At 52.9% G+C, this 137793-nt stretch overlaps 6 protein-coding genes across 12 annotated transcripts; 5 read left to right on the forward strand and 1 right to left on the reverse strand.

The window, feature by feature from the left end:
- Nucleotides 1-6378: 6378 nt before the first annotated feature.
- Nucleotides 6379-27921, forward strand: TPM4 (tropomyosin 4). 2 transcript variants are annotated; one of them, XM_045853273.1, is made up of 9 exons: nt 6379-6572; nt 11555-11680; nt 16047-16180; nt 18607-18724; nt 19282-19352; nt 20277-20352; nt 22406-22468; nt 22551-22620; nt 26631-27921. In XM_045853273.1, the coding sequence occupies exons 1-9, from the start codon at nt 6459-6461 to the stop codon at nt 26711-26713; spliced, it is 855 nt and encodes a 284-aa protein (XP_045709229.1). In that variant the 5' UTR covers nt 6379-6458; the 3' UTR covers nt 26714-27921. The 2 variants fall into 2 exon arrangements, with proteins under 2 accessions (XP_045709229.1, XP_045709230.1); XM_045853274.1 differs by lacking the exons at nt 6379-6572; nt 11555-11680 and adding an exon at nt 11942-12194.
- Nucleotides 27922-31034: 3113 nt separating this feature from the next.
- Nucleotides 31035-50070, forward strand: RAB8A (RAB8A, member RAS oncogene family). The gene is made up of 8 exons (XM_045853380.1): nt 31035-31194; nt 35765-35825; nt 37619-37679; nt 41283-41360; nt 42840-42929; nt 43523-43588; nt 45084-45134; nt 48777-50070. Exons 1-8 carry the CDS (start codon nt 31071-31073, stop codon nt 48867-48869), a joined length of 624 nt encoding a protein of 207 aa, XP_045709336.1. The 5' UTR covers nt 31035-31070; the 3' UTR covers nt 48870-50070.
- A 3216-nt stretch (nt 50071-53286) lies between these two features.
- HSH2D (hematopoietic SH2 domain containing) lies at nt 53287-63462 on the forward strand. 3 transcript variants are annotated; one of them, XM_045853309.1, is made up of 6 exons: nt 53288-53583; nt 54529-54878; nt 59473-59562; nt 60773-60938; nt 61447-61581; nt 62763-63462. In XM_045853309.1, the coding sequence occupies exons 2-6, from the start codon at nt 54703-54705 to the stop codon at nt 63327-63329; spliced, it is 1134 nt and encodes a 377-aa protein (XP_045709265.1). In that variant the 5' UTR covers nt 53288-53583; nt 54529-54702; the 3' UTR covers nt 63330-63462. The 3 variants fall into 3 exon arrangements, with proteins under 3 accessions (XP_045709267.1, XP_045709265.1, XP_045709266.1); XM_045853310.1 differs by lacking the exon at nt 53288-53583 and adding an exon at nt 57244-57393 and having other exon boundaries at nt 54743-54878; XM_045853311.1 differs by lacking the exon at nt 59473-59562 and having other exon boundaries at nt 53287-53583.
- Nucleotides 63463-64987: 1525 nt separating this feature from the next.
- CIB3 (calcium and integrin binding family member 3) lies at nt 64988-70704 on the reverse strand. Of its 2 annotated transcripts, XM_045853478.1 has the most exons (6): nt 70654-70704; nt 70414-70448; nt 68654-68765; nt 67554-67701; nt 66486-66681; nt 64988-65009 (listed from the first exon to the last, which is right to left on the reverse strand). In XM_045853478.1, the coding sequence occupies exons 1-6, from the start codon at nt 70702-70704 to the stop codon at nt 64988-64990; spliced, it is 564 nt and encodes a 187-aa protein (XP_045709434.1). The 2 variants fall into 2 exon arrangements, with proteins under 2 accessions (XP_045709434.1, XP_045709435.1); XM_045853479.1 differs by lacking the exons at nt 68654-68765; nt 70414-70448.
- A 1989-nt stretch (nt 70705-72693) lies between these two features.
- On the forward strand, nt 72694-78228 carry FAM32A (family with sequence similarity 32 member A). Of its 3 annotated transcripts, none has more exons than XM_045853624.1 (5): nt 72694-72853; nt 72981-73122; nt 76724-76777; nt 77081-77163; nt 77348-78228. In XM_045853624.1, the coding sequence occupies exons 1-4, from the start codon at nt 72780-72782 to the stop codon at nt 77147-77149; spliced, it is 339 nt and encodes a 112-aa protein (XP_045709580.1). In that variant the 5' UTR covers nt 72694-72779; the 3' UTR covers nt 77150-77163; nt 77348-78228. The 3 variants fall into 3 exon arrangements, with proteins under 3 accessions (XP_045709580.1, XP_045709581.1, XP_045709579.1); XM_045853625.1 differs by having other exon boundaries at nt 77489-78228; XM_045853623.1 differs by having other exon boundaries at nt 77081-78228.
- Nucleotides 78229-79851: 1623 nt separating this feature from the next.
- On the forward strand, nt 79852-101428 carry AP1M1 (adaptor related protein complex 1 subunit mu 1). The gene is made up of 12 exons (XM_045853413.1): nt 79852-80012; nt 85293-85449; nt 86067-86134; nt 87860-87990; nt 88675-88822; nt 94122-94248; nt 95116-95258; nt 95764-95835; nt 96481-96639; nt 99786-99911; nt 100450-100525; nt 100649-101428. The coding sequence occupies exons 1-12, from the start codon at nt 79971-79973 to the stop codon at nt 100669-100671; spliced, it is 1272 nt and encodes a 423-aa protein (XP_045709369.1). The 5' UTR covers nt 79852-79970; the 3' UTR covers nt 100672-101428.
- The last annotated feature ends 36365 nt before the right edge of the window (nt 101429-137793 follow it).

A 137793-nucleotide genomic window follows, 5' to 3' on the forward strand; every position in this document is an offset into this window, starting at 1 on the left:
TTTTAAGCCACCCCATTTGTGGTAGTTTGTCACAGAAGGACTAGGAAGCTAATACAGCAAGCAAGCTGTTTATCCTACTACAGAAACTGGAACCAGAAGTGGGTGCTGCCATCACAAAAATGAAAAGTCAGTTGCATCAGCTGAGTGTTCTGGTGGTAGGACACATACATTTCAGGTTGGAAAGCTGGTGACCCCTGTTATGCCAAAGAACAACATTTGGTGATGTTGTTCTTCGCAGGTACCATCACCTGCGATAGCCTGAGAGGCAGATCATGTGTCTACGGAGCCTGTGTTTCTGGAGGTGATTGAAAAGAGCTAGAATGTCACTGTGAGTAGGCTGCTCCTTGCTGCTTGTTGGAAGCAATTGTGAGAATGAAGTGATTTAGGCAAGAATTGGCCATTTTTCGGAGTCAGACACATCACAAGACAGGAAGACCCAACAGCTTCCTGTTTCCTAAAAGAGTATAAATAGAAATCTTGCTTCTCACTGAAGGCTATTGTTTCAAATGTCCATTAACTAGGAGTGGCAATGATGGAAGTACATTGAAGAAGCAAATGCAGCAAATTAAATAAACACAAGAACTCTGGCTAGAAAAGAACATTAGCCCTGGCTGGTGTGGCTCAGTGGATTGAATGTCAACCTGCAAACTGAAATGTTGCCGGTTCGATTCCCAGTCAGGGCACATGCCTGGGTTGCAGGCCAGGTCCCCGGTTGGAGGTGCACAAGAGGCAACTGATCGATGTATCTCTCACACATCAATATTTCTCTCCCTCTTTCTCCCTCCCTTCCCCTCTCTCTAAAAATAAATTAGTTAAATTTTAAAAAATGGATGTGATTCCTAGCAATGAAACTAGAAGCACCTAGATGAGCTGCTTACTAAGCTTTTCAAAGGAACTATATTGCTAAAGAAACAATGAGTTCACTTTGCAAAATTGTATGACTTTTGAGCCTTTGCATTTTGGGTCTTTTGTTACAGGGAGCTTCACCTGACCCTTACACCAAAGTGGGGCTTGAATCTTGGTGTCTCTGGGTTCCAGAGCAATTCCTTCTAACCAGGATGGGTTCTTCAGGCAGTGTCACCTCCACCACCCCAATCAGCACCAGGTCGGGAAGGCAGCAGCCAAGGTGGGACCTAAACAGGCCAAGTCCAGAATCTCAAGAGACATGCCTTGGTAACAGGTGGCATCACAGAGAGAGCAAATGGATATCAAGAACTATAAAGGGCCCGGGAGTTTCCCTGCTTTCAAGCGGATACATTAACCTGCCATGGCTTCACTGATGCTGGCAGAAAATACAAGACTCCAGGGTCAAAGACAAATGATTTAATTACAATGTGGCAGGCAGCGTGAACTTCGGGTCTGCCTGTTCCTTCCAAGTCTCACAGGGACGCTACAGGCCAACCCAGACTGGCACTGGATGGACACTGGATTTGCACCACAGCTGAGAAACTCCGAGGTTAGAAACCCCAGTCTTTTCAAGTAGACTGCAAACAAGCCCACTCTCCCTCTATCTCAGAGGAGGCGTTGATCTCTGTTATATGGACAGCAAACAAATTGCCCTCTGCTCCACAGAAAGAAACTCACTCTACCTTTCATAGCTGTTTGCTATTCAAACATCCTTGAAAATATAGCCAGCACTAAAAGCTTTCCACACCTCTGCTTGTGAGTTAAATGACAATACCAGAAGCTCAGGGAGAATCATCTCCCAATAGTGGCATCCAATGGGCAGTGGCTATCATCCATGAGGGTAAACTGGGCCGGAAGTCAAGCATACGAGCCTGTTCAGGGTATAGTGTAGTGGTTTATCATGTCGATTGTAGAGTCAGACAAGCTGGGTGCAAGTCCTGGTTCTGCCCCTTTATAACTGTGTGACCTTCAGCAAGTACTTGACCTCTCTGCTCCAGCTTCTCCTGTAAAATGAGAATAATAAAAGCCCCTATCTCATATGGTTATTGTGAAAATTAATATGTGAGCTTATATATGCAAGGCACTTAGAAGAGCGCAGGCAGATTGAGGGCTGGGTCAGTGTTAACTGTAATTATTATTAATTATCATGACGATGCTGCCAAGCTTGTGGTCATGCCTGTTTTACCACATTTGCGGGCAAGCTGTGTAACCCACACAGTTCCCTCGGAATCTGTCTCAGAGAACTTGGGGAGGGCACCAGGGTTCTTTGCTCCTCCTCCCCGCACTGACTTAATAAACGGGGCTGCAGGGCTGCGGGGCTGCAGTTGTGGCTTCAGAGTCCAGGGAATCTGAAACAGACTCAGGTTCAAATTCTGCCTTTGCCACGTGCCAGCTGTGTGACCTTGGGGAGCAACTTCCCAGTTGGGGACCTCCAAGTACTTACTGCACAAGGGTCTGGACAAAGGGAGACTGAACCCTCCCATCCCCCCACCCCCACTCGCCCCATGTGACCTGCTCAGCACACACTCTGGGTCATTTTGATTATCATGTCATTATTCAGTGAGTGAGACTCCATAAGGTACAAGCTGAGAACATCTTTGTTCTTTCCCCCCAGTACTTAGTAAATTCATTCTGGCCCCGCCAGCTCTCTGCATGCCCCAAACTCCAGGAGAGACGGGGCATGCGGGCAGAAGGGCACCTGCATACTCTCCTCTGCCGTCTGATCCTTGCAGCCTCACCCAGGGTACACTCAGCCCCTCCCACCCACGGTCTTCAAATAGGTAACACCCATCTCCACCCCCCCACAAACACCTTTCAGTCCTCCTTCAGATCTCCCTTCAATTGCTACCTCCTCAGGGAAGCCTTCCCTGACTTCCACCCAAGGCTCATCAGGTCTCCGTGTTAGATACCCCACTACATTTTTATTCCATAGTGCTCCCCACCCCACCCCCCTCTTACCCAGGGTTCCTTCTTCCAGCAAGTGCATGTTTGGGGGTGGCGGTCCTTCTCCAGCTGCTAAAGCTAGTGTGGCCGGTGCAAAGATAGGCCAGAAGTGCTGGCGAATCAGCAACTGCTCCTTCCCCTGCCGCCCAACCAGGGAGCAGCCTTCAAGGAAGGAGGATGGGGATTGGTGAATAAATTGGAACGAGGATGGGGAACCCTAGCTCCCATACCCGTCAGCTCCGACGACTCTGAAGATGGTGCTCTCTGCTGCCTCCCAGAGGTCCCATCAGGAATGCGCCCAACTTGTCAGGAGTGATAACAACTGGCTTCATTACTGCAGTTTCAGGAGGCTTCCTTGCTGTCTCACCTCCCAGATCCTACCCAGGTCTCCATGGGCTACCTCCCAAATAAATTACTTGCCCCAGAATTCTTGTCTCAGAGTCTGCTTCTCTGGGAGCCCAACCTCAGACAGGAGTTTGCCCTACCTATCCTAATGAAGTTTGCAATTGTTCACAGGTATTGGGCATCTCTCCACACAGCCTGAGTCATGTCTACCCCTGTGTCTTCAAAGCCTGCCCAAGTGCCTGGCATGTAGTAGATGCTCAGTAAGTAGCCTCGAGTCTCCTAGCTGTGGGGTGGCCAGGATGGAAATGAGGAGTTCTGCTCCCCTGCTCTGGTCCTCAGAAGCCCTCAGTTGGAAAGTTATGGCTCAGGAGGGGAGCTTACTCCCTCCAAGCTATAAAGAGCAGCCTCCACCTGCCTGGTGCCCCAGGCCACACAGCCTGGACAGCTGTGCCAGGGCCCCCAGGGGCCAGGAACCCTGGATGACCCTGTAGGCCTGGCCAGGCCTCCTGGAGTGTCCGTGAGGCAAGTACACGGAGAAGACATACTCCAGTCCCAAGACTCAGGGCGGGAGTGGGACGGTACAGCTGGGCTCTAAGGCCATTCCTCGCTCCCCTCTCCCCTCCCAGGCATCAGATTCCACCTCCGGGAGCTCCCTGAGCTACAGGCCAGTCCAAGGACAAGGGTCTGCCCTACAAGGCCACGGAGCGAGCAGACATGTCCTCAGGGAGGGTTCCCTTTTCGAGCTGTTGTGTCAGACCTGGAATTAGCCACCCCACCTGCGCTGAGGCCAGTCTCAGGGTCTCCCAGGCGCAGCAGGGGTGGAGGGAGCTGACCTCTGGTGACTCAGCTTGAGCCGGTCAGGGAATGGGGAGTGGGGGTTAGGACAGCTCTCCAGCTCTGTTCTAGAATCAGCTGGGTCAGGTTCCAGCTCTGCCTCTCCCAAGCTGGGTGACCCTAGGGGGGTCACTCTGGACCTCAGCTTCCTCCTCTGTAAAATGAGAATAAAAACAGCCCCCTGCCTCAGGGTTCAGGGAGACTGGGGAGAGACGCTGCGAGTTGAGTGCTGAGAACCACGCTCCGCCCGTGGTGGGCACTCGGTGAACAGTAGTCCCCGACCTGCCTCTGGACTCCGCACAGCCAGGACGTGGGCAGAGGGATGGAGAAGAGATGGGGAAGGGTCAAAGCCGCGTCTCCTTGGCTCCCCAACATGGGGAGAAATCAATGTCCTCAGAGCATGAAAGATGCTCCAGAATGTTCTGTTTGCTCCCATTTTGGCCCCAGTACCTTTGGGTGGAGGAGTTCTAACCATGACGAAGAGAAGGGAGCTAACCTAATAGGTAGTGTAGGAATCAGGGTGCGGCCGAGAGGAGCTGAGAACTCTGGATCTTAGCCTGACCCCCGAGCGCCCCAGTGGTGCTGGCTGCTGCCCAGTCTCTCTTTATCCCACTCCCTCTGCAACTCTGGGCAGGAAACATGGGAGCCTCCATCCCACGTAGAAGTCTTGATGCTAGAGTAGGAGTTCAGGACTCTCTGTTCACGAAGGCTTCCTGGAAGAGGAGCCATCCAATCTGTGTTCTGAAGGATGATTAGAAGTTTCCTAGTTCAAGAAGTGTGTGTGTGAGAGAGAGTGTGAGTGTATAGAGGGGATTATTTGTTTTCATTAACAAGGATTTTCTAATCTTCTGGGTGCCAGATGCTCAGGGGCCCACAGGCAAGACAAAGGCACAGGCCTGCTCCAAAACAGCTCAGCCCAAAAATGATGATCAAATAATAACAATAAGCCCTGGCTGGTGTAGCTCAGTGGATTGAGTGCGGGCTGCGAACCAAAGCATTGCAGGTTCAATTCCCAGTCAGGGCACATGCCTGGGTTGCAGGCCACAGCCCCCAGCAACCGTACATTGATGTTTCTCTCTCTCTCTTTCTCCCTCTCTCCCTTCCCGCTCTAAAAAATAAATAAAATAAAAATCTTTAATAATAATAATAATAACAATAAGAGTAATAGCTCCCATATTCTGAGTATGTGCTACTGGGGCTCAACCTGTGAGCGGCTCTCTGTGTTTGTCAAGTGAATGAATGAGCAAATACATCTTTCTAAAGGCAGCGAATCCTGCCCCAGTTGCTGGAGGACAGAAGGATGGCACAATGCCCAGAGGGGGCCACAGGTGCCAAGGCCTGGGAGTAGGGGATGGCAGCCCTGCCTGAGAGCTCCAATCTCAGAGCTGGGGAGAGCTGGGGGTAGGCAGTGGTGGGGTGGGGGTTGGGCAGGAGTCCTGAGTGAGGGGCTAGGGGGCCAAGGCCTCCTGTTCCTGAGGGTGCTGCAGAGCCACCACGGATTCTGAGCTGGGGAGGGAGGGCATCAGGGTCTGGTCTGGGCTTGCCTTGACCTCTGAGAGCTTCTGAGAGCAAGACAGCTGGGGTCCATTCCACTCGGGTGAGCCAGATCCATGGGCGGCAAGGGAGATAATAGAGAGGGAGGGAGACACGGAGGAGATAGAGAGAGGGAGAGAGAGAAGAACCTGAAGAGATGCTGGGAGAGAGACATAGAGATACAGAGAGAATGGGAGAGACAAAGAGATAGGGAGATAGAGGGAAGGACATGGAGACAGACACAGTGACAAAGAGAGAGAGAGAGAGAGAGAGAGAGAGAGAGAGAAATAGAGAAAAACAGAGGTGGAGGGAGAAGATGAGGAGACAAAGGCCCTCCAGAAAGAGGTGGGAGTGACCCAGGGAGGACCCTTGGGGCAGCAGCATGAGATGGGATGGGTGCCTGACCCTGATTCTTGGAGACAGTCCCCAGAGGGAGGAGAAGGGAGGGCAGGAGCCTTCCCAGTCCACTCCGCACCCACCCCCAAGCCCCCTTCAGCCCTCCCAACCACAGGTGGGGAAATTGAGGCCGAGCAGCAGGCCACCAGGAATCCTCCTGGGCCAGCACTGTGCCCCCATGTGCACAAGGGACCTGTGTCACCAGGTTAAAAATGGAAACAGGTTGGGCCTTTTTTTTTTCCTTTGAGAAAATCCTAGGCCCAAATAAGGTATGGGCTGCAGGCGGCTGGTACGCTGGCCAAGTGTTCCTGAGAGAGCAAGTGGTGGCTGGCCCGGCCAGCCTGGCCTTGGGCCTCCTCCAAGACGCGCCCAAGCAGGGCGGCACGCCCTGGGGAGGCTATAAGGGCCTCCACTCCACCCTGCTGTTCACTCCGTCCCAGCCACAGACCCCGACACAGACCCCGCCACAGACCCTGCCACCGCGCCCCTCCCACCCAGCCATGGAGGCCATCAAGAAGAAGATGCAAATGCTGAAACTGGACAAGGAGAACGCCATCGACCGAGCCGAGCAGGCCGAGTCAGATAAGAAAGCTGCTGAGGAGAAGTGCAAGCAGGTGAGGGGCCGGCCACAGGGCCGTACCAGGCTGCCCAGCGCCCTCTCTGAGCTGGCGAAACTCGGGGCTGAGGGTGGGGTTCTCAGAAACCTTGGTACCTGGAGGTTAGTAAGGGGGAGGGGGTGATGCTCCAGCAGGAAAGAGTAAGGCAGTCACGGTCTTCCTGGAGCGGACCCTGGGCAAGTGAGGAGGAACGATAGGACACATCCAACAGGGCCAGTGGGGGCCAAGTGAGTAAGAAGGGACGTTTGTGTGTGCTGGATGTGTGTGTGCAAACGTTAAGGGTGTGTGTAGGTGTGTTGGGGTGGCTCTGTCAGTGCGGGTGTATGTGTACCAGATGGGGTGGTTGCGAGACACTGTGTGTATAAGTGCGTTTGTGTATGTTTGAACATTTCTGTGTGTGCACAGGTTGTGTGTGTGTTCTGCCTGGAGTGTGGAGAGATGTGATTGCTGTGAAAATGAGAGCATGCAAAGAGAAGTATGAGCATGTAGCAGTTGGAAAGCAAGTGTGAAAGAGTGTGGATGTGTTTGTGAGTCTGAGTGTGAATGGTGGTATCCGTGTGGAGTTGCATGTGTGGGGGAGAGGCTGGCTCTGTGTGTGTTTGTACAAAAGTTGGCATGACTAATGGAATGTGCGAGTGTCAGGGTGAGTGTGTGTGTCCTGGTGACTGTATTGAGGTTAGCCTGTGTGTGCTTGGTGGGGGTTACTCTTTCTGTTGGTGCATATGTATGCCTGTTGAGATGAGGGTGGCAGTGCAAGGCTTGTGTATGCATGGGGGTGGGTGACCCTGTGCCTGTGTGACTGTGAGCCTGTGGGTCCACACTGGTGACTGCCCTGGAAGGATGGCCGGGAGTGGGTGTGAGGTGGGGCTGGCTGTGACTGGCCACAGGGGCAGCTGGGTGAGGCAAAGAATGTCTTCCAATGGCCATGCATAGAACTCAGGTCCCCAGACGTCCATTTCCCCATATGTGGTTGGGAAGGTCTGGAGACTGGGGTGAGGGGAGATTTGAGAATCTCATTGAGGCTCTGCTTGTCTGAGGTGCCCCGCTGTTCCTGCTGGGAACTTGGCAGGGCAAGGCAGGGCTGTCTGTGGCAGGCAGAGGCCCTGGACCCAGAGCTTTGGGGATGAGAGTCCCAGGAAGCTCTGGCAATATGGGTGCATCAGGTAGCTATTGGAGGGGCAATGGCAGAGGCCTGGGCTGGGTGGCCCCAAGGCCATGGCTTGGGGCCGAGCTGAAGTCAGTCAATCACAGGAGTCTAGGTGGACAGAGCAGCCATAGGAAGAACGAAGGGGGTTATGCCCCTTCCATAGTGCCCTGCCTCCAACAGGGCTCATCTTCGTCCAGGAGTCAATCATCAAGCTCTCAGGAGTGGCAAGGTCTCAAATAAGCCCCAGGAGCTGCCCAGGATGGTGACACCAAGTGCCCAGCCCTGCCCAACCCAGGTGCCAGGCCAGCCTGGCAAGTGAAAACCAGGCTGAGCTCAGACTGGCCCTGTTTGCAGCTTTGGTCACTGAGCACCCTGGAGCAAATGTCTTTACCTCTCTCTGTGCCTTTGTGGCCTCATATGTGAAATGGGGAAGAGACAGTGCTACCTCTCTTGCGGTGACTATGTAGGTAGATCCCTTGTCATGGCACCTGGCACAAAGTAAATGTTCGATAAATGCAGGGTTGTTTCCTGCCCCTCCCTACTTCCCCTTTAAGCTCCTCCCTCCCCCTCCATCCTGGGGCTGTGATACATCTACACTGGTCTGCTCCAACTCAGCCCTCCCTGTCACAAATGTCCCTCCTCCCTCCCTGTGCCCCTCCCTAACAAACAGAGACGCCCATCCTGTGCTGGCCCTGAGCTGCCTGCTTCCATTCATCATTCAGCCTCATGGTTAGGGGCTTAGCAGATAAAAGCAACTTTATGGCTCTAATTTTCACTAAGGTGTGAGTGACTGATAAAGTATACTCTACCAAGGCAGACTCAAGTTCAAAAGGAAAGGCTCCTCAAAGCCTCCAGAAAGCTTGTGGCCAAGGAGGCAAGGACAGGTTCTCTAGCCTCAAGCTGGATTTTCATTCTGTTTGTTTTCTCTCTCTCTCTCTCTCTCCCCCTTCCCCTTGAGGCCTCCCACTGGGGTAGACTTGTGCACAAATCCAGGCTGGATTATCTAGCTTTGTGACCCAGGGCACGTTGCTGCGTCCCTCTGAGAACTCCATGTTCTGATCTGAAAAATGCGGGCAAATGATGCTTCCAATGGCTGGGCACAAAACCCGAGGTCCCAGAGGTCCAAAGCAAAAGCCAGAGCCCCACAGAGCCAACAGCCAGTCCTACCTTGGAACAGAGGCAGGAGGTGATGAGAGACTCAACTTACCCAAAGTGCCTTATACTTCAGAGGAGGCCAGAGAGTGTGGGTCTCAGGACCAGCCTAGCCTTTAGGGACCCTGAGGCAAAGTCCCCATTCCAGGCCCCCCTAACTCCCCACCCCCAGCCCTATCTTTTGAAAGTGGGAACGGGACCAAGAGGCCTAGCCCACCTGCTTCCTGCCTGCTCCTCTCCCAGGGCAGTGACATCCGCCACAACTAGCCTTTGACCCCACATCCTGAATCAGCCCTGCCTGAAGCCCTCATTCATGGGGACTAAGGTGTGTCGTCCATGACCCTCCCAGCTGTTTTACAGCCAGGTAAACAGAGGCCCAGAGAAGTAAGTGACTTGTCCAAGACCTCCCAGAGGTGAGGCGAGGCTCTGCCCTCCCAGCGAGTTACTACACACCAGCACACGTTTTGTGTGTGGATTCCAGAGGGAAAGGAACTGACTAGTGTCAGTCTTATTTGTTTTTTATACCAACTCCAACGACAGAAAGGTTTGGGGTTGTGTCATTGATTCATTCTGAGAACTTCCTCCAGGATTCCGTGTTCAGTGCCCAGCTCCCTGCTGGGTGGTGGCGAAGCCCAGAGGGACCTTAGCCCCAAGCTGGGGGAGATGGAGCCAGACATAGAGGGATGCTCCCTGCCCCCAGGGTAGGGCTAGGCCATAGAGGGACAGGGACTGGAGGGTCTGAGGGAGTGGCAAGGGCTCTGCCCAGAATAGCAGGACAAACCACCCAGAGAAGGGGGCTTTGGCACTGGGTGTGCTGAGCAGCGGGCACAGTACAGCCTAGTAGTCAAGCAAACCAGCTTGGAGTCAGTCTGACAAGGGTTCAAATCCCCTATCTGTATGACCTTGAGCAAGCTCCTTCCTCATTTGGGGTCTCCGTTTACCCTTCTATAATACGAGCCTTCAGTAACAGGCCTGGCACATTCTTAATGCTTCATAGCCCCCTGCGCACTTATGCCAGTGCCCACCCACTGTCCAAACTTCCCCAGGGGAAGTCGTCAAAACCCCAGTCATCTTTGTAGCTGTCTGGGACACTCGGATACCACCATGTCAAGGCTTCCAACTTGCAGAAGAGGAAACTGAGGTTAGAAAAGGGGACAGGGGTCACAGAACTGAGGCTTGGAGTCAGGCTTCTGGGCTCCTTGCCTAGAGGTGGAGGTCAGTCCCACAGGCTGATTTAGGTCCGAGCTGCTGCCACCCTCTCCATCCTCTGATCCTCTAACCCCCTCCCCATTCCCCAGCTCAGCCTCAGGCACTCAGAGGCCCAGGGATGGAAGGCTAGGTGGTCTCGTCTTGGGACAGGGACCCTTTTAAGAATTTGCACACACACACATTCCCACACTTTGCACACCTTAAGAATGAACATGTAAATCAGATCAGATTCTCAGCTTGATCTAAAAGCTGCAGGCACAGCAGTTTTTATAACAGACTGTGTTCGGGAAAGAAGAGAAGGAAGTCAGAGGGATGCAGGAAAGCAGGCCTGACATGAGGACCTGTTTAGAAGTGGGTTCAATTCCTGTACTGTGTGGCCTGGGGAAAGTTAGTTTGCTGCTTTGGGCTTCCTGCTGTGAAGAGGCCACTGGAGGAGGAGGAAGGGGGGTGGATCGGCCAGGGTGGCCCCCTGGGAGCATCCACAGGATCAGGAGTCAAATTACCAAAGGCTTAAGTCAAATCAAAGCGTGAGCTAGACTAACCACCCAGCCCAGAGGTGGGGGGGGGGGGGCACCTGGGGCCGGTAGAGAAGGTTTCCAGAGCTGGCCATTTACTGGTGTGCTTGGGGCAATAGAGATGGAGAGGTGGGCTGGTGTGCTGGGGGTAGAGATGGAGAGGTGGGCTGTGTGGTTTCTACCCCATAGACCTGAGCTCCTCAAATGGGGGCATAGGGAGGGGGCCAAGACTCTCAGGAGAAACAAGGGTGACTCAAAATTTGGGAAATGCAGGGGACATTTTTAAAATGAACACACTCCAGATGCCCAAGAATTGAAGATTTAACTTGTGCTTCAGAAGAAAGTGGCCTTTGAAGGGTAGCTCTCTTTTAGTCAAGCCCCCAAAGTCCAGGAGTGGTGGGGCATCTGAGCCCTTCAACCTTTTCAGGGTGTTTTTGTGAGGCAATGTGAGAACCACTCTTTGGGGTAATGGAGAGCCATGACAGGTTCTAGGCAGGGGGAAGACAAACATACACTTAGAAAGGTTCCCTGGCTGGGGGGTGGGGTGGGGTGTGCAGAACTAGAGGGGGATCAGCTGGAGACAGGGATGGTTCAGGCCTCAAGCATGAGATTCCCCCTTTCAGTTTAACCCACATCACAGGGAGGCTGCACCCCTGAAACTGGGATGCAAACTGAGTGTGTGAATCTGGGCGACGAGACGGTTTCTCCAAAGCTGTACTGGAGTCCCCAAGAGTATTGGGGGACCCTCAAAAAGATAAGCACATCTGGTCCCGGGACAAGATGTGAAAACCATATTCACACATAGCATTCATTGAGTGGTGCATAGTATTGTTATCCCCTGTTTTACAGATGAGGAAACACACCCAGAGAGACAGAGGACTCTTGTGAATGGGGGGGGGGGAAGCCCCTGCCACGGGACGTGGCCCCCAGACTGACGTTCCCCCCTCTGTCCCCAGCTGGAGGAGGAGCTGACGCATCTACAGAAGAAACTGAAAGGGACGGAGGACGAACTGGACAAGTACTCAGAGAACCTGAAGGACGCACAAGAGAAGCTGGAGCTGACGGAGAAGAAGGCCTCGGACGTACGTGCGCAGGAATGCGGCCGCCCGAGGCAGGGCCGGGCAGGAGCCTAGGGCAGGGAGGGAGGAAGAGGAGGAGGAGGAAGAGGAGGCGGTGCCTCCCTGTGCTTTCTCCAAATAAGTCCCGAAAAGGGGCACTTTCCAGCAGCTGCGGCCAGCGGTGCCGACGTCAGGCCCTCCCCCAGCGGTGCTGACGTCGGCGGCCGGGCCCGGTGACCTCATCGCCCCGACGGCGGCCGGGCCAAGGGCGGGGAGGGGCAGGGGCGGGGGCGGGCACCCGCGAAAGCAAAGGCTCGGGGGCTGGGGCGCGGCTGCAGCAGCTTTCGCCGAAGCCGAGTCCAGCCAAGCCAAGCGCCCGCTGCGTGCGCCCCCGCGCCTCCGCGCCATGGCCGGCCTCAACTCCCTGGAGGCGGTGAAACGCAAGATCCAGGCGCTGCAGCAGCAGGCGGACGAGGCGGAGGACCGCGCGCAGGGCCTGCAGCGGGAACTGGACGGCGAGCGCGAGCGGCGCGAGAAAGTGAGAGCCGCTCCCGGCCCCGCTCCTGGGCCCCGCTCCGGCCCGCGCGCCCCCGGCACGGCGTGCTCCCCGGCCCCGCTCTCCCCAGCTCGCCCCGCGCACCCTCCTTTCTTCCCTTCTCCCAGCGCCTCACGCTTCCCGCGCTCCGGCCCGCCGGCTCACCTCCACAGCGCTTGTCCGCCTTCCCCCGCCCCCTGATTTGCCCGCTTTCGCGCCCTCGAGCCCTGCCGCTCGGGATCGCAGACCCGCCAACGCCCCCACCGTCCACCCACGCTCGGGGATGGCTGCCCTTTCCTCCGCCGCCGCCCTCCTCCTTCCCCGGCCTGGGATTGAGGAAGGAGCGCCGATGTGGGGTCGGGAGGGGCCGGCCGAGCGGGAAATGGGGGGATGGGGCCTGGTGCTCCTGCGATCCCGGAGTAGGGTGGAGGCACCTTGCAGCCCTCCGACTCCGGCTGGCCCCGGGGGTCGGGAGGGTGGGGTACCCACGGCTGCACCTAAGAGCGGGAAGTGAGAGTGGAAACGAGCTTCCATTGTCTGAGGTTGGACTGGGGTGGGGGAGGTTGCGTAGCACTTTCTCGCCTCTTCAGAGGCTTCCTGGCTCCGGCTGAACTTTCCCAGCTGTTCCCAGGGGCGCGGCAGCGACGTGTCTGCTCCCGGCAAGGGGCGGAAGTTCAGCCCCGAGCCGTCGGCCTCTCGTTGCCCAGCTGGTCCCTGCGGGAACCAGGGCCTCCGGAGGAACCCCGCCTTTTCCAGAAGATCTTGTAATGTTAGCACGGAGCCCTAGACCCGCGCGATCCATCTGTGTACCTCTGCTGCTTGTCACAGGGCCTGAGGCAGATAATGGGGCTGAATGGAGAGAGGGCCTTGCCACCCTCTCCATCCCCTGACTGTCCCTCGGGATGGGACAGATAGTGGCAACCCCTGGGGATGGGGAGAGCTCTGGATTCTACTTCCATCTCCTACCACTGGGTACTTAGCCCCTAGGAGAGAGTCTCCTCATCTGTAAAGTAGGAGTGATAATAATAGCGACTCCCTAGGACAGTTAGGAACCTCGCAGGAGTAAAACCTCTCTGCCTGCATTTGGCACATAGTAGGTGCTCGATTCCTGGTCACCCGCCATCCCTCTGCCCTCAAAAGAGCTCACAGTCTAATGGGGATGAGGGGGAAGGACACACAAGGCTGATTTGCATTTTAGGGGTGTTCCTTCTGTTCTGGGATCTGGGATCGTGGCAGGGAGGAGGCCATCCAGCGGAGCTTCAAAATGGAGGTTTATAGAATAGGTTCAAAATCAACTCTTATAGAATAAATTAGAATTTTTTGGGACAGGACACCCGGTGGTGGAAAGACTCAAAGGCAAAAAAGTTGAGGGAAAGGGTGGAAGCTGAGGGACCCTGAAAGCTGGAATGCTGGGGCTCAGGGCAGAGACCCTAGAGGCAAAGGTGGAACTGCCTGTGGGTGTTGAGCCCCAGACTGCTTCAGTTTGGCCTGAGTGGCAGCCTTTAGTGCTGGAAGCCTCCAACAGTAGCCGGTTTGGCCTCTTTCACACACGGAACCGCCGTAATCCTCCCTCTGATCTCATCCCAAGTCATCTCACTGGAGGACAATTACTTCTGCTTAAAAATGGCCCTCAGCCACAAGCCAAAGCAGGAGTGGGACAGTTCATTTGGGAAGAAAGATTTTATGGAAAGTTGTAGATATCTTAAAAAATTTGCTTTTCAAAGCCTGCTTCTCTTGGTCAGGAGGGGAAAAGCCTGAAGAAGGTTCGTGGGCAAAGGAATGGGGCCCAGTTGGGGCGGGGGCCGGAGCCCTTTCTCAGTCGCCTGTAGATAAAGCCAAGAGCCAGCGTGTGGCAGACTTCTGGGGCTGCCTCCAACAGCTGGTTTCATTTAGATTTTTGTGTGATTAACCGACATCTTCCTGTTCCTTGGCCACATGTATCTAGCAAGCCTCTTTTACCTTATAAGGGAAATCCTTTGTAGAGTGTAGAAGCTTTGATTGCAGGAAGGGGTGGAGCCCCAGATGACTAGCAGTGACTAACAGTTTTTCAAAAATACATACATATATATGTATGGATATATATATATATATATATATATATATATATATATATCCATTCAAATAGATGAATGCATCTCACAACTCTTGCAATTCCAGATAGTTGAAAAGGTGCCCAAAGTGTGGTTTTCAGGATTTAGAATCCTTGGCATAAGGAGCTGCTCAGTCGTTTTTTCAAAGACAACTCTTAAATCAAGCACCTCTGTATGATCTTAAAAATCAATTCCTCAACTGCTCATGGGTATAGGATTTCTCACTGGAGTGACAAAAATGTTCTGGAGTTACATAGTGGTGTTGGTTGTACAATTTTGTGAATGTACTTAAAAAGCATTGGGAGGAGGTAATTCAATTCCTGCCCCAGCTGCTGAAGGAGTTGAGATTCATGTAATTTAGAAAGAATGAAAGGCACTCATTAGGAGGAGTGGGTGACATTTCTTGACAGAGTTCTTCAGTGGTTTTTAATGGAGTCTCCAAACTGGTGTTTCAGAGGAGGCTGCCATCAGAAACAACGGCGGGAGCTTCCCCTGCCTCTGCTGCTAGAACTCTGGAGCTGAGAGAAGTTGCCTCATCCTCTGTTTTGCAGCAACCCTGGCCTCATTGTATCACTCCAGATGTTTGCTGTTTAAAGGAGCAAGGGAGAGAGTGGTTTCCCACTAATTTTTGCAGTCTACCTCAATCCAGAGACTTATTTTTCTTGATGCTATGATGCCACTGCGGCTTTACCTGGGCCTTCACATCTCCCCTTGGTTGAGCCCTGTTTGCATCCACTCTCAATATCCCTTCCTGAGTGTGGCTGGCCTCAGAGCCCCCACAGGACTTTGAGGTTCAGGGTGCACACTGAGCAAAGGACGAGCCCTGGACTGGTGCACAAGAGGCCATTCGTTACCGATTCCGTGACATTGAACAGAACTACTTCACCTAGCTGGGCCTCTGTTTTCCCCTCTGTAAAATGGGTGGATCACATGAGGATTAAATGAGGTGAAATTCTGCCTGCTGGAACTGTCCACTCACCAGGTACCCGGTGCACCACCTCGCCCTGCGGTGACAGTCCTCACAGCAGTGTGGAGGAACAAGGCAGGGAGGAATAGGATAGGAAGGCTCAGAGCCATGAAGCAACCAGCCTAATGCCATGTGATACAAGTTGGCAAAGCAAGCCAACATTTTCTGATCCTGGAGTTCTTTCAGGCGCACCCCTGCCACGTTTCCTTGGGGAAACTCCTGGAAAAGCGAGCAGCACTGTTCAGGCGTCTTCTCCATGCCAAGATTTCTTTCCTCTCCTGTATTTTGTCCCATCATTTCTTGGCCAGGCTTAACTTAAGGGTGGTGTTCCATCTGGGCTGTCTTCCCCCGAGTGGACGGCCAGGATTTAACTGAGGGCTCCATATTCTTGCATTATCTTGCCATTGAGGTGACTAGGAACAGACCTGATTGTAGGACAGGGTGAGCCGGGTCCCCGGTGACCTCGTATTCTAGGAATCCCACGCACACAGAGGCCAGCACTGTCCTCTCCCAGTGCACGGGACACTTGTTCCTCTTCTGTGTTGACTTGACCACCCATCCTGCACTGGGACAACCACCTTCCTTGCTGAGTGGCGGGTGTTCCCCGATGTTTTCAGGAAAGATCATACAGAAAATTCACATTCTCCAGAAAAGAGTGTGGATTCCTCACTGCCTGGATTCCTGGGTGGGCTCTGGTGTCGGCGGGTGGCATTAGCTAAGGGGAGGGCACTGTGTGAGTGGGGGCTTCCACTGCTGGCCTGTTACCTCCTGACCCGGCCGCACCTCTGACCTCCCCAGGCTGAAGGGGATGTGGCAGCTCTCAATCGACGCATCCAGCTCGTTGAGGAGGAGTTGGACAGGGCTCAGGAACGACTGGCCACAGCCCTGCAGAAGCTAGAGGAAGCAGAAAAGGCTGCCGATGAGAGTGAGAGGTAAGACTGTGAACCCAGTGGTGCTGGTGATGGCTTCTGGGACATGGAGATCCATGTGGATGGCTGGCCTCACAGAACTGGGGTGTGAGTGCGTGCAATCACAGGATATGAACGTGCGCAGATATGTACAGTGCGTGACAGCGCCTTGAGAGCCGTCACACTGTATATAGAGGTGTTTGTTGTTGGGGTGGTGACGGAGAAAGACTCCTTCCAGCAGAGAAAGGGCGAAAACAAGTAGAGCAGATACAACTGCAGGTATGTCTGTAATAGTGGTCAGTTTGCAGAGGCTGAAGTATACTGTGCATCTCATTCATGTTTTCAAGACATCAGTTGCCAGGGTGATGTGAGAAGGAGGCAAGTAAAAACTTGGAACAGGCCATGCACACATGGTGTGGACAGTGCAGTTGGGCAGGCTTTGGGCTACTGGACGGCTACAGCAGCACGTCAGGGACATGCACGAACTTGCAACTGACGGTGCTCCTCACCCTTGTTGGCATGAGCCCTGCATTTGTGTTTCCTGGGTGCTCCATCTTCTGGAGTGCAACAGTTTTCTGGCACGATTCTTGCAGATCGTGTGATTCACAGAAGCAGCCACCTTTGTGTGCTGTAAATGGGTTCCTTGGGTGGTGACCGTGTGGCCCAGGCCAGTGGTTGTTGTCTAACACACGGTTCCACCAGAATTCTCACTTAACCTATCCACCGTGGTTTTCCAGGATGAACTCCAAAGGAGTCATTCCTGCTTGTGCAGTGGTGACCAAAACCAGAGATTAAAAACCAACCGGGGAGGATGGGGGTTGGAGTGGGTGGGGGACCGACTAGGATCTGGGAGACGCACTCTGGGAGCTGCCCAAGCAGGAAGTTTCTTCCCATGCAGTAGAACAGCCTGTGCTGAGGGTTCAGATCCCAGGGCAGACTCTGCTTCAGCCACTTAGAGGGAGGGGGGCCATGGGAGGTGTGAGGGTTCCATCACAAGGGCTTGTGGTGGGTGGGGCCTGGATTAGCTGCTGTCCGTGTGCACTGTCAGATCAGCCTGGCTGGATGTCTGGATTTCAAGACATCCTCAGGGCAAACCCTACAAGCCTGGAATTGCCCCTCATTTGTATCACGTCACCAGAAGCCTTTGGTGACACTAATGTTAGAGACTGATATTTTTGGTAAAAGGAATTCTGTACTCAGGAGCTGGGGGTCTAGGCTCAGGTCCTGCTGCCACTTGCTGTTTGGCCCAGGGCAGATTGCTTCATCTCTCCAGGACTGCAGTGGGGTTTTTCAGGCTCGCTCACCTGCTGATCTTGAGGCCTTGTACGGGTGTGCAGGGTGTTGCAACAGCTGGGAATGGCAGTGACAGCCCAAGTGGAGGTATTTATTAGACAACAGAAGTATGTGCTCCTCAGCTGTGGATGGGCACTATGCACGTCAATTATGCCTCTCGTGCACCCCCCACTGGGGACCTGGCCCACAACTGAGGCATGTGCCCTGACTGGGAATCGAGCCAGCGACCCTTTGGTTCACAGGCCCACACTCAATCCACTGAGCCACACCAGTCAGGGCTGGAAGTGCTGAACTTACCTGGATCAGTCCAAGCAGCATGAGCCAGAGGGAGCTCATTTCGTGGTCAGCCAATTGAGTCATGGGAGACTTCCGGCTCTCCCCAGGAGGGACCCACTATCCTCATCCCTCACCTTGTTGGTATCCGGCTCCTACCTGAACTTTCCACTGCAATCCATTCATCATTCTGATTTCTACTCCTGTTTTTAAAAACTTCCAGTGGTTTCCTGTCCACTTAGCTTAAAACCCTTAGCATGTCATTCAAGTGCCCAGCCTACAGTCTGGCCACCCTGACCTGCCAAGTTGTGTTATTTCTCTGGGGCTTTCTCGTACCGTGCCCTCACTGAAGAATACCTTTCCCCTCCTCATTCACGTGCGGACTCTCTTCTGGAAAGGCCTCTGTGACACACACACACGCACACCACCTCTCCCACCGCTGCAGGATTCATTTTTCCTGTGGCCAGGCAGGTGCACACCTCTGATCACATTGTAGTAACAGTTGGAGTACGCCGTCACTAGGGAGAGGCGATTTAGGATGGGAGCACAGACTCTGAGCCAGGCCACCAGGTCTAAGTCTCCGCTCTGCACTTACTAGTTATATAACCTTGAGCAAGTCACTGAGCCTCTCTGTGCCTTGGTTTCTTCCTCTGTGAGTGGGAACAATGTGCCTGCTACTTGGTGGGGTGGTTTTATGTTTAAGGCACTCAGAACAGCGCCCGGCATTCAGTAAAGGTAAAAAGTGCACGTGAGCAGCTCCACGGTTTCCTCTTTGGAGTCCAGTTCTTGGCAGATGTCTGAGGAGCGCTTAGACGAGCAGGTGCGTGGAGGCGTGTGATGGACAGTACTGTGTGTGGCGGTAATGACCAGGTTGCTCCTTGCAGAGGAATGAAGGTGATAGAAAACCGGGCCATGAAAGACGAGGAGAAGATGGAGATCCAGGAGCTGCAGCTCAAGGAGGCCAAGCACATTGCAGAGGAGGCTGACCGCAAATATGAGGAGGTAAGTGGGGCTGGCAGATGGCGGCGGCAGCAGGAAGTGGGGAGGAAATGGATGTGTGATAGGGAGACCCTGGGACCGCCCAAAGGAAGCTCTCGGGTAGGTCAGCTGTCCATCTGTATCCACATCTGTTTTTCCAGAGACACACTTGGCTGGGAATTGTGTCTTCCGCAATGCCAAAAGGTCCTGGGGAATTCTGTGATGCTTGTCTGACTTGGTGGGGAAATCAACTGAGCAGATCACTGTTTGTCCTGCAGCTGGGTATTTGAGCAGTTTGGCTAAAATTGGGAATCGTGGTCCCCAGCTGTGGGTTTTCAGACAATGGAAGCTCAGTGCCCCTTCTGCTTGGCTCCATGGTCTTAGCTCTTCCTTCCCTTCCCATCTGCCTCTCTCCTGGGACCCAAGGGAGACCGTGTTGATGGCCTCCAGGACTGAGTTGAAGAGGCAGCAGAGAGCCCCATGCTGGCAGATAGTCTGGGCATGGCCTCACAGTGTGCACTGGAAGTGCACTGGGTGTGGCTGTTGGGGTCAGTCTGCAACCATCCTTTCTGTTTCTGTAGGTAGCTCGGAAGTTGGTCATACTGGAGGGCGAGCTGGAGAGGGCAGAGGAGCGTGCTGAGGTGTCAGAATTGTGAGTGGTGGGGCAGGGCTGAGTAGGGGGGAGGGGCAACTCAACTTTTGGGTCGGAGCCAGAGGGAGTTGGCCAACACCAACCGGAGTCTCCACTCAAGCAGATGGGCATCTGGGACTCATTGCTCAGTCCCTCCTCTTGCCTCTGTGGCTGACAGAGAGGTGGCAAACGTGTGTCCTTGCTGCCCACGTCCTGACTCCTCCCACAAAGGTACTGGGAAACAGGAGTGAGACAGCTGGTAGCAGAGAAGCCCAGAAGCCTCATTCTCCCAGAGAGAGTGTCTCACTGGGCAGTGCTTTCTTGATAGAAAGCTGACCGACAGGGCAGCCCCCAGCCCGCCTCCGTGTTTAAATGCTTTGCTCCTGAAGTCATTATTTGGCCATGACACATTCTGGGGCGGGCAGGGTGGGGGGTGTGAGAAGCTTGATCAGAATCCTGAAAGCTCCAAAAACCCCAAAAATCCTCTCCCCTGGGCCTTCCAGCTCCACAGAGCATCCCACAGCGCTGAGACGGGTCTGGTTTCACGAACCCATTCTGGGCTTGCTTCCTGGAGTGTTCGGTGTAAACTCCCATGACTATCCAGTTGCTGTCCCCCAGCCTCCTGCTCTCCATCTCGTCCTTACACCTTCTGGACACAGCCTCATCAGTCACAGATTCCACAGCCCCTGTCACCTCAGCCTTGGCGGGAGCCCAGGAGCGCTGCACAAACCTTCCCCGTGCTCCTCAGTCTGCCTGCCACACCTTTGCCGGGCACGATAGGGTTTTGATAAGTATGCAGTGCTCCAGCTCAGGAAAAGCCATTAACCTTTCCCCCGCATTCCTCGTGGAGGTTCTGGGCATGTGTGGATTCCTCTTCAGGAAAACTGCTTTTCAGGGAATTGCCCGCCATAAAGGACAACACAAACACGCTTTATCTTTGTGTAGAAAATGTGGTGACCTGGAGGAAGAACTCAAGAATGTCACGAACAACCTGAAGTCGCTGGAGGCTGCCTCTGAAAAGGTTGGTGGTGGGTTGGCTTTAGTTGGAGGGTGATTGGCTGGGCTTGTTCTTTTCTTCCCCAAGGTACCCAGGAGCATGCCAGGCTCTCAGGGATCCGACCTGTGTTCACTAGCAGCAGCTGCGAGCCCAGCGGCTGGGTTCTCCCCACAGAAAGAGGTGCCTGGTGACTGCGTTTCCCTCTTCTGTGGGGCCCGGCACCATCTCTTGTCTCCGCTTCTTAGGAGGTAGAGATGGGGTGTGAGATTGATACCTGGTCAGCCTCCTCTGGGGAGATCTGAGCATAATCCTGTAAACACAGAGCCCCTGCCCTACTTGAATCCATCGGTTCTGCCAGAAATACCTTCTTTAAGACTGAACAGCAGATAGCAGAGGCGGAATTGGGCTTTTTAGGTTGAAACAGTATCCAGAGGGGTCACTGCAGGATAGAATCACACGAGGAGCAACATGCAGTCTTCTCGGCTCACGCGCTGAGCTCCCGTCCTCATCTCTCCCGAATCCTCCCTCCTCCCGCTGCCTTCAGTGAGGCTGATCCTCCGTTTCCCAAACATTCCGTGTTCTCCCGTCACCTCCAGGTCTTTAAACCTGTTGTCCATTCCACCAGAGGTGCCTTTCCTTTTCTTTTTGCTTGATAACCTCCTGTTCATCCTTTAGGCCTCTGCTTAAATGGCACTTCTCCTGAGAAGCCTGCCCTGACTGCTTATCTAGGTTAGGTGTTTCTTGGCTTCGTGGCCCTCCCTACTTCTTTCCCTATCATAATGGTCGATCTCATTTATCATGATTACTCAATTAATTGCATGCCTTCCTTACTAGATTGTAAACTTTAAGGACAGGGTCCATATCTGACTTCTTTAGAGCTGTATCATTAGTCCTAGCTTGTGCTTGGCACATATTCGATACCAGGATATTTGCTGAATAAATACAGTCCAGGTGTGCAGGCCAAGAGCTGCCCGAGGCCACGGGGGCAGATGCTCCAGTGCCCATGTGGCCTCCGCTTCTGTGAGGGCTCCAAGTCAAGTTAAGTGAGGAGACTGACAAGATAACAAGGTGTTTTGGGACCTCAACAGGGGGACCTTGAAAGGTTGGGAAAGTTGTCACAAAGTGTCTACAGCTTTTTTAAAGTCTGTAGACAGGAAGTGAAGGACAAATACTGGATGATCTCACTTATAAGTGGAACCTAGTCAGCAAAACAAACAAGCAAAATAGAATTAGCGACATGGAAATAAAGAACAGCCTGGCGGTGATCAGAGGTGGGGAGGGGGAGAGAGATAACGGGAGAGAAGGGGAAGGGTCAAGTCAAGGAACATGTATAAAAGGACCCGTGGACAAGGGCAATGGTGGGGGACTGAATGTGGGAGATGGGGGTGGGCAGGGCAGGGGAGAGCGATGGGGGAAGAATGGGGACAACTAATTGAACAACAATAAAAAAAATTTTTTTTAAAGGGCTGTAGAATATGGTGATGACCAGGAGCTCAAATTCCAGAGTCAAGTTCCAGCCATGGCTTGGTCACTTGTGACCCTAGACAAATTGCCTGTTTACTCATCTGTAAAATGGGATTGAGGATATCTAGCAACATAGCAAGCAATTGATAAATATTAGCTAATATTAATCTAAGTCAAGTCATGAAAGACACATGATTTCTAACAGGTGATAATGAGAGGAACATTCCATCCTTGGGGACCCTGTCGTAGACAAGAGCGGGGAGACTAGAGAGAACGCAAAATCTGTTAAGGAAGAAGGAGGCGGCACCTTGGGGAGATTGGTGGGAAATGAGGCTGGAAATGCAGCCGTGAAGGGCCTTGGACAGCAGGCATTTCCATTCAATTACTGGCTCCAACTTCATCACATTCCATCTCAAGTTATCAGCTCAGTATCGTCCGGGCGTGGTCTCCCACAGGGTCTCTGAGTTTTGCACACAGTTCTGCCTGGAAAGGTGCCTGCTTCCACTCTGCTGCTTAGGCGTGTTCAAGCACACACTTGACGCCACGGAGGAACCGGCATTCTTTATGCCTTTTTTCTCTCCTTTTAAAAGCAGTGTTTTGGTTTCTCCCACAGTATTCTGAAAAGGAGGATAAATATGAAGAAGAAATTAAACTTCTGTCTGACAAACTGAAAGAGGTGAGTGATCACACCCAGCTGGCCACGTCTCTCCTGGGGCTGGTGGTGAGGCAGTTGCGGTGACTCTGGTCTTTTTCTTTAGGCTGAGACCCGTGCTGAGTTTGCAGAGAGAACAGTTGCCAAACTGGAAAAGACCATTGATGACCTGGAAGGTATGAAATTACTATCTGATTATGTGTGCTCTGCCTTCTTCTACCTGAGACACCCACAGAGAGTTGGGGAAGTCTGTGCAGGAGCCGAGCCGGGCTGTGTTCAGGTTAGGGAGCAAAGTGAAGAGTGATGTCACTTCTGGAAGTCCGGAGCACTAGAATCAACGGTGCAAATAAATTCAGACGTGGGTTGCCATTTTTGAGAAATAAAATACCCCTGGTTAATTAGCTCCACATGTGAGTACAAAGACCCAAATATGGCTAATTTTTTTTTAAAAAAGAAGAAATCCTTAGAATTTTCTTCCATTTCCTAATTTCTGAGAGGTGCCTTGCATTTTTTAGATGCCTTGCATTTTTACAAACGCTCTCTCCCAGAGAGCTCGGAGCTTGTCACTGTGTGAGAAAACGGAAATACAGAGAATTTTATTTATTCTCTGAAGTCTTTATTTAGAGACTAAATAAAGATTCCAGTCTGCAAGCCTGGTGCCCACAGATCCCAGAACTTCTTGTGGAGTTCCAACTTTTAAAAAAAGTTCTGTGTCCTTCATGAGATAATTTGGGACTTCCAGATCTTGGGGTTCAGACAATCTCCCAAGCTGCCTCCTTCGCCCAGAAAGGGTGCAAAACTTGTCCCACGTACCATGTGTCCCGAGTTCAGTTTGGCAAGTGAGGTTTCCATACCCAGGGAATGCTCCCCTTCCAAGGTGTGAACCGGGTGACATCACTGAAAGTCAGGGACAACCTGGGGCAGGAGACTGGTGAGGAGAAGCTCTGCGTTTCTGGCCACCACTCTTTCAAAGGTGCATTCTGACTCGTTCCCTGCAGAATCTCAAACTACTTAGAAATCCCTCTGTCGATCTTTTTTCTTATTTGTTTTCCATATGCCACAACTTCCTCCTAGTTCATGCTTTGTTTTCTCACTTTTTTTTTCCTTTCTCTCATTGCTCGCCTGTGGCACACCATTCCAACCCTCGCGCTCTGTCCCCTGTACCTCTTCTTCCGAACTCTCTCCCCGGGGACGTCCACCTCCTAGACGAGCTGTACGCTCAGAAGCTCAAGTACAAAGCTATCAGCGAGGAGCTGGACCATGCTCTCAACGACATGACCTCTCTCTGAGAGGCAGCAGGGGCCGCCCTCTGTCCTAGCAATACTGACGTCTGCCTTCTCACTGTGGTGCCTGCACTCCTATGGGCTTCTACAAGCTCCCCATCTCCTCCTGGTTTGATCCTTCAGGGTGCCTTCTGCTGTGTCTGTGACTGTGTGCCCATAATAAAGACAGGCGACCCTCATCTGCATGCCCTCCTATTTTCATTTCCGCTTGCCGCTTTTGAGCCGTAGTAGCCATGACGTTCCTAACTGTGGCTGTAACGGAAAGTGGGTGGTCCAAGTGAAGAGCTCATTTCAGAAAGAAAATTGTGCCCACGTGATTCTCTGCCGATGACGTGAAAACAAAAGCCAGTTTGGCACGAGCTCGCAGACTCAGGGTTAGCTAACTGTACCTGCATGCCGGTAGCTGTTTTTCCTTAAACAGAAATTGTTTGGAGTAGAGATTCATCCACCCTCTAAGCAGCTTCACAGAATCAGCAGAACTTGCAGAAACCAGCAGGCTTGTGTCTAAAAAGAGGCTGCCTTTCAATGGGGTTGGCTCTACGGATTCAAACAGCGGCAACGGCATCTTGGTCTCTTTATTCCTGTCTGCGTTTGTTTCTGCCATATTCTGAGAGTGGTGCCTGGGGTTCCCTCCGTGTTCATTGTTCACAAGCCATCTCTCCAGCTCCCGGTTCTGGGAGGAAGTTCCCCATGAGGTTCTCCTCTATACCTTGCCCTTAGAAAACTACCCTACAAGGAATTAAAGAGCATCCCGTTAGTGGGGAGAGGGAGTAGAAGCTGCTGGAGTGACAAAGAAAGGAAGGATCCTTATCTCAGCTCCAGACAAAGTTGCCTGAGATGCTAACATCTGCCTCCCCTCGCACCTGAGTTACTAGAACCAGGAACCTTGTTTTGGTTGAGGAAGAACTCATAACATTAGCCTGTGGGTATTAAAAGGCCATGTTTATAGTGACCGAAAGCTCATACATTCTTCTAAGAGAGTCCAAATTTCAAAGTCTATTCAGTCCTTCCCTGCCCTCCACCACCAGTACCTCAGACTGCCCCAGTAACTCTGACATGTTGATATCCGGCTACGTCTTCCAAACTGCCCCTTGAACCTGAAAACATCATGAAAGTCTCCAACTAGCATCAGTTTTGGGTCCCTATAGCTTGTTATTCCTCGTCCTATTTGATTCAGATGGGCCCCTCTGTCTCTATTTGTCTTTATAGTCACGGATCCAAAATACTTCTCCCATAAGCAACCCATACCCTTCCATCCTCAGCGTCTCCCTGTTTCTAATGGCCATTCACCGGGAACTCCTGCATAAACCATTGCCACACACACACACCCCATGTGGGGGTGGGTGTATTCTGCTTGCTCTCTCTGTGTATTCGTTCCTGGGATTTTCCAGCCATTTGTAGCCTCTACCCTTTGAAATGGCTGTAGCCCTGCCTCTCCGGTCATTCTGTCTTACTGAGCACCTCAGCGGAGCCTCACGGACAGGGATTGGGGCTGTGGAGATCAGCTACTACCTGTTGACAGCCTGTGGGCCTTTCAAGGTTCTCAAGGGCAATTACAGTAACACTTTCAAGGAAGGTTATTTTATCTCAAGCCTAATAACAAAGTAGATGCCAGGAATCCAGTGGCAAAGTGAAGTGAGGTCAGGGTTTGTAGTTGGGGTACCTGGGTTTAGATTCTAGCTCTACCACATTAGCTGTGTGGCCTTGAACAACCTACTTTGCTTTTCTGTCAAATAAAGGTGGTATCTTAGTTAGAAATGGTTTCACACAGTAGTGGGCATTCAATCACCACATGTCCTTTCAGACTGGATAGGCCTGGCTCACTGCTCTCTCTCTGGGGGAATCCTTCCCGATCAGAGTGGCGTGGTTTTTAAATGTCTCGTCGAATGGAAGTTCCATAGTCGTATTTGAAAGGCTGCTGTCTTGTGCACTGTTTTTCCTTTCTGAAAATTTCCACGCTGATCCTATCACATGTTGTGGGCATTTTGCTTCCCTTCAGTATTTTAATGAGTCTTGGCCTAGTCCCTTATCAGCCATCACTCACGGCAAACCAGTTCTCCCTTGTGTTCCGTCACACACAGTTCTGAATGGCATCTTACTTTTTTAAAAAAATGTGTTTCATCAGCTCAATCACTTAATAACACACCTGCAGTCTGGCTCCAATTTTAGGCACATTGCATTTGCCTGGTTTGACTGCATCACTGTGGACACATAGATACAATAATACAATTATGCTTGGAAGTTCCACAGCCATTCCCAGAAGCTCCAAAGGAAAGATGGGTTACAGGGCTGTATTTTCCTCCCAAAAGCTCAAGGACTAATGAACTGGCCTTTAGGGGGGAAGAAATGTATTGAGTCACCCATATCTAGGACTAAAATCTTATGTTTGTGTAATACTTCCTAAGTTCTGAAGCATTTCTCATTTCTCATAGTAACTCACAGTGGTATTGCTATCCCCATTTAACAGATGGGGAGACTGAGATCTAGAAAGGTTAAATGGTATAGCCGGGGCTTAATCTAGGTGTTCTGACTATAGGGTTGCCAGATACAGCAGATTAAAATACAGGATGCGCAGTAAATTTGAATTTCAGATGGGCAATGAATAATTTTTTGGCATAAGTATATCTCATGCAGCATTTGGGATATATGAATACTAAAAAACTGTTTATCTGAAATTCAGATCTAACTGAACACCCTATATTTTAATCTGGCAATCTGATCTGACTCCTAGTTTGGTTCTTGAGCTCTATTATTCCATGGTGTCCTATTATAATTATAATGCAAAGTCCTTTCTCTGCTATGATTTCTGCTCTGACAGTATGGATTTTAAGAAACCATTTTCCCCCCACCTTTAACATAGATGCTTATTAATTTATTTTTCTCCCGCTCTTAATCCTCACCAGAAAAACTTGCCCAGGCCAAAGAAGAGAACGTGGGCTTGCATCAGACACTGGATCAGACACTAAACGAACTTAACTGTATATAACCAAATACAGAAGAGTCTTGCTCCAACAGAAGCTCTAGACCTCCGTGTCTTTCTCTTGTAAGAAGTTTCTTTTGTTACCGCATCTGCGCAAATTATGAATATCTGACCAAATATTTTGTATCAGAGAAGCTTTGAGCACCATTAATCTAATTCCTCCCCCCTTTTCCCCAAATGGCACCAGATTTTTCAGCTCTATTTTTATTCTTACATTGCATTTTGATTCTAAGCTAGGCAGGGTGTTTCTTATTGAGCATTAGTCTTTTCAGACCGAAGGCATTTGGTTCCTGGAAGATTAGGCAAACCCACGCTTTAAAAGCACAGACTCTAACATCTAGTCACTGGTCAGTGTGAAAGGTTGAAGAGCAGAACTTCTGGGCCACCGTCACACACACTGCAGGAGGCCAGGGACCAGCACACCAAAGCGGGTGGAGATTTTCCATCCAGAGCAGAGAAAAGGGGGTTAGGCTATTGTGGGAAGCCATACCCATAGATAGATTAATCTAAGCATTCCCTTTTCCGCACTCTACCATGCAGAACAAACATCCCCTGAGCAGTCAGTGTGGGAATGCTTGAGACATAGCCACCATGTTTACTCCGATATGAGGCCATCCACTCAGCAGGAATGAGTATGGTAGAATCCAGTCCTGCTCAGGAAGCCATATCAAAAAGATTGCTAGCCATCAACAAACAGCAAGAGCATTTTCCCATTAAATGTTAAGCAGAAGGGGCCTCTGTGGCAGTGGAGATAAAGTAACTGGCCTAACTTCATCTCTTAATTTAGGGAATGGTAAATTGAAGATTTACTTATCTAGGACTTTAATGCCTTTGTCAGGACCAAGTTAATAAAAGACCAGGAAACTCCTGATTCAACTGGATATGGAGTATTTTATAGACAAGGCTGCACATTTGGCTTTGTTGTACTTTTGTTTTTTCAGTTAACATCTCAGCTGAAACATTCCTTATTCCCCAGCAGTGTGGGGGGAAACTCAAGTTTACAGTTCTGACTAGAAATCACCCTGCTTCTGGCTTACCCGGCTCCTCTGCCCCTCACTCCTATTTATTGCGCATCACACTACCCAGGAGATACACTAGCAAATTGTGCAATGGAATAAAACCCACACTTTCCATTTAGATTCTTGCAACTGTATCATATGTAATAGTATCACTTTTTCTACATTTTGGTCAAATAAATTTTTACATAAACTACAGTTTGTGTGAATTTTAGAATGTGTGGGGACATATAAGGCATTTTGGTTTAATGAATGGGATGGCAAGATAATCGTGCCATGAACTCAGCAAATTTTATTTACTGGCTTTACACCACGATTTCATGATATAAGGATTATAATCTCTTTATTACAGTGAGAACACTTTGGCTCAGTAACTCAAATGCTCCTGTCCTTTGTGATCCTCAGTCCTGGGCCAGGCTGTGAAGAGTGAGTAGGATTTTCACAGCTGGGCTAAGAACAGGAAAGAGGGTCCCTGTTGTTCGAGTTAGGAAAGCACAGGCCTGCCTGGGAAAGGTCTGTGTGTTGCACATACAAAGGAGAGAAATGGGAAAGCTGGTAGATAGGCTGGATCCACCTTGCTGAGAGCCTGGACTTGATTTGGTCAGGAGTGGAGAGCCACTAACTTTAGGAAAATCCACTTGGCATTCATTTCCAGGAAGGACTGAAAAGGCGATAGACTAGAGGCAGGAAGATGAGTTAGAAATGTTTCTATTGTAGTACCTGCCATGGAGTAAGAAGGAAGAAGTGATCTGAAGGATGTAATCTTAAGACTTAGCTAACTGGATAGCAGGAAACTTAAAGTGTCAAAGATGACTGCAGTTTAACTACCTGAATTGCTTTGGTATTTGCCTCAAAATCTGATCTTGAAGGGGGCAAGGGAATCAAAAAGAAGTGAAAGCCTTTAAAACAGCAGTGTCAGATTCATTTTCACCGGGGACCACATCAGCCTTGAGGTCGCCTTCAAAGGGCTAAATGTAATTTCAACTCCTTAACAGTTAAGGAGTAGTTACATTTATACAGCCCTAAAATTATTTCGGCCCTTTGAAGGCAACCACAAAGCTAATGTGGCCCCCAGTGAAAAGGAGTTTGACACCCCTGCTTCAAAACATGGATGCAGTATGCGAACACTTTTGTTATCAAGTACAACTGAAAACGTTTCCTGCCGTTCAACATCTAGCTGACACTGAGCTTGTTTCAATGGTAGATGAGAATGTCGCTAAAATATAACCCCCTCCTCTAAATGCGCTACCACTACTAGACAAGTTACTCCTCCCTTGCCCCACTGCCTTGGGCTGTAGTCTAATCAGGGTATTGTTTTGGTCGTCCTTGTGCCTGGGCGTCAGTGTGTATAAACTGGCCTGTCTCAGTTCTTGAGGAGTTCCCAGTCCCATGAAGTGTGGGTGGAACACAGGGGGCGGTTAGGATCGGGTTGTGAGGAGGATCTTGTCCACCAACCATGGGTGGATATTGGGTGAGTTTTAGAATGAGCATACTGCAGGGCAGAATCGGGATTAGAATATGATTGGGGAGGCCCATGGGAGATGTGAGGTACTGAGGGGCAATGGGAACAGGAGAGCAAGATTCAGGAGCAGCTTAGAACCTCTGAGAGCCAGGATGTGTGGGATGAAACGAAAGTCTCAAAGACAACTTGGGTTTCGGCAAGAAAGTAATTCAGGACAAGCTAGTGTGAATGAGGTCAGTTGTGGACATGCTGAATCGGAAGGACTGACCAGTCCAGTGGCAGATGCTGAAAAAGCAGTTGGACACGGAGAGATGGCTGGGCTATGGAGTCTCTAAGTGAGAATCACCAGTGTGGAGAGATACTAGAAGCCACAGGGGGAGTGAGTGGGGTCACCCAGAAACTGCAAACAGGAAGAACTGTGAGGCACACAAACATCTAGGGAACAAGCAGAAACTCCCCTAAAGACTGCAAGGGAGTTCGAGAAGCAGCACCCAGAGAAAGGGAGGCGTAGGCGGCAGGTGAAGAAACGGATATAAAATGGGGAAAATGGCAAGAAAAATTGCTGGAGTGGGTGGTCAAAAGCATCAAATACCATGGGGGAGGGGGGCGCTGAAGCCTACAAAGTGGTCTATGGCTTTGGTTGTAGCTTTTCCAAGACAAGATCAACAGAATGAGCTGAAGTGCAAGGGAGGAGAGCCTGAGGCCATCTCTTGAAAGGTCCTGCTTGGCTTTCTGATGCCCAGAGTGACACGAGGCACTGAGGCCACGCAAGAAATTTGGACCATCTCTGAGAAGCAGGAAACCCTAGTGATCAAGAAGCTTCTTGGCCTCAAGCTGATGGATCTGAATTCAAAACTCAGCTTGCCCACTTTGGGGCCTGAGAGAGTCACTTAGTCTGGCCTCGGTTTTCTCACCATAAAATGTCATTAAACAGTAATTTTTACCTCAGTGGGTTAGGATGGGGATTAAACATTTTGGTGTTTTGTTTTTTACTGTTTCCACCACTGGCAGGTATAGAACCAACGTTCCTAAATACTACCTGGAAGTCTCAGTATCCTAACCCACTGGGCTGGTGCTGAGCCCCAGAAGGCTGACTAGGTTGGGGCGAAGCTCCAAGGTAAAAACGAGGCAGAGTACCCTGGACAACCTCTAATTAGGTCCGAGGGAGGTCTGGAATTGTCCCCGCTCGCTCAGGCGGCAAAGGCTTGGGTTCTTTAAAGAGGTCCTGTGGCTATCGCCGAGATCCCAGAGCATGTATCGGGGTGGCCTCCCTACTCTCCTGTTCGGATCCTCCTGGCCCGACGCTCAGGCTTCCAAACCCCAGCACTCGAGCCACGGAGCCTTCCCGCGCTCTTCTAGGCGCCTACAGAGCCTGCGCAGGCTGCGAAGGCGGGAGCCAGAGACCCCACGATCCTACGCCCTCTGCTGGCGTCTAACGGTTTGCCGTCGCGCGTGCGCAAGATTGCCCAGCCCTGGACCTGCGGGGGCGTGGAGCGGTTGGCGACGCTCCCAGCGTTCCCCCTCCCCACTGGGAGCGAGGCGGGGACTCCCTAGAGTCCCGGGAAGACAGCGGGGACACGGAGTGCCACGCCCCTTGCCCTGGTCTTCATTTGAAGCCCCTCGACTCTTCACCTCTGGCCAATCGCAGCCCGCTCTGTCCTGAGCGTCGGCCAATGAGCGGCGCTCTTGGGTCGCTTCCGGCTACGCGCCCCGCTCGCCCCATCCCCACGACTCCCCGAGACGGGCGGGGCACGGGGGCGGGCGTCAGTCGCGGTGACGCGCGGCAGGCTGAGAGCCAATAGGAAGAGGACTGGGCGTTGATGGACGGGGCCAGCGGCCAGTGGCGAGGCACTGGCCGCACTTCCCGTCGGGGAGAGAGTGTAATATGGCGAAGACCTACGATTACCTGTTCAAGCTGCTGCTGATCGGGGACTCGGGGGTGGGGAAGACCTGTGTCCTGTTCCGCTTCTCCGAGGACGCCTTCAACTCCACTTTCATCTCCACCATAGGTAGCGGGGCCGGGGAGCGGTCGGGGGCGCCGGAGGCCCGGCCTGGGCGCGCCCTTGAGAGGCTGGAGTTGAGGGAGCGCCGGGCCGGACGGACCCAGGAATCTAAGAGGGTCCAGGCGTTCGAAGTGGGGGAAGAGCAGCGATCTCCGCCGCCTTTCGGGGCTTCCTGGGCCGGGGTGGGGGGCAACCAAGTGCCCATTTTGCAGGTGAGAAGACTGAGGCTCCAACTCTCAGCCCGCTCTTCAAGGAATATATGTTCTGGGTTGGGATCTTGGTGCCCCTCATCTCGTTCGGTCCTCACAGCAGTTCTTGACGTTGTTCTTTAGGGTCCGTGTCTTGCAGGAGTGAAACTGAGGCATGGGGAGTTAGCTGTGGAAAAGGGCCAGTGACATCTGACCTTATTAAGAATTTGCTGTGTGCCAGGTGCTATATAGATTCATTATCACACTCTCCAGTCCTATGTGTTAGGTCTGTTATGACCCCATCTCGCAGATGAGGAATTTGAGGCTCAGGGAGGGTTGGAACCTGTGCAAGGTCATAGTCTGCAGGTGGCAGAGATGGGATTTAAATCCATGTGTGTCTGAACACAAAACTGGCACAGCTGATCCACCTTGGAGCCAGGACTCTAACCCAGCTTTCTTTTGCTCTTTCCTCTGGAATACACAGGAGTTAAGCCCCTTCTCCCCCATGAGTGAATTTCTTCTAGGAGGAGTGGTGAGAGGGAGTCCAGAACCTTTCCCTGCCCAGCCTTCTATCCCACTTGGTCACAGTAGTGGCAAGTGACAGCTGCCTTCCCTGGGACCTGTCATCTCCGGGGAGATGCTTGATAAAAGCTTCAGTGAGAAACCAAAATCAGCTGCTGCCACAGACAGCTCTGACTTCCCTATCACTAAGCCCAAGACCAGTTGTCACTTTGCAGAACATCGTTTTCTGCAAGGGCAGCTCACCTTGTGGTTGAACAAGAATTGGCTTGTTGCTTTTCAGTTCCGACAGTCACAAAAGTGGAGCTCACTTCTCCCCATGCCACAGAGACAGCTGTTGCCCACACAAAAAGTTTTGACCTGGGTGTAACACCAGTCTCCGCAACCTTGCTGTGCAGTGGGGAAGTGGAAGAACAGTTGCCAAGCTCAGGAATTGTTTCTGGATGGAGAAAACCTAGGGAACAAGCTCTGCCTTAGGCCTGTGTAACTTGAACCCAATCAAGTTATCACCTGAACCCCACAATGAACTGTTCATTGCTCTCCTTCAGGAGCTGCACTTTGCAAAATAATTAGGTGCCAGGTGCAAAGTAGAGGATATCTTCATGCCTGATTTCCAGCTGTTGTTCACTCTTGAACAATCCACCTTTCTGAGCCTGTTTCTTCCGTTTAGAAGGCTCTCCGCCTTGTTTAGTGTCCTGGGTGGTTGAAGATCAAAACTATTCAATGAGTAGGAGGGTGTCTCCACTGCCCTGGGTGGTCAAGGGGAAGCAGAATGGTTCCTGTAGTGAAAGTGCTCCTCCCCAGGGCATAGGTGTTTCTGATTCCTTCCCTCCCCAACTCCAAGGTCAAACTTTGGGATAACCCTTGTGCCCCTACCAATCAGGAAGTGATGTTAACACCTGGCAGGCAGTGCGTCACTCTCAACTCTGATCTCAGTTTCCCAGTATCAGAAACTTCCTGTTCAGCACAAGCACTAGTAAGATCAATTCAGAGATGGGTTTTTTTGTTTGATTTCTGATTCTTGACCACAAAATCCAGGCTGGCAGTTCAGGGCTCTGAGGGGCTGGCTTCCACTTGTGGAAGAGACCATGACTTGGACAAGGTTACCTGGGAAGGTAAAGGTGGCACCTGAACCCAGGATCTCTATCTCCCTTCCACTCTGTTTTTTTCTTCCTGCTAGTCTGTGTCATCTAGGAATGTTTAATTTACTCTGACCTTGAAGTTACAGCCTCATAATTCTTAGGCCTTGTAAAGTTTATACTACGTAATTAAATTTGGTGTGTTAATAAAACTCAGGAGGAGAATAGGGCAGAGTGATGTGGGTCTCTGCCAATTGAGTGATACTTTTTTATTTTTTTATTTTTTTAAAGATGCTCATTTATTTTTAGACAGAGGGGAAGGGGGAGAGAAACATCAATGTGTGATTGCCTCTTGCACACCCCCAACTGGAGACCTGGACTATAACCCAGGCATGTGCCCTGACTGGGAATTAAACAGGTGACCCTTTGGTTCACAGGCTGGCACTCAATCCACTGAGCCACTCCAGCCAGGGCTAAATGGTGCTTCTTGATTCCATAGGTCCTGGTGTATCTGTGATGGGAAAGGGGGTATTTTAGGAAGGGGTGTTACTGGGCCATTTGATCTTGAAATGCAACTTAATGCATAAAGGGATTCTCCATTGGCACTGAGTATACCTCTGGGTGTTCTTTATAGATCAGGGATTAAGTGGCTGTTCATTTTTAGCCCAGATTACATTTTGCCAAACCCTGTTCTTATAGCTCCATCGATTGTGGTGTGTGAACTTGGCCTTGTGGCTACTGGAATTGGTTCTCCCCATCCTGGCTCAGCTCCCACCCCGGACCCCCTCAAGACCCTGTTCATTCATTTCTTCATGGAAATGGATGGCATAGGGGAAGGTGCTGTGTAAACCATGCAGCACCATGTAGATTCCATTACTCTTAATTCTTTCATTCAGCCATCTTTCCCTGATGCCTGCTGCATGCCAGGTGTCCACCTCGGTATGGAGGCAGGAGAGTGACTCGGATGAATCTGCGGGAAGCAGAACTGTCAGAAGGCCTGTAGTTAAGTTGTGTGTACAGGACTGCACTTCTAGGAAGTACATATTCAGCCTCTGCCACGCTGTCACTGGACACGTGGCCATAAAACTTTTGAGTCCCTCCCTTCCTGGAGCTTATGGTCTAGTGGGCACAATTTGAGTACAAGCTTATATTCTTTTCCCCAGAACAGATCCTGAGGTGGGCAGGGATGGAATTAGCATCACCATAGTGGCTTCCGAGGGTTCAAGTCAGTCAGGCCTGAGCCTCAAGGCTTCGCAGGCAGAGATTTAGAACAAATTCCCAGAGGCATCGGCTGGGTTTGACCATTTCCCTTCACACAGGCCATTTGATAAAGGCAGGTTTTGCTCCTGATGTTCATGGAACAAATAAGCAAATATACAGTGTCAGGGATAAGTGAGTAAAGAAGAAAAGCAGGTAGTAGAGAGAGAATGAGGGTGGTCAGGAAGGCTCCCCAGAGAAGGTGACTCGAACAAGGATCTGAGTGAAGGGGGGTGGGTAGCCAGGTGAGCATGGAAGGAATGACCATTCCAAGGGAGGGGAGAGTAAGCTTAAAAGCCTGAGGCCAGTGTATGCTTGGGATGGTTAGGAAACAGCTACATGGGTGGTGTAGCCAAGATGTGGCTGGAGAGGAGGACATGAGCTGTGGGTGCTGAGAGGGGACCAGGTTAGACAGGCAACTGTTTCACTTTTTCTGGTGCCGAGGGCATGGTGGGAAGTGCTGGGAAGGTGTTTTGGTGTTGTATAATGGTTTTATTGAGATACAATTCACAAACCATACAGCTCACCCATTTAAAGTGTATAATTTGGTGGCTTTTACTCGTTTCGCAGAGTTGTGCAACCATCACCACATTGACTCTAGGACAATTCATTATGCCAAAAAGAAACTCCAAACCCCTTAGTCATACCACCACCCTACCCTCCAACTCATGGGGCCCTATCTCCTCATTTCCCTCACAGCCCTGGCACCTGCTAATCTTTCTGTGTGTCAGTCTTTTGTTCCTTTTTGTGGCCAAGTAATATTCCACCGGGTGGATGGACCACATTTCATTTATCCACTTACCTATTGGCAAACCCACTGGAAGATTTGGAGCAGAGGTTAGCTTTGTGATGTGGTTGAGTTTGTGTTTTCAGAAGCCGGGGAAGGGACTGAGGGAGCAGTGGAAGGAGCCTGGAGAGCAGCCGAGGAGGCTGAGAGGTTGCCCTGGTCATGGGGGAAGGGATGGGTGGTACAGAGGAGGGCAGGGTCAGGAAAGCTTCTTGGGAGGTGATCTTAAATGGCTCTCAAAGGAGAAAAAAGTTTGCCAGGCTGATAGGTGGGCAGGGTGAGGACCACCGCAGATCAGGAACAGTATGTACAAAAGCTCGAGGCACCTGTATCAGCAGCATCTTGGGGCCCATTGCCCTGAGTGCTTGGAGGGCCCCAGGTGGGGGGTTGGGAAGCGTGAGTATCTGGCCTACAAAGGCTTTGCAGGGCCCACTCCTTGAGGCTACCTGTTGGGGAAGGGAAGAAAGCAAGGCTTTGGCATCTGAGCTACCTAGCTTTGCCCACCAGCCCTGCCAGCTGCTGGATTCACTCTGGGAAACTCCTGTCCACCCTCTGAACCTCAGCTGCCCCTTCCCTAAGAGGAGAAAGTTCTCCAGGTGCCTCCTGATTTGTTGAGAGGAGTTCATGGTCCTACATGCCCAGCGCTAGCTGTGCGGCTGTTCCCTGACAGGTTGGCAGCACCCACCTCAAATGCAACCTGGGAAATGGGCTGACAGTGATGTGCCTCTTTTCCTTTTTTCTTTCAGGAATTGACTTTAAAATTAGGACTATAGAGCTCGATGGCAAGAGAATTAAACTACAAATATGGTAAGAGTCATTGCCTTTACCTGGAAAGCACTACAAGTGAAGCCCCTGGTATCCCCTCCCACTCCTGTGAGCACAGCCTCATCTCTCTGTGCCCAGCCTAGACACTGCCTTCAGAAGCCTCACGAACTGTGCTCTGCGGGCTGCTAGGGCCCAGCGTCTGTGTCAGCACCTTCTGGGGACGTAGCTACAAGGCCCATTATCTCAGTGTTTCAGTGTGGGCACAGCCTGGGTCTGGGTTTTGGAGTGGACTGCTCCTGTTGAGCTTGGAGAGAGCCCCCTGTGCCCAGTGGTGCTGGGGGCTGCCAGGAGGGCAAGATGCCCCGACTAGCATTTCCTTCTGAGCCCATCGGCTCACTGAGGAAGGCCTGTGCCACTTCCTCTTTTCTCTCCAGGCCTCACTTCCTAACATGCAGATCTGAAACCCCAGAACCAAAAATAAGCTGAGGCTTGGCCCAATGGTGAAACTTGTTTCCATTCCACTCACCTGGACCTGACTTCTTTGCTGCATAAAATTAGAGAAGTGTGAGCCCCTGGCACTGATGCTGATCTGCAGCCCATACTCTGGGAGCTAGGGCTGACCTCAGGTGGAGGGAACCCTTGCGGCCACATCACTTGCAGGGAAGCATGAGCCCTGAGCAAAATGAAGTCATTTTTTTATAGGATGGTAGTGCCTGTGGGTGGGTGGAAGGGAGTGTCATGAGATGGACTGTAAAGCCACTCCCTTCCGGCTGCAGCTTGATCCCCCTCATCCTCAAACCTGAGGGCATGAGGATCACCCCAGCTTGTTCCACAGACCCCCTGGACTTCAGTGGTGGTCACCTCTGAATCTGGATGAAACCTAATGTGAGGGTTGGGTTTCCATGCCTGGCAGCTCTAGCCGCCTTGTCAGTTACAAACCATGCAAGTTTCCTCTGCTTAGAACTTGTGCTCCCCAGCAGCCTTGGGGCCCAAGTGACATGGTACCAGCAAGCAGAGTTTTGCTCTCCTTTCCTCCTGTCGTCTTGCTTCTGTTCTTAGCAATCTTGGTGAGGCTAGTGACTTTCTTAAAACTTCTAGACGAGGCCATGGTTGAAAACAAAATGATCAACCACAAATGTCACCTGCTGTTGGCGTCAGAAAGTCAGCTTAGTCCCACAGGAGGCTGAATCTAGGCCTGAAGAGCCCTCCCGGGGTGGTGGGTGCAGAGTCACAGGAGCATCCTTGGGCCCAGAGACAAAAGATTGTCCTGGCTCTGCCACCAATCTGTTAAATCAGCCTTTAAGCCAAGCAATGAATACCCTCCCTGCCAGGAGCTGAGCTGGGCACAGGCTCGTCTTACCCAGGTATCTCCTTCACATTGATGAGAAAAGACTTTCTCCGTGGCCTCCACTGAGGTGGTGTGGAAGCGCTTCCTGTGTCCTCACTGAGGTCACCCAGCTCAGCCCACCAATGAAGGCTGGGTTTCCATGCCACGTGATTAGCCCCTCTCCGAATTGTGGTCCCAGATTTTCACAAATAATAACATCCAGCCATGGCTCTTCTAGGGTGAATCCCTAGGAAACAGAGGTGCAGGAGAGGTGGCTCTGCTGTCTCCCCACTCCCACCCTCACCCCACCCTCCTGGGAGACATCAGCAGGTTCTTAACCCGTCTAAGTCACAGTTTCCCTCTGGGAGAACAGGGAGTGCTGCCCACAGCAGGACCGTGAATCAGTTGACCCAGGAGAAAGCCAAGCGTCCATCCGTGGGCAGCACATTAGGTAAATGCCCTTCATTCCCACTGTGACAACATCACTGATACGCCTTCTTCTCTTTAGGGACACAGCTGGCCAGGAACGGTTTCGGACGATCACAACGGCCTACTACAGGGGCGCAATGGTATGGGTTGGTGTTTATTGCTTTTAAGTCAAAGTGAAAGTCATTGCTTAGATACCAAAACCTGGCCATTTCTGAGGAGCCCCATGCTTTGCTCCTCAGTGGTCCTTGGTCCCGGGTTAGTTTTAGGAAGCGGCTGTGTGCCCCTCCCCCATATGCATAAATCCCCTTTTTGCTTCAGAGACAATGCAGGGTATAAGGAAATCTAATGCTTTGGGAACGAAGGAAAACGCAGGAGGCCGGTTTTCCCAGGTGAGGTCAGCGAAATCAGAGATGGCAAGCCCCAACATTTAGGAGTGTTCACTTGGCCCATGTCAGTCTATGGAATTCGCTACTGGAAACTTGAAGATGGTCCAAAAGCTGACTTGCTCTGGGCCGTGGGCCGTTACATTCATTGCCTGGGCCCAGTGTGGGGTGATGTGATCGGAAGACTGGTTCATCATCCCTCAAATATGTTTACTGAGTGCTTTCTCCAGGCCAGGCTTGAACTGGATGGATAGGGGGACCTGGAATGGGCCAGGGTCCTACCACGAGGGCTCTGAGCAGGTCATGGATTCGTGAGGCATGTACAGAGCAGAGCACTTGGGCCAGGGGGAACAGACATAGATCCCCGGGACCTGCCTCAGCAACCTGAGGGTCATCCTCTGAGCTCTGTCTCCTTACTTGCAAAGTGAAATGAGAACAGGACTATGACCCAGGCAGCTGGGAAGACAGATGGCCATCTCCCCATTGCCGTGCCCTTTCCACGGTACACCCTGTCATTTAACTGCAGAGACTCTGGTGTCCTCCATTGGGCCATAAGCTCCATGAGGGCAGGGCCAGGTCTCCGTCACTGCCAGATGCCCTGTGCCTGGGACTGTGCTGAGTAGGTGGTGGGGGCCCAGGAAATGCTGCGGACTGCAGGAATGAATGGAGGCATTAAGTATTTAGAGTGTCCCACACAGCATCTGAAACAATAGAAACTCAAGCACAAGGATTGCAACCTTAGCTCTCCTCATTAAAATTAATTTTCTAATTTTCCCCTCACCTTGCTGTGCTCTGGTGAGGCGGGGACCTCAGGGCACCAGGGTCCTGGGAGAGCTTCTGCTGTATGGCCTCAGGTAGGCTCTGTCCTTCTCTAGGCTGAAAGAACGCCCCTCTCGCCCCCTTCACAAAGCCCTGTCCTGTGCCTGGCAGTGGGCTAAGATCTCAGCCGTAATTCCCTGACTTCTTTGAGTGTGGGTGCCATGGCTGTTACACAGGTGGGGAAGCTGAGGCTTGGTGCCATTGCATGTCCAGCTTGAGTTATGCAGAGAGCACGTGGCTGGGCCAGTCCTAGCAGGCTCTCTCCCGCGCCCACATCTTTAGCCCACCCCTTACCAAGTTGGACTGGGCCATCTGTAAGAAGACTGGTCCTAAGACACTGTAACTTGTGACTCTCCTAGACCTGTACTAACCCATACAGAAGCCACTAGCCACGTGTGACTGTTTGAATTCAAGTCCGTTAAAATAGGAGATCCAGCTCCACAGTCTCACCGGCCATACTGCAGGTGCCCCAGCGCTGTGTATGGCCAGCAGTGATCTCATGGGACAGTGCAGAGAACAATTGCCACCATTGCTGCCCCATCTTGCTCTGTGTCTGTGTGATGCTAGACCATGAGGTCTCAAAAATGGGAGCATTGGCTGTCTGGTGTCCCATTTTGAGCTTACGAGCAGCTATGGGGAGCTCTGACCAGACAGGGGCCAAGAAAATGGTCACTGGGTGCCCCAAGGGGAGTTTCAGGGGGGACCTGGAATAGGATGACACCATGTTTTCCAGGTACTTCTCCTGTTTTCTGATAGAGAGCTCTATCCACTGCCCTCTTCACCCCCCGCCCCCTGACCTATAGGTAAAAATCCAGGACCTTGGGATCTCAGTACATGGTGCCAACTTAGTGGTGGCAGTGAGGCCTCTCAGCTGTCACAGTGGCCACTCCCCGGGTGAAAGGGTGAAAAGGCCTCACAACCCTGTGGCATTCTTGCCCCTGATGGCCAGAGTGAAGCTGCTGAGCGGAGACCCCTACTATGCTCAACTCACAGAGTCTGTCCCCATGTCTTCTGCTCATGCTGGCCTTGGCTGAGGCGAGGCAGACATCAAGTCCACTGAAGCCTCCTCTGAGGCCTCCCGGCAGTGGTCTCCATTCAGTTCCCCAGGAGACCCTGAATGAGGGCCCTGGATGGTGTTTTTGAGGGGCGGTGGCTGGATGTGAGGCCATTGTGCATATCCCTGAAGTCACAGTGGGGATTTGGAGTTGCTGTGGCTTTCTTGCCCTGTCTCTGTGGTATTACCACACACCCTCACCCCCGAGGTTCTCCGCCCAGTGCACACAGCTCGTGTTCTTATGCTGCAAATTCAGGCAGCCTAAGAGACAGCATCTTGGCCACACCAGGGGTTGTGGATGCAGAACTAGGCCCTGGAAGTGGGTAGTGTGAGAGAGTGGGGCAAGCCGACCTGGGCAGGATTGCTGAAGCCGTGTGGCTCAGAGGCTGGGTGCAGACATGGCACCACAGGCTGGTTTGCCATGGGCACCCTCAGGATGTCCAGGGCCACATGAGGACCAACCAGAGGTGGCCCTGAGCATTGCTTGGTCCTGAGGAGGACCTAGAGAGGTTCCTCACAGGAGCTAGGGTCATCAGCTGCCTCAGGGTTGGCCCCACCTGGGCTTGAATCTTGAAGGTCATTTCTCTCTGTACCTTAGTTTCCCCCCTAACAAATGGGGCCATTTGCCCCTCCCAGTGATGGTGAGATCAGGGGATCAGGTGCAGGCAGGGTCACTCTGTGGCTCTTTGGGGACCCATGGCCTGTACTCAGGCCCCACACACTAGTTATGGAACCACCAGGCCTCAGTGCTGCCGGCTCTGCACTTGCAGCCCCCACTCTGGTGGGGTTGCTGGAAGGCACGAGGTGGTCAGGATCAGGCCACCCAGGGGTCAGACCCCAGTTGTGCCCTTTACTCTTGTGGGACTAGAGACAAGGATCTAGCCCTGTCACCCCACAGCCTCGGGTTCCCCATCTGCAGAGTGGGGATGTTGGGACCACCTGATCCAGGCCTGTGAGGCTTCAGGGGGACCTCTCTGCAGTGTCCTGGCCTGTGGGAGGTACCAGATGCAAGGCAGTTTGGGGGGCACCCAGGGAAGGCTGCATTGCCTGAACCCGGAGGGTGAACTGGGCTAGGGCAGGGGGAAGAGTGAGGGTATGGAGGAAGACAAGCACAGCGGAGAGCTGGCATGCGGGAGCAGGCCCAGCGTGCCCGGGCCATGGAACACTGTATAGGATGGGGAGCTGTGAGATACCTTACCCTGCCTACAGTGAGAAGTCAGCAAGGTTGTTTGTGAGCATAGGATTGGTGGGGTCTGGTCTGTGGGGTGAAGGGTCACCTTGGTAGCTGAGGGGTCAGGACTAGAGCCTGGGAGACCAGGGATAGGCTGGTTCTGAAGCCAAGCTGAGGAAGAGAGGAGGGAGTTGTGGGGAAGGGTGTCATGTCAAGGTCCCTGCTATGTCAAGGTCCCTGCTGCGCCCCCTATGCGGGGTATCCCCTCAGAGAACTTGCAGCTTGTCCAGAGCATACCATTGTCTCCCCCGCTCAGGGCATCATGCTGGTCTATGACATCACCAACGAGAAGTCCTTTGACAACATCCGGAACTGGATTCGGAACATTGAGGAGGTAAGGCTTGAATGCCCATTCACAAATGGAAACTTCCCACTGGCCCTCTCCTTGATTCTCTCACCCTGGAGCCCCCTGGTTTACAAATGGGGTTATTGAGGCACAGAGACACCCACAAGGAACTTGTCTAGAGCAGGAACTAGAGTCCAGGCAGTTGGCCCTAGAGTCCACGCTGGCCTAGGCCTGGTCACAGTGTCTTGAGAGCCCATCTCCCCATCTGGGCTGTTTGGTGTGGTGGTGTCTTCATGGTAAGAGGAGTGCCATACCTGAGCTCTTAGTCACTGTGAGCATTTGGTGCTTTCTGGAAAAGGAAGGTTCTAGAATTGGTGTTCCCTTATCTTTGGAGGGTGTGGTGAGAAGCTGTATCAGGTGTACTTTGAGCCACAGTAGGGTGGGCGTGTGAGCTGGTGTGAGCTGCCAATGCTCGGGCCCGCAGCACTTGAACCACAGCTGGCTCAAAAGGAGACCTTGAACCATGACGGGAGGGGAAGGGCCAGCCCCAGCTCTGTCTCCCAAAGCCAGTGTTGTCCCTTTCCTGCTCCCCATAGAGTTTATCTCTAAAGCCTTGAACAAAGGTGCTGGCAGATTTTGATGACTCACCAGGTGGGGCGTGGGCCTGAAATATGGCCAGAGGACTTTCCCCTCCAGGATAGCCACAGCAGGTCACAGTGACAGTGACGGTAACTGTTAGCCCTGCAGTGACAAGGAGTTGCACTGGGCCTCCTCCCCATCAATTCGCATTTGCCATCAGTGGCTGTGCCTGGCTGAGAAGGAAGAGCTGCCCACGCTCATGGTGGTCTCTGTGGAAGCTCCCGCCAGCGAGAGGGCCTTCTAGTTGACAGGACATTAGGCAGGGAGCCGGGTTGGGCATTTGAGTGAGATCAGGTCTGAGCTGCAGCAAGAATAGGGTCCTCTCCGGTGCCTCAAGCCTTCGGGAAGCCAGGGCCACTGGGCTGAAGAGGGGATGGAAAATTGGACAGATGTGCCGTTTTCAGCTGTGAGGTCAGAGTTAAGGGATTGCCAAGTGATGGCAAAGCACCCAGGGCTGTGCCACCCCAGGCGTGGCCCAGTTCCAGAGCCCAGAGAGGGTGAGCTGGAGTGAGGCAGAAGCTCCCAGAACAGCAGCTAGGGCTCACAGCAGAGGAGCCTGGAAGGAAGAGGGAGGTGAGCGGTGGGACCTCCTGTAGACCCCATCAGGAGCCCAGGGACAGACATGGGAGCCTGGCTGATGGAGCCCATGAAGAAGCCACCCTCAGCGGCCATGGTCAGAGAAGCAGCCAGAACCCCATGCTTGGCCCTGGCATTGGCTGGGTGGGTGACATGGGACAGGCCAGTCAGCCTGAGTTTCAGCTTGTCATCTGCACAAGAGTGTACCTCGAAGTCCTGACCCCACCACTCTGTTTCGGGGGTCAGGCCACAGGTAGGTCTGTGAGCCAGTCTAAGGGCACCTCTCACGTCCTCTGCCTGTCTCTCCCCCAGCATGCCTCTGCAGATGTTGAAAAGATGATACTTGGGAACAAGTGCGACGTGAACGAGAAGAGACAAGTGTCCAAGGAACGGGGAGAGAAGGTGGGTGTGGTGGCTGGCTTGGGCCTTGCACTGTCAGGCACCTCAGGCAGGCGGACCTTGGGATTTGGGGGTTCCCTGCATGGATGCCAGCCCTTCCTTGCCGCACAAGGCTCCCCAGTTGCTTTCTAAACTCCTCAGAATATTCATAAGCATAAGGTGGCCTACCATCTTCACTTGTCCAAGATTGGGAGTGGGGTCCAGGTCACAGGACTTTGCCAGGCAAAAGGGTCGCCCCAGTGGGGCCCGTGCCATGGGAAGAGAGTGTAGAGAGCACACGCCCAGCTAGGCCTAAGGCTAAGACTGGGAGCGGTGAGGGCTTCTAGGCTGTGCTATGCCTGTTCCTGCATGGTGTCTCACAGGGACCCATTGAGGCCACGGGAAGCAGAGGATGGAGCCATGGTTGGAGCCAGGCCTCCTCTGCTGTCCTGCCAGGGATAGTCACCACCTGCTGTCCATTCCAGGGAGCAAACTGATAGCCCCCAGCCCATCCCTATTGCTGTTTCCCCCTTAGGGTACTTCCTGGGGGTAGGGGGCACCTAGTGGCTGACGTGAGTGTGTGTATGTGTGCGTATATGTGTCTCCCTCCCTCACAGCTGGCCCTGGACTATGGCATCAAGTTCATGGAGACCAGTGCGAAGGCCAACATCAATGTGGAGAACGTGAGTCCCAGGCCCACAGCACCAGCCCCTTGAGGCTGAGGGTCAGGCTACAACCTCCAGGGAGTCTGGCTATGGACTGTGGGCTGCCGTGTTGGCCATCTGTCCAAGAGGCACTTCCTGGACAGGGCCATATGCTAGGCCCCTTGATGTGCCCAGCCAACCCTGGACTGCTGTTCCTTCCCCCACTGCCCATGTGTTCTGATGTCAGCAGGTGCAGGCCGCAACTGGGCACCTGGGACATTATCTCACTGGCTCTTGGGAGCCCTGGGAAGCAGACAGGGCTTTGCAAATGGTGAAACTGAGGCTCAGAGAGTCCCAGCTGGCTGGTACCCAGGCCCAATTTCGCCTAGATGCTCTGGGCTATGCCACCCACACAGACAGGTCCCGGACACAAGCCCAGACAAAGTATAGAGTCCTGGCCAAACCTTGGCCCAGGCCATCCTCTCCTCTCTACAGACAACACCAGCCTTGCAGCTGACCTGCCTTCCCCTTCGTCCCGCCACCTTGGTGATCTTTTTAAAATGGATTATGTATATCACTCCCAACCTCAGCCTCCCACACCCGGCCTAGAAGGCCCTCCCTAGCAGCCCCCAGCCGTGTGTGCAGCCCACAGATCAGGCCTTGCCCACTGCTCCATCTCAATCCCAGGCCAACTCCCAGCCTTCACTTATGGTCCCTTACCTCGCACCCCCTTTTCCATCAGGGCCTGGCCCAAGTGACCCTTCCCCAAGGAAGCCTCCACCTTCCTCAGACCCTTAGGCCCACCGCTTTGGATCCCCAGCACCCCTAATCCTGCCTTCCACGACAGAACTTCCATGTCACAGGTGTTTGCTGAGGCTCCGCCCTTCCCACCAAAGCAGGAGCCCCTCGAGTGCAGGTGCTGAGGCCAAGTCTCTTCTGTCTGAGGTCCGGGGGATAGAGTGTGGCTTATGAGTATTCATCGACAGAACAGGTGAGGGAGGGGAGAAGGGGTTAGGAGGCTGCAACAGAGGCAGCAGCCAGGGGTCAGGCCAGCTTGAGCCTTCGCCATCCCTGGAAGACAACTCTTTCGCCCCAGCCCAGCCCTTCCAGGCCTTTGTCAGGCGAGGACCCAAAATGAAGCTTGCTGGCCAAAGAGCTGTTTGACTTTCTCCCTGCTTTGCCCCTGACCATCAGAACAGGGGCAAAGCAAACAGGCAGGGCACGGGAGTGAAGGACAGGTTCTCCTGCAGGATCCTCCCAGATTGACCAGTTAACCTCTGGATGCCTTGGGTCCAGTCACTCGGTCCCTCCGAGCCTCAGTTTCCTCCCTGACCTATCAGGGGCGATCCACCTCCCAGGGTTGTTGGCTCAGGAGAGGTGGTAGTCTTGGCAGGTGGGAGTAGGAGATGGGGCTGGACAGGTGCAACAGCCGCCCCACTGTCCCACCATACCCATTCCGCGGTGGTGCCCTGGAACCAGCAAGCTCCCATCTGCTTCCTGCTGATGGGGCTTTAACAACATGCTTACTCCACAGGCATTCTTCACTCTCGCCAGAGACATCAAAGCAAAAATGGACAAAAAATTGGTGAGTTTGTGTCCTTTTGATCCCCGAATGGTTCCCTATTGGAGCCTGCGTCAGTGGTGTGACTCAGCCCCGGGCAGCTCCAGTGTTTGAGGGCCCGGCCGGGCCCAGTAGGGTGTGGCTGGGAAGGGGGCAGAGGCAGCAGGTGTGGCTGGGGCCCTGGCTCCCAGACGTTCCCATGCACTGTGTTCTTCCTCTGGAGCCCAGAGCTGCTCAGCTCCAAGCTTTGTGCAAGCAGACAAGGCCCTTCCTGCCAGGTGCACTGGCTAGCAGGGGACATGTGGCCTTTTTTGTCCTGCATCTGTCCTGATGAGTCTGGTAGATTGATAGCCTTTATCCCCCTGCCAGCCCCAGATTTTTCAGCTTGTGACAGTCTACAACTTTTAGGGGGTCCCAGGGCTGTGAGACCTCTAGAAGGTCCTGTCTGGATGCTTCCCATCCACCCTTCCATTTATTTCTGGCTTTTTTGCTCGCCCCACGGGCATTTCCTAGTCCTTAACAGCCGGCATAATCAGTGCTGGTGTGGTCACTGCGGGTGTGTTTGGCGCCTCAGTGCTGCCGTGAGTGTTGTGTGGGAGCCTCATCCCAGTGGCTGCTCTTTCCTCGCCAAGTGCTGCTGCTCCACAGTGCCCTCCTTGTGGCTGGTTCAGGTCTCGTCACGTAAGAGTGCACGTACTCGTACAACACGAAATGCCATTCAAGTAGGTGCCAACCAATTTAAAACGGATGTACTTTCATAACTCTCAGATACCAGGAGTTGAATCTTAAGTCACAAGGTGGATTAAATAGCAGCTTTTTGGCCAAAATGGAAAACAGCCTGAGTAAAACAATATGCTTTTCTTACAGAGATTTTCCTCACAACTGTGATTTTCTTTTCCCTTGAGTACAGTGGTACCATTCTGCTTCTGAACGATCCTTCTGACTTACTTCTGCCCATCGATGGTGGGACTCAGTGTCACAGTGGCACTGCCCAGGCCCCTGGCGCTGGCCTGTTGATCGCCTCCAGAGTGTGCCACGGCCTACTAGGGCACGTGGTCCCTGCGACTTCTCTGAATGGATTGCAAATCACCGACAGTTAAATTTCTGTCGATTTCCTGCCACCTTTGTGTTTATATTTAGCATTGCAGCCCCATACTATTTTATATCTCTCTTATCCCTAACATACAACATTGTGTAAGTGTGAGGTGTACGATGTTAGCTTGATACTTTAACATATTGCAATATTATTATCCTGGTAGTGTTAGCTTACATCTCTAACCACATCACATAATTATTATTTCTTTCTTCTGTTGAGAACAATTAAGGTCTAGTTTCTTAGCAACTCTGAAGTTTAAAATACAGTACTGTTGACTCTAATTACAGTGCTGTTCATTAGATTCCCCAGGACTTGTTTATCTACCAGTTACAAGTTCATGTTTATCTTTTTCATTGCGGATACAGCCAGCTCTACCCACCCACATCTTCCTCTTGAAAGTGTCAGAGAAAGCTGGGCTCTGCCCGTGCCCACCCCGCCCCCAGACCCCTGGCATTCTGCCCCCCTGCCTCACTGCACTGAGGGCAGACTCGGAACGCCGCGCCAGGCCGGGCCTCGTGCTCTGGCTGCTGCCACTCACTTCACCTTGTCACCCTCCCGTTTCCCGGGTGCCCCCTGTGTGCCAGCCATGCTGGCCTTTTCTTGTTCCTTTTTTTTTTTAAGATGGGGTATCAGCTTTATTTTTTTTAAGGTTTTATTTATTTATTTTGGGGGGTAGGGCAGAAAGAGAAGGAGAGAAATGTCAGTGTGTGGTTGCCTCTTGCATGTCCCCTATTGGGAACCTGGCCCACAACCCAAGCATATGCCCTGATTGGGGAATTGAACCGGCAACCCTTTGGTTCACAGCCCATGCTCAATCCACTGAGCTACACCACCCAGGGCCCCTTTCTTGTTCTTGGAGCACCCCATGTTTATTTGGGCTTCTCCCCCCCCCCACCTGGGGTACACTCCCATTATTAGTTTCCTAGGGCTGCCGTAACAAATTCCCTTAACAGACTTCTTGGCTCATCCCACACACGTTCCTTACCTGCATGTCCTAGAGGCCAGGTGTCTGCAGTGGGTCTCGGTGGACTCAGATCAGAATGTCAGCAGGGCTGAATGCATCTCTGGGGGTTCCAGGAGAGAAGCCATTTCCTTGCCTGGCAGCTTCTAGAGGGCACTGCATCCCCAGCCCTAGAACCACCTCCTCCATCCTCAAAGCCAGCCACCCAGCATCTCTCTGGCCCTGCTTTCATCATCACCTCTCTTTCTTGGACCACAGCTGAGGTTCCTCTGCATTTGAGGATTCACGGAATTAGAGAGGCTCACTTGGATGGTCCAGCTTGCTCTCCCCATGTCACCTTAGTTGCATCTGCAAAGTCTCTCTTGTCATGTCAGGTACCATACTCACAGGTTCCAGGGATTAGGGTGCAGACATCTTTGGGGGCCGTTACTTTGCTGAACTGTCCCAGGTGTCACTTCCTCACCGTGTGAGATCTCTGCTATCTTCAACAGGTCTCTGCGCACCCCCACCCCTTGCCCTGCCATTCTCATTCCTCACCATAGTGGGAAATCACTTTCTTGTTTTCCTGCATAATTTCCATCTCCCCCATACAGTGTGAGCTTCCCAAGGCAGGGGGCTCGTTTGCCACTGTAAGCCCAGTGCCCACAAGAGTGTCTGACACAGCATAGGCGTTCAAGAGTTACTATTAGTAAACTCAGGTTTTGCCTAAGAGTTGAAAGATGACAAAGAATTAGTCAAAGAAAGGGGTTGGGGGGCTGAACCTTTCCAAACAGAGTGACATGGTGAAAATAGGATTTCCATTCCCAGAGTTGGCAGGGACCAGATCCCAGAGGCCTAGAATGCAGGGTGACAGATTTGGGGCAGTCTCTCTGATAACAGGGGCACTGGTGTGTTTTCAGCAAGGCCTGAGTGGACAGAGTTAGGATTTCTGGTTTATATCACCTGCAGCAGAGTGGAAGGTAGACCGGGGGAGAAGTGGTAAGCCAGAGCCTTAGCATAGAGACATGGAGACCATCTAGGTGGGAGTGGTATTGAGACCTTGAATTCAGTGCCTCCACACCCCCAAATTCCAAGGGACAGAGTCTGCTGCCCCTTGGCTGCCTCACTGGTGGGGGTAGAAGGCGAGAATGGTGGGTGAATGGAGAGAAGGACATAAAGGAAAGAGTGAGATGGGTGAATAGATGGGAAGGCATTGGGGAGGGTGGGTGGACAAGTGATTGGTAGATGGATGGGTTGGAAGGGTTGGTGTAGTAGAAAAAAGTATACCCAGGTTTGTGAAAGATGAATTGTCATTTGGGAGCAACAGTTGGGTAGATGGAGGGCAGGAAGTGGTGGTCGGATGGGTAGGTGGGTGGAAGGGAATGGACAAGTGTGCAGTTGATAGGAAGCAAATGGATGGATAGCAGGAAGGGAATGGATGGGTGGTTTTTTGGAGGGGAAGGAGGAATCAAGATGGATAGATGGGTGGTTGGAGGGGGGATGGATTCATTGATGGTTGGGTGGATGGATGATGAGTGGGAGGGGACGGGTGGACTTGCAGGTGGTTGGTTGTTACGAGGCATAGTGCTGACGCTGAGCCATAATCTCATAAAACCTCTTGTGACTTCAGGAAGGCAACAGCCCCCAGGGGAACAACCAGGGAGTCAAAATCACACCAGACCAGCAGAAGAAGACCAGCTTTTTCCGATGTGTTCTTCTGTGAGGAACGCCGCCTTACTCTGAGCCTTGCTCGGCCGAGCTGACTGTGCCTGCCCTGAGTGAGCCCTCATCAGCTGGGCCCCCCCCCCCCCACGCCCCTGTTGCGGCCACTGGGCCCAGGGCCACCAGAACACAATTGAGAAATTGTTTATTTTAGTAACTGTCCGATCTTTTTCAACTTTGGAGATGGAGTAAGTTAAGAATTTGCTATTTTTCCTGCAACGTCTGCCAAACTGGCCCACACATTGTATACCTGGAGAGAAAGCTGGAGACAACATGACCGTCAGCGATGACCAGCGTGGTGGGTGTCCGTCTCTGGGCCGTGACATAACTAAAATCCCACTGCAGAGCCTGTCCACATCTCCCACCACAGAAGCGAGGTCCCCAAAGGCCAATGATGGTCCCAGGAGTGCTTCAGTGTGGCGGCCCGCACGAGGCCCGGGAGCACCCACCAGCACGTCTGACGCCCACTGTCGCCTTTTCTCTGTCGTGGACAAGTGACAAACACTGTTATGTTTCCCTTTTCTCCCTCCCTCTTTTTGACTCTCAAACCAAAGGGAAGCACAAATTAAGGAAATTCTGTGTAAAGCATTCAGAAGGAAGGAGGCATGGAGGGGCCTTCCCTGTGCGCTGCAGCCTTCTCTGGCTGTGGTCCCACCAGGCCTCGGGCGCGGTTGGCAGGCCTCTCAGCAGTCCCCATCTGATCACCGAGGGGACACCGTGCATCCCACGGGTGACCCTGAAAACACAACCACATACCATCTACCCACAGTCGGGGGCTCGCCTGGCAGCCACCAGCAGCCCCCACTTCTCTTCATCCTCCCTCAGTCTCCAAATCAGATGTTCTTTCTAGCTGAGATTTTTATTTTTCCAGATCTGTAGTGCCATGAAGTGATTCTGTCTTTGGTTTCCAGCAGCAGACCCAGGCGACCAGGGACACGTGTGCACCTGTGGCTGGACGTGGCTCAGAGCATGCAGCGTCCCTGGCCACAGAACTGTCTGGGCTGGTTTTCAACTGCTGTCACTGGTTCTGTTTTGACAGCTCTGCCTTCCCGTAGAGAGTACACAATTGAGACCAGGTCTGAGGGGTGTCACTAGGGAGCCTTTATATTTCTTTTTTTTATCCCCCATCTCAAGCTGCTGTCCACCTAAGCCGTTGGCATCATAATTTCTTTTTTGAATTAAAAACCAATGTACCAGCCATAGTCTGCTGTTCCCTGGAATCTCTTAACGTTCTCTGTTTACACCAATAAACGCACTTAAGGATAACAGTTAATTAAAGCTCATTTTAAAGGTCACAGGTTTTTATATCCACAGTTAACCTGCAGGTAGACAGACTGTCCAGGCGTGGGGTAGCGAGTTCGCAGAGTGCCCGTTACTTAAAACAGGCCAGGCCAGCCGGGGCCTCGGGTCTGGACAGGATCAAAGTAGAGGTGGTGAGTACCCCAGACTCTGAGGAGATGACACTACAGGAGACTGGCTTGGAAAATTTAGTTACCTAGCCCTGCCTCCACCCCACAGGAAAAGGGGACCCTGCTCTCAGCACCATTTGGGCGTACTACGTCCCATGCTGGACCTGCTCAGTCAGGATTCGGCCCCACGATGCCACCAAATTCTCATCTTGGTCTCTGTTGGACTCCATTTACCATGTTACATGCTCAGCTCTGAGACCCCTTTCTCACCTCTTGGGAGCACTGCCCTCCCCCATCCCTGAGGTCTTGTGACCTGTGGCTTCTGGCACATGGCTGGGCCGTCTTCCTGCCTCTTCCCTAGACTGGCCCGTGGGTTCCTTCCACTGTTGGGGTCCCCAAGACCACCCCCAGGTCAGTGGTTCACTGGGCCCCAGCACATAGCTGATGTACTACAGCCAAAGGACACAAAGGGAAACGGGCTCAGGAAGAGGGCGTGGAGCCGTGTCCAGAGGAGACCAGGTGCCGACCTCCAGGGGTCCTCTGTGTGAGGGGTCACATTTGATTCCTCCGTCACCAAGCTGTGACAAGTTACGTGAAGTGTTCGCCCAGGGCACGCAAGGTTTTTGTGGGGGTTTTTAATTGATTTTAGAGATGAAGGAAGAGAAAGAAAGGAACATTGATTAGTTATTCCACTTATTTATGTATTCATTGGTTGATTCTTGTATGTGCCCTGACCAGGGATCAACCCACAACCTTGGCGTATATCGGGACGGCACTCTAACCAACGGAGTTACCTGGCCAGGGCCCAGCACCCAGAGTTTTATCTGGGCTGGTTACATAGGCACCTCTGCCTGGTGTGTACCACAGTTTTAGCAGCTTGGGAAGAAAGCAGGTGTTCAGCCAAACCACATCATTTGTACAACACAAACTTAGGCGTAGCGATGAGCCACTCCTCACATAGGGGAGGTTCTACTTCAGCTAGGGAACTTGACCAGCCAAGTTCCTGAATGCCAGCCAACGGCCAGCCTGGCCAGCAGGTCTTCAGACCTGCTGGTGACTTCTACACCCCAGATCCAGCCCAAACCCCGGTCTAAGCTCCATACTCCCATGTTTACCTGCCTGCTGTCTATTCCAATTCTGATGTCCAATCACCATAAACATTACACAACCAAGAAAGATGTGCCCTGTATCAGTGGTCCCAGTGAACCACTGACCTGGGGGTGATCTTGGGGACCCCAACAGTAGCCAAGAAACATGCCCTGTAACCTCCCCCCATACCCCCATTGGAGCCAGTACCCACTGTACCTCTGTCCCAGCCTTCCCCCTTTGTCCTTTAGTCTGTTGTTGAAATATTCTCAAGAAATAGAAATCAGCCCTGGCTGGTTAGCTCAGTTGGTTAGAGCATCATCCTGATACACCAAGGTTGTGGGTTTGATCCCCACCCAGGGAACATACAAGAATCAACCAATGAATGTATAAATGATGGAACAAGGAATCAACGTTTCTCTGTCTCTGAAATTAATTAAAAAAAAAATAAATCAAATGGTGTCACCCCCCAACTCACCTTCCACCATGGGCCACGAGCTCCTGCATGCTATGGCCCTGCCCCCCTCTTCCCTTTTCTCTGCCACCCTCCCCTGGCTCACCTCACCCCAGCCCCTGCACTGCTTTCCTCTCCTGCTATACCCCAAGCTCACTGTGGCCCCTGATGACGGCCACTGGCCTGCAGTCTCTGCGGCATTGTGCATGAGATACAAGACAAATTCACACAGACCACAGAGTCCTGGTGGAGGAAAACGGTCGGCACAGCCACTCTCTCAAGGGGAGAGTGCCCCAACCCTTGACTTGACAAGCTTATATTGCTTTTCTGGGCACATTACATTGAGGACGGTCCTCATTTACTATGCACAGGTTAGCTTTAGGTGGTTACCTTTTACTGAAAACAAAGGAGGACGTTACTGATTATATCAAAAAAGAAGGATATTGGCAAATGTAAAGGGAAAGTGGTTGAACTGGTTACACTCATCCTTGGAAGGCTTAGCACAGACTTTAGGAAGCGACTTTAAAGATATGCAGTAAACGTTTGCTGCCTCAATTTAGGGTGAGGGAGTTTTAGCAAAAAGCAAGTCTCAAAGCGGCCTAGGTACAATGCAGTCCTGATTCCCCATGGGAGAACCTACCCGTGGGTGTGGGTCCTGTGTACCAGACCTCACTTTCCACTGGCCTTTCCGAGTGGGAGCTGGGCCCACACCACACAGAACAGTCTCCTATAGGCCCCAGTGCCTTTGTATGTGCTGTACCCTTGGTCCAGCGGTCCCCAAAAATCTGTACAGCTTACTCGTCCATCAGGTCATGACCAACCAGGACAGCCTCCGCAGAGAGGCCTTTCATTCCCCTCTCTCCTCCCACCTCATCATCGTAGCATCTGTGGGACTCACTTCTCCTGACCACTTCTTGTCTCCTGCTCAGCGTGGAAGTTCCCCAGGCCTGACTTCCCCAACCTGATATCCAAGGTGAAACAGCATTGTGATCTCTGACCCAGAGGGCCACCCATCCCACACGGAGCCATGGAAATCCCAACCACCACCCAAGGCTCCAATGTCGGAGGGGGAGGGGTTTTGGAGCCCAGCCCCACCCAATTTCCCTGCTAGTCCTCTTCTGGAAGTTCCTTTGGGGGCCACCTCTCCATTCACAGGTTCCATCCAGGACTGTGGTCACTGAGGGGTAGGGGTAGGGAGTGATTCTGTTGTGACATGCTCAGGGGAGGCCGTTAGTTTGTGGGAGACCACATCCGCCAAGCAGATCTGGGCAGTCAGGGTGGGGGCCTCTGTGGTGGGGCCTCAGGGCACCGGGCCAGAGGGGAACTGATAGGCCCCATGTTCCTGGAGACTGAACTCCATGCAAATGATACCCCAAAGGCCAGGCTTTCTAACTGACGAGGGTTGGTTGGGCGCTCTGCTCTCCTCCGCAATGGCGCTGCTCCTCATCATGGAGGCAAGGAGCAGGCTCACTGGGTTACAGAGGGCATAGAGGATCAGAGAGGCCAAGTGAGCTGCGCAACATAGCCCAGCCTAGGAGGTCTGAAGCTCGAGCCAGCATCTCCCCCAGACAGACACGAAGGCATCAGATTCAGTCACAGTGAGGAGTCCTGATGTCGTTACTCTTAACCGAGCCCCTGCTACTTGCCTGAAGTTTGTCTTGCTGATTATCATCATGTGACTAAGGAGGGCTGTTATCATGTGACTTACACATGAGGAAACTGAGACCCAGAGAGGTTGGGCAACTCACCCAAGACCACAACAGTGGGTGAGTGAGAAAGGGGTTCCTTGTGTTTCTTGCTTGGGGCTGTTGACTTGCAAACTGAGGGCAACTCCCTGCCCCCATAGGGCAGGAAGTGGTGGGGGCACCCAGCTTGAGCCTGCAATCAGGCTACCTAAACCAGCTGGGCCAGGGCGATAGGCCCGCAGGGAGGCTGCCCCCACCCCCTGCAGCTCAGCCACGAGGATCTGTGCCATTGAAAGAGGAGGAGGAAGTGGTTTTGCCTGTGCGCTCTGAGGAGGAGTGTGGGTAGCCAGCACACATCTGGGTTGGCTGATTTGTTGGGCACAGGTTCCCATACTCAGAGCTCACGACATGTGTAGAGGCCCCGATAATGGTTAGGGTTTTTTTAATCAGAAAAAAATAGTATAATAATAATGAATGTATAATAATGAGGCTGATGCCATCATAAAATATAATTTTAAATGTTTTTTAACAGAACTCTTTTTTTTGAGATTTTATTTATTTATTTTCAGACAGAAGGGAACAGAGGGAGAAAAACATCAACATGTGGCTGCCTCCTGTAGCTCCCCACACCAGGGAACCTGACCTGCAACCTAGGCATGTGCCTGGCTGGGAATCAAACCAGCAACCCTCTGCTTTGCAGTCCAGTGCTCAATCCACTGAGCCACACCAGCCAGGACTAGCAGGACTCTTAATGTGACCCTGTATGCCCAGTGAGGCTCAGCCTGCCCAGGCTCCATCCTGCCTTGGGCCCTAGGTCTCTGTGGCTCCCTCTACCAAAGGCATCTTTCACTCTTTCTTCAATTCCCCAGCAGATGGAGCTGACTCCCACCTGGCCCCAGGTGCCATTTTTTCCAGACCAGTTAGGCCCCCTCTGGGGGTTCTTGCAACTTCAGTCCCTGTTTTCTGACCTGCTATTTGCTCTGAAACAACATTAATAATTTCTTATGCTTTTTCATTGCTCACTAGATTGCAGCTACAGGGAGGATGGGGCTTGGGCCTCTCTTGGGGCCTTCTCTCTGTCCCCTGAGGATCTAGCTCACAACCAGTGCTCAATAAAGGCTCGTCCAGGTCTGGGTGGGGCAAGGCCACCCGTCCTTCATTTGCAGCCCAGCGGCTTTGTTGGAGCACAAACGAAGGGCCATGGGGGTTGTCCTGGTCCCGCCCAGGGGCTCACCTGCCGGAGGAAACAGGAACCACCAGGGCGTGGCCCCGCCCGGCCCTGCTGACGTGTGGGCCCTGAACCGAAACCCAGTCTCCTGCAAGCACGGCACAGGCACACCCAGAGCGAGGGCGACAGCCACCCAGGGGTCTCCCAGGTATGTTCCCTGGGTGGGACTCCTTAGTCAACTGTACACCCACCACTCTTTTGTCCTGTGCTGGGTGAGGCTGGGGCCTTTGAGAGCCTCTAGAAGAAAGAGCACTGGGCTGGACCAGAGGGAGGGATGGGGCTGGTGGGGCGGGACCAGAGATGAATGAGGAATTTTCTGAGATGACCATTGGAAAATGGTGCTGGAGTTGGGGAATGGGCATTTCTGGCAAAGAACTGTCTGGGCAAGCAGGTGAAGGGGAAAGAGACCTTGATCAATTTGGGGTAAAGCAAGGATGCTATTAAGGCTGGAACAGGGGATTAGGAGGTGGGAGGGCCCCCAACGCCAGAGTCAGGAACTTGAAACTTAGCGTGTCTTCATCCATCACTAAACTACTCATCAGCACATACCCTGTACCCTCCTCTGTGCCCACCCAGCTCCAGGTGATGCTGGAGACCCAGAAAAATCCAAAAGAATCCATCTCTAGCCTAGCCCTGAGCCCAGACCCTGGCAGGCCCTAACATTGGGGAGACAGCAGACACAGACACTCCAGCCCCATGAGGCAAGTCTAGGCCAGAGGCAAGATCCGTGGGGACGGTAGGGGTTCTCACACTGCCTCAGTGGGAGAAGGCAGCCTGGCTCTTCAGCCGTGTGGTTGGCAACCCTGACCGGAGACTGCCACCCTCTAAACGGATGCCTCAGCAATCAAAGCTAAAGTCAGACGTTCGAGTTACAGAAAAGAAAAACCCACACACGGTCAGGGCTTATGCTACTCCAGGTAAATATCATCATCATCTCCCCAAATTGTAGTTGAAAATACAGGCACTGAGAGGTTAAGCTGATTTGCCCAAGCTCACACAGCATCTAAGTAGGTTTGAATTCAGGCTCTGTTTGCAGGCTCTGTTCCCAGGCTCTGAACAGCTTTGTAACTCTGCCTTATTAAACATTTCTTTCTTTTTTGACATGCTTATTGGTTTTAGAGAAGGGGAAGAGAGGGAGAGAGGGGGGAGAGAAACTTTGATCGATTTCCTCTGGCACGTGCCCCTTCCTAGGATTGAACATGCAACTTGGGTGTGTGCCCTGACAGGGACTCGAACCTGTGACCTTTCGGTTTACAGGATGACGCTCCAACCAACTAAGCCACACCAGCCAGGGCTAAACATTTCTTAATGTATTTAATTTCACTTGCCCAGAATTCCTTTGGGCCGCTCCCTGGAGGGGTGTTCTCACCACCTGCCTCCTAGTAGGAGAAAGTCAACATTGACTGGGTTGTTCAGTGGGACTCCTGTCTGTGGAGACAGCCTGGTAACAGTGACCTTCTGCCAGATGGAAGGGTTAGCCCCGGCCAGTGTGAGAGGTGGGACAAGTTTGGGGACAGAATTAGGGTGAGTTGGAGAGGTCATCCCAGCATGGCACAGAACTTTTGCTGGCTTTACACTGACTTCATAACTGTTTTTCAAATTGGTGCTGGTTTTTCCCTCTGTTTCCCAGCTCTCTGTCATTGGCTCACAAAGTCCAGTGATACCTGAGCTTAAAATTGTTGATAATGAATGTGAATTAACTATGCACCTGTCACATCATAAGTGTGCTATCCAATGTGCTGGTGACATTGGTGGCAGAAGTAACTGTTCAGCCCAAATCTCTGTGGTGTTTAATAAACATGGCCACCCTTTATGGTGCCCACTGAGTGTTCACTATTTCATTCATCCGCTTATCCTTTTGCCACCACCACATCCCTCCACGGACGTGGGTAGCTACTTAATATTTGAATAAATTCAGTTCTTAAACTTAAATACATATATCTATAAAGGGAACTTTCCCACACTCGCAGTAATGAAATAATAAGAATAAAAGGAAAACAAAATATGAGGATTTTTGCTTTTCCTTTTATCCTATTTTTTAAATTTTTATATATTTATTTTTAGAGAGGGGAGGAGGAAGGGAGAAAGAGATGGAGAGAAACATCAATGTGAGAGAGAAACATTGGTCAGCTGACTCTAGCACGCGCCCTGACCAGAAACCACACCCACAACCCAGGCATCTGCTCTGGCCCGGAACTGAACCCGTGACCTTTCACTTTGCAGAATGATGCCCAACCAACTGAGTCACACTAGTTGGGGCTTTCATTTTATTATTATTACTCCCTTTTTCTTTTATTCTTATTGTCCTTGGAAGATTTTTAGGAGGAGTCAATAAGTGAATGTACATAAAGTGCTGGCACATAGTAGGTGCTCAGGAAACACAAGCCAGTTTCAGCCCTGTTGCTCTGTCCAGCCTAGAGGATTTCCCCAAAGAGAAGGCACCATAGCTGCAAGAATAGGATAAAGATGGGAGGTGGGCCAGGCATGATTCTCCCCCTCCTTCCTGTCCCCAGGTGAAACCTTCCCTCTGAGGAAGCCATGACAGAGACCAGAAAGCTGCCACCGCCGCTGCCTCCGCGAATGGACTGGTTCGTGCACACACAGGTGGGCCAGCTGGCCCGAGAAGGAGTCCCTTCGTGGTTCCATGGTGCCATCTCCAGACAGTGAGGACACACCCACACCTTCCACCCTGCCTTTCACCCTCTTTCTTTGTCTGCCCCTGCCTCGGGCAGTTTTCCACTGTGGAACCCTGGGCTTAGCTCACCCAACTGAGTTAAGAGGATGAAAAGAGCTTTGGAGCTTTGGGCTTGAATCTTGTCTCCTCTGTGGACTTGTTGTGTGCCCTTGGGCAAGTTATTTTCCCTCTCTGGACCTTGGCTTTCTCTATACAAGTGGCCACCAGGCCAGAACTGCCAGGGACCTGGCAAAGCCCCCTCCCCCACCGTCCTCCCACCCCTGCCAGGCCAGTCATCACCAACCAATGATGGCAGGATGCAGCCTCAGAATCCTTCTTAACACAGTGCCCCGAACAGCCACTCTCAATCCATCAGGTATATAGCTAATATGCCCTTTCTATACCAGACTGTGCTCTAAGATGAACATATCTACTTAGTCACCCCAGGATGTGGCTCTAAATGAATGGAGAAAAGAACCTTTATTGCCACCCTTCACATTCAGGAAATTGAGGAGACATTGCAAAAGCCACAGAGAGGCAGAATTAGGTATGGTTTCTGAGTTCTGAGGTGTGCCAATAAAATATGATATGAGCCATACATTGCAATTTTAAATTTTTTACTAGCTATATTAAAAGAAGCAAAAAGAAACAAGTAGGATTAATTTTAATCACATTTTTTATTTTCCCTGGCTGGTGTGGTTCAGTTGGTTGAGCATTGTCCCATAACTAAAAGATTGCAGTATTTAACCCAGTACATCTATGATACTACCATTTCAACAAGTAATTAGTACAAAAAAATCATTCATGAGACAGTATATATATTCCTCTATTTGTACTATCTTTATTTTTTATTATTTTAAAAAATTTTTATAATAAAAATTTTCAATTACAGTTGACGTGCCATATCATGTTAGTTTCAGATGTATAACATTGTGGTTAGACGTTTATATAACTGACAAAGTGATTGCCCCAGTAGATCTACTAGTCCATCTGACACCACACGCAGCTATTATGCATCTGTTGACTATACTTCCTGTGCTGTGTACTGAGTCTTTAGAATATGGTGTGTACCATATGCTAAAAGTACATCTTGATTCAGACCAGCCACATTGGAAATGCTCAGTCGCCACATGTGGTCAGTGGCCTGTGCACTGAACAACACGCATCCAGAGGCTCCCCATAGAAGGTCACCTTACTCTCTGTGAACCCCAGAAAATAGTATAATAATGATAGCGAATGATAGTGATATAGTTGACCCTTCAATAATGTGGACTTCAGGAGTGCTGACTCTAAATCCTTATATAACCTGACTGCTCACAAATGTGGTTACAGTCATTCCTCAGTATCCATGGGGTTGCCTCCAGGACCCCCATGGATACCAGAATCTGCTCAGGTCCCCTCTATAAAATGGTGTAGGTCCATGCATAGAGTTGGCCCTCCACACCCCCAGATTCCCAGCCTCAGATGAGAAACACTACACGGAGGGCCAGTTTGTGCATTTATTGAAAATATCCACTTGGACTTGGCAGTTCAGCCCATGTTGTTCAAGGGTCAGCTGTACTAGTAGTGAACATTTGGAAAGCATGTACCAGGTGGAAGTTCTCACGTTGCACACATTCCGTCTGTCCTCACATTGGCCTGGGAGTGGGGTTTTCTACTCCTTCGGGAAGCAGAGGTCAGAAAGGGACTGACCCTCACCAAGAGGCACACAGTGAATGAACAGCAGAGTTGGGGTTTGGCCTCAAAGGCATCTGGGGACAGCTCCTGCCTTGTTACCTGTCATTCCTGGATCCACCCAAAGGTGCCTTCCCGGAGGAATTCCAGACACTGGGAAGGCAGGCGGGGGCTGTGGGAGATGATGGGTCTGGCCTGGGGTCAAGGTCATCAGAGGCCTTCTGGCACCTCTGGGGAAATATTCTGTCCATGAATATTCCAAGTTCTGAAACAACCACGGAGAAAACATGTTTTAAGTTGTTTGTCTAGTCCTGGGATGACTGGTACACCCAGGGTCTGGGCATACACGGGTGGCTGGGCCTCACCTGTTGCCCTCCTGTGTGTGCCCTTCCAGGGATGCAGAGAGCTTGCTGGAATCACAGCCGCTGGGATCCTTCCTCATCAGGGTCAGTCACAGTCACGTGGGCTACACGCTCTCCTACAAGTAAGGCTGGGGCTAGGGGACAGGGCAGGGGGAGAAGGGTTCCAGGCTTTCTTGAAGGGGTGAGGGGTGCTTTATACTGCAAGTCTCAGCAACTGATACAAAGTTCTGGACAGAGCTAGCTGAAAAGTGAGCAGCTGCAGGTCTGGCTGTAACCAGCAGGCTTAGGTCGGGTGGTAACTAAGACTGTGTGTCTGAGAACAGGAGCTGCTGGGGCCTGAGAGTGGCTACTGCCCTTTCCATAACAGCCCATCTCCCTTCCACCACCTAACGGGCAACTCTCTGACTCCACTCAGGAGGATGTGTTGAGAGCCCAGGGCAGTCCAGCTACCTGAGGCCTCAAAGCCTAATCTGGCATCCCAATTAGCAGATTCGGCGGTACATAATATTTTTCAAAAGGATTTCGGGCCAAAGGAATGCAAGAAAATCCAATGGCTCCATCACAGAATTACCTACAGTGGGAAAACTTGGGACTGAGTTGCACAGTCCAAGGCTCAGTTCTGCTACTTACATGCTGTATGACCTTGGACATGTTACTCAACCTTTCTGTACCTCCCTCAAAATCTTCATCTCTAACACAGAAATGCTAAAATTACTCGTCTTGATGTGAGGATTAAAACACATAGTAAGCACTGCCCTGGCCAGTGTGGCTCATTTGGTTGGAAGTTTGATTCCCAGTCAAGGCATATACCTAAGTTGTGGGTTCAATTCCTGGTCCAGGCAAGTACAGAAATCAAGAAGCAACCAATCAATGTTTCTCTCTCTCCCTTCCTCTCTGGCTTCCTCTTTTTGTAAAAGCAATGAAAAAATATTCTCTGGTGAGGATTTAAAAAATCTATATATAGTAAGCACATAGTAAGCCATTAATAAACACACTCATTCATTAAGGGAGCAGTATGCCAGGCAACCACAGCCTCAGGCTGAAGCCTGACTCAGTTTTCATTACTGTTGCTATTGGTCACTTACCCCTAGCCAGGCACGGAGCTAAGCTTTTTCTGCAGCAGCTTGTTTCACTTCCCTAGCTCCATGTTATAGATGGGGAAACTGAGGCACAGCATTGCTAGTCACCTACCAAGTGTCACAAGGCTAATAAGAGAAGCTTGCATAGGGTCTCGGCAGTCAGACGGCACCCACAGTGCTGTCGGTTCAAGGACGGGGCAGGGGGATGGGGTGAGGGGAGTGGGATGTCTCATCCCTGGCAGTGTCTCCGCAGAGCCGAAAACTGCTACCGCCACTTTATGGTGAAGCTCTTGGACAGCGGGAGCTTTGTAATCCCTGGGGAGGACAGCACCCATGCCTCGCTGGACGCCCTGATCACCTTTCACCAACAGCAGCCAATGCGGCCACATGGCGAGTTGCTGAAGCAGCCCTGTGGGCAGGTGAGGGCTGGGACCCAGTTGGGCCATAGCTGTTCCTCCCAGGAGCCAAGCCCCCCAGACTTGTTTTGCTCCCACCAGTCCCCTTCAGTCTCATGATTCTCTCCTTTCATGGTCCCAGTCCCTCCACAGTTCCAACTCCTCCTGGTCCTAGTTGCCCCCAGGATGATTTTTTACAAGGGTTCACTAAAAGGGTTTTTACAAAGGTATAACCTTAGGATCTATAGGAATAGCTTATTTCCTGATAAGCCTCAGTCAGCAGGGCCTAAGCCCTCAGAAGCTGCTGTGGGAGGGGCCGGAATCCTTATAAGGGTCTATGGGTGTGGCCTAGGCCTACGTAAATTGCTGTGGGCGGGGCCTAGGCCCTCAAGCTGCTGTGAAAGGGGCATGCTTTACTACAAGGGTTGTGAGTACAGCAGCTCCTGAGCCACAACTACGAGGGTCCAGGGACTTCAGCCCCATCCTGGTGATCCTCCTTGGGGCTGAGCTGCAGGTCCCCTCTGTCCCACAGAAGGATCCAGCAAACGTGGATTACGAGGATCTCTTCCTTTACTACAATGCTTTGGCTGAGGAAGCTGCCAGCCCCACCCCTGGTCCCAGTGAACATCAGAATCCTTCCTCCCATCCAGTGGCTGCACCCAAGGAGGTATGTGACAGAAAGCTGGTGCCTCCAACCTGGGGGAGGGTCCAGAGCAGAGGTGGCCAACAGCTGCTAGAGGAGACTTTCTAGAATGTAGATTAGATCCTGCAGCTCCACGTTTAAAACCTTCCAGTGATTTCCCACCAAGATTAAAATCTTGACTATGATCTCAGTTCCTCCTTCTGCCCTTCACCTGCCCAGCTTCAGCACCGCTGCCATCCCACACCACCTAACTTCAGGCCCTTTGCACATGCTGTGCTACAAGCTCCGCCCCCAAGCTCCCCATGCCTGGCTTCTTCTCTCAGTCCTTCTTCAGGGGTCTCCCTCCCATCTCCAGACCTAAAGTACTCCCCTAAGCACCTTCTCCATCACATCATCCTATTTATTCGCAACAGGGCACTCCTCAAAATTTGAAAAGTCTTGTTTATTTATGGTTTTCATGTTTCCTGTCTGCTGCGCCCTTCAGTTATCACCTCTTAGGGTGAGGGAGCTCGGGTATTTACCTCCAAATTCCATCAATCATTGATCAAGCACCATTCCTGGGAGATTTTGATTCTCTGGCACTTCCAGTGTGCCTTGTGGACACAGTGGGCACAGTGGACCAGAGAAGTCCCCGAGGCAGAGCTCCCAGTGCCAGCATTTGGGAATGGAGCTGGGGACAAAGAGGATATGGGTGGGCCATTGATAGCATCTGCCACATTTGCCACACACTTGGCCTGAACAGTGAAAGGTCAGGGGTCAGTAAACCACGGCCTGAGGGCCACATCTTGTCCATTGCCCGTATCTGTATGGCCTGTGAGCTAAGCATGGCATTCACGTTTTTGAATAGTTGAGAAAAACACTATTTCATGGCTCGCGAAAATCAGATGAGACTCGGATTTCCACATCCATAAAGTTGGAATGGAACTGGGCCCACACACTCAACGACCGCAGAACTGAGTAAGGAGACAGACTGTGCAGCCCGAAAAGCAAGTTCTCCCTGGTCCTTTACAGAAATGGTTCCTGGGGAAGCTAGGGCAGCTGTCTACTGAAGAGGGAAGGATGGGGCACGAGGGTAGGTTTGGAGGTTCATACGGGGCAATTTGTCAGCCCCAGGGCATCTGGATGGAACCCAGATCCTAAGTCTGAGGTGGATTCAGAGTGCTGGTGGGTGTGTTGGCACGAGTCTCACTGGCTCTTGGTTTTAGGTCTCTGCAAAGCCGTCCCTGCTCCATCAGCGAAAGGAAAGGAAGCCATCCGCAGAGGTGAACAAAGTACCCACGGAGGGAGCTGCTTCCTCCTGCCCCCCAAAAGCCCCCCTGGAGGAGGCCTGTCAGAAACTCTGGAGGAACCTCAAGGCACTACCCCAGACGGGTAAGAAGGTCCAGCAGCAGCTGAAATCCCACCTGGCAGCTGTGAGCTTGTCGCCGCTCCAGGACCCCAAGCAATCGGAGGTGACTCACAGCTCAGGGGACCGGGCAGATGTTGGGATCTGGGACAGTCGCATCTACACAGACCCCTTGGCGGCCACATCACTTGAAAGCCCCTCACAGTCCCAGGCTCCAAGAGACAGAGATGAGTCCTCCAGGAGGGCCTCAAGGTCAACCAGCTGGAGTAACGTGACCTCGAGAACCAGGGGTTGGCACCAACCAATAGTAAGGGCCCTGTCCTCACAATTGTCTAAATCGGAGCTGAGGGACTTGGCTGAGCCCCAGGAGGACTGTCTCCCCGAGGAGTACCGCCCACCACCACCCTTTGCCCCTGGGTACTGCTAGAGAAGAGGTTTGCCCTGGCTCTGGGACCATTGCTGCCGAGGGCTGCTCACACCTGGACTCCTTGCTTTCTGCACACCAGCCCTCTGGACCTGAGAAATGTAATAAAGACATTGCTTAGGTCTGGTCCTGCAAATGCCAATGAGGTGACCTGGTTATTGCTGTAATAATAACAATCAGTTATAGTGAGGGTCTGGAGCATTCTACTGTGTGCCAGCCCCATGCCAGATCCTCAGCGTTCACTATTTCTTTTACACCACTGAGCAGGCCCATCAGGTAGGCATCTTCTGCACTTTTTCAAGAAGAGTGAGGTTCAGAGATGGGGGAGGCATGGCCAAAGTCACCAGGCTACTGAACATCAGTGCCAGGATCGGAAGTCACACAGTTTGGAGTCCTTTCCCTACTTTCCCCTCACCTGGACTCATCTCTGAATTCTGGCCACGCCTTTGTCCCGGGTTCTAATACAAATGAAGGAGATAAGACTTGTGGTGGGCTTGGTGCTCAGGAGCACTCCAGACACCAATGTCAGCTTCAGGAGAAGCAAGTGTGTCCTTTGCTTTAAAAAGGGAGGGGCAGCCCCCAGCTGTGGTTGGGGTGGGCTTTGGGGTGGGGGTTAGCAAGGCTGTGTGACTTTGGCGAGTCACTAGACCTCCCCGAGCCTGTTTCCTCACGTGGAAAATGGGGAGAAAGTAGCCCCTCCCATTCAGGATGAAGCAGTAGGATGTGCATAAATCTTGTGGCTTAGGTGCACAGTAGGTACTTTTTTTTGGTGGAGGTGTAGTGTGGGAGTGGGCTCTCTAGAAATGCCTTGTACTGGGGGTGTCTGAGAAGGCCCTTGGGGCTGCTTTCGGTTGCCCCCTTCGAAATGATTGCTCTTTGGACTGACTGGGGCCGTAGATGGGCCCCAGGGTGACCATGGGTGGAGTGGGTGTGGGGTTCCCAAATCCACATAGTGTAGGGGTCTGGGGTCTGGAGTGAGCTGGGCCCAGGCTCAAGGCCGCCTCTGCAGATGACTTGAGGTGTGGCCTTGGGCCGGTCCCTCTATTCCCTCTGGATGAAGTGTGACTGGTCCTGGGCCAGCACTGCGGGGGCATCACAGGCATGCAGTGGGACAGCAGAGGGGCAGATGCTTCACAAACTGTCAAGTGCCGCGCCCAGCTCAGTAAGCAACGTTCCTGCCATCCCCTCAGAGGCTTCCCCTGGCAGCTCGAATAAATAAGCAAGCCTTAAACCTTCCATCCCTTTGAGGAATTCAGGAGTCGAGGAAAAAGGGGACTCAAGCAGCTGGGATAGGGTTTGGCCTTGGGGGGCCCTGGAGTGGGGCAGTACAGGCCTCCTCTGCACACTGGTCTCTGCTCACCAACACCCACAGCGAGGCACCCCCAGCCCTTGCAGTGCAGCAAGATCTAGCAGTCAGGCTCTGCCTTGTACGGTCAGGGAGAAGGTAGCCTGGAGAGGGCGTGGCCATGCCCAGGGGCACACTGGGAGAGCACAGACGAGATCCAGGTCTCCTTCCTCCCATCCACCAGACTGAAGGCAGAAATGTCTCATCCCAGCAGGTTCGACTCAGTGACATGTGTTTATTCCCAGAGTCCAGAGTCTACAGTGGGGTGAGGGGTCACCCTTCCCTCCTCTGGCCCTGCTCCTCCTGCGTGGCGTCCTCAGATGCGGATGTGGAAGGTGCTGTGTGCAGAGAGGAAACGAGTCAGTGTCACCAGGCGGGAGGGGGGCGGCCCTCCGGCACCTTCCTCCCTGACCCTCCTGCCAGGAGTCCCCTAGCAGGCCAGGCATCACAGGGAAAGATGGAGCCTACTCAGGAAGCCCCAGGCTGTAGCCCTCAGGACCCCGCCCCCCAGCCGGGGCTGGGAAGACATCTCTGAATCAGTTTACATCTCGACTTGCTGTAGGGCTCTCAGTGAGAGGTGGCTGCCTCTCTGGGCCACTCTGGGCCTCTGTGTACTCCCCTGTGAAATGGGGATGACAGCTGTCCCTCCTTCACAGGGGCTGTACTGAGGTCTGGAAGCAGGACACACCAAAGGTGCACCACCATCCCACTACCATTATGCATGTCTCCATCTGCCAGGAGACCAGGCCTGCCGATCCAGGGCAGGGAAAGGGGAGGCCTGTGCGGGGAGGGACACCACTAGTAGTAACCAAGGCACAGTTACTGAGCACCTACTGTGGGCCAGGTGTGGCTCTAAATTCACTCCATGTACTAACTCAGGGGCCAAACAATTTTCCTGGAAAGCACCAAATAGTTGATATTTCCAAATTTGCACAGTGACTAACTCTGCCTTGTAGCTCGAAGGCAGCCATCAGCCATATGTGCACAAAAGGGCGAGGCTGTGTGCCAGCAAAACCCCGGGTGGGCCCAGAAATTTCCGTTTCATATCACTTTCATGTGCCCTGGAGTATCACTACTCTTTGAGTATTTTTCTAACCATTTAAAAATGCAATTTTTTTGCTTTTGCAACATTGCTTTTTTATCAGTCCATTTCTTTAGAAAGGTTTTTAAAAAGATTTTATCTATTTTTAGAGAGAGGTGAAGGGAAGGATAGAGAGAGGGAAAGAAACACTGAAGTGCAAGAGAGACATCAATGGCAACTGATTGGGCCTCTCAAATGCCCCAACCAGAGACCTGGGCCACAATGCAGGCATGTGCCCTGACTGGGAATTGAACCAGTAACTTTTCAGTTTACAAGCTGGCACTCAATCCACTGAGCCACACCAGCCAGGGCTAAACACACCATTTAAAAAACTATTCTTAGCTCCCTAGAGGTACAAAAACAGGTGGCAGGCCACTGCCTGTACTAACTCATGTAACCTTTGCCCTCCACCCTGCAGTGGGGGCTCTGATTCTGCCCAGGGCTGCCTAGTACAGCTGTTCACTGCAAAGTGTTCAGGCAAGTGAGGGCCAAAGTCCATCCACGATCCACTCACCCAAAGTGCTGTGACCACCCCCAGGAGGTGCCCATGGGGTTCCTAATTATCCCTGTTTTAAAGATGCAGGGACTGGAGCCAGGGAGGTTGGAAAAGTTCCCCAAGACCACACACGAATGAATGCAGGGACTGTCACAAATGGAGCCCATGATCTAGCTCTATAAGGTCCTCCCTTCCCCACACGTGGAAATGGACTGAGTGTGCGGCAAGGAGTGTCACCTGAGGAAGTCGGGCGCCCGCAGGATCATGTTCTGGAAGTCTTCCAGGGACAGCCGCCCATCGTGGTCCCCATCGGCCTCATCCAGAACTTTCTCACACACCAGGGTCACCTCCTCGGCACTCAGCTCCCCCCGAGTCAACTTGGTCACCGTCTGCTCCAGGTCCCACATACAGATGTAGTCATCATCGTTAAAGTCTGCGCGGTGGGCAGGATGGGGATGTGGGTGAGCAGGCAGCAGGTGGCAGGCAGGCTGGGCCAGCGTGGGTGCATCTTGTCCCCATGTTACAGAGGAGGAAACTGAGGCACTGGAGGGAATCCAAGACCCTCAGAGAAAAGCTGGGTCTTTCTTTGAACTGGGCAGCAACAAGGTCATTCATTTATACATTCAACGAGTATTTACTGAGCGCTGTGGTAAATTTTCGTTTATTTATTCAAGTATTATTGAACACTTATTATGTACCAGGCACCATGATAATAACTGTTTTTGACTCATCCACTCAACAAGTATTGATTGCGTGCCTACTGTGTGCCAGGCACTGTGATACATTTTCATTTATTCATTCAAGAAGAATTTATTGGGCACCTGCTATGTGCCGGGCACAGTAGACAGATGGTGAATCAAATGGACACTGTTGCTTCCCTGGGTCCCCTTAGAGAGGAAGTCAGTAAGAAGTGAACAGATCAATGAACAAGGAATTAAGCAGCATCATCCCATGCTAAGAGAGGAATAAAACGGGGGTGGAGAATGACTCAGGGAGGGGGCTACTTTAGACCAAGACTTCAAGGTGAGAAGGAGCCAGGGGAAAGATGTTCTGGGCAGAGGATACAGCAGAGGCAAAGGCCTGGAGGCAGAGTCTGGTGTGCGGGTGAAAGAGCGAGGCCAGTGTGGCTGGAATGGAGCAAGCAAGCAGATGCGGTCGGGAGGTGCGGGGTGGGAGGAGCACTGGGCCACGCTGGGCCTTGAAGCCCTTGGGGAGACACCGGGACAGCAGGGTGGCCCCTGGCCCTGGGGCTGGCCTTGTTTCCACCCCCCACTGCACAGCCCCCACCCCAGGCCCTGCACGCACCATAGATTTTAAAAGCATAGTAGGCTTTGAGGTCACGGGGAGCCATTTCGCTCATCACAGAAAACATGTCCAGAAAGTTGTCCAAGGTCATGTGGCCATCCCCGTCCTCAGAGAAGACCTGGGCAATCCTCTGTCGGAACGGGTTGTCCTGGGGACAGGAAGCAGGGCGGCCATCCCTGACTAGGGTCTCAGGCTCCATGTGGTCTCACTCTCAGCACTCACCTTCCTGGGACCCTCCAGGTACCCCCCACCAAGACTGCCTCCCTCCCATGATCCTCAGGCAGGACTGTAGGCACCATTACTCTCTGCCACAGTGGTCTGGGTGGTGTTGTCCCTACTTCCAGTTACAGAGGCAGCCACACGACCTGGGTGAGGACAAGCAGATTTCTATTCACCTGGCAACTGTGATTGGCTCTGAGATAGACGTGTGACTTCAACTGGCCAACCAGAGGCTGCCCTGGGATGTTTTTGAAAAATTGGGATGAAGGGACCTGCTTTCTGCTGGTTGTAGAACTGACAGGAGGAAATCTGGTCTCTGGGGGTTCCCATCACCACCTCAAGAAGAAGGGCTGATTGAGACTAAAGCCTCTTCCTGAGAGGAGCTGAGAGATAGAAGGAGATTCCCAAGCCCATTCTCAGGGCCCCTGGTTCCATCTGTACCTGATGCTAGCCCTGACCCTGGAGTTTTTGCTCATGTGATCCAACCTATTCTGTCCCTCTTGAATGAGGTTCTTGTACCTTGTGATACAATAGTCTCTACGCACAGTCACTCACTCCACAAGTCCCCTCCAGAGGCACTAGCCACATGCTGAACATCTAGCTGAGAAGAACCTGCATTTAGCTGCTCTGACTATGAAAAGAACTAAAGTTCCCTGAGCACTTGCCATGAAACAGGCCTTGGGCTAAGCCCTTTGCCTGCCTTATCCTACTGCATCATCCCAACAGCCCAGGGTTTGAATCCTGTCTCTGTAACATCCTGGCTGTGAGGCCATGAACTTCAGTTTTCTCACCCACAAAATGGGAATAATTGCAGCCCTCACCTCATAGGAATGCAGCATCGCTACTCTGTTCTCCCTGCCTGCCCCACTGCCTAAGCATACCTTCAGCTCAGGCATGCTGCCAATGAGCTCGTAGGGAACCTTCACATCAGGACAGCTGGTATAGTCGAGGGGGACGAGCTGGGGGGCCAGGTCCTGGTAGCGATAGAAGAGCCTGGTGTAGGGATGGACACACCGGGAAGGTTTGGGAGATGATGGGAGGGAGGGGACTTGACCCTCCTCTCTCACTTGCAGCTGCTTGCTCCATACTGAAAGATGCTGGGTCCCTAACCCTCAGCCCTGGGCCCAGCCTTCAGGTACACAAGCACCTCTATCTCCCTGGTGTCACACCCAAGGTAGAGAGAGTGAGTGCCCCAGAGCTCAGGGGGACCAGAGTGAGGAAAGCAAGCCAAGGAGGAGGAAAGACTTCCCAAAGGAGAAGGCATTGGTGCTGGGGTTTGAAGCATGAGCAGGAGCTCAGCAGGTAGATGGGGCTGGCAGGAGTGTGCTTCAGGTGAGGTCATTTCACAACAAGCGTTTAGAGAATCTGAGCCAAGCTATGATTCTGAACATCATCACACTATTGTCAAGACCATGCTTCTAAAGACCCCCGTCCTCACATTTTCCTTCTCCACCTCTGTAATGGGAAGCAGGGTTCCCTCAATGGGGCAGAGCCAATATTCAGGTTTTGAAAGGGTGACTGAAATGCATTTCAGAAAGCACCAAATGCCACGCGCACTACCTAGTCTGGGAGCCAGCTCGGCAGTCTGATGCTCACCTGGTGACGGCATACCTTCATTGCAGCATGCAGAGCAGCAGCCTTGTAGAGACCATCCTTGATGAGTTAGAGGTCCCCAAGACTCTAGGGACTGTCTCACATGGGGACAGGAGCCCCTGAGTCATATGATGACTAGAAACTTAACAAGGGAGTATCTGGAATCCAGTAACGAGTACCCAGTTCCTTGCTTGGGTCCCTTCAGGGAACGACCTGAGTTTGGGTTTCTGTATCGTGTTGAGCAAGTCCCTCTTCCCCTCTGAGCCTCAGTTAGTCTGTCTAACAAGCGAGACGCTTGGGATGGACGAAATGTCAGCCCTCACACTCCTTGGGATGTGGCCTATCTGCAAAGCTGGGTCAACCTCTCCTGTCTGAGCCTCGGTTTCTCCATCAGTAATTCGATCATCATGGCCAGGGTGACCCTGCGAACTGTCCTCTCCCAGACAATGGGGCTCACTCATGAAAGGTGTGCCCATCAATAATGGATGTCCTGTACCTACACAATTGGGCCCTGGGCCCCGATCACTCTGCAGCCAAACCCTGGCCAGCTTGGGTTTCACAGCTCCAAGTTCCTGGGTGGGGGCCTCCGGACAGGGGCACCAAGGGCCGATTGATGATGCAGGGTGCCCATCTATGCCATTGTCGCTCACACTAGGGGCTTGTGGCAACCTTGGGGCATCTCCTTGTTTGCTCCCCTTGATGGGAACCCATAGCCCAGAGCTGGACTCTGCCTCTGGGCTCTCTGCCTCCAGTCCCAGCCTCTTCACATTGGCCTCAAGGGACCTTCTAACATGCCAATCTGTCACTCCCCTGCTCACACGCTCTCCACTACTTCCTGCCATCCTTGGGAGAAAGCTCAAGCTTGTCAGCCTGGAGGCTTGACAATATGCCAAGATGTGACTTCTCAGCCTCCCCATCTCTGCCTCCACCTTCGGACCACTAACACTCTGCCATGAAGCATTGAGTTCTGGCAAATCATAAACATCCTCCAGCAATGTATAGAAAGTTGTTTGCAGGTCTTCCTCCCTCCCCCCTCCCCCAGACTGACCTCATGATTTCTTTCCTGGTGAAGAAGGTGCAGTCCTGTGGAGAGAGATGTTGGCTTGGCCCAGGCCCTGCCCAGGGGGGCCTCCTTCCTCCCCCCAGCACCCCATGCTCATCTCTCCCGATGCTGCACACGGAAACCCTTGCTGACTGCATATCCAGGGCCAAGGAATACTGTCCCCATTCCCCAGGCCAGGATTCCAAGGCTGCTAAACCCACTGAGTGCCCCACACATCACTCCTACCTGATATGCTTCCAGCTGCTCATGAGTGAAGACTGTCTGCTTGTTGCCCATGGTGAAGGTCACCACCAGGAATAGGCTCCAGGAGCCCCCAGTCGCCTCAGGGCCACACAGTTGCCAGGCTGCCACACACCAGTGTCTGGGAAAATCTCCCTGCCCTGGCTGTCACCTGCCCACCCGCCCCATCACCCCCAGCCTGGGTGAGACTCAAGTTACAGTCAAGCTCTTTGGCCAACAGCCTGAGGTATGTCCATGGCCACTAGGGCTGTGGGAGGTCACAGAGCCTCAGACCACATCTGCCACCACCTGGTGAGCCTGTGGGGAGGGGACACCTTCCAGAGACAGGAAGGGTGGTAGAAAAGCTGCAAGCATACCCCAACTCAAATACCAGGACTCTACTCACTAGCTGTGTGGCTTCAGGCAAGTCACCTGACCTCTCTGAGCCTTATTTTATAACATGCAAATTACTGTAGTACCTACCACATAGAGTTGTTCTGAAGATCTAATGGCTGTTAATGGAACCAAAAATATGGGACTTACTAATAAACAGACATAAAGTTTCAATCAAACAAGATGGATAAGCTCTAAGATCTGCTGCACATTATACTTATTAAAATCAACATTAATGTATTGTTGTACAGTTACATTTTTTGAAAGGATATATCTCATGTTAAGTGTTCTTACCACAATAAAATGAAATAAATAAAACAAACACCTCTCATACGATCCAGCACTTGCAGTCTTGGGCAGTCCCAAGGGACTGTCCCTTGGGCAGGGAAATGAAAGCTTATGTTCAAACAAAAGCCTGTAATGGATGTCTTAGTCACAACGGCCCCACCTGAGAAACACCCCATATTCCCTTTCCTCTTGGGATATAAGTTATCAATGGGGCAGTATTACCCACAAATGGCCAAAAATTGGTTTGGGGTGGGACTAAAAAGTGTTAAGATATTTCAATGGTTTATAGCCTTTCAAAGCTCCATCGACCCAGACAAAATCTTATTCATCAGTATTTCCTCTCATTAAATTAAGTTAAAATTGAGGTAGAATGTTCTTTTGAAGGGAATGATAATGAGAAAAAAGACTGAGAAATGCTGTCTTAAATGTATTTACACGCATTTACAATAGATGGTTTCATAGTGTGGTGACAAAAGCCAGGATGGAACACTCAGCTGAGGAGTACAGTTGTGCCTCAGTTTCCCTGCCTACAAAATCAGGATGGGCTAAGACTTAGACTCAAAGTAATACAGTGGTTGTGAGGGTAAATGAGATGATTCATGTAAATTCATATAAAGTGTTAGTTGTTATCATCATCCCCAATTTGGGAGGGAAGGGAAGGACAGAGGCATCAAGGCACTTTCTCCTAGGCACAAAGCTTCGAAGTGCTTTGTTGGCTGCTGGGTTGGCTGGGGGAGAATAGAATTCTCAAGTTGAGTCTGTTCTGCCCCTCTCTGAGGAGTTGATTCTGTCACGGACGGCTCCAAGAAGAAGCCGAGATTCTTTTCTTTTGGCACTCATCCAATTCTGGAATGCCAAAGGGTGAGCCTAGGGCTGGAGAATTGGGCAGTCGTTTGCTGCCCCCTTCAGGTAGACGTGGGAAATGCAGGCACCGAGACTTCTTTGTCCAATGTCGTTTAGTTTTGGGGATGCTTGCTTTTTTTTCTCTCTCCTTCATCCGCTATCTTCCTCCTTCCCAAAGTCCCTGGCACAATCTGGGCAACAGTAGTACAATTTAAAATGCATATTACCCATTGAACCCTCAAAATATGGCAATAAAAGAGACAGGATATCCAAATGCACGCAAAACACACAAAAAAGACTTCGGGCTTTAAGAAATGGGATTTGTCAAATTGGCTTCACTGGTCGCGGGTAGGGCCCCCAAGCAGAAAAACCGGAAGTGGGTTTGAAAGCCGGAAGTGTGTCAAGAAACAGAATGCAAAGGAGGCCGCAGAGCCCGGCTCTCCAGGCCCAGCTGGTAACCTAGAAGTGTGGCCTGGGTCAGATGCCAAAGGCGCAGGAACACCGCCTAGCTCGGCCAATCAAGACGAAGTGAGGCGGAAGTTCTGCCGGATGTAGTGTTCTCAGACAGGAAGTGAGGCAGTTTACCTACTGAACTGCGGACAGGTTCCATGGCGGCCTACGAGCAGGTCCAAAAAGGGCCCTTGAAGCTGAAAGGCGTCGCAGAGCTCGGCGTGACCAAGCGGTGAGTCTGAAGACCCCGCGGGAACTCATCTTCCGCCCCCTTAAGACTTTTTCCGAGACCCCAGGCTCTTGCTTTCTGACCCGACTTTACCTCATGTCCCTCATTCCTGTTCCCTCTACCCACCCAGGAAGAAGAAAAAGAAGGATAAAGACAAGGCGAAACTCCTGGAAGCCATGGGAACGAGCAAAAAGAACGAGGAGGAGAAACGGCGCGGCCTGGACAAGCGGACCCCCGCCCAGGCGGCTTTCGAGAAGATGCAGGAGAAGCGGGTTAGGGGGATGGATAGGCTGGGTGTACCCTGCTCCCTAGGCCTGGGTCTCTCGAAATGGGTGCTTAGGAAGGGCCGGGAGACTCGAAACCCGGACAGCCCCGCAAAGAGGTAGAGGTGTGATTGAAGGGAGGCAGAGCTGCAGACCCGGCTTTGGATTCCAGTGCTGCCCCTCATTTGCCCTGTGACACCGGGCCAGTAACTCACCTGGGCCCGTGCCTTAGCTTTCACATCTGTAGGGGTCAGGATAGTACTTTTTACTTTTGAAATGCAAGTAAAGCATTTCTTAACGAGGTCTGGTGTAAAGTCAATGCTCAGTTGATGTCAGCTGTTGATAGTAAATGGCCATGCTTCCTGCTGTAGGTCACTACAAAGTCTGTTTCCATGACAGCTTTGTTGTCAGATTCAAATATGTTTTTCAAGCTCTGTTAAATTAATTGTTTTAATACTAAACATTTAATAAATATAGGCAGTGGGGGATAGGAAGGATCAGCTTTAGACGTTAGCTTGGCCTGTTATGCTGGGGATTAGGGAATAATAGGTCTAGGTTCTCAGCTGAGGGCCGTTTTGTCCCCCTACTGACATTCCCAAGAAGTCTTTTGACAATGGAGACATTTTATTTGTCACAACTCAGGCTGTGGGCTCCTGGCATCTACTGGATGGAGGAGGCCTAGGATGCTGCTGAATGTCCTACAGTGGTTGAGACAGCGCCCCCTACAGGAAAGAATGATCTGACCAAAACATCAGTAGTGCCCAGGCTGAGAAACTAACTCTGTCTGGGTGATTTGTTTCAGTGACATTAGGAAAGTTTCCTCATTGCTCTCATGTCTAATTCATTCGTACCAAAAACAGAAAAAAGAGATGCACTGCCTTTGGCAAGACAGACCTGGGTTCCACTCTCTCTACCATTTGTTGGCGGTATAAGTCAGGGCAAGTTGGCTAACCTCCAACTTCAGTTTCTTCATCTGTAAATGGGGCTGATGTCCTCAGCTCATTGGTTTCGGGTGAGGAGTTAGCAAGTGAATGCACTCAAGTCCCTTCCTTCAGATCATAGGCAGAAGCTGGGCTGGGATGGTACTCTTGGAGCAGGGGGGAGATAGGGGAGAAGCTAATGCAAACTAAAAGGTCAGGTGGTAATAGTGGAAGCTATGACAGATACCGGGTTTGGGATAGATTTTGAAGTAAGAGCAGCATGATGGATTGGACGTGGGCTGGGAAAGAAGAATCAAGGATGACCAAAAATTTTGGCAGAAGCTGTGTGGATGAAGGTACCACTTAGATAGGAAGGACTGTGGGTAAAACAGGTTTCTAAGGGAAGGTATCAAGACCTTAGTTTTAGCCCTGTCCAGGTAGTTCAGTTGGTTAGAGCATCATCCCACTACACCAAGGTTGCAGGTTCAAAGATGTCAGTTTTAGAAAAGTTAAATTTGAGGTGCTTGTTAGAAATCTGAGTGGAGAATTCTCACAGACACTTTGATATCTGAATCTGCAGATTTGTGGAGATGGGCCCCAGATGGATATTTGCAATGGCTGTGGGACTAAACAGACTCTTATGAGCAGAGACAGTGACAGAGAGGAGGTCTAAGGTCTAATCTCTGGTGATTAGAGGGTGGCAGAGAAGAAATTACATGGAAGCAATCACATGGGAGCATGGGAAGGAGGAATACCAGGAGAGAGTGTGTTTGTAGCAGCCGAGGGGAGAAAGTGTTTCCAGGAGGAGGAAGTAATCAGTGGTCATATGCTTCTAAGAGGTTTTGTGGGGTGAAAACTGAGACCCTTAGTTGGCATTTGGAATGAGGAGGAAGAAAGAATCATTAAATGTAATATTGTATGGCAACTATAATTTAAAATAAATTTAAAGAGAAAGTTGGATTCGGGTGAAGGTGGGGAAAGGCAGAGGAGTACTAGAAGTGGCCCTTGGGAGATATACTGTCAGGGGCAACAGAAAAATAGGCCTGTAGCTGGACGTGGTAGAAAGTCAAGAGGAAATTTTTGCTGTTGGCATTTAAAACCAAAAGTCCTGTTCCTGGTTTTGTTTGACCCGGGAGAGAGAGATGAGGTGAATGAGAGAGAAGGGGAATATGAGCAAAGCTAGGTACAACTGGGCATTGCAGATTCTCTCGTGGAAGGTGTTTGATTGAGCACAGGGAGCACAAAGGCTGGATGGCTCCTGGCTCCTGGGTGCAGGGCCTTTGGGGTGGGCCTCTTGGTATCTCCAGGCCCTTCACCCCCTGTGAACTCTGGTCCTTATATTCTCCGTGTGTGAAATGGTGATGGTGACAGCACGGAAGACATCCTGGAACTTGGTGCATGGACTGGGGGACAGAAGGCAGAGCCCTGCCAAGGGCCTGGCTTTGGTAACAGCTGATGAAGTCAGTTTGGCCTCCTGTGAGGAGACACAGGCCTCATGTGGGCTCACAGCAGCAGGAAGAGAGGCAGGGATGGACAGGGCAGGCACTTCAGAGGGAGGGTCAGCTAGCTGGCAGCTGACTGGAGTCAGAAGAAGATGAGGCAGCAAAGGAGAAGAGGAGGGACAGGGAGCCACAGCCAGGTGGCAGCTCGTGGGTCTGTGGATTGAAGGCTCAGCAGGGTGGTGCTGCCGACCTTGCTTAGATGAGTCTGGCACAGTCAGACGGCAGCTGGGGCTGGAGGCCCGCCTGGGCTGGAACATCCAAGATGGTTTTGCTACCATGTGTCCAGTGTCTCAGTGCTCCTTTCATGGCCTCTCTCCCCACACGTCGTTTCATCTACCAGGTCCTTTCTTTTCAACGAGGTCATCAGACTTCCTGCAGGGTAGCTGACTTCCAAGGGCATGAAGCAGAAGATGCTGGGTCTTCTTAAGGCTTCAGCCTAGTACTGACGCTACATTCTGTTAAGTAAACTGAGTCACAGGGCCAATACAGAGTCAATGTGGCAGACAACTGCACAAGGCCATGGATACCAGGCAGTGCAGTTCCTAGCTGTACAGGGGTAGGGGTGGGCCACCAAAGTGAGGCTGCCACAGTCACCTAGCTGGTAAGTGTAGAGCCAGGTACAGCCCCAGGTCTGCCTGGCTCTGCATTCCACACTCAACTCTTACCACGTACCACTGGGTATCGGGAATGAGTGGTGGGGCAGGTCATGGGCCTGTTGTGTGCATAATCTAGAATCACTCACAAAAGTGGAGGATCTTGTGTCCCTCCTGGCACTGTGAGCATCAGCGGGGATACTGTCACTTAAGCACCTGCTGGGTGTCAGGCTCTTTGCTCATTTCTTATCCTTCCTCAAACCCCATCTGGTGCTTTTTTTTTCCTGCAAGATTGGAAATCTGTCAATTGCCCAAGGAAGCAGGAAGCACTTGTACAGCTCCTAGCTGAGTCTACCTAAGTTGGCACTAGTGCATTTCCTGCCTCTCAGACCAAAGGGCAGCTTGACCAAAGAGACTGACCTAGGTTTCTAGTGGGTTGTATTGTAGCCAAGGGTCCCTGTCAGACCAGCCTGAGTGGAGTTGTGGGGCTTGGGACCTCTAGCTGTTCTAGGTATAAGAGCCAGGCCAGCCAGGGCTCCCATCTTCTGTCCTGTGTCGAGCATGTGACTTACTTGCATTTCTCTCCTCTCTTCAGCAAATGGAAAGGATCCTAAAGAAAGCCTCCAAAACTCACAAGCAAAGAGTGGAGGTAAGTCTCACACCCAGTGGGGGAGTCTGAGCCACGTAGGTCCCAGCTGGGCCCAGAAGCTTAGAGCCTGGCAGAGGAGCTGTTGGCAGTGTCAGTGGGGAGGGATTTACTCAACTTCTCTGGGGTCACTGAAGGGAGAGGGCAGGGTTTAGGCGGCTGTGAGGCCTGGCTGGGTGGCTTTGAGAGGGCAGGCTCACTGAGGGGAAACAGGATGTGGAGAAGTGGAGGTGGATGGTGCCACATGTCCCTAGTGCTCTGCTTGGTGCCGTGATGACATGGGCTTTTTTTCCTTGGCTTTCCCAGGACTTCAATAGACACCTGGATACACTCACGGAGCACTATGACATTCCCAAAGTCAGCTGGACGAAGTAGTTTTCCTGCCCTGGGTATGGAGTGGCACCGAGGGGACATGGGAGGCCAAGCTGGGGTTATGGTTGGTGCCTTTAGCATTTTCTGGAAACATTCTTTTACATATACCTTTGCTTCCTCTGCTAAGACTGCTTTATCAAAACAGTGTGCCCTCATTTTGGAACTTGATTAAATTAAGACTATCCTTTTATTCTATTTCAGTTTCTCAGTAGCACATTGAAGATGAACCTTTTTAATTTGGATTGGAAATCATTGAGAGTTTATCCAGAGATTAAGGTTGTTTCTGTGTAAGTGCTACGGAAGTGTTTTTACACCCAAGTTGCATCTAACTCATTTTGACAGGCAGCCACCTATCCTTGCCTGGATGAAACTGACTCCAGAAAGAAGCTGCAGCATGCAGACCCCTACAGGGCCCTGCGTGGGCTGCCCTTCCAAGCTCCCTCTAGCCTGGGGCTCATGCTTTTCCACCCAGGGCCTGGGGAAGCCACTTGCAGCTTTGTGGCCTTCAGACTGCCTCCTGAGCTACCTGGCCAGGGATAACGATCACCCAAGGCAAGGATGGGACAGACACCTTGCCCCTTTCTGAGCTGAGCTGGTGGTGGCCAGCATGTAGCCTGTTCTCCCAGTGTCCCCATTCCAGACATGGCAAGTGGGTGTTGCCATGGCAGGTATTGCCAGTCAAGTATCGTGTTCTTTGTAATGGAACCCAGATACCAGCTGCCTCACTACCCTTGTCCCTGCGTTCCCAGCAGCCCCCAAAGCTTATTCAGAGTTGGCACGTACATTGAAACCTATTAGGTATTCCTGGCCTAAAGACACCTCGGGGTGATGGGACCAGCACAGAGCCCCAGCACAGACATATGGGTGCAGCCCAAGGGGAGGGCCCAGGTTCCAGTACTGGAAAGCCAGGGTCTTGGGGGGCCTGCTTGTCCCCAGTGCAGGAGGATCAGAGTGGGAGAAACGGTCTTCATTGACATAAACGGGGAAAAAAAAAAAACAGATTCAGAAGAGAATTCTAAGTGTTGGACTTGTGGCTATCTTATGTGATATGGAGAATAAAGCAAACCAGTTATTAAGTATAAGTCTGAGTGTTTTAAATTATAGGCTGTTTTATCACTAGAAACTCTGCCTTTGATACATATTGCACACAAAAAGTGTATACTGCAAAACGACCACTTGCCCTGAATTTGGAGAAAATTAGATGTGTTTCCACCTGTGGTTCACAATCCACCTAAGAGGTGACATACTCATGAGCTCTGGCTACTTTGGGTAGCCTCCCCTATCGCCTGGTGTAAAGGCACTTGCAGGTCACTTTTTTTTTAAGATTTTATTTATTTTTAGGGATAGAGGAAGGGAAGGAGAGAGGGAGAGAAACATCAATGTGTGGTTGCCTCTTGTGTGCCCCCTACTGGGGGTCTGGCCTGCAACCCAGGCATGCACCCTGACTTGGAAGCGAACCAGTAACCATTTGGTTCACAGACCAGCACTCAATCCACTGAACCACACCATCCAGGGCTCTGCAGGTCTTTTTTAATTCATGAGCCAGAAGTTGGGGTCTGAAGCATGATGTACAGCAAGAAGTCAGTATGTGGAAGATTAACATTCCAATTCTCCCTGTCTAATAAACCTCTTCAAAATGAAGTGGCTTAAAACTACAGGATTTCCCAGTTCTGTTGGTTGTGCTCAGCCAGGTGGTCCTACTCCATGTGGTGTGGTTTAGTTCCCTTGTATAGCGGCATTGACTTACCTGGGACCAGAAAGTTCAGGGTGGCATCTCATCTTCGAGATTTCTCCACGTACTCTCTCACTGACCAACACAGATCACGTCACCCAGTGTGTGTTTAAGATTGTGAAGAAGCTTCTCTGGGTTGCTTTGTGCAAGACTGCTTCCAGACTAGGGAATATTCCAGTGTTCTTGGGTTTTCCTGCACTTGATCTTTATCCTAAGCAGAGGACATACTGCAAAAGCCATCTTTCAAAGCCCCAGAGAGAGATAAGGAGAAACGACCAAAACTGAGGCAGGCAGCAAGAGTTAATGGCTGTGATTGGGATCACCAAGGCACTGTATGGTTCGTTGGCACAGAATGCAGGCACTTTTCCACAGCCTAAATGTTAGTAAAAGCGAATGATATACAATTCAACTGACTAATCTTAGGGGTCACTTAACTACCGAAATAAAAACGTGCTTTTCGCCCAGTTTCAATGGGGTGTGGTTTTAAGATCACTCCAGAAAATACAGGCTTTTTCGCTGACGAATGTTGACACTAACAGATGACAGGTAGTGACTGTTGATTAGGCTTGATTGCCACTCAGGATTTGTTTGCCCTCTTTCCAAGTAACCTTACCCCTTCCCGTAAAATGTATCACAGTCGGCGACTGCACATTTGTTTCCTGGACTCCCCCACCAGAATAGTTCCATAGGGCTGGGCCCCACATGGATCCAGCAGGGGGATCTCTCACCTACCTAAGCTCACAGGTCGGAGTTCCCAGCTACTAAGTTTTCATTGCCCGGCTGGGCAGCTAAAGGGTGCCGCCTTATCAGTTGGCTCCGCCCGACCCCACCCCTCTGGGTCTTACTTCCGGGATGCTTTAGGTGGGAGTGGGAAATATAGTCTCATTGGGCGTATTGCGCCTGCGCATATTCCGCCCCACGCCTGCGCATTTCTGGCAGCTCCTCCCCCGACCGGACATAACGGTCCCGCGCGACTCTCGGGACCGGAAGTGGAGGCGAACGGTCGCGGGGAGTGCCTAGGCTTCCTCAACGCCTGGCAGTTTTTGCTGTCGCCACCACCCTCGGCCACTGCCGAGACTTCCCGCAGCCGCCATGTCCGCAAGTGCCGTTTACGTGTTGGACCTGAAGGGCAAGGTACGGAGGGCTCCCCACCCTGTTGCCAGGCAACCGGCGAGGACCTCATCCCTGGGGACCAAAGCTGTTGCTGGGTAACCGCCCAGTGGGGCCCACCCTGGTCCTATGCAAAGAAACCGATCGGTCTTACCCTCGTGCTTGACAACCGGTCTGCCCAGTCTCGCTTTTCCTGTGAGCCGGGGTCTCAGACCTCCGTGTGGGCCGTGGGGAAGGCGAGCTGAAGCCTGCTTGGGAGCCAGATCTAGAACAGAGCGGCTGCGCGACCCTGGGCCAGAGGTGGTGAGGCAGGTCGGGACCAGTGTGTCTTCGGGCCAGATCCGCCCCCTGGGACTAGTGCAAGCTTCTGTTTATCTGGCTGTGTCTGTCTGCCAATCTCTATGAATTTATTAACATTCGTTGTGACATTAAGTTACAGGGGTTAGGCGAGGTGGGTGGTGGGAGAGCCATTTTACAAAGGGGAGAAACTGAGGCACGGAGAAGTAACCCACTCAGGGTCACACTGGTCACAGAAGTGGTAGGTTGAGTGAACCCAGAACCATTTGTTCATTCAGCTGATAATTTGAGGAGCACCTCTTAGGTGCCAGGCAGGGTGCTAAGCCTTGGGCCGCCTTGGGTGAGCAGAGTCAGGTGGTGTTCTGCAGCTCACAGTCTGAGGGTGAGGGACACTGATTTCAAAAAAAAAAAAGCAAATAAATGTAGTTTGCAGTGGTGCTGCAGTGAGGGTAGAATAGGGAGACTCAGCCTCAGCTGGGGGTCAGGGAAGGCTCCCTGGAGGGAGTGACAAGTCTGAGACACGAAGTGGGAGTTGGACATAACTAAGACCCAGGTGTCTTTTCTGAGAAAGCTGCGTAGAGAGTTCTTAAATCCTTTTAGAAGTGTCTGCTGCCTTCCCTCTAATCCATCCTGCTGGATGGAAGGCAAGGGAATATCTGGCCCCTTGCATCTAGGAGCAACAAGGAGAGGCCCAACAACATTAAACTTTAAGCCCCAGGTTGATCAGTGAGAGAACCGTGGGTGTCAGACCGAGATGGGGCAAACAGGAGTTAGCTCAGAAGTAGGGGAAAGTGAAGTTGAAGTGGCTGCTGCTCCCCGTCTTACTCTCCACCCCAGCACTTTCCCAGAGTTCCTTGAGTGGGTTTCCTGCCTTGGGTGCCACTCAGAGTCAACAACTAGTGATTCCCAGTGCTGGGCTTCCTTCCCCAGTCGTCTTAGAGGCAAGGAAAGACAGGGTATGCCAAGGCTGGGTGGGTGCAAGATGGGTCCCTAAGTCCTGATAGCATATGTTCTTGCTTCCACCTTGGCAACCAGGTCCCCAGGGGTTTCACAGACTGCCTGTCACAGCTCACTTGTCTCTTCAGCAGCACCTAATGTGCACTGAGCCCCGTGCTGACCATCTCACTGTGACTGTGGAGTTATGGCTGAGGTCAGAGCTCAGTGGTGTGACCTTAGGCAGGTGCCTTCACCATACTGGGCTTGCAGTCCATACTAGCACCCATGGTCCTGGAAATCTGGCTGGAGAAGCACAAGGGTCCAGATAGTCAGGTCTAGTTAGCCATAGGGCATGGACAAGGCCCCAGGTAATACAACTACCCAGCCTCAGTTTTGGCTGGAGAGATTATTATGGTGCTTCTGAGAAGAGCTAGAAAGGTGATCAGCTGGCAGTCAAATGGGCAAGAAAGTGTTGCAATGGGCTCAAATGGTGAGGAGCCCCCCAAAAGTTTTGGGTAATGCTGGAGTGTGGAGGACGGCAAGAGAAGGGCTGTGGGTGTTGAGGATGTCCAGACGGGAAAGAGGGCCAGAGGGGACCAATTTGATCTCAGGAGCCACCATGAGGACATGGTAGCCCAGGAGAAACATGGTCAGTCCTGCCTGGTGGGAAGCACCTGAGGCAGCCATCGTGTTATTTATTACTCCACTCCCCACAGAGCGCATGCTTTGAAAGTTTGCCTCCTGCGTAGACTGCATTTAAACCAAAATAAGGTCATAGCACATCAAGAAATTCACAACCAGGCCCTGGCTCAGTTGCTCAGTTGGAGCGTCGTCCTGTGCAACAGCAGGGTTATAGGTTTGATTCCCCATCAGGGCACATCTGTCTACCCCAGAACCTCTGATTGCCAAGGAGACCAGCATGGCCATACTTAGCTGACAGAAAGCCCTTCACTACACTCCTCTGCCCTTATCTCTTTTCTTGCTTCTCTGTAGCTTCTGACCCCACTATCACTTCCTCCTCAGCAGGCTTCTGCTGGCCTCCAGGTCACTGGGCTCAGTTTTTCTCCTGTTTCTCTCCCTGGCTGCCGGCCCCTCTCTCCTGCCCTCCCCTGGGATGTTGCCCCTCAGGCTCGGGCCTCGGTGCACGTCTCGTGCTCTGCTCTCCTTGGGCTGCCTTTCACCCATGCCAGTGTGCCTCTGACTCTCAAATTCGCACTGTAGTCCAGAGCACTCATCTGAAAACCCGCCAGCCTGTGTGGGCCACCATGGAGGTCCCCCAGCAAACACAAACTCGGCATTTACCGAGACCAACTACCAATCCCCTCCCCCACACCTACTCTCTCTCTGTCTCAGTGAGTGGCACTGCTGTCCGGGGAATTGTGAACATTGGAGACCTGGGCATTGTTTTGGCCTCCTTTTTCTCACCCCTGCGTACTGCACAGACGCTTACCAAGCAGCTACCATGGGCCGGGCCCTGTTCTGGAGGGTGGGACCCAGCGGCGAATGAGTTGGAAGTGGTGGCTGTTCTCAGGGACTCTTAGACTCTGGTAGAAGCGACAGGCAGTAATTGAGGACACGAATAAATATGTTCAGTAGAATGCAGCTGTGGTGAGGGTGGTGAAGGTGCACTGGGGCTGGGGGTGGAGAGGGGTGGGATGTGCTCTCTCAGCCAGAGCAAGCGGGAAAGATTTCTTGGAGAAAGTGCCATCTGAGCCGAGGCTTGAGAAATGAAAAGAGGTGTGCTAGGGCATTTTGGGCAAGGGGGGGTGTATGCGCAAAGGCCCCGAAGCAGGAGCAGATGTGGGTCGCTCAGAGACCAGCAAGGGGGCCGCGAGGACTAGAGTGGGGTGAGCCAGGGGAGCACGGACCAGAGGTGTCGGAGGGGCTGTGAAGAACCAGAGAGCTGGGGGCAGACCTGCAGTCTGTTCTGTGTGAGGGGAGGCCAGGGCGGGCAGCAGTTTCATCAGGGAGAGACCTAGTCTCACTTCTCTTTAAGTCAGGGAAAGAAATTGTGGGTTAAGAGCAACAGCAGAGTTGGGAGATTGTCACCTCAATGTTGCCTGCCTTCGCCAATCTGTCTCCTGCCTTTGTCCTCTCATTGGGGATCCAGCTTATAGCTGGCTGTCCTCACTCCACCTGACCAGAGCTGTGTCCCCCACACTCGTGGCCTCAGTCACACTGGTCCCTCTGCTTGTATCCCGTTTGTCCCCTCAGGCCTCAGTTTGAATGTCATACTTCAAGAGATGTCCTTAGTTCCCCCAAGCAGGTATTCCAGTGTAGGGACCCTATTTGCCTTGGTCATCTGTGTGTCCCCAGGCTGAGCACAGTGCCCCCATAGAGGGACACATGGTGCATCCTTGTTTAGTGAGCAGACCTCTGTGTGTCCCTGGTGAGAGTGAGCAAAAAAGTTGTCCCCTGCTCTTGGAGCAGTCTGAGGACCCAGGGGATCTATTCCAGTAGCAGTCCCCAAAATTGGAAGGTGGGCCTTGGGAAGTCCAAGAAAACAGTGTGTGTAGCAAGCAGCAGTGACCCTGTGGAGGTGAGAAGTGGGGCTGGGATCCTGACTCGGCTGGGCCGTTCTGTGTCCTCAGGCAAGTGATGACCTCCGGACAACACATCCATCCCTGTAAGAATCAGTCCTACCTCATGGCTGGGGCAGTGCATGGGGAAGTTTGTACTCCTGGCAAGGAGTATATGAGGGAATACACAGGAGTCCCTCAGCCTAGTCCAGGGGCCTGCAAGCTCATCCACTGGGTGCTGGGTCCCTAAGAAGCCTGAGTCTCAGCAGGAACAGGGTGCAGAGTCCAGGAAAGAGAAACTAGGAAAGGAAGGTATTCTCTCTCTCTCCCTCTCTCCCTCACCCCCCAGGCTTAGAATGGGCTCTGAGACAGGTGGTTCACAGGTTGGTCAGCTCAGCCACGATTCCAGCGCATTTCTGAGCCTTGCAGTTGGCTTTTCTCGTGGGCCCACGAGAGTGGCACCAGCTCTAGGCGTCATCTCCAAAGACAGCCTTGCTCAGCCTGGCAAAGCCTCAGACCCGCTTTTCCTTCAGGGAGGTATAACTCAGATCTATAAGCTGGCTTAAAGCCTAGAGGTTGAGAGGCAGTCATGGTATGTACCCAGGAAGTCAAGCACACGTTTGTCACCCCCTAAATATTCCTCATACCCCTTTGTTCAGCCCTCTGTCCAGCTTGTCCCCGGATAGCCACTGATGTGTTTTGTGTCACCATCTCCCAGGATTGTATACAAGTGGAATCACGCAGGATACGCTGCTCTCCCCTGTCTGATTTCCCTCACTGGCTCAGTCACCCCGGGAGTCCTTCATGCTGGTGCATGTGTCAGTGGTCACTCCTTTTCCTGGCTGAGGACTGTCCGTCCCATGGTGTGGGTGGACATGGTTTGTGTCTGTCTTCACCTGCCGAAGGACGTTAGCGTCCCTCCAGCCCAGGCCCATTGCAAGTGAAGTTGCCCGAACGTTTGTGTCTGAACCTTCCCACGAAGAGTACGGTTTCCCTTCCCTTGTGTAAATACCTGAGAGAAGAATGGCTGGGTCGTAAGCTGGTTTAGCTTTGTGAGGATCTGCCAAACTTGACTGAAGTGGTTGTCCCATTCTTCGTTCTGGGTGCCACGTATCCAGACCCCCAGCCTGTGAAAGAGAAAGACAGGAGAAGGGCTTCTCCCCGCGCCACACGGGGTTTCCGGCAGACCCCCAAACAGGGGCCCTGACCCAGGCAGAAGAGCAGGCTGAGGCAACACGGGAAAGGCTCAGAGGAGGCCTGCAGTGAGGGCCTCTGGGACATTGTTGGACCAGGTGTACCCCTAGTAATTCAGTCCTGGACCCGTGGTCCCCATCCCCTCCCCCCAGGAATGCGAAGAACCCTGCTGGCCCCTGCAGAAGTTCACTTGGGAAACGCTTTCCTGAGGAATTCCCTGGAGGTGGCAATCAGGTGGCCTCCACCTGTGCCCTTTGACAGAGGCATGATTGGAGTCCCCTGAGTGAGGGAAATTGGTGAGTCTCACCCTCAGGCACTCAAAATGAAAGCACCTTCCCTGTCTCCCGCCCTGGCCCAGGTCCTCATCTGCCGGAACTACCGAGGTGACGTGGACATGTCGGAAGTGGAGCACTTCATGCCCATCCTGATGGAGAAGGAGGAGGAGGGCATGCTGTCGCCCATCCTGGCCCATGGGGGCGTCCGCTTCATGTGGATCAAGCACAACAACCTGTATCGTATCCTTTTGCGGGAGAGCCCCCAGGGGACTCCTTGGTGGGCAGTACGTGTGCACATGTGTGCGTGCACATGTGCAGCTGAGAGCTGTCAGCACCTGCCCTGGCCTGGCACACAGCTGGCCCGGGCATGGCAAGGCCCTGAGGCCCGGCTCTGCCCTGCTCTCCTGGAGCTCCCTGCTGCCTGAGGAGATGGACAAGGGTGATGAGTGTTAGAAGAAGAGGGGGTGTGATGGAGACCTCATCTGGTCTGGGGATCCAGGAAGGCTTCCCTGAGGAGGTGACATTCTGGAGGAGACCTGCAGGAACGCGAGGTGTCTGCCAGCCAGAGGAGTGGTCAGGCCCAAGGAGCACTAGGCCTGAGTGAAGGCTCTGCCAGGGAAAGCAAGGCTCATTCCAGAAGCTATGGGATGGGTGGCTGGACCATGGAGAAGGGATGTGTGGTAGGAGTGAAGCCCAAGTGGTCACCAGGGTGCATATTGCAGGGTCTTGTAGTATATCACCGTAAATGTGATGGGAAGTGAACAGCTAAGGAAGGGCTGCGGGAGGCTCTGAGCCCCAGGGTCCGAGAGGTGGCGGCCCAGGCCTCTGAATGCTCCTTAACTGTGGCCGCCATGCAGTGGTCGCCACCTCCAAGAAGAATGCGTGCGTGTCACTGGTATTCTCTTTCCTCTATAAGGTGGTGCAGGTGAGTCCGGTCACGGGCCCCGGAGGGGCGTTGGTCACCCTGGCTCTCGTGTGCCTCCCCATACCAGCCACCCAAGAGCTGCAGCAGCCCCAGGGAGTTCTGGGGCCGAAATCCCAGAAAGTAGGCTGGGGGAGCTCCAGTTGTCCCATGTACGGGATTCGACAGCCTTAGCTGCCCCACCCACCCATCCCTCAGGTCCTAGTGAGGAGAGGGAAGTGAACAGGAGAAGGTAGGGCTCAGGGCAGGCAGGGGTGCTCCCAGCTCGGGAGGAATAAGTATGCTCCCAAGCTGGCCGTGGAAGGCTGGAGGCTGGCCAGCAGAGTCAGCAGGACTCGGAGAGGTGAGGTAAGCAGGAGAAGGACAGAGCCACGTTCTGCTCAGAATCTCCTGGGAGGCGCTCAAAGTAGAGGCCCTCTGAAGCTAGCCATGGGGAGAGCTCACACACGCCAGGCCCAGGCTGACAGCGAGATAGGCAGAGAGAGCTGCGAGTGCCAATGCCCTGGGGCAGGAGTGCACGTGGCACGGTCAGAGAACCTCAGGCAGGCCAGTGTGCCCAGGACACGGAGCAAGGGACAGAGTTTGGGGCTGAGGTCAGCAAGGTTGGTGGGGCTGGGCCATGGTGGGCGTAGCGGGCAGCATACATGGCCTAGTGAGTTCAGACTTTAGTCCAAGTGTGATGAGAGATGGCGGGGGGCTTTAAGTGAAGCCTGCCCAGACCTGATCCGAGTTGAGATCGTCTCTGGCTGCTGAGTGGAGAAAGAATGTGTGGGCAGCAGGGAGGCCAGTGAAGAGGTTGCTGCAACTCCTAGAAGAAAAATGGAGGGACCCGGCTGAAGCTGGAATGTGGGGTTGAAGAAAGTGGAGAATCGAACCCAGGAGGCCTGGGGTGGGCCCAAGAAAACTTTTATACCTCCAGTGGTACCCTCTGCACGGAGCTCAGGAGCCACCTGTGCTAAACCTTGGGGAACCGGCTGGTCTGGCGGTGAGGACGTGGCGGGGGCACGGGGCAGGAGGAGAGCCCCGAGCAGGCCTGCATGTGGAGCGGTGGCCTGACGGAGGCTGGGCCTGGGCCGGGGGAAGTGAGGAGGGAGAGCTTTCCTTTCTGCATTGTCTGGCCGTTCCCTCTACTCTGCTGACTTTCCTTTAGCGTTGGTGCCAATGAAACATCCGCCCTTAGCATTCTTTCCTTGAGCCTTTTTATTTCCTATGGAAACAGGGAAGATAAATCTGCCTGCATAGCTGTATAGACAGGCAGCTCAGGGCGGCTGGAAATGTCCAGGAACACCACTTGACCACTTGTCCTGTCCCCCGTGGCTCTTGCCTCTCACTTGAGTCACCTCTAACTCAGAGGCCAAGGGTGGCAGTCACAGTGGGGATTAAAGAGAAGCTGGCGGGGTGGGGGGCAGGCCTGGGCTGGCTGTCAGGCAGGGAAGGAGAGTGGGCCTCGGGGATGGGGGCGCAGGGCTTCTGACCAGGTCTCAGAGGACGCCTACTACCCCTAGCTTGGTTCCTACCTCTCAGGCAGCCACATTGCTGCCCTTGAGTCAAAGGTCTAGTCCATAGTATGTCACCAAGCCTAGGAAATGGGCAAATGCAGCTTGTGGGAAAAAGGGCTGTTGTCTCTGGGCCTTGGGGCATGAAGGGCAGATGGACTTGTGCAGGCATTTCCGCCTTCTTCCTTCCTTCCTCTCACCCATCCGCCTGTCCCCACTGCCGACGCCACAGGTGTTCTCAGAGTACTTCAAGGAGCTGGAGGAGGAGAGCATCCGCGACAACTTCGTCATCATCTACGAACTGCTGGATGAGCTCATGGACTTCGGCTACCCCCAGACCACAGACAGCAAGATTCTGCAGGAGTGAGTGGGCAGAGCAGGGGGTCTGGGGTGGGGGTCACAGCAGTGGGCAGTTTGGGATCCTTTCCCACGCAGCAGCCCTGTGTAGCAAGGGCATTTCCCTGTCACTGGGTCTTTATTTTCCATCTATGACAGTGCACTCAATGCTTGGTGTAGGGAGTCGATCACCTGCTTTTGTTCTCATTGCCACAGAGGAGATATGATCAAGTACCTTCCTCCTCTCGAGCCCTGCCCTTCACTAGTGGCCTCCATGGATTAAGCACTTCCTGTGGGCCGGGCCCTGTGTGAGCACTTGACATCCGCTTGATTCACCATCCAAGGTGCTGTTTCTAACTTGCACAGGGGAGCAAAGGGCTCTCGCAGAAGCCGCGTAACTTGCCCACATCTCATACCTGTTGCTCCCCACGTGGCGGTGGGGTCACCAGGTTACTCCCCTAAGGGGGTCATTCCACCTCTACATACCAGCAGTGGTTTTCTTCATTACAGTTGTCTCCTTGGACCCCCCAAAAGAATGTTCTGAGCTGACTGTAACGAGTTTGTTGGTTTTTTTGAAATTGTAAGATATTCCTGAATTTAAACAGCTACGGGTGAAACCAGAGCCTGCCTTTTCTGGAACCTGCTACAGTGAGGGACTGTTTTCAGGAATGGCAGTGCCTGACCACCTTAACGCTGAGCATGGTCCCACAGGTACATCACTCAGGAAGGCCACAAGCTGGAAACGGGGGCCCCGAGGCCCCCAGCCACTGTCACCAATGCAGTGTCCTGGCGGTCCGAGGGCATCAAGTACCGGAAGAACGAGGTGTTCTTGGATGTCATTGAGTCTGTCAACCTCTTGGTAGGCTTCCTTTTTTTTTTTTTTTCTTTCTTAAAAATTATGCCTTCTCCGTGATTATTGTAAAAGCAGCTGGTCTTTTAAAACTAGCAAAGCCCTGAGAAATGTTCAGGTTCCACATGGTAGATCAGCGGGATTCCTTCGGGTTGCTCACTGCCATGTGAGCTGTTCAGTCTTCATGAACTTGTCTCACTTAGAACCAACACAGGAACATTGTTACTTTGTTTGTTTGTTTGTTTAAAGAGCATGTAAAGTTAGGGAGCAGATGATTCCGTAATCAGTCCACCTCACTTAAGAATTCATTGTCATCCTTTAGGACTTCTTTCTATAGGTACATAAACAGATGACGTTTTTCTCTACAGCTGAGAGCGTAAAGTGTGGTTCTCCGGCACCTTGTTTTTTTGGGGGGAGGGGTTGTTGTTGTTTTACTGTTTTGTGTATCTTTATTTTTTAAAAAATTATCACTAGGTAGAAGTGACCCATGAATTTTAGGGTGTGCACGTATCTGTGCGCCTGTTACCGTTGTCGGGGCACCGAGCAGCTCTGTCGCGGGAACGCCTCCCTCTCGCCACCCCCTGCTGGTTGTGCCCTGCTGCCGGTCTCCAGCCCCGGCAGCCACTGGTGGGACCTCTGTCACTGTAGTTCTCTCTCTGAGGTGGTCATAGGAGTGGAACCCTACAGTATGTTACTTTTTGAGACTGGCTTCTTTCAGTCGGCATACAGCCTTTGAGATTCATCCACGGTGCTGTGTTTATCAAAAGTTTGTTTCTTCTTATATTTATTTCTACTTGTATTCTGAACCATAGTGTGTTTATGCATTCACCCAGAGGGCATCGTGTTGTTTCCCGTGTTTGGCCTTTGTGAATAGAGGTGCCTTAAACATTTTGTGTGGGGGCTTATAGGTGCGCAGAAGTCCTCATTTCTCTAGGGCACATACCACGGAGTGGGATTGCTGGGTCGTATGGTCAGCGCATATTTACTTCTACAAGAAACCATCGGGCTGTTGTCCAAAGTGGCCACACCACTTTGCACCTTGCCCCATAACATATGAGAATTCTGGTTGGTTCACATCCGTGATCAGCATTTTTATTTTTGCCACCCTAACATGTATGTAGTGGTGTCCATCATGGCTTTAATTTGCATTCCCCTAGTGGCTGATGATGGCGAATATCTTTTTTATGTGCTGCTTTGTCACCTGTATAGCCTCTTTGGAAACATGTCTCTTCATGTCTCTTGAGCATTTTTAAACTGGGTTTCTGTTTTCTAATTATTGAGTTTTGGAAGTTCAGTATATAATTCTTTTGTCAGATATGTGATTTGCAAATGTTTTCTCCCATTCTGTTGCTTGTCTTTTCCTTTTCTTGGCAGTGTCTTTCACAGAGCAAAAGTTTTTAATTTTTAGAAAGTCTTATCGATTTTTAAATATTGATTCTAAATTTATTTCTTCACAGTTTTACATTTAAATCTATGATTAGTTCTGAGTTAAATTTCACATAGGCTATGAGGTTTATATTTTTTATTTTGCACATAGCAGTTTTTTGCAGTTGTTCTAACATCATTTTTGAAAGGTTTCTCCATTGAATTCCTTTTGCATTTTTGCCAAAAATCAATTGGCCATATTTGTCAAAAATCAGTTGGCCATATTTGTGCAAGACCGTCTCCAGACCATCTATTCTGTTGCGTTGATCCGTTCACCAATACCGCACTGTCTTGATAACTGACTTCATAGTAAATCTGAAAATCAGATCATGTGACTCTCCCAACATTCTCTCTTTTTTCCCCAAAAACTATTCAGTGCCTTTTTATAGCATTTTAGGATCAGCTTGCCTGTATCTACAAGAAAGTCTGCTGGGGTTTGATTGGTATCATGTTAAGTAACTATTATTCAGTGTGGGGGAGAATTGTTATCTTTAGTATATTGTCTCACTATCCATGAAACACTGTCTGTCTGTATACCGGGTGGGGGAGAGTAGGTTTACAGTTGTGAATATGGAAAATAATACAATTAATAAATAATAATATAAGAATAGATTCTGTTTTCTGTAAACCTACTTTTGCCCCATCCTGCATTTAGGACATCTTTGATTACTTTCATCAGTATTTTGTAGTTTTTGCCATGTATTGGGTTGGCCAAAAAGTCCATTTGGTTTTTTCCATAAAATAAAAGACGCATTTTTTATTGTCACCAATAACTATTGATTTGGATACTGAGTGTGACAGTTATCTCCCGCTATTGGCTTCTAGTGGGCAGAGGCCAGGGGTGCTGCTAAACATCTCCCAGTGCATAGGATGGCCCCACAGCAAAGAATTATTTGGCCAAAATGTCAGTAGTACCAAGAAACTTTACAAACCACTTTTGACATGTTCGATCAGTCACAGCACCTTCTCCACACACTGCACAAACCTTTTTTGTGTTTCAGTTGCCTTTTTACCTTTCTTGAAATAATAAAGCATAATATGCCAAAATGTTGCGTTTCTTCTCCCATCTTCAATGTTAAAATGGCTGCACAAAAATTCACCAATTTTGTTTTTGTTTTTTTAGGGCACACTGATATGACAGCTGTCACAACACAGTCTAACACAACTGTTTCGAATGAAGTTAAAGACAACTAAGTGCTACTAGAGCCATCATATGGGAAAAAACATAATGGACTTTTTGATCAACCCAATGCATGTATTATTAGATTTCTACATAAGCATTTCATTTTTTGAAGCTATTATAAATTGTATTTTTTCCTTTTATTTGGTAGAATTCACCAGTGAAATGATCTGAACCTGGAGATTGCTTTTTCAGAATAGTTTTAAGTCTAAATTTCAGTTCTTTAAGTTGGTCCGTTTCACATGGAGGGAGGGGCGCTGCTCCTTCTCGGCTCCTCCTGGATTCCCCTGCCGAGCGTTCCTGTCCCCTGTAGTCGCCAGTGCCTCCTGCCCAGGTTTCGTAGTTGAATTTGGTGCCAGAGGGAGAATCGCCAACGCTGCCTCACTTGCAGTCTGCCTGTCTTCCAGTCAGAGGTTGCCCCACCTGCACCATTTGGGTGGCCCTGGAGGACTGGGCCAGTCCTGGCATGTGGCTCGCTCAGGTGTGCCCAGTCCCACTGTGACAAGCAGTGCAGAAATAAGCGTGCTCGTGCGTCCTTAGACATGCATCTTGAACATCTTCCTTACGTGGGTGGTGGCTTTGGAGGCTGAGTTCCCAGACGTGGCATTGTGGGGAGTGCTTGCCAAGGAGATGCTCCTAGTGGACTTAATGTAACTCTCTTTGCCTTTGTACTTTTTAAGCCAAGGGGCGAGATGGTGGCCTCTCTGTGTTCCTGTTCTGCCTGAGGACCTTGGTCTAAACTGTTTGTTGAGCCCAAAATATGGTCCATCTGGCTCTGTGGTGTCCTGGGTGGAAAAGCAAAAATCCCAAGAGCAGTTTATAAACAGTTGCATGGGAAAGTGTGGAGAGTTCAGAGGGTCTCGGGGCATATTTCGGGGGCTGTGCCCGAAGAACCCTGTTCCTCCGTGCACAGAGGCAGCACGAGGCAGGTGTGGGCATCCAGGCACGTTAGAACACTTCATTCCCAAGTGTGTTTGCAGAGCCGGCTGCCGAGTCAACATCGGCCTCCGGATTCCGGAAATCTGAGCAGAGTGGTGTACTTAAGCAGCCAGTCCCTCGGCAAACACCTCCTCCGTGCCCACCCTGTGGAAGATAGCGGCTTTGGGCCGCCTGTCAGGCCTCAGCTGGGAAGGCCTCCCTGTCCCGATGGCTGCCCGCAGGGCCAACATTGGCCTCATGGGCTCTGTGGCTTTTGGTCCCCACTTCCTGGGCCCTCCTTCCCAGGTTTTGTAGTTTCACATGTTTAGTTACAGAAGGCCATGCAGTCCCAACTCCCCAAGGAGGAAACAGCCCCCTAGAGAAGGGGAGCTAGGGGCAGTCACAGTCACGGGGAGCACGGAGGATCTTTGGAGTAAGGCAGAGGGGGATAACAGCCAGCCAGAGCCTCCAAAGTAAGGACCTATGTCTACGCCTGCTCGCCGAGTGCTTCCTGCCCCAGGGTGCTGTCCCCCTGCTGGCCCAGAAGGGAGCAGCTTACATAGCCCCTCACTAGAGAGGGGATGAGACAGGCAGTCAGGGCTGGTGAGAGGCAGAGGAGGCGGCAGCTGCTGGCACATGAGGTTAGGGAGCTGCCTGCCGGGGTGAGGACAGCAAGAGGCCAGTGGCCAGAGTGTAACGAGCGATGGAGGTGATGGAGTCAGAATCTGCAGGACCTTCTGTCCTGTTTGTGCCTTTCTCTGAGCCTCCGTCTACTCAGCACCTCAGGTCTCTGGTCCCGTCAGAGCCACGGGCTTTCATGTGGGCACGTCACATGGTGCTGTTGGGACCCTCAGGTTCAAGACTGGACAGAATCTCCTACTTCTCTGCAGAGATGGGCAACTTAGGCCCTCCACCATGTGAGTGTGGCTGGTGTCCCTGAGGAGTGGCCCGGGTAGACCCAGACTGCTTGCTGGTGTAGACGTGGCCTTGTGCAGAGTGGAGCTCTGAGGTGGTGCTTGGGACTGTGGTCTCAGTGCCGGCTGGCCAGCAGCTCCATTCCTGTGGTGCATGACCCCATCCTTTTTGCCTCTGGCCTTTTCTCTAAAACAGACTTGGGGAGAGCAGTGCCAGCAGCCTGGGGCAGTCTCACTGTGCCCATCAATCTGTTGGGAGTTTTACTCGTGCTTGCAGATGCCTGCTTGTTGGCATGTGGGTTACAGGGTTGCTCACGTGGTAGCCCCACCCCACAGACTGGTGAGGGTGCCTGGTGCAGAGGATCTTTTCCGTCCATGTGCACACTGCAGTTCTCTCTGTTTAAGTGCACTGCTATTTTGGATCCACGGTCATCAGACTTCAGAGCAGTCCTGGTGAGCTGGCAGGGGTCAGGGCTCAGGAAGCTCCATCTTTAACAAGTCCTCAGGGGAGGGAGCCCGGGGACCTCCCCAGTCCCCACATGGACAAGCTTCCAGGTCTGCCCTGGGGCATTTGGGGCTCCTCCGAGGGCATGGTGCATGGGAGAGCCCTTGACAGCACTCCAGGCCCAGTCACCAGGCTTGTCCTTGCAGAAGGTGCTCGTGTGATTCGGGGCCCAGAGGGTGGGGCCACAAGTGTGTGCCCTGCTGACCCAGGCAGGAAGATTGGATGGTACAGATGCGGCCCCCGCAGCTCAGGGGACAGTGAGGAGGGCGTCGCAAATGAATGTGGGTGGGAGAGTCACGCAACATCGGTGTGGGGACAGTGGCCTATGAGCTGCGGCCTCCCCTCACACCTGCCCCCTCCCCGCAGGTCAGTGCCAACGGCAACGTCTTACGCAGCGAGATCGTGGGTTCCATCAAGATGCGGGTCTTCCTCTCGGGCATGCCCGAGCTGCGCCTGGGCCTCAACGACAAGGTCCTCTTCGACAACACGGGCCGTGAGTACCTGGGCCACAGGGGCCCTGGGCACAGGGCCGGTCTCACCCTGTGGGGGCTTCATCCTGGGCTCAAATCAGAGGTGAGGGAGTGTTCACCTGAGTGAGGGAGCACGGTGGGGCTCAGGCACATGGTTTAGAAATATTTTTACATCGTTTATAAGGCGAATGTAAAAATAAATTAATTAATACCTAGAAATGACACCTGAAATTAATAGGAGGGACCTGTCCTGGAAGTAGGACCTCCTATGGTGGGGCAGGGCCAGAGCAGCCCTTGGGTCCAGATCACTGGGGCTTTGTGTGCGCAAACTGGGTCAGTCACCCACCTCCCAGCCCGACACAGTGGGAGAAGCATCTGCCTGGTCACGGTCACATCAGTAGCAGCAGTGACCAGGGCCTCTCGGGCACTAACCTCTCAGAACAGCTCCCCTCCAGGGCTGTGTTCGGCCCACCTGGCCCTCTGTGGTGTGGGAAACCAAGACAGGATGAGGGCCCAGGGACAAAGGGGGCCAGTACCCTTGTGAGCCCTGAGACAGCACCATACACCCCCAGCTGGGTTTTTTGGTCATTCAACAAACATGTCCTGAGCAGCCGCCCTGCCTGGTGACTGGGTGTGAACCAGGCCAACCAGCCCTGCCCTCGGCATGAGCCCCGTGTCTGGGTGGGGAGTGGGGTCTCCAGGGGATGTGGTGGGGAGGATTGTCTCAGAACCAGGCCCCTTTGGTGTTTGTGGTGTTTGTGGCCCAGGATGCTCTCACAGATCTGGAGGGAGCTCTACCCTGCCAGGCGTGGGCCCCAGGCAGCAGGAGTGTTGCTGGGAGTGACTGGAGGCCCCAGGTCTATCCTGCCCTGACACCCAACTCCCCTCAGGTGGTAAAAGCAAGTCAGTGGAGCTGGAGGACGTGAAGTTCCACCAGTGCGTGCGGCTCTCGCGCTTCGAGAACGACCGCACCATCTCCTTCATCCCACCCGACGGCGAGTTCGAGCTCATGTCCTACCGTCTCAACACCCACGTGAGTGCACCAAGCTCCTCTCCAGTGCGGCTGATGCTCACCACTGGGCAGCAGCCGAGGAGGCTCTGGGGTGGGGGCAGGTTCCTGCCTGTGGTTGGGACAGCTGCTATCCAGGATGAGTCTCACGTCCACGAGTTGATGCCCAGGGCGGGCACAGGGGCTGCCCTGGCTCCAAGAACCCTGGGTTTGAAGACCCAGGCTTTGTGAGGGTCCAGGCCCCCTTGGCACCACTGCCCCTTCCTGGGAGCCTGACCAGTAGGGCCCGTGATATGCTCTGCATTTTTTTCTTTTCTTTTCTGCCCCCGGCACAGACACCCTTGGCATCTCCCTGCTGTCTGGGCCTGTGTGTTCTGGTCTTACCTGTGTGACCGTGGGCTCCTCCGAGAGCCCCAGGCAGCAGTGTGTCGAGCTCACACCTGGGCTTGCAGCTGGGCCCCCGGCTCCCCTCTGTGAAACAGGGCTCTGTAAAACGTCCAGGTGTGTGTCACGTCTGTCCTCCCGACAGGTCAAGCCCTTGATTTGGATTGAGTCGGTGATTGAAAAGCATTCCCACAGCCGCATCGAGTACATGGTCAAGGTGCGTGCGTGTCCTGTGGGCAGAGTCAGCCTGGGGGGCGGACAGTCCTTCCCAGTGAGGGTGTTCCTGTGTCTCCGCCTGTCCTGGGCCTTTGGCACAGAGTTATGATGCGAGGCTGGGGTGGCCATGACACTCAGTGACTCCCATCCTGGCCTGTGGCTGTCATCCTTGCTGCCTCACTCTGAGCTCGGATTTGGGAGTGGGCCTCAGGCACAGAGAGAAAACACACCGCCCAGGTACTGGATATGGCCACTGTGGCAGCAGCCTTGGCCAGGCATCCGGTAGGTTTCTATCTGCCAAGCGGAGCGATCTGCCTCTCAGGGAACCCTCTCCGGCCCAGGCTGGCCATGAGGGCACAGCACTTGTCCCAGCAGGCCTGGGCTGGGCCAGAAGGAAGGAAGGAGAAGCCCGAAGGCCAAGGGAACAGGAAGGCAGAAATAACTTTCAAAGTCAAGTGTAGGGAGAATCTCAGGGGCTCAGAGAGGGTGCAGGCAGTGTCTCAGAGTGGGCAGCAGTCAGCTTGGGGGAGTGTCCCGCATGCTGGGCCGAGGGGCACCTGGTCCTTGTGGGCACAGGATGGTGGGTGAGGCTGATTTGTCTTGCTCTTACCCTTCAAAACCTTGACCACGTGGGCCTGTTCTCCAGGCCAAGAGCCAATTCAAGCGGCGGTCAACAGCCAACAACGTGGAGATCCACATCCCTGTGCCCAATGATGCTGACTCGCCCAAGTTCAAGACGACAGTGGGGAGCGTCAAGTGGGTCCCTGAAAACAGCGAGATTGTGTGGTCCATCAAGTCCTTCCCAGTACGTACTGTTCTCAGTGGGGTGCCCTCCAGACTCTCACCCACATTCCACCAGTTCCCTGTGCCCCGGCAGTGGTGGGATACCCACAAGCCTTGAGATGAGATACAGGGCTAGGATCTCCACCTGCAGCTTCTGGGGGCGTCAGGAGGGAGGGGATAGAGAGCTGAAGAGCTGGCTGGGCAAGGAGGGAAAGCCGGAGCCTTCTGGGAAAGCAGAGGCTGGCTTGGCTTTGTGCACCCCTCACCACCTTCCTCTTCAGCATCAGTGCAGCGTCCCCTTTCTCCCTCTTTCCTTTCCCGCTCTCTGACCCTGTGGTTGGGACTCGGCACCCCTGGAAGGGGGCCAGCTACCTTGAGGCCAGAACAGCACAGGTTTCGGGAATCCAGCTTCTGGAACAGGTAGCGCTTTGTGCCCCGTGCCTGCTCCACCCACTGGCAAGGCCACCTGGCTTGTGTTCAGGATTTTGAGCGCTTCAGTCTGGGTTTCCGGGGATAGTGCCCAGAGAGCCTCGGAGGTGGGTGTGCATCTGCGCCGACTGCATCATCCCCAACTTTGGTGACGCAGGCTCACGGCCAGCCACTGTGTCTCCACATTCTCCTCTCTGTGGCCCTCAGCGGGGCTTGGGGATGGTCCCAACTGAGTTAAAGAAATTGGGTGTGCAGCCTTTCCAGTGCCTTACTTTTTTTCATGTTAGTAATTTCCCTCACAACCAATTACATTATAGAAAATATAGGAAGGGAAGGGGAGGAAACAGACTGTAATTCTGTGCCATGTGCAGTTGCTGTTAGCCTGCTGGTGTGTTTTGTTCTGACCTTCCTGTGTGTTTCTGTTGGCCGCCGCGAACAGGGAGTGGAAGCGTTCCAGTGCTCTCTGCACAGCCCTGTGTCAGAAGCAGTTTCCAGGGCGCTGGCTGTCTTCTTGGTGGTTGGTTTTGTCAGCAGTATAGCATCCCTCAGAGGTGGTAATGGCTGTCCTGGGTTGCCAGCCGTTTCCACTGTTTAAGATAGCGTTTGTGTTCAAAACCACTGGGAGAGTAGATCGGGAGATGAGTTGCACGGTGAGCTGCCAGGGAGGAGGAGCGGGCTGGAGCCGACCAGCAGGGGCTGCGCCTGATTTTGTAGTCTGTGGCTTGTTTCATTCTAATCTTTGACATTTTCATTTGACTTTGAAACCTTCGAAGTGGTTTTCATGAGTATAAAACAAAATTAAATCAAAATGGGGAAAAACAGTGATTCCTAAAATCAAAAGCCAAATGAATTTACCACTGTATCAAGTTGAGACACCACACAGAGATGAATTACTTGGAGTAGTGTACCCCAGGGACAAAAGGAACTGCAAAAATAGTTTTAAATACATACACATATGCGTGTCCTTCCCCTGCCTTATCATTCTCCACGTCGCCAGTTTGACACACTGATTCAGGGTTTGCTTTTTTAATTCAGTTTTTAAATGTAAGATCTTTGTGGTTCGAAAGACAAAACTATTAAAAAGGGGGGAACGAAGGAGACCCAGAAGTCTCCTTTCCTCCCTTCCCCCTCCCCCTTTTCCCGTTATGGAAGAGCATTTGTGCCTTCACCTTCTGAAGTGCCTTCTGGTACAAAGAAACAAATGTAAATGGGAACATTACTATTTCTCCTCTTTCCTTACCAAAAGGAGGAGAAACACTGTTCTGTCTCTTGCTTTTTTCCTACTAGCCTTTTAGGAGAAATGGTTATACAAGGAGGTCTTCCTTGTTCTTTTTTTCAACCGGGTAGTTTTCCCCTGGGGGCCTTTTCCCGCCTTTGTTCAGCCAGCCCCCCACTGAAGGGCATTTCGCTTATTTGAAGCCTCTGGCTTGAGGGAGACTGCGCTGATGGTTGACTCTGGCCTGCGGCATGGTGTCCTTGTCCGTGTGGCTTCAGAGTCCATGCCAGAAATGAAATCGCTGGCTCAGAGGGGACCCCGTTCGGAGCTTTTGTTGGACCATCCTGGTTTTCCATGTGCAGTTTATATGCCGTCATCACCGCTTAGGCCTCTCCAGTAGAGCCGTCTCGGAGCTTTCACTCTGTGCCATTTGCCATTGCAAACAAAAGGAAGTTTCTTTCCTTAGGCCTCCGGGCCATTTGCGTTTGTGTAGCAGTAGTAGCTGTCTTTGCTCATTTTTCTGTGAAATTTGGTCATTTTTTCCTTAGTTTCCAAAGAGCTTTTTAATATGGGCAAGATTAGTACTTTTTAAAAAATATAAGTTGGACCCTGGCTGTCATAGCTCAGTGGATTGAGCACGGCCTGCAAACCAAAGCATCGCAGGTTCGATTCCAAGTCAGGGCACATGCCTGGGTTGCAGGCCACGGCCCCCAGCAACCGCACATTGATGTTTCTCTCTCTCTTTCTTTCTCCTTCCCTTCCCTCTCTAAAAATAAATAAATAAAAAAGAAAAAAAGAAAATTAGGAACTTTATAAAATATTAAAAATATATGTATAAGTTGGAAATGGTTCTCCTCAGTGTGTTTATCTTTTGACTTTGCTTCTAGTATTTATTTTTATTTTTTTATTTTTTTATTTTTTTGCTGTGTAAACTTTCTGGGTTGCTTCTTCGTTTTATTATTGTTATTTATTGTAGTCAAGTTTTTTAGTCTTTTTCTTTTACTGTGTCTTTCAAGTAATGCTTTGAAAGGCTTCTCCATTCCCAGTTATAAAGGAATTCACTCATTTGCTTCTAGAACCTATCTAGTGGCGTTTTTTACCTTAGATTCCTGTCCCTGCTCCAAGCCCTGTCCCTAGAGTAATCGCCCAGTGACGCCCTCCTGACACTGGGCACATGGGCGTTCCCTTGGACTTTTGTCCCTGGGCAGCCTGCACCTCCGCTCTTCCTTCCCGAGGCCTATGTCTCATTTATCTTGAAGCAATTAGTCTTCTCCCACTGGGAGCTTGTGAAACTAATTTCTCTTGATCTTTAGAATTCAGCAGTTTTTCCCATCTCAGCCTGAAGTCTGCCCATTGGGGCTGGTGGGACGGACATGTGAAAGGGGCCAGGGTGCCAGGTGTCTGCCGGCCACACAGGAGGGGGCTTGGTGGCCAGGTGGGTGGCCCATGTTCTCCAGGGACACTGCTGGTTGGCCTGGGCTGGGGCCTTGGCCTGACCATCCCCACCCTGTCTGCTTTCCCAGGGCGGCAAGGAGTACCTCATGCGGGCCCACTTCGGCCTGCCCAGTGTGGAGGCTGAGGACAAGGAGGGCAAGCCCCCTATCAGTGTCAAGTTCGAGATCCCCTACTTCACTACCTCTGGCATCCAGGTACGAGCCCGGGGCTGCCGGGGCCCAGAGCAGACGTGGACAGTGGGGACTCAGAGTCAGTCGGGGCCCAGAGGGTTGCAGGTGACACAGCAACACAGCCAGCTTAGAAAAGGGCTGTTGTCGGCTTGCCGCAGCCCTGCGCCTGTCCACGGGCAGCCTGGGCCCCGGCGGGAAGAGGCCCATCCGCGCTGTCTACCCGGACTCTGCCCTGTGCTTCAGCTCCAAGCCCAGAGATTCACTCAGTCGCCAGAACCGGAGTCTGAGCCTCTGTGTCTGTGTCCACAAACGTGTCCCTGTGGGGCCCATCTTCCTGGCCACCTCTGTGGGAAACCTCCCAGGGGAGGAGAAACCTGGGTCCGTCTCCAGGAGTCCTGTAGAGGCCACACCTGGGGGCACACACCCTGGCTCTCTGCAGCATCTCTTAGTTAAAAGAGGCTCCACTCTCCCACAGCCCGCCCTGCCCAGCCCTAGGGGGATGACTAGGGGTCACCAGGAGGGGGCAGCATGCATGCTCAGGGCCCTGGCACCTGTGTTTCAGGTGCGCTACCTGAAGATCATTGAAAAGAGCGGCTACCAGGCCCTGCCGTGGGTCCGCTACATCACTCAGAACGGAGGTGCGTGGAGCTCACCCGTGGGCGGGGGGTGGGGTGCTAAGAGGGTCCCCAGAGGCCAAGTGGCTGCCTCCAGGGTCCTTTCCCCAGCATGGTGCTCATGGACACCACCCTCCCGTCTCCTAGATTACCAGCTCCGGACCCAATGAGGGCGCAGTGCCCCGCCCTGGTGCAGAAGCGCCTGGTGGAAGCACCGGAAGGCCTATCAAGCCCGCCTGAAGGAGGACACCTTGACACTGGCCACAGCCCCTGCTCTGCCAGGAGACCCCTTCCTTCTCCAGGCATACCTGCTCTGCCATCACCACTCTTGTCTCCAAAGTCCCTTCTCCCAGAAGAGGCTCGTCTTCCAGATGTCCTGTCTCCTTGCCCCCGAGTCGGTGTGGGGCAAGGAGGCGTTGCCTCCCCTGACCAGAGGTCTTGTGCGGCCTCCAGTCTGCTCAGTCCCAAGCGCCACAAAGATCGGGAACATTTGCCAGGTGCTGCCCTTGTGCCGACCGTGTGCTTCTGAGTCTCTGGCGTTTTGTCTTCTTCCTTCGTTGCTGTTTACGTGAACCCTGCTGTCCACTCTCGCTCCTCGTCCTGAAGCTCCAGCGGCACTGAGTGAGGGCGGGACCCCCCCTTGCCCCCTTCCACAGTGGGCATCCTCCACTTGGGGAAGAACCCCAGCACTTTGGCCCCTTGGGGGCTCCTGGCCTGGACCCACAAGCTTCAGTGAGGCACCCCCCAGGACCAGCCCGTGCCACACAGTGCTGTCACTCAGCCACACCAGTGTTCGTCCCACTCGGAGGTGGGTGCAGTGAGGGCTGCTGGCCTCAGAGGGCACAGGTCATCACATCTGTGCATGGTCACCCCTGCCCCGTCTGCGTTTGTGTCATAATTAGATTAAATTTCATTAATTAAACCCTTTGCCTGCCTTCCCTCGAACACACTGTGGCACAGGCCTCCAGGGTGACGGGTAGGTGTAGGCCTCACACCAAGCTGTGTGTGGCCTTGTGTGTATCACCAGCTCCCAGTGCCTCTCCCCGACTCCCCTCCCCAGCTGGAGGGAATAGTCAGTGGACCACAGGGCCGTGGCACTGGACCACCAGGGTGTCTCCTGGGGGGCACACAGGCAAGTTCTCTCCCTCTCACCCCCAACCTGCAGAGTGCCAACAGCTTGCCCCCATCTGTTCCCTTCCTGATGGACTTTCTCAGAGTGTGGTCCTCATACCAGCAGCATCAATACCCTCTGGGAGCTCACTAGACAGATTCATGGGCCCTCCTGACCTGCCAAGGTAGTGTCGGGACAGGGCCCTTGTGGCAGGTGCTCGGGCCAGGAGTGCCTCGGTTTCCCTCTGTGGGCACCGCCCTCATGCCCACTGTTCCTCCAACACTGCCAGCCCTGTCGGCCCCACCCCCTTGCCGTAGATGCTGTGTTCCATCTCCCAGCCCCACACTTCCCACCTCAGGGCACAAACTCGGGCACCTGTGATGCCCCGCCCACACCCTCACCCACAGTAGCCTGACTGCCCCACCCAAGGCCCCCCAGCTGATCCCATCTGCCATTCTCAGAGGCCAGGCTCCAGCCCCCAGCGCCCCTGAGGGGCAGAGAGTGACCATCCACAGTGTAGAGCAGACCTGCTTGCAGTGAGGTTTGGGGCACTGTGACTGGCAGGGACACAGTAAATACACAAATGCATAAAATAAGGTGAACATGCACAGCTGAGCCTAGAAGAAAAGGGAAATGTACAAGAGCCTAAAATGAAGGAAGCAGGCACCAAGGCAGTAGCATGAGGTGGTGCTCTTGGGAGCCTAGGAGTTGGGATTTAAGGGCCAAGATGGGTGGGACTTAGGGCCTGTGGAGTTTGGTGAAATGCCATGGAGACCCCTGCGTGGTTACACTTACAGTAGGAAGGCGGACTGACTAGGAAAGCTGCGTACCGTCTGACGCTGGGAAAGGAGTGCTTTTTACTCGGGGCTGGAGAGCTGGTAGAGGAAGGGCCTCCCTTGCAGCCTTGAAAGGGCCTGCTGAGAGCTGAGATGTACACAGCCCTGGCGGTCTGGAGCACCCAGGCCCTGCATTCAGGAAACAGACTCCAGAGGGGAGCGACTCCAAGGTCTTCACACACAGTGCAGCCGCCCTGCAGGTGAGAGCACATCTGGAAAGTTACAGAGTGCAGAGTGCGGGTGAGAGTCCACAGACACTGTAGGCAGCAGAGCCAGATCCCCAGATCTTTGCATCAGGCTTATCAGACGTGCAATAAACAGTAAATAAGCTCTAAGTGATGACAGGCAAAAGGACTCAAATTTAGAAAAGAATAAATGCTGTTAAGACAAAGAACTATTGCCACATCTAACAAGGCAAATAATCTATGCAAATCACATAGATAACTTCTACAAATGAGAAAAAGAAAGAACCCAGTAGAAAATGGGCCAAATGTGTGAGCAAACAATTCTGAGAAGATGAAATACAAACAGCATCCCCAGCTGGGTGGCTCAGCTGGTTCAGCTGATTGGAGCACCATCCTGAACACCGAAAGGTTGCAAGTTCAGTCCCCGGTCAGGGCGTGTACAGGAGGCAACCGATGGATGTTTCTCCCTCTCTAAAATCAGTAAAACATACCCTTGCTGAGGAGCAAGTAAAAAATAAATACAATTGGCAAACATAAAAAGCTGTTTAACATTGTCATAGTTAAGGAAATAAAAATCACAATTACATGCTGCTTCACACTCATCAGACTGGCCCAGGAAAACTAAAACATCTGAGAAAACCAATGTTAGTGAACAAGTGGAGCTTCGGGAAATGTTCATGATGCCGGTAACGGTGTAAATTGATGCGACCACTGTTTAAGATTGGCAAGACTGTACGGTGAAGGTGCTACCCCGGCTTGTGCGGTCGCAGTGGTGACACATCGGCCGTACACTGAGGACGGGCACTTGATGCTGTGTGTGTGTGTGTGTGTGTGTGTGTGTGTGTGTGTGTGTGTTATACCTCAGCTTTCCAAACCTAAAGCAGAGCTAAAAAAAATAAATAAAATAGAAACCATGTTAACAAAATGAGCAAACTGCGGGAGGATGTTGTCTGTTATTTACACAAAGTTTAAAATCACATAAGAGAACACTTCACACTGTTTGCAGCCACATAGTATATAATAAAATATAAAATCATATAAACAAAAGTCTAACTCCAAACTCTAGACAGTGGTGCCCTCGGGGGCTGGAGAGGGCAGGCCTGACCCGGGGACGTGGGCTTCAGTCGCATGTGACAAGTTCCATTTCTTCCAGGCTGTGTGCATACTGGGGCATTTATTCAATCATCACCCATGTTTTTGTGATGATGTAAGACTGCTCTTAAGATTGTAATTCAGGCCCTGACTGGTGTGGCTCAGTGGATTGTGTGCCTGCCTGTGAACCAAAGGGTCCCTGGTTCAATTCCCAGCCAGGGCACATGCCTGGGTTGTGGGCCAGGTCACCAGTTGGGGGTGTGAGAGAGGCAACCAGTAGCTGTTTCTCTCATACATTAATGTTTCTCTTCCTCTCTTTCTCCCTCCTCCCCCCTCTCTAAAAATAAATAAACAGAAATATCTTTTTTTTAAAAAGATCAAAATTCAGATCACATCCCTGCCCTGCTCAAAGTCTGACTGTGGCCCCTCAGTGCTCTCCAAGTAACCCGCTCACTCCCAGCCCTCCAGGTCTGGACTGTCTCTGGCTTCCACTCTTGTCCCTCTTCCCTCTTTTCCAGCCACTCCTGCCTTTGCCCCAAGTATTCTCACCCAGAACACTCTGCAGTTGCTCAAATGTCATCTTCCCTCAGCCACCCCAGCTTGCCACGACATGCAATGGTCCTTCGTTTCACATTTTCCTGTGCCCTGCCTGCCTCGAATTCCCCCCAGAGCCAGGGTCCCCTGTCTGGTTTGTCATTGCTGTGTGCACAGGGTCCAGGGCAGTGCCGTGCCAGGACTGGGATTTGGAGATAAACCCTCAAGGCTCTGTCAGTTGTGGCCACCAGGGGGTGACCATGGGCCAGAAATCGACGTTTGGGAACCATTGCGCAGAGACTGAGGCTGAGGGACAGAAGGGGCCGACAGGCTTTTTTGAGCACAGGGGCTCCCTAGACCCCTACGGTCTCTGTCCTTGGGGTTCTCACGGCAGCCCACCTGACAGATGTGGAAACCGAGGCTTGGAAAGCTCTTAGAAAGGTCATAGGTTTTAAACCCCCTCACCTCCATCATCCAGTTGTGCCCTCTTAGCCCCATGGAGGGAGCAAAGGAAGTTATGGATGAAGGGTGGGCAGGGGCACTGAGGACCCGGGTCTCAGGCTGGTGCCTGTGATCCCCACCAAGTCAGGGCCAGTGAGGAGCAGGCTGTCCTTCCCAAACTTGGGAACCTCAGCTCATGGCAGCTTGCCCAGCCCCTGCCTGAGCCCACAGCCCCCACACTGTACACATGGGGAAGCCAAGGCCCAAAGATAGGCTGGAGCAGTCCTCAGGGCACCTAGTGCTGCCCTCCAGGGTGAGGCTGGGGGCCTAGTGGGAAAGGGAAGGCAGGGCACCCCCACCCACTTCCTTTCAGCTCCCTAGTCAACAGACAGAAGCTGGGCCAATCCCCCTCCCAGGCTCACCTGGGAGCCTCTGTCCAAAGCCGAGCCCCACAGAATGGTTCCCCTTGCTGTGTGACCTTGTGCAGGCTCCTTGCCCTCTCTGGGCCTATTTCTCTGCCCACATGGGACTTCTGCATGCCATTTTGTTAGAAGAAAGTGTCTCTTGAAGAAGGAAGTTCTAGGTTGTTGCCAATCAGTTGCCCGCTCTAAGAGCCAAGATCCTTTTAGAAGATGCAAAGGCCCTGGTGTTGCCCCTTCACTGTTGTTTTTTTAATGAAGTGAAATTCACATAACATATAGTTAACCTTTTACAGTGAGCCAATCCACGACATTTAGGGCATTCACAATATTGCGCAACCACCACTTCTATCTAATTCCAGAACATTTCATCACACAAAGAGGAAACTGCCCACGAGCAGTTACTCCCTACCCCAGCCCCCTGGCCTCCAGTCTGCGTTCTGTGCCTGTGGACTTGCCTGTTCGGGACATTTCGTACAAGTGGGGCCAGACGTGAGGCCTTCTGTGTCTGGCTTCTCTCCCTCAGCATCACTTTCTCACGGTTCACCCACCTTGTAGCCTGCGTCAGGGCTTCAGTCTTTTTTTTTTACAAATCATCACCCCAGGATACATTTATTGATTTTAGAGAGAGAGAGGAAAGGAGAGAGACAGAGAGAAACATTGATGTGAGAGAGAAACATCAATCAATCAGTACACGCCCCGACTGGGGATCAAACCTGCAACCCAAGCATACGCCCTGGCCGGGGGGAAAACCTGCAGCCGTTGGTGCACTGGGCAGTGCTGCAACCAGCAGAGCCCTGCCCCGACCCAGGGTGGTGCTTCACTCCCTTCTATGGCCGAGTAGTATTTCCCTGGGTGGAATTACCACATTTTGATTGCCCGCCACCCATTAAGGAATGTCTGGGCTGTGTCGCCCTTCGGTCCGTTGTAACGCCACTATGAACATGAGTGTGAACTTGTCTGTGTGGGGCCCCGCTCCAGTCCTTTTGGATCCATACCTAGGGGGGAATTGCTGGGCCCCATGGTAATTACATATTTAACTTTTTGAGGGCTTTCGCTGATTTTTGTAAGACTAAAAGACCACGACTCTTGGCCAAGCTGAGGATCTGTGCCTGCAAAATCCTGGCATGTTCTTTCTGAAGAGCACTTTCCCCTACCAGCCTGCCCTCGCATCCGCCTGCTCCACCCTGATCGGCCGCAGCCCCAGACCCATGAGACCCCCACCTGTCCAGCCTCCCCTCCCCACCCACCTCGAGCAGCATCCACTCTGTTTACATCCTCGTCACCCACACGTTTTTAATGCTAGAGAGTCCACGCATTTAAAGTACAAGCCAATTTTTTGTTTTGTTTTAGTGGCTGTATAGATTCACTTTTGGGGTAATACCTAACGCGCAAGAAGATGCTCTGGATACTCAGATCTGAAGTGTGCGTGCGGGCTGAAGCATCTTTCCCTGTGCCCACTCAGGTCAACACACCACACCGCCCCAGCCCCCAGGCAGCTTCCCTCTGTCACCTCCCGGATGGGGCCAGGGTCCTGTTGGCTAACAGTACTGGCTCATTTCTCCTGTTCTTGAGCTTCAGGTAGACAGAATCACAATGGGTTCTGTTTAGGATCTGACTGCTTTTGCTCAGCATCATGCCTTTCCAATTCACCCACAGTCTCCGTCCTTTTTCCTTGCTGTATACTATTTCACATGTGCCTTCAATGCCTTCGTCTGCCCAGTTCTCTGGTGAGTGCGCATGTGTGCTGTGTCCAGGGGTGTTAGGGAGAGAGCTGCACTGAGCACATGTGCCCAGGTCTCATGCCTACTGCACATTTCATCTCTCGCAGGTAAGTGTCCAGGGGCTGGATGTCTGGGTTAGAGGGGAAGGGAGACCTGTGTTTGGCTCCAAGAGACCCTACAGGACAGTCTCCCAAGGTGGTGGTGCCATTTTAGCTCCCACACCTGCCCTCCTGCCGGGGCTGTGGTCCCCGCACGTCCCAACCCCACTGCAAACTGGACCCCGCGCCCACCGCCGTGCTCCTCGCCAGGGTCCCCCCGGCAAGCCTCTGCCTTCTGTCCTTGGCTTTGAACCACTGTCTCCTCCCACTTGCTCCATCTTCATCCTCTCAGCTGAATCCTCTTTCCCATCTTGATGTTGAACTGAGGATGCCTCCAGGTCCTCCTCCCTCCTGGGAAATGACCACAGAGCCCAGGTCCCCAACAGAGCCAGCCACCCCCATTCTCCTCCCCCGGGTGGCAGCGCTCTCCTGCCTTGCTGAGCGTGACCCAGCTGCCCCACTGCACAAAAGGGAAATCGAGGCTTCCCCTCTTTCACCTTGTCTAGTGACGCCCCTGCCCTTCCCACCTTCTGAATCTCGCTTGCCCCCACCTGCACCCACCTAACCGAAGCCACTTAGTCCACTGCACTGGGTGGGCCTGGCTCCCAACAGGTCCCGCTCCCCATGTGGCACGTGCCCCTTCACCCAACTGGTACCCCAGTGACGCTCCGAGGACCGTCGGGGACCAGCTGGCGGCTTTAGGTGACTTCCCCGCATTTGTTTCCTGACCAGGCCAGCAGGTGAGTCCCTGCCCCTTTGGCTCCTCTGACCTCTCCAGTCCCTGTCCCTGTCCTCGTTTGTTCATGCAAACATTTATTATGCACCTTCTGTTTAGAGGGCCCTGTTCTCATGCAGAAAAGCAACTGAACTGGACAACTAAGCCCCTCTACTTGGGGGCAGTTGGGTGAGGGCAAGAGGCGATGCCCATGCTCACAGCATGTGGGGTGCTGGGTGGGGGCAGCAAGGGGTGTAAAGCCAGCCCAGGATGGCAGGGGAGGATAAAGACCCGGGCCCCCCAGAAGGGGGTGGGAAACCATGGAGGGCTTTGTGTTTTCACAGCTTCCCCTGGGGAGTTGTGAAACAGGGGTGAGCTGAGCAGAGGGAGGCTGGGGGTCGGGGGAAGGCATGGAGAGGTCAGATTTGGGGGTGGCCAGAGAGCTGAGAAGTTTTGGGGACAGGGGGACTGTGGGTGGGGCAGCTTTGGGGGTGAGGGTGGCATGGAGGGCCCTCCCACACCCTCTGGGCAACAAACACGTCCCACCAGGGGATTCAGTTCCTCAAAACTGCTGCAAACATGCATGCACACACATGGGTGCCGCATGCACACCAACACCCACAGAGATGCACTCATAGCACACAAACACACACTTGCCCTCAAGCTTGACCTTTGAAGGGACAAGCTTTTCTGCCCCCGCTTCTCCCCTCAGACTCCTAGTTCCCACTTAGGGCCTGATCAGGGCCCAGTGTCACTGGGCTAGGGCCAGATGCCCCTTTCTGCCCCTGAGCCCCTTCCCAGCCCTGCTCACGTGGTGATGTGAGTCCTGCTTGTCCCCTACACTGGGGACTCCTCGGGGCACATGGGGGTGTGGGAAGGGGAGTCAACAATGGCCACCGAGCAAAAGGGTCTTGGTCTCCGGCCTCCCTCCTCCGGCTGCTGTCCCCGCCCCCACCACCTTCAAGGCAGGGCTCCCACTCCCTGACCCTCACCCAGCCCAGCCTCACCCTTTGATGGGGCCAGGCACAGACACCCCAGAACCAAGGTTTCAGGGACAAGCCAGAGGAAGGACTAGAGGGCCCAGTGGCAGAGCTAGGACCTATCCCAGAGATCAGGGAGGGCTGCCTGAAGGAGGGGCATTACAACTGGGTTTTGTAGGATGAGCTGGAGCCGGGCAGGCAGGCAGGGAGGGAGCCACACCCAGTAAACCCCTGTAGTGCAGCCTGAGCCCAGCGCCCAAGCTAAATTGTTTCATTCACTGGGAGCTCCACTGGGAGGGACCATGGGGCCACTGGCTTTTTGTTGTTGTTGTTGTGCTAAGATATGATAACAGTATGTACCTTTTTAACCACTTTTAAGTGTGCAATTCAGTGGCCTTAAGTGCATTCGCATTGTAGTGCAGCCACCATACCATCCACCTGTAGAAACTTCTCACCTTCCCAGACTGAACCTCTGTCCCACTGAGCACTGACTCCCCACCCCCACCCCCTGGCCCCCTCCATCTATTTCCCGCCCCTGTGGACCTGACCCTCCAGGGACTCCTGTGAGTGGGGCCACACACTATCCTTCCTGTTGTGACTGCCATATCTCACTGAGCACTGTGTCCTCAAGGTTCATGCATGTCGTAGCAGGTGTCAGAATGTCCTTCCTTTTCAAGGCTGAGTAATATTCCACGGTGTGAATGAAACACGTTTTATTCATCTGTCAGGAACCTAGTGTCAGTTTCTAAGGTACTGCCCTACTGTTGGGTGTTTGCTTTTAAACCCAGAGTGTTTCTCAGTTGTCCCATCTGGAGCCCAAGCAGCCCTCCTTGTCCCCATTTCTGTCTGACAAGTGGGGCTCTCTGTCACGTGAACCCCTAAATTGTTTCATTCATCTTGCTGGTCTGCTCTGAGGCAGCGACTGTTATAAAGCCCATTTCACAGAAGAAAACTGAGGTTGGGAAGCAGAAATGACATGCCCATTGTCACCCAGCAGGGACAGGCATGTCCCAGCTCGGAGACACAGGCCGGCAGCCCTCCCCCACCTCTCCTCCAGCCCAGAATTCTCCCAGCCCCCCTGCGGTCCCCACCCAGCCTGCGCTCAGACACTGAGAGCGTTTCCCATCCCATTCCTGGCTCTGCTCCCTTCCAAGAGAAACAGGTTGCACCTGGCATTGCTTCCCAGAAGGCCACGGGTGGCAGGAGCCTGGCCACGTGAGTGGGTGTGTGTGGGGGCCTGAGGTCACGTGGCAGCTCCCACCACACTCAGGAAGGGAGGGGCCTCGGGCTGCAGACCTAGCAGAGGGACCTGGGTGGCTCTGAGCATGCGGTGCTGGAGCCAGCCAGAGCGGGGTGCACCCTGGGCCCCGCTGCTTGCCTGCTGGGTGTCCGTCACTTGGGAAATGGCCTCGCATGGCCCTTGCCTCTCAGGGAGGGTTCTGTGAGGGTGCTCGGGGCCGCGTGCAGGACCGGGTCGGGCGGGCTGGGAGGGCTAGAGCACTGGTCAGCCTGGTCATCGCTGCAGCAGGGGCGGGGCCCTGCAGCTCCAGCTGCCGGTCTTCACCGACTGCCTGTAAGGGGGGAGCCAGTCCAACCCCAGCCAGAAAAATCAGAAACAGTGCAGTGTTCATTATTGAAAAATCTAAAAAACCGCCTCCAAGAAACCACCACACATTAAAAAAATAATTTTTAAAAAAAGTTCACACGACATAAAATGAATAGGAAACACCTTGAAACGAACGATTCAGGGGTGTTTTGTGCTTTCACAAGGTTGTGCGGCCACTGGCGACACCTCGTTCCAGAACATGGTCATGGTTCCCACAGGGGACCCCGTCCCCGTCAGCAGTCCCTCCCAAGTCCCCCAGCCTCCGACGGGAGTTTGCCTGCCCTGGACCTTCCACGCAGACGGGCTCAGAGGAGACGCGGCCTTTGTGCCTGGCTTCTCCCCCTCAGCCCACCCCGCGTCGCCGACTGTGTCCGCCTCCGCCCTTCCTTACGAGGAGCATCCCACCGCGTGCGTGGGCCCCGTGTGTTTGCCCTTCACCCTCCGCGCGCATTTGAGCTGCTGCCCCGCTGGCTGCCCCAGTTGCACTGCGGTGAGCACTGACGCAGGGGTCTCTGTCCCGCCACATGCTTCTGTGTCCCCCGACCAGGCCAGTCAAGTGGCCCCACGGAGAGAGACGGCGCTGATTTATTGAACCAAGTTCCACATTTCGCTCACATGGCTTGAGGAGCATTAAAGAGGTCACCTGTGTCCAGCTCTGTGTCCTCCAAACTTGGGGCTCTGGAAGGCTAGACTGAGGGGCCCTGGGAGGCACTGAAGGAAATGGAGACACCACTACCCCTCCCCACTCGATGAATGAGGGTGACTTTGAGAGGGGCCCGTCCCCCCAGTGTCATTCACCCCAAAGCCACAGCTGAGCTCTGCAGCAGCTGGACTCCGGCTACAGTGCTCCTTCTCCAAACTCGTACGTTCATCGAATGACCCACTGCCCACCTCAGGCTGCTCACCCTGACCCCCACCAAGGTCCCTGCAGCCCCTGCGGAGGCCAGAACACTCTGTCCCCTGGTGGAGGGGGGCCGTCCTTCCAGTAGCCCCAGGGTCACCGATAAGGCCACTGGGCCTGGCTATCAGCAGGAAACAGCTTGGCAGGACAGGAAGCCACAGCATTGGCCAGCCGCGCCCTCCCCGGCTTTGGCCAATCCATGGCCAGATATTTTGGGAGCCACTATATAAACCCCAACTCAGCTCCAAGCTGTTCCCGGGGGAAGCCCTAGGCTTCACGTTCTGATGCAGCCCCGCCGGCCCTGCGGCTGCAGGGACAGGGGCACCTGGAGCCCAGAGCAGGGCAGAGGGACCCCACTCAATCCCCATGCAGCCACTTGCTCGCAGCGACACAGGACAACCTGTCTTCGCCTCTCCGAGACTCAGTTCTCCCCTCCCCACGCCCCCTCCCCAGTCCTGTCCCAGGGCACAGACTCGACTCCACACACACTTGTGGGGCCCAGAGGCTTTTCTGAAGTTTCTGGGCCTGACGTGGCCCCTGCTGACAACTAGAGGGCCACCCTCCCCTTCCTCCCAACCCTGGGCAGGGCCCAGGAACCTGCATTTTAAACCAGCCTTATGGTGAAGCTGGTTTATTATACAAGCTCAAGTTTCTCAAATTCAAGGACATACAACTGGCCCAGGCCATTACCGCCTGGTCATTACAGCACGGAGCCCCCAGGGCCTAATAACAATCACTTGGGTCCAGACCGGTGGGCACATTTCACTCAGGACACCAGTAAAAGTGAAACGCAGAAGTGAAATAAAAATACTCAAGAGCTCACTGGGGCTCGGAGTCAGCTCCCGCTCTCAGCCCCGTGGCCTTTTCCTGGTGAGTGGGGCGGGGGCAGGACGGCAGGCCGAGCGGAGGAGGCCAAGCGTGGCTATGTAAATGGTGGTCCCAGCACCTGCGGGGCGCTTGCCGGTGCGGGTGATGGAGCATGCCCAGCAGTCCCCACCCTGGGCAGCTGCAGCCGGCGAGAGGGAACAGCCGTGCCAGATATAACCTGACCTGAACTTTACTGAAAGCTGGAGCTCCAAGCCAGGCCTGTGCCTGGAAAGCTGGTTTTGGCCTAATGACCTTGGGCAGGTCTGTGCCCAGTTCTGGGCTTTCATCTCCCCACCTGAGAAAGTTCTCAGCACAGCCACCATCCCCTGCAGTCCTCCTCAGCTGTCTCTCTGCAAGGCCTGGAGGGACAGCCCGAAGTCATGAGCTCCCGCTCAGCTTCCTGCCAAGGGGACAGCAGGCTGGCAAGCCTCTCCTGACAGGAGGCTCACCACCATTCAGAGCAGCCTGGTCTGTTGCTTAGAAACTCGGGTGAAAGTTGGTGCCTCTCTCAGGTCCCATCCTGCCCTGCTCTGCCGTCCAGCCATCTGGAACAGGTGGCAGGAGCCTGCATCTGTCCTTCTCTAGGTGAAATGCCTTAAAGCCACAGTGCCTTCTCCCAGGGCACCCCTTGGTCTTTGTGCACACACACACACACACACACACACACACGACTACTCTGGCGGTGTAGACACCAAGTGGTCTTCCCCGAACCCGCTGCCGTCTGTCTGCTCCTCTTCAAAGTGGCAGCGACTGCTGCCCGCCGGCTCTGACCGGCCCAGAACGGGGAGGGACACTGCCCCTCACTCTGGGCTGCGCCTTCCTCACTGCGAACACGGGCCCAGCACCTGGTCGGGTGGCCTCACGGCAGGCACGGCCATCAGTTGTCCACTCAGGACAGTGAGTCCAGGGGAAGCTTCGGCAGCAGGGTCCAGGCCGGGGTGCTCTGTTTCTTGATCTGAGTGCTGGTTACTTGGGTGCATTCACTTTGCAAAAAACCTATCCAGCTGTAGACTCAGGATTTAGGTGTTTTTATGTCTATATATTATATTTAAATAAAATGCTTACAAGGAAGAAAAGGAGAGGAGGCAAGGACTGGCCACATCGAGCCTCAAAAGCAGCACCTCCAAGCACAGGCTGACACCGTGGGGTGGACACATGCAAAGGCCACTGGGGCCACAAGCAGCAGTGTTCACGATGGAATGAGCGGCGCACGCTTGGCCCGTTCGCCAGAAGGGAAAACTGGGGCCCAGCGAGGCCCAGCTGTCGGGCCACATGTGGTGGCGGAGACACCACGAGAGCCGGGCCTGACTCTCCAGGCTTCTTTCTTTGCATATGCCCCCTGTGCCTGGAGGGTGGGAAGGATCTTTATGTCCAAGACACAGGCAGGCATCCTGGGTTCAAGTCCCTGTCTGAACTCACGGTGTCCTCATCTGTAAAATGGGGAGGGCTGAGAGGGCATCCTGCAGCTCAAAGGCACGTGGCCAGCCCAGGGGGCATTTCAGAGGTGGTTCTCCTGAGAAGCCCAAAGCCAAGGAGGAAATCCTTTGCCAGTGGGGGACCAGGGGGTAAGGGTGTCCCCCCATTTTGTACCAAAAGACTGCAGAGACAGCAGAAGGTGGAAGTTTTAAAAAGAAAACGATGTCCCAATAATGCAAATTCAAGCCCACGAGGGTGAAACTGAAGCAGGAAAGAGAGTGACAGAAGAGACTGGCAGGGGACGCCCACCTCAGGCCACGCAGGGGCCGGCGACCACCCAGCCTCCCTGGCCCGGCCCCTCACTGCAGATCTGGAACCTGCAGGCCAGCCTACCCGGCCACCCCCTTGAGTTTCCAGCCCCCAGTCCCAACCCTGGCACCCAGAGGAGCTCTGCAAATATTTGTTGCCTGAACAAAGCCCACCCCTTATCTCAAACGGGGCTTTATCAGCCTGGGCTGGACCCCAGCCCAGCCTCTGTCTGGCCACCACAGGGACCCCAGTGTCCTCTTATGGGAGCCCCAGGAGGTGACCACACCACATGGAAAGCCAGGGACACAGAAAGCACTGGATAGACGGTCACTGTCATCTCCCCGCTCTGACTCCCTGTCCTCCCCTTGCATCCTGGGGATGGGGCTCTGGCCTATACCCCCCAAAAGGAGAAAACAGAGCAGAGGCAGCCCCCCAGGGCTGACAGGGCCTGGCAGGCTCCCCCACCTCAGTTCTTTCTAAGAAGCCAGCAGTGATAACATTCCTCTAAAAAGGGAACCAGTGGGCCAGGCCGGGTGTTGCAGCACCCTCCCGCAAGGCCACCCCCACCTCCACGCACAGCCCAACCCCTTGGCCGGCTTCAGGGCCCACTGGGCCCAGGCTGGAAAGATTTTATGTAAAAGTGGTCGATGCAAATCCAGGGGCCTAGGGACCACAGAAGGCCCCACTTCCCCCTTTACTGCCCTGGCCTAGGTGGCAGACCCAGCAGGGTGGGGTGTAGGAAGGCAGATGGACACCCAGCAGCCCCAACTGGATGGGCTTCCAGCATCCACCTTCCTCTGAACGGCTGTGAGGGGCCGGGGCCTCGCATCTGCCCTGGTGGCTGGGCCAGAGGGTGGGGAGGGGACCATTTGTGTACTTCCAGTCCCCTGCCCTAGGGGGTGATCACAGAGGCTAGCTCTGACTTTTTAAAAGTTGAGATAAAATGTATACAACATAAAATTTACCATTCTAACCATTCTAGAGTACATGATTCAACGGCATCTAGTACCTTCACAGTGTTGTGCAACCAGCACCTCTATCTGGTACCAGAACAATTTCATCCCCCCACAAGGAGACGTCGTCTCCAGGGGCAGTGACTTCCCAGCCCCATCCCCACCCCTGACAACCACAGTCTGCTTCCCATCTCTGGATTCTGTGGATTTGCCTGTTCGGGGTCCCTGCACCCAGCAGGATGTTTCCGAGGTCCCCGTGTTGCAGCACATGCCGGTGCTTCGCTGACACGAGATGCATGAGCAGTGCACGAGGAGCACACGAGGAGCTGCACAGATGCCTGTCGCACGTCCCCTGTGCCTGCACCTCGGAGTGAAGATGCCGTGTCATATGGTGACTCTGTGTTGAATCTATTGAGGAACTGCCAAACACTTTTGCATGGCTACTGAACCATTTTTATGTTCTTACTGGCAACACAGGCGGGTTCCAGCTCCACATCCTTGCCAACACTTGTTCATTTTTGGCTCTTTGAAGACAGCCATCCTATTGGGTATAAAGAGGAAGCCACGTCTCACAGACAAACACGGGGGCCAGGGGACACTCACTTGCTAAGTACGAAAACTCAGCTCCTCAGACGTGAAGGCAGAGAGAGATGTGGGTGGGCCGCTAGGAAAATGGGGCAGGGGAGCTCCAAATACTTCTCCCCGAATGGGAATCAGAGATCTGGACTGGGAGTTTGGGGCCAGAGGGCATCCTGTCCCACTTCTCTGTGCAGGCTGAGGACCGCATGGGATCTCCTCTAGGGATCCAAACAGAGCCTCCTTACATGCCCCAGTGACAGGGCGCTCACTACCTTCAGGGCAGCCTGTTGGGACCTTTGCCCCAGACAGCTCTCGGGGTTAGGAGATTCTTTCTCAGACGGGGCCTTACTTCTCGCCTGGACCCCCATCAGCCTGTCCCTGACCTGGAGGACCCCTTGCTCAAGGGCGGCCTCACAGAGGTCCACAGACAAGCCTTTCTGGCTTCACGACCAGGTTTCTGATACATAAAATCCATTATTTTAAAAAGAGCCAAACACAGTGTGGAATCCTGGGGCACACAGAGGACATCCATGGAAAGGCTGGGGACGTGCAAACACACTGGCGTTCAGGTAATAGTCACGTAAATGCACCCACACTGGCTCCTTAGATTTGGTGGAGGTACTGTGAAATCTACCTTTTGTAAAGCTGCAGGGAGGGCATTTGGGGCTCCCTGAATGTCTTTATTGAAAGAGTTACCTGGATACAAACACACATCAACTCCCCAAATCCCAATCATGGTGGCAAACAGAACAGAATAACTCAGAACACGAGACCGGACCAGGCCTGGGGCCCTGGCGAAACTCGCCTTGCAGTCCCCGAGGGCTCTGTCCCAGGCCTGAGCCACACCTGCCCAGCCTCTCCGGAGAGCCGGGTTTTCACACCTCGTCTTCCATGCCAGCTCAGACCCGCTGACCTCCCCAGCCCGAATCAGCCTCCTCCCAACCACACGCATGCCCATCAGGCCCAGACACCCGTTCACCTATTCAGGGACTAGTCATGCAGCTGCTGTGTGCTCAGCTGGGGGTGCGGCAGTGGGTGGGATGGACGAGTGTTCTTGTCAGTGGGGAGAGAAACAATAAACGTACAAATGGTAAAAATAACGTTGAGTAAAACCTTTGTGACACAGAAAAATGGATCAGGATCAGAAAAATGTAGAAGGATTGTTGTCACTGAGAAGGTCGTGAAGGCCTCGTTTAAGCTGAGACCCACAGGAGGTAAGGGGCTGAGCCAGGGGAACAGCATTTGGGGCAGAAGGAACAGTCAATGCAAAGGACCTGAGGCAGAACTGTGCCCAGTGTGGTTATGGAACAGCGAGGAGGCTGGCGCGCTGGGAATGGGAAAAGATGAGGTCAGAGGGTGGCCAGGCCAGGTCGCTGGGCCTTGTGGGCCTCAGTGAGGGCTTCAGATTTTCTTCCAAATGTGCCTGTGGATGTACTCAAGACAGGACCTAGCACACTACAGCCACTCAGAAAACATTTGCTGAGCCCTGACTGGCGTGGCTGGTTGAGTGTTGTTCTGCTAAGTGAAGGGTCGCTGGTTTGATATCCTGTCACACGTCTGATTCCGGGGGCACACGTCTGTGCTGCAGGTTCGGATTCCAGTTGGGGCGCATAGGAGAGGCAACTGATCAAGGTTCCTCCCTCGCATGGATGTTTCTCTCCCTCTTTCTCCCTCCCTTTCTCTCTAAATAAATAAATAAAATCTTAAAAAATATATATTTTCTGAAAGTGGGTGGGCAAACCGCAGACCCAGTTCTGCCCTTGGAGCTTCAGGGCCTTCATGTCTGCCCTTGGAGTCTCCAGGGAGCAGGAAATTCAGGCTGTACATGCCATCCTGAAGAAGATGGAACAGTGTGAAACTGCATGGAACAGCATGAATGCATTCTGGAAACAAGGCTCTGTTTCCAGTGGGACCAAGCTCAGTTGGCCTCTCCAGGGCTGGAGTCTTTAGCCAACTCCTGCCAGTCTCAAGCCTGAGCCCAGAAAACAGAAAAGAGGCCGCCATCCTGGACGGAGGAAGCTGAGCTGCTGGCATTTCCTGCCAGTCCCCTGCAACCCACGCATTTTCCCTGGACAGCATCAGGCCCGATGAGGGTCTGTTCCACTACTACCAAACCCAGTCTATGAAGCAAAGGATGTTTTAGACCCATGTGGCAACAATGACACTTGACAAAGCCAGACCCAGGAAGGGGGCAGGAGGGCCAATGGAACCTCAGTTTCCGCATCTGTGAAATGGACGGAAAAAGCTCCCAACCCAAGGCTACCATCGGGCAGGCCGGAGGCCGCCTCACCCTGGCGTCCCTGAGTGCCCTGCGCGGCCCTCTGCCCCTGACCACGGCAGGGCCCAGGCACTGTTTTGATCTCGCCCTGCTCGGTCGGCCTGGGGCCGCAAGTCTGATCGCTGCGAAAACCACAGTGTGGAGGCTGTTATCTGCTATCAGCGGCGGCTGAGGGTGGTTTTGGGGCCTCTCTGCGTGCGCTTCTCAGAAGAGCTGGCCTGTGTCATCACAGGGTGGCTGGCAGAAAACAGGCAGATTATCAGGCCCCCTCATCATAATTCTGGCCAATGAGCCTTTCATGCACCCAATGGCTTGTTTACAGGACTTATTTTTAAGATTTTTGGCCGGATGCCTCTCAGTCTCACAGTCAAGGGGTCAGGGCTAGGGAGAGGGCAGGCAGGGCCGAGCGGGGGCTTCCAGGAGGTTTCCTGGAGGAAGGAAGGCCAGAAGAGAGTCTTGGGGCAGGAGTGAAGGCACTGCCAGCTGCAGGGCCCGTGTGGGCAAAGGCCTGGGAGTGAGGCCCCCAGCTGGCCCAGGTGTAGGTCCGTGGCTCATCGGAAGGGCCGTGGGGACTCTGCAGAGTGTAAGCCCGGAGGGGGGGGGTTCCCACCTACCCTCTCTGCCTGGGTGCTGTGAGGGGACACGCAGCTTGTACCCTCTGAACCTTAGCTCCCCCCTCTGTGAAGTTGGGGGACCAGGGAGCAATCAGCCCACGAATGGTGTGAGGATCAGGCGAGACCGTCTGCGAGGGGCAGGGGGCAAAGCCCCACGCAGGGACGAGCAGGAGGGGCCGAACTGGTGGCAGCAGGAGAAACAGGAAACCCATGGGCTGGAAAGCGGACCGATCGGCACTGCTTCGGGCTGGGTGGGGGCAGGGAGGGAGGGTGGTGGCTGACGGGCACAGGGCTGCACCCCGAGGTTATGAAAATGTTCTAGAGTGCACCCTGGTGAGGTTGCACCCCTCTGAATATTCTAAAAACCATTGAATTGGGCATTTTAAATGGGTAGAATTATATGGTATATGTATTTGTATCACATTAAAACCTGAAAAGAAGCCTTTTCTTCCTTGGGGCTGGCAAGTACAGGAGGCAGCTCCAAACCTCCCAGCCCTGTGCGGTGCTGAAGGAGGGAGGTAGTGAGCTCCCCGACACCCAAGCCAGGACCAGGTGAGCCTCCACTGGGAACCCCAACCCCCCTACCTGTTTCTCTCCCTCCTCCAATGTGACAGGTGCCAGGGGCTGCCCCTCAGATGTGGCATCATGCACGGGGGGCCCCCGCCTGCCCACGACACTGGGCCCAGCCTGGGGTTTCCGCAAATTTACTACCTGTCTACCTGCTAAGCCACTTCCTCTGAGGGCCGTTGCCTGCCTGCCTGTCTGTCTGTCTGGCTTCCCCAGGCTCCTGGCACAGCCTGGCCAAGCAGAGTCAGAGCAGCTTTGCTCTGTCCCCCCCACCACCGGGGGTCCTCCAGGTTAGCAGGACCTTCACCTGAGCAATGGGGCTCAAGCTGCCAACCACGCAGCACAGCTGTGAGCGCAGGGCCTTTGCACTGGCTATTCCTGCTGCTGCCCTCGTCCTCACTGGTCTCTCTTGCCCCTGGCAGAAGCCAGCCCTGACTCTCGCGCCCACATGCACGGATGCGCTCTCTCTCCCCGTCACCTCGCTTCACTTTTTTCCTGAGTACCTTGGCACCTGCAATTATAATTTGTGTCTATTTACTGGGACTCCTCTCCCCCTAGGGGAAACTGTGCCCACAAATTCCAGGGAGAAACAGCATGTGGTTTTATAGTAAAGTTACCAAAAAAAAAATGTCAAGGAGTCGAGGGAAAAATTCAGATGAGTTTTCACAACACACCCTGAAACTCCAAAGAAAATTTGGGGTTTGGGGAGGTGTCAGGCTGGGTCCAGCCCCACCTCATACCCCCAAGAGGCAAAGTTTGTGCAGTGGGACCCTGGGGACCCCCCAAAGCTTGCCCAGGCCCCCAGCCTCATTGTCCCCCACCTCTTGCCTTCAAATAATCCCCAAACCAGAAGAAAAATGGAAAAGGACCCTTTCCTCAGGCCAGAAGCTCTGTCTCTGAGGCCGAGGGCCCGTCCCCCTGAGCCCAGGGCCTGACCAGAGAAGTCACCTGCAAGGAGCAGGGTGGGGACGCAAAGACACTGGGCTTTCTCCAGGCTGACCACAGCTGCAGGCCTGGGCCAGGGGTGCCACGTTTGGCAAGAGCTCTCCCAGCATGGCTGCTTGGGAATAGGTCTCAGTTTGGATGCTGCCTCTGAGAAGGCTTCCAGGATACCTATATCCATCCTGGGCCAGGTTGGGGTCCTGTGGCTCTTCTGTGTTCCTGTGCCCCTACACACCTGAAACCTGAGGGGACCTGGCATCCTAGAAATCACTGCTTCCCTTGCCCCCAGCCCTTACTTAGCATTTACAGCCAGTCCCCAGGTCAGCGGGGACCATTGTGCTTCTCAGTACACAGCTCCGAGATGGGGAGGCGTGCAGGCATTTGTCCAGTCTAGGGTGAGAGAACACGGGGGGGCTGGCAGGCGCAGGGCCCCCTGGAGGACAGGACCAAGGGACAGTCAAAAGTGAGGTGTCCAAAAATATAATAAATGGAACAATTTAAAACGGAGTTGGGGCTGTCATGCCAGAGAAACCATCCCATATGTCTTATACCTCGAACCCTGGAGTAAGGCAAAGTAACCCCCATTGAACCTTAGGACCAGGCCTAAGCAAGCTTGTGCCTCAAAGAACACTCTGCGAAGGTAACAGGAAAGCAGGCGTGATGACTGCAGACTGCATGGAGATCACAAATGTGGTTTGGAGTTCACAACACTGTGTCGAGGTCACCGGCCCCCACAGGGATGCCTTCCTGCCGTTGACGTCACTGTTCCCCTTCGTGCCTTTGTCTCCTTGTCAGACACTATTTGGGCTTCTGTCTGCATCAGTGAGTCTTAAATAGCTCTTCTTTTGATCTCAGATAAATGCTTATTGCCAACAGACAAGCCTTGGGTTCGAATCCTGCCTCTGCTTCTGGTACCAGACAAGGGTCCTGGCCTGGAGCGGGCCTGCCAAAGGCCAGCCGCAGTGTGTGGGCTCTTGACTTCGTGTGGGAAAGATTCCACACCTCTGGTCCAGGTGGCTGTGAGGATCCGTCTATTAAATCTGGGGACAGTGAGGCAGGGAAGGGCTCGGCATAGAAGAAGCGACAGGAGAGCCAGAGGAGGCTGAGCAGCCTCAGCTCACTGGGAAGTCAGAGAAAAGGGGGCCTTGGCGACAGATGCAGGGGGTCAGCCTGGGACAAGCTGCTGCTGCCCACTGGTCCCCTGATTGCAAGTCTTGGGGTCCCTTAGAGTTTAGGAGATGTGTGCCCATGGGGAAAGAAGTGAGGGAAGAGGAGGGGAAGGGAATGGCGTGGCTGCTCCCTAGAGGGAGAGCACCTGTGCGCTGGGTCCTCTGTCTGGGGTTTTTCTCTCTTTCGCAGGCAGGAATCTTAGGGAAGGTCTCTGGAGAATTTCGGCAGAATATTCATCAGTTCTCCAGGTGTGCCCCTTCCAGGGTCGTGGTCTCCTCTGATTGGTCAGTGCCAGGACAGGGATCCTCCGTCCCTGCAGCCGCCACAGCCGCCAGTGCAATTTGCCCACCAGGTCGTGCTGCGTTTCTGGGCCTGGAGCTGAACTCCAGCAGAGGCAGAGACGTTCTCTCCAGGGAGGCGACCTTCTCCACCTGGCTGTGAGTGGCTCAGCCATGCGTTCAGCTCTCTGCCTCAGTTTCCCCATTCCACTTGCCAAGGAATTTTCCTAATTTCTCACTATCGTGTCTCACTTAGATTGTTCATTCACATCATTGTGAGCACTATTGCTACTAATATATGTTAGATGCTCTCTCTTCAGAGGGAGGCCAGCCCTCCAAGGGAGTTTCAGAGGCATAAGACAGCCCCTGGGCCCCAGAATGGCTGATGCTGTGAGAAACCACATCTGGCAGGCAGGTTAGCACGCTTTCCCCACCACTGATGTCCTGGATCCCCAGAGTTTCCAGCAAATCTTTACCCACCTCCTCCTCCCCAGCTCGTCCTCTCTGCCTGGGCCGCACACTCTGCAGCCTGTGGCTGCTCGGAAGCCCAGCTTGTCGGCACGGGCACGTGCTGTTCCTTCTGCCTGGAGCGCCCTTCCCCCAGATCCTCACACAGTGCATTTCCTCACCTCCTTCGGGCCTCAGCTCAAATGCCACTTCTTCAGAGAGGGCCCCTCAGCACCCACCCGCCCTCCTGTCACTAGAGCAGCTCTCCAGAGCCTCCCCTACCACCCTGTCTGCATAATTTCCTGGCTCTATCAGGGCTCATAATCAAATTACTGGAGGCAGGACCGAATCTGTCCTGTTCACTGCCTTGTCCCATGTGTGGGGGACCAAGCCTGACACATAGTGGGTGCTCAGTAAACTTGGAGGACCAAGGGACATTATTCTTTGGAAGCCTGAGGTCTTTAGACAGAGAGGGGGGCAGAAAAGGGGGCTGCCACCTCCTGCCATAGGCAGCAACGGGCCAGAGACAGCAGAAGTGTGCCCGAGTCCACTGTCCCCACCCCACCCCCACTGCCCCACTGACCCCGCTGACCCGCTTCTTTCTCAATTTCCCCCCTTGTGCCACTTCCCTCCCAGGGCACCTCATCCTGGGGGGAGGGGGTAAAAAACACTCTCCTGCCTGTGGGTTCCTTTGGGCCTCACCCCAACCCTGCAGGGGAAGAGAGGTTGTTATCATGCTCCTGGGCCAATGAGGAACAAAACCAGGGGCCCAGAGAGGGGAGGTGGGAGGCCCAGGCCGAGTTTGTAAAAATCACAGTGCGTGCAAAAACTTCCATGATGAAGAAACTCCCAACATTGTAGATAAAGATGGGTCTGACCCGGCTTGGGCCGGGGTCCCTCCCACTGTCCTCACCCCAGGCCCCGGGGAACCGGCTTCAGAAGGACAGGTGTCCAGCCCCAAATGAAGACCCCCGAGAATCCGTAGTTCAAGGCAGAGATCCCGGGAGGCTGTGCCAACAGATGGGGGTCCTGCCGACATCCCAGAGTCCAGTGACCCAGAGCATGACAGGCAGGTCAGCCGACATGGCCACAGGCTGGAAAATCCACCCTGAGTCCGTGGGCAGCGCTGGGGGTGGGAGGGAAAGGAAATGCCAGCAGCGGGGTCCACACTATGGGAAAATGCAGGACAAGGGACCCCGTTCCTCAACAAATGAAGAGCAAGGGGGTGGAGGGGAGAGGAGAAGCTCTAAGTCAAAGAGACATAGGAGACATTTCAGCCCAGTGGCACACTGGCTTGGAAAGTCATTTAAACTAACTGCAAAAAAAAAGATATATAGTATATGATATATATTTTAAATTTAATACATAATATAAATATATAAAGGTAAGTATGTATTTATACATAATATATTTACATCTATTTTGCATATGTGTTTGCATATACAGCATATTTACATGTAATATATAAATGTGTGTGTATATACAAACGTACACATATATAAATTGGCTTTCTAAAAAGAATGGATTAGCAAATGCTGGACCATTGCTCCTACAGGAAATACAGGGCTAGGTTCCTAAGAACCTCTGGTAACTTTTTTTTTAAGATTTCATTCATTTATTTTAGAGGAGGGAAGGGAGGGAGAAAGAGAGGGAGAGAAACATCAATGTGCATTTGCCACTCATGTGCCCCTTGTTGGGGACCTGGTCCACAACCCAGGCATGAGCCCTGACTGGGAATCAAACCGGCGACCCTTTGGCTCTCAGGCCTGTGCTCAATCCACTGAGGAACAACAGCGAGGGCTGTGGCCACATTTTCATCAGAGGGTCCATACGTGACATTGTTTTGTGTATGTTTCTGTTTAAAGACACCTTGTTCAGTTATATCATTGATTCTTTGACATCGAACTCACGGCCAGCAGCACTACGACTCCCGCTTCAATGAAGCTCACCTCACACCTGTTTTTTCACAAGGCCCACAGCAGCCTTGCCATGCCTGGAGACACTGGGCGGTACTTTAGCACTACAGTTGGGGACCATTTTAAACAGCAAAATCACCCCCCAAAAAAGCCTAAAAATGGGAGAAACGTGGCACTAGAGAGACACTTGAAAAAAAAGACACCTGTTTACTGCCTGAAGGCTGGAACAAGAGGGCACAGCACCCACCTCAGCTTGGGAGGTGTGTGTCAGTGGCTCAAGTCTTTAGCCATTCTGCATGTGTCTGCAAATTGATTTTGGGGTTCCATAGCCTGGAAGTGGGAGATGAGGGCGAAGGAGGCGCTGGGTGCCTGCCCGCCATGTCTGAGAGGCCGACCCCTTTCCACAGTCCCCTCCCAGTTCGCTGGGCCCCAGGGTGGCCACAGGCCCCCCAGAGGCGAGCAGTCTGACCAACTTTACCATGCTGCGGGACAGACGCGATGGTTATGCCATCTTACAGATGAGGAAACAGACTCAGAGAGGCGAAGTGGCTTGCACAAGGTCACGCAGCTCGTAAGTGTCAGAGCTAGGATTTGAACAGTCAGCCCAGGTCTGGGGTTCACACTGTAGTGTTTCTCCTTGAAGGGGTGGGTTTTCAGATTTTCTCAGCTCTGCTGGGCCCCTCCCCCAAAGCCCGGCTTTAACCTTGACCTTTCTCCCTGGGTCTGAGCCCAAGGCCTCCACTGTGGTCTGGCCAGAGAACCCACCGGCCTCCATCTGGACCCTACCCCTCCGTTGACGTGGCAGCCAGTCCTCGGGCCCCAGGCCCCACCCACCTCCCCGTGCTGAGTCATATCGATCCAACGGAACGTTGGGTTTTTCTCACAGGTGCTGCTGACATGCCATTATTTCCCCCACCTGCTCCTGGCACTTCCTTTCCTTAAACCCAAGGGCAGGGCTCAACTTTTTTTAAAAAATTGCGGTGAAATTCACATAACATAAAAATGTACCATTTTAGCGTAAACGACCCAGTGGCATTCAGTGCACTCACAGTGTTCCCCAGAGCCCTCGCTCTCTGCGCCCCTCCCCCCGCCCTGGCAACCCCGATCCGCTTTCTGTCTCTGTGGATTGGCCGGTTCTAGACGTTTCATATAGCTGGGAGTCACAGATTATGTGGTTGGCTCCTGTCACTCAGCGTGCTGTTTTTAGGACTCACCCACATTGTGGCCTGTGTCAGTGCTTCACTGCTTCTTCGTGGCGGAGTGATACTCCATCGCGTGGATGGACCGCGTTTGTTTATCTGAGCGTCTGTGGATGGACACTTGGCTGGTTTTCACCATTCAGCAATTGTAAATAGTGCAGCTATGAACATCCATGTGCAAATTTTTGTTTGAATGCCTGTGTTTCATTTTGGGGGCTGTATCCCTAGGAGTGGAATTGCTGGGTCATACGGTCATCCTATGTTTAAATTTTTGATTAAATTTTTGAGGAGTCACCAAACTTCAACAATTGCACCATTTTATATTCCCCCCAGCAAGGCCTCAGCATTTTTTAAAATTTTTATTTTTAGAGAGAGGAGATGGGAAGGAGAAAGTGGGTGGGAACCATCAGTGTGTGGTTGCCTCTAACGTGCCCCCACTGGGGGATCTGGCATGCAACACAGGCATGTGCCCTGACTGGGAACCGAACCAGCAATCCTTTAGTTTGCAGCCGACGCTCAATCCACTGAGCTATACCAACCAGGGAAAGGGGCTCAGCATTTTTAAATCCTTGTGACTTTCGCCTAGGACCCAAGTTCAAATCTTGGCTCAACCACTGTGACCACATGATCATTTTCTTTCCCATTATCCATCCTGCTCTTCTGATAACACCCAGTTCTTCCAGGAATCACCCATCTTGTCCTGGCTGGTGGGCCTGTTGATCCCGGAGCTCCACACCGCCCTGTCTGGGGCAGAGAGGCTCTGGGAACCAGAGGCAGGTCCTCTAGTTAAGGCAATCCCTACAGACAACACAGATTTGAGATCCGTTTGGGGGAAACAGAGAGAGGAGGGCAGGTTTGGCGGCTGCCAGGGGCCCCTGAGCCAACAAGATTTTAAATGTGTTTTTGCACTGAAATAGTCGGACAGATCTTAAAACAGGAATAAAAGAGAACCTGTGTTTAGCGTCGTGGGCCGAGTGTCCAGGCAGCTGGCAGCGTTTAGCCTGGCACAGACGATCTAAAGCAAGTGTGCGGTTAAGGTCGTGTTCAAAAATACGGCTTCGGGGCAGCAAGCTCAGGCTGGGCTGTGTGCCCTGTAATTCTCTTTCCAAATAAAAGGCAGAACTATTCCTGGCCGGGCTTGGGGACTTCTGCGGCTCCTGGGGCTCCAAGGAGGCCAGCCTGGAATGTCAGGCATGCCCGCGCCCTGACAGGCTGGGGCCTTCTCCGACTGGAGCTTTCGGTGGAGTCTGTCATTGTAAGGCTTTTTAATTACAATGTCGTTCCTACGGGGGCTGTCCAAGGCTGCCTGAGCTGGGACCTCTCACACAGGAGACCCACGGGCTTGGGGCTGAGCGCTAGGAATATGTGGTGTTTGGCAGCTTGAGTCAATTTTGAGCTATTTGTGGAGGGAATAAAAAAAATAAAACCAAACACCGTTTGATGTTTGCCAAATACAGCATTTTGCTTTTCTATGAGCAAAGCCCTGATTTAAAAAAATAATGTACTCAGTCAGCCCTACAGAGGAATGAAGCCCAGATTCACGCTCCAATGCAAATGGACCTTGAAACTGTTGTGCGGAGTGAGAGAAGCCAGATGCAAAAGGCCGCCTGTCCTTGTGACCCCACGTATATGAAGTGTCCGGATAGGCAAATCCGTAGACCCCGAGAGCGGTTTGGTGCTTTCCAGGGGCTGGGGTGAGGGAATGGGGGGGTGACCCCTAATGGGACGGTTTCCCTGTCCTCAGGCACATGCAGTGGACCGGTCACCCTCACCGGTTCCCAAAATGGAGCGAACATTGCTGTCACAGGGCCAGGCCCATCGGAGACCAGACATGAAATGGCTGTGAGCTCACAGAGAGGGGCAAGGGGGTGGAGAAGGGGCAGCTGGTCCTCTGCCCAGGCCTGCACCCTGTGCCCCCGTCACCCCTCGAGGGTCCTGGACAAGGCCCCCTGCCCTGCTCCTCCTGCTGCAACTGTGGGTGCTTCTGCATCGCCTCGAACCCCTGCTCTGAAGCCAGCGTGCCACTTCCAAAGCTCCTGGTGCCCACTCATGCCCAAGGGTGTGACTCAGTTGGGCTTCGTGGGGCCAGGGAACCAGGGCTCTGTTTTGTGTTTTGCAACATTTTATTTTGAAAAAATGTGCAACCCATAGAAAAGGGAATAAAATTATGCAATGAAACCCTTGCACCCAGACTCACATACGGCCAACAATTTAACCACATCCTCTCTTTCATATGTATGTATGTATACAATTGATATGAATGATATATAGTTTATGTGTTCTTCTATTGCATTACTTTGCTCAGGCCGCCATAACAAAATGCCACAGACTGGGACCCTTAAACAACAGAAGTGATTGTCTCGCAGTTCTGGAGGCTGCACATCCCAGATGCAGGTGTCGGCGGGGTTTGTTCTCCCGAGGCCTCGCTCCTGGGTTTGCAGACCATGCCCCCTTCTCGCTGACTCTTCGGATGGTCTTTCCTCTGAGTGCAAGCCCACACCCGGTGTTTCTTTGTGTCAAATTCCTCTTCATATGAGGACGCCAGTCAGATTGGATCAGGGCTCTCTCTGTGGCCTCATTTGAACTCAATTGCCTTGTTAGCGGCCCTACCTCCAAAAACAGTCACACTCTGAAGTACTGGGGGTTAGGGTGTCAACATATGAGTTGGGGGAGGGAAATATTCAGTCCATTGCAGGATAACAGGACGCCATTGTGAACCAGGTGAGCCAGCGCTGTGGGCATCGTGCGCCATGACCTCTAACCCCTTCGCCCTGCATCTCCTGAGAACTAGGGGGCTCGCCCACATGGCCTGGGAAGATGGCACGCTCCTCAAATTTCACAGAGAAAACCCGTTATGTAATCATTCCGTGGCTGAGTGAACTCAACTGCCCTAATTAGGCTTGCTATGGTCTGAATATTTGTGTCCCCCTAAAATTCATACGTTCAACCCCCACTATAATAGTGTTAGGAGGTGGGGCCTTTGGGGGTGAATAGGTCATGAGGGTGGAGCCCTCATGAATGGGATTCGTGCCCTTATAAAGGGACTCCAGAGAGTCCCCTGCTCCCCTGTGCCATGTGAGGACAGGAAGAAGGTGCCGAATGTAAAGCAGGAAGTAGGCCCTCACCAGACGCCGAATCTGCGGGTGCCCTGATCTTGGACTTCCCGCCTCCAGAGCTGCGAGAAGTAACGGTGTGTATATAAGCCGCCAAGCATGGGGTATTCCGTTACAGAAGCTCGCCTGGATTCAGAGGAGATCCTCACAGCAACTTTTTCTTTTCCTGTTTAGGACCCAGTCCAGGCTCACCTGCTGTCTTCTGCTTTTATATCTCTTTAGCTCCCCTTAATCAGGAGCGGGTTTTCAGCCTTTGCTTGCCTTTCACAGTGTTGACATTTGAGGGGAGTCCAAGCAGAACGACCCCCAGCGGCCTGGACTGCTGGTGCCTCTGACCAGGTTCAGGTTGTACGTCTCGAGGAAGGACCCACAGAGGCCATGCTGGTCCTCCCCGGTGCACCTTTCTGGGTGGCACTCGTCGTTGTCTGGCTCCATTGCTGGTGATGCTGGTGCAGGTGGTGGAATCATACACCCGGAATCCTGAAATATGTCTTAAAATCCCCCTCCCTGGGCATCCAAAGTTCAGGCACAGCTGGAAACAACTCGCAAAGCTCTGCTGGCCACAGCCTCCACGTCCATCTTGGGGCCCCTCTCCCTGATATGTCACCTGGTCAGGTGCTAGAGCCAGCAGGATGCAGGGGTTCTTCACTGACCCTGACAAGAGTCATAAAAAGGACCATGTGAGGACAGATGGATGCACTCCTGGAAGCTTCCTAGAGGAGGTGACCTCTAAGTCATGCCCGCAAATGGGCTGCACCCAGTGCCATCCCAGAATCCTAGGTTTGCATCAGAAATTCTGTAGGGCCCTGGCTGGTGTAGCTCAGTGGATTGAGCATGGGCTGCCAACCAAAGTGTTGCCGGTTCGATTCCCAGTCGGGGCACATGCCTGGGTTGCAGGCCAGGTCCCCAGTAGAGGACATGTGAAAGGCAACCACACATTGATGTTTCTCTCCCTCTCTTTCTCCCTCCCTTCCCCTCTCTCTAAAAATAAATAAATCTTAAAAAAAATTCTGTAGGCACCTCCTTCTCGGCTCACCCAGCCTCGGGCTCATTTTGACTCCCTCCACCAGACACCTGTGGCAGTTTCCCAGAGGAGAGTGCAAACGCGCTCAGGTCCCCGTCCTCAGAGACCAGGCTGCCTTGCCTTCTTTGAAGTCTGTGATCTCCAGGGGATGGGATTTGGATCTCTTATTTTATCCCTGCTGCTCTGGAGACTGAACCACAGGCCACAGTGCTCGGCAGCTGCCTTGGAGGTAGAGATGGGGGAGGTATTTGGGGTTCTTAGGGCTGTAATTTTTGCTTCTGAGAACACCGAGGGATGGGGAGCAGGATGATGATTACTAGCTTCTCTCACAGAGCCTCAGTTTACCTACCCATCTACTAAAGGGGCAAGTAATTCACACTTTGCAGGAGGGCGATGAAGGGTGGGGGAGATGCTGGATGTGGAAAGTCCACCCCAGAGTCCCTTTTGGTTGAGGTTTTGTCTGTCCATGTGAGGAGGTGGAGGTCTCCCACTCCCCCTTATCCACGCCACCAACCCAGGCAGGGCAGCGATTTTAACCTCCAGAGGACACTGGGAGGTGCCTGCAAGCATTCTGGATTGTCACAACTGGGGGAGCAGGTGCTGTGGGCATCAGGCGGGTGGAGACCAGGGATGCTGTCCCATACCCTGCAGTGCCCAGGACAGCCCACCCCAGAGAATGGCCAGCATCAGCAGTGCTGAAGGGGAGGACCTACTGTAGAAAACTACCGCATGTCTATCCAGATTAGTTTCCTGTAGGTAAAAGGTAATTTCAATATAGTTCAGTGTTACATGCAGGGATGTATGTTACGTTATTCCTAATAAAGGTGAAAAATTAGAGGCAGCTGAGGCATGCTTCAGTAGGGAAACAGCTAACTACACACTGCATATATTCATAAAGTTGACCATTAAACTGTTCAGATAAAAAATGAAGGGGTTCTATAGCAGTTAGTCTCCTGGGCGGGGGTGGTGGCAGATTTGCCCCCAGGGGATCTTTGGTGATGTGGGAACATCTTTTTAAGTATATTTATTGATTACTGCTCTTACAGTTTTCCCAATTTTTCCAACTTTGCCCCCCTCCACCCAGTACCCTCCTTAGTTCATGTCCATGGGTCGTGCATATAAGTTCTTTGGCTTCTCCATTTCCCATAGTATTCTTAACCTCCCCCTGCCTATTTCACACCTACCATTCATGCTTCTTACCCCCTGTACCTTTCCCCCCATTCTCCCCCCTCCCCTGCCGTACTGATAACCCCTCCATGTGATCTCTATTTCTGTGATTCTGTTCCTGTTCTAGTTGTTTGCTTAGTTTGATTTTGTTTTTGTTTTTTAGATTCAGTTGTTGATAGTTGTGAGTTTGTTGTCATTTTAATGTTCATAGTTTTGATCTTCTTCTTGTATTGTTCCCTTTAAAGCCTCATATAATAAGGACTTGGTGACGATGAACTCCTTTAGCTTTACCTTGTCTGGGAAACCACTTATCTGCTTTCCATTCTAAATGATAGCTTTGTTGGATAGAGTAGTTTTGGTTGTAGGTCCTTGCCTTTCATCACTTTGAATATTTTTTGCCTGCAAAGTTTCTTTTAAGAAATCAGTTGATAATCTTGTGGGAACTACTTTGTAGGTAACTCTCTGCTTTTCTCTTGCTGCTTTTAAGATTCTCTCTTTAACTTTAACCTTTGGCATTTTAATTATGTTGTGTCTTGGTGTGGTCCTTTTGGGTCCAACTTATTTGGGACTCTGTACTTCCTGGACTTGTATGTCTATTTTCTTCACCAAATTAGGGAAGTTTTCTTCCATTATTTTTTCAAATAAGTTTTCAATTTGTCGCTCTTCCTCTTATCCTTCTGGCACCCCTATGATTTAGATGTTGGCACTCTTGATGATGTCCCAGTCTTCTTATTCTCTCCTTGTTTTTTTTGAATTCTTATTTCTTCATTCTGTTCTGGTTGAATATTTATTTATTCCTTTTATTCTAAATTGTTGATTCGAATCCCAGCTTCCTTCCATTCATTGTTGGCTCCCTGTGGATTTTTCTTTATTTCACTTAGTGTAACCTTCATTTCTTCCTTTATGTTTTTCCCCACACTCAATGAGTCCTTTGAGCATCCTGATCACTAGTGTTTTGAACTCTGCATCTGATAGGTTGGTTATTTCCATTTCATTTAGTTCTTTTTCTGAGGTTTTGTTCTGCTCTTTCATTTGAGCATATTTCTTTGTCTCTTCAATTTGGCAGCCTCCCTGTGTTTGTTTCTGTGCATTAGGTAGAGCTTCTTTGACTCCCTGTCTTCACACACCTGTTAAGTTGTATGGGGCAGAGCCTTAGTTGTTCACCAGGGCGGGCAACCTGCCTCACTCCTTTGTGGCTCTGTCGGGGGGAGGGGTCAGAGAGGGGACAATGTAGCTGCCTGGCTTCTGGAGGCTTGCCCAGCACTCGCCCCGTTTCCAGTCTCTTCACCCACTTCTCACTTGTGACTGGCACCCTGGTGGTGAACCCCAGAGTGGGTGGGTTTGCATACATTCTAAGTCCATGCAGGCCCTTTAAATGGACTTTCCTGAGAAACTGGCGTTTTCTTCTGCCACCCCAACCCCTATTGGTTTTTACAGCCAGAAGTTATGAGGCTTTATTTTCTGGAGCCGTGGGCTGTGCTGTCAGGCCTGGGGCTGGGATCATTCACTCCCAAGGCATCCCTCCCAACTTTCATCCACCACACATGAATGTGGGATTGTCCGTTCTGCCCCCACTCTACACCATATTGCGGCCTCTCCACCCCTCCTGCTTGTCTGGATGAATTTGGCTTCTTTAAATCCTTGGTTATTGGATTCCATACAGTTTAATTTCATGGCAGTTCTGTTTTTTGTTTTAAGGTTAGTTGTGATTCTTCTTGTGGTTGTGCAAGGAGGTGAAGTGTGTCTATCTACGCCTCCATCTTAACCAGAAGTCCAGAACATTTTTTACCATCACACCTGGGAGAAGGAGGGTACCGCCGGCATCCAGTGGGTAGGGACCAGGGATGCTGCACAGGCCACCCTACTGCAGAGAGTGACACAGCCCCAGGGGTCAGTGGTGCCAAGGGTGAGAATTCCTGAACCAAGGGAGCCAATTGAAGGGGACATTTGAGCTGAGGTCTGAACAGGCCACCCCAGGTGATATTTGTAGGCCCAGGCAGAGGGTGCAGTTGGTGCTACAACTGGGGTGCCCTGATCAGCAGGGGGGAAACAGTGGGTTGGGGTTGGCATCTCTGGGTGAGGAGGAAGTAGCTCTGCTACCACAGTTTGTCACCCTACTTAACTCCGCTTGTAGCTCAAAAGCAGCCAAGATGCACACACATGGGCAAGGTCGTATGCCAATCAGGCTTTATTGGTGGGCACCAAACTTTGAATTTCATAGAAATTTTACATGTCATGAAATATTATTTTTCTTTTAATATTGTTTCAACTGCTAAAAAGTATAAACAGCACCGGGGTTGGGGGAGATGACTAAGGCGTGCAGGGTTTCTTCGGGGGGTAAAGAAATGCTCTAAAATCGACCACAGGGAAGGCTGCACAGCTCCGTGAGTGCACTGAAGGCCATCGAACGGCACACTTTCAACGGGTGAAATTGTGTTGTATGTGGACTATAGCTTAGTAAAGCTGCTGTAAAGGGAAAACATACAATAGCCAAAGGTGTTAACAACCCAAAAGTTCATTAACAAATGAATGGGTAGACAAAATATGGTTCGTCCACACAATGGAATATTATCAGCCACAAAAGAGAAGGGGATTCCGACACCTGCTACCATGTGCACGAACCTTGAAGACATGACACGGAGTGAAAGAAATCAGGCGCAGAAGGACAGACTGGTGTGGCCCCACTCACACGGTCACTGGCGGAGTCAGGTCCACAGAGACAGGAAGGAGCTGGAAGGAGCCAGGGGCTGGGGAGGGGAGAATGGGGAGTGAGTGAGTGAGCGGGACAGGGCTTCAGTGTGGTAAGATGAGGAAGCTCTGGAGACAGGTGATGGTGATGGCTATGCAACAGTGTGAGTGTGCTGAATGCCCTGAATTTTGCGCTTAAAATGTGTGCTTAAAAATGGTTATGATGGTGACTTTATGTCATGTGTACTCTCTCATGCTGAAAAAAGAAAAAGAAACATCCTCTGCTCACGGGCTGTACAAAACCAGGCAGTGAGCCAGACTTGGCCCCGAGCCACAGTTTGCGGACCCCTGGACCACACCATACTGGGAATAAAAGTGTGTGGAGCCAGATGGAGTGGTCTGTGATGACCACACCCCCACCCTAGGAAAGGAGTCACCCAAGAGGGGCCTAGGGCTGCATCCCTACTCACCTTGTATATGTGAGACCCGGGCCAGTCATGCACCCTCTCCAAGCCTCACTTCCCCCATCTGCAACAGAGAGGACCTTCCTGCACACAGAGCTCCTCTGCCTACTGGCGGCCCTTGTCGAGGCACAGTGGATACGTTATAGGCTTGAAGAGAACCAAAGGGCTTTGCCCAGCATCCCACAACTAGTAAGTGGAGGAGCCTGGATTTGAACCAGATTCTGGCTTCCTACTGCACCCTACTGCCTCCCCAGGAGCAGGAGAAAGGACACATCACAGCAGGAAGAGGAGTCGAGATCACTTTGTCTCGGTGCGCCTTTCCTCGGAGCCTCCCACCAACCTGCCGGCAGCCAGCATGTGCAAAAGGCTCTTCTGCAAATGGCAAAGTTTCCAAGAAAATGACATGACAGTGACAAAAATAATTTCTTCCAAACCCAAGTCTTAAAACCATGTTGAAACACAAAATCCATGTATTACAGGTGAGTGGATAAACAAAATGTGTCCATGCATGCAAGGGAACATCCCTCAGTCATGAAAAGGAGCAGAGCACTGACACGCTGCAACGTGGACGAACCTCGAAAATGTTACGCTGGGTCGGAGAAGCCAGACACTGCAAGCCACAGAGCGAATGATCCCATTGATTGAAAATGTCCAGAACAGGCAAACCCACGGCGACAGAAAGCAGAGCGGTGGTTGCCAGGGCCGGGGGAGGGAGGGTGGCAAGTGAGGCTGGCGGGCACAGGGTTTTGTGTTTCAGTGAGGAAAATGTTTTGGAACTAGGAGTGGTGGTTGCACAACATCGTGAGTGTACCCAATGCCACTGAGCTTTCCACTTTAAAACAGCTAATTTCATGTTATGAGAATTTCACCTCAATAAAAATACATGGAGAAAATTTTTTAAAAAACACAAGCATAAAAAACCCCACCAATGCAAGTGTTTGTCTATCCAACAGGAGGGGGTGGGCACACACTTTTTTTCTACCTTGGGAAGGGGCCATGGAGTCGGGAGCCCTGGCCTGGAAGCCCCGGGCACGGTCTTTGCCAATTTGTCAGAGCCTGGGGCCGTCCTCAGGCCAGCGGAGCGCAGGCCTCTCAAAGGTTTTCTGTCAGGGCTTTGAAAGGGGGCCAGGTTTTCCCTCCCCCCCCCGGAGCCCAGCAGTCTTGGGTCTGTTGTTCTCAGCAATCTCGGGCCGCGTGTTAGCAGGAAACATGGCCAAGTAGGGCTTCCTGCGCGTCGGAGAGAGGAAGCTCCGTAATGTTCTGGAAGGCCGGGTTAAAAATAACTCCAGTATATAAAGAGAGCAGAGGGTCCCCTCACTCTCTCACTCTCGTGCAGGCTGGCTGGACGCCGGGCAGAGCAGGTGGTTTGGGGCCTAAGCGGGGCCAATCCCCTGGCCCTGGGCCCCAGGACTGGGAAACACAGCCAAGTGCACAGCCCTACGGCTGCCTCACTTCCAGAACTTCCACAGAGTCAGGGGCAGCGTGGGTGTTCCTGTTTTAAATCCCTTTTCTCCAGCGAAGAATTCAACCTCCAGGCGCTGTCAGGGGAGACAGAACTCAGCTGTGGTCTCGGCCGCGTCGGCATGCAGGCCCAGGGGCTGGTGGCCGGGTTCAAACCCTGGCTCTGCCACCTGATGCCTGGCCTCACGTTCCCCGTCTGTGAAAGCAGGGTTGACATTAGCTCCCATATCGAGCTGTCAGCACCGAACACTCAGAGGAGACCCTACGGTGGGTGCTGTACAGAGCTGAGCTATGACTACAAATTCTTACCATTATCGCCAGGGTCTTCACTCCCCTGGGAAAGCAGGCCCCCGTATTACCTCGCGTGAGCCGTGAGTCAGCTCTGGGAGCAGCCCACCCCTTCGCAGGTACAGCCAGTGAGGCCCGGCTTCCTGTGCTGTCACTGAGACCCAAGCCCACGCGGCCCAGTCCTTCGCCCACCCCTGGCCCCCATGAAAAGCAGCAGAGGTCTGGGTCAGGGTCTCCTGACTTCGGGGCCCTGTCTCTCTGCCCTACACTGAGAAGTGAGGATTCAGGAGCCAGGAGGAGCTGTGGGGAGGCGGACGGTCACCACCCCTCACGGAGGCAGGTTTTCTGTGCTCCGAGTGAGGCGGCTGCCGGTACCCTCCCACAGGACTGTCATCGCCTTCGGAACAGTGACCACAAAGCCTGGGCACTGCCTGCATTTGGGGACAAGCCCGGCCCCAGGGTCTGGGGCGCCTCGTCCTGGCCTGAGCCACCTGGGTCAGGAAAATAAGTGAAGACACCAATGACCAATGTCAGGAAGGAGAGCAGTGGCCCCATGACAGACCCTACGCATGTTGAAAGGACCGCGAAGGCACCTTAGTGACACCGTAATGCCAGTCGATGGCTCTGATGACGTGGACAAGTGCCTGAAAGACACCGGCTCCCAGAGCCCACTTGGAGACACAGACCCCTGGGACGGCCCGAGGTCCACGGGAGATGCCCACGGGCACTTGGAAACTTCCTGCCAAGACCTCCAGGTCTGGAGGGCGTCCCGGGTGGGTTTTCCCATGTGCTCAGGGAGGGGTGGTGCCGGTCTCACACGGCCGCTTCCATGCAGCTGGCAAGGAAGGGGGGCCAGCAACTCATTCTAAGTTGGGGGCTGCCATGGGGTGCCCTGTTCAGTAGAGCCATGGGGCCCCACACACCCTCACCCCAAAAGAGGATGCCATTAGGGCCAACCCCCTGGGCTTGGGAGATGAAAGAGGTGCTCACTCTCCAGAAACGGGATCCAGGCGTGCGGCCTCCCAAACCCTGCATGTCACCACAGCTCACCGTCCCTGGCTGCGGCCTGCAGACCGTGGCCGCCCGGGCTCTGAGGCTTCTTCATAAGTCACCGGTGCCCTCCACCTGCTGTTTTTAGTTGGCCACAGGGGACTTGTTATGGGCTGGGGGATGCAGTGGGAAGGGGCGGGGGGCATGTGGGGCCAAGGGCTATGGGGGCTCCGCACAGGCAGCACCCATGGGCCTGGGTCGTGGGGAGTGGGCGTCCCCAGTGGAGCTCCAGGCCTCAGTTTCCTCATCTGTCAAATGAAGGTTTGAATTTCATCGGGGGTTTTAATTCCAAAGTAACACAAGGGCCAAAGTCCTCCCCCAACCAGTTTCGAGGGCCCGCTCTCTCGCCTCTCTCTGTCTCTGCGTTTCTGCCCGTCTTTCCTCCGTGGCTCTCAGCATCTCTTCCGTGGGATGCACCCATTCCTGCGCAGCTCTGCCTGCGTGGGAAACCGCTCTGTATTCCAAGAACCAGATGACCGGTTCTGCTGCCCCGTTTTCTTTATTTGGAGAGAACACCTCCCACTGACGGGTTGATCGGCCACCCCAGGGCCTGTGCACAGGCTGACTTCTGTGCGTAGCCGCCCTCAGCCCCGCATCCCAGCAGAACAGGCTGACTCTGTCCCAAACACTTCAAAACAAACCCGTTCTCTCTTGTGATTTGAGTTTTTCCATTAAACAAAGCAGTAGGTGTCCAGACACCTCTGGGAAGGGGTTTCCCGTCCTACTGAGCTGTCCTGGGGGACCTCGAAGTCCCGGGGGGCTGGGCCGGACTGCACATCAGCCCACACGCAGCAGCGCCGTCTGCTAACACGCTGCCAACCCATCTGGGGTGGGGGGCAGGAACAGAGGGGAAGCTGAGGCACCATGAGGTGAGTCCCTCCCCCAGCCCAAGAAGGCAACCTGGCACCAGGAACTGAGGTGTTCACCAAAAGCGTCTCCCAATTTTTGAAATTCAAGCTCTTCCCTGACCATCGCTTGGCCCCTGCAGGTAGAATCTGTGCTGGGGCCTGGGCTCCTGCCTGGTGTGGGGGTGTGGGGGGGGTCACACCCATGAAGCTGCCTGCCCTCAGCCCCCTCCTTCCTTAATGCCCCCACCTCCAGGTGGGGGTCGGTCCCATGGTGGCTCTCCCGTGGGCTCACCCCCAGCTGGGACTCGAGCACCCTCGGGCTGTGGATGGCATTTTCCTGGAAGGACCACCCTGGGCTTGTGGGGTGCTCAGACCCAGGTTAGAATTCCAGCTAGCCATGCTGAGTCGGCAGGCAAGCTCACTGACTTCCTGGGCCTCAGGTTCCACTTCTGATAAAGGGGCACATCTATGACCCTGCTTCTCAGGATGCCCTGGGACCCGACAACTGAGATGCACCCAGCGTGGTTCCCAGAAGCAGCTACCCAACCAGAGGGTTCCTGCTCCCTGCTCACAGCCCTTCCTGGACTCTGGCCGTGGGCCTGACGAGAGCCAAGCCCCTGCCTGATGCTTGAAAAATCGTGATAAAATATACACAACACAAAATTGGTGCCATTTCAACCATTTTCAAGTGTGCAATCCAGGGCATCCAGGGCCATTCAGTATGTTCATGGTGTGGTGAAACTATCACCTCTGTCTAGTTCCAGAACATTCCATCACCCTAAGGAGACCCCATCCCCGTGAGCAGTCTCTCCCCACTCCCCCCACAGCCCCTGGCAACCACAGATCTGCCCTCGATCTCTGTGATGTGCCTGCTCTGGACACTGTGCACAGATGGGACCACACACCACACGGCCTTCCGTGTCTGGCTCTTCTCCCACTCAGCACGGAGGTGTCAAGGTTCATGCCCGTTGCAGCGTGTCAGAGCTTCACTCCTCTTCAGGGCTGAACAACC

This window comes from Phyllostomus hastatus, unplaced genomic scaffold, assembly GCF_019186645.2.
Source record: "Phyllostomus hastatus isolate PE091 unplaced genomic scaffold, TTU_PhHast_1.1 phas_contig_98, whole genome shotgun sequence".
In the NCBI taxonomy this organism is placed as follows: Eukaryota; Metazoa; Chordata; class Mammalia; order Chiroptera; family Phyllostomidae; genus Phyllostomus; species Phyllostomus hastatus.

Excerpts from the sequence above, each read along its gene's own strand:
- HSH2D (XM_045853309.1), top strand. The coding sequence starts at position 54,703 with ATGGGGGTTGTCCTGGTCCCGCCCAGGGGCTCACCTGCCGGAGGAAAC. Across the intron at positions 54,879-59,472 it reads GCCACCCAGGGGTCTCCCAG|GGATGCAGAGAGCTTGCTGG; the intron begins GTATGTTCCCTG and ends GTGCCCTTCCAG. Across the intron at positions 61,582-62,762 it reads CAGTGGCTGCACCCAAGGAG|GTCTCTGCAAAGCCGTCCCT; the intron begins GTATGTGACAGA and ends TCTTGGTTTTAG.
- FAM32A (XM_045853623.1), top strand. The coding sequence starts at position 72,780 with ATGGCGGCCTACGAGCAGGTCCAAAAAGGGCCCTTGAAGCTGAAAGGC. Across the intron at positions 73,123-76,723 it reads AGAAGATGCAGGAGAAGCGG|CAAATGGAAAGGATCCTAAA; the intron begins GTTAGGGGGATG and ends TCCTCTCTTCAG. Across the intron at positions 76,778-77,080 it reads CTCACAAGCAAAGAGTGGAG|GACTTCAATAGACACCTGGA; the intron begins GTAAGTCTCACA and ends TGGCTTTCCCAG.
- CIB3 (XM_045853478.1), bottom strand. The coding sequence starts at position 70,704 with ATGGGCAACAAGCAGACAGTCTTCACTCATGAGCAGCTGGAAGCATAT. Across the intron at positions 68,766-70,413 it reads ACCAGGAAAGAAATCATGAG|GCTCTTCTATCGCTACCAGG; the intron begins GTCAGTCTGGGG and ends TCCCTACACCAG. Across the intron at positions 66,682-67,553 it reads CTATGCTTTTAAAATCTATG|ACTTTAACGATGATGACTAC; the intron begins GTGCGTGCAGGG and ends CCCACCGCGCAG.
- AP1M1 (XM_045853413.1), top strand. The coding sequence starts at position 79,971 with ATGTCCGCAAGTGCCGTTTACGTGTTGGACCTGAAGGGCAAG. Across the intron at positions 80,013-85,292 it reads TGTTGGACCTGAAGGGCAAG|GTCCTCATCTGCCGGAACTA; the intron begins GTACGGAGGGCT and ends GCCCTGGCCCAG. Across the intron at positions 88,823-94,121 it reads TTGAGTCTGTCAACCTCTTG|GTCAGTGCCAACGGCAACGT; the intron begins GTAGGCTTCCTT and ends CCCTCCCCGCAG.
- RAB8A (XM_045853380.1), top strand. The coding sequence starts at position 31,071 with ATGGCGAAGACCTACGATTACCTGTTCAAGCTGCTGCTGATCGGGGAC. Across the intron at positions 37,680-41,282 it reads CCTACTACAGGGGCGCAATG|GGCATCATGCTGGTCTATGA; the intron begins GTATGGGTTGGT and ends TCCCCCGCTCAG. Across the intron at positions 45,135-48,776 it reads CAAAAATGGACAAAAAATTG|GAAGGCAACAGCCCCCAGGG; the intron begins GTGAGTTTGTGT and ends TTGTGACTTCAG.
- TPM4 (XM_045853273.1), top strand. The coding sequence starts at position 6,459 with ATGGAGGCCATCAAGAAGAAGATGCAAATGCTGAAACTGGACAAGGAG. Across the intron at positions 18,725-19,281 it reads CTGACCGCAAATATGAGGAG|GTAGCTCGGAAGTTGGTCAT; the intron begins GTAAGTGGGGCT and ends CTGTTTCTGTAG. Across the intron at positions 20,353-22,405 it reads TGGAGGCTGCCTCTGAAAAG|TATTCTGAAAAGGAGGATAA; the intron begins GTTGGTGGTGGG and ends TTTCTCCCACAG.